Source organism: Podarcis vaucheri (assembly GCF_965113315.1).
Source record: "Podarcis vaucheri genome assembly, chromosome: 6".
Lineage (NCBI taxonomy): Eukaryota > Metazoa > Chordata > Lepidosauria > Squamata > Lacertidae > Podarcis > Podarcis vaucheri.
Window position 1 is genome coordinate 81,547,377 of NC_138764.1, and position 144,179 is coordinate 81,691,555.

Here is a 144,179-nt window from a genome sequence, read left to right on the forward strand (position 1 = left end):
TAAATACAACCCTATATCTTTCATATCATCTCTTCTAAACCTCTTATGTCATTCTGCTGTTTCATGCTTGAAGAGGTAACTAAAACAGACAGCATGGCGAGCTGAGAAGTAAAACCAAACAGTTTATACACATTTTTCCTCCCATCTTAACAGGACTGGGCAGCCATGCAAGTTTGTACAGAAAACAAACTCTGCTGCTGTTAGAGGAAATCATTTGTAGGTCTTAAGTGAAAAATGGAGGTTATCCAGCCAGACGTTAATCACTTTAAAGTCTATTGATTTTCAAAAAGAGACTGCTTAAATCTCTTCTATTGAAATCGATGGGATTTAAAAGTGATTAACTTTTATTGGATCAGGCCCAATAGATCTCTTTTAAAAATGTTTTCGGTGCCTTTCTACCAGGCTTCTATATCTCCCCGGCTCAACTCTGGAATTTAATTTTGCATTGTAATGTCTGAACAATGTGCTTGAACAAGTTTATATTGTTCAGGGCGGCAAACTAGCCTTTGCTGCCTTATTTTACTTAAACTCCCTCTACCACTTTCCCTAAGCAGCAATTTCTGGCTTTTAAAGGGTTGTGTCGCCTAGTCTGTACCTCTGTCTGTTGCTGATTGCTTCTTTTTCTCTTTTCTTCTATGACAAGTCCTAATTTTCCAGCAAAGGAATGTAAATTCTGCAGCTCGTAAAGCTGAAATTGGGGGCCTTCTTCAGCCTCATGGATTTATTCCCATTTGTTTGTTTAATTTATGGACCACCTACCTTTTTATTTGTTTATACCCTGACCCTTTCCTTGAAAACAATCATTTAAAAACAGTTAAACATTGATAGAATTAAAACTATATATGTATCTAAAATATATTACAACCATACACATAATCACAATAAAAACAGCAGGGCACCAGCCCTTTCCTTAAGAGTAGTCAGTTCCCCAAAGCCTGTTTGAACAATAAAGTCTTCAGCTGCCAGTGGAAGGACAACAAGGAGGGAGCCAGTCTTGCATCTTTAGGGAGGGAGTTTCAAAGTCTGGGAGCAGCCACCGACAAGGCCCATGTTTGTCAAGTTAATGTATGAAGATACACAAAACAGAAACAAAAAACCTCATGTGACATGGCACTACAGGACAACATCCTTTTGTGTTGCAGTCTCCCATTTCATACCTACAAATATATCTGTAATATCTCCTTTATGTTGCCATACTATCATGCTCCTCATCATCTGTGTTCCCTTGCACCAGGAAAGTTGTCAGTGGCTGCAAAATGTGGGGTGTGCAGGGCTAAATCATGCTCACCAACCCCACAAAAACATATTATTATTTTATTATTATTTTTTGAATTTATATACCGCCGTATACCTGCAGGTCTCAGGGCGGTTCACAGAATAAAATCAGGATATAAAACCACAAAGTACATGATCAAAATAGAAACAGCAACAGCCCAACAACCCCCAGTTCACTCTGCTGTGAACTGGAAAAGGGAGCTTCCTTTCTCCAGGCACAGAAACACAGCAAGTTGCCTATGGTGGAAAAGAGTGGTCTCTTCCAGTTGACTACTTTGCTACGTGCCCTGTTGATAGAACTAGTTAAGTTACAAACGTGTTGTGCCTGAACCCAGTAATCAAGGTTCAACAAACAGGACACTAGGGGCCTAAGGAGATAGACCTTGAAGTTTATAGGCCTTACCTAATGCTAGTCTTGCTCAGAGTAGACCCATTGCAAGTACTGAGACCATATAACACCGGTCCTGAAAGACCTACATTGGCTCCCAGTATGTTTCCAAGCACAATTCAAAGTGTTGGTGTTGATCTTTGAAGCCCTAAACGGCCTCGGCTCAGTATACCTGAAGGAGCGTCTCCACCCCCATCGTTCTGCCCGGACACTGAGGTCCAGTGCCAAGGGCCTTCTGGTGGTTCCCTCACTGCGAGAAGCTGAGCTACAGGGAACCAGGCAGAGGGCCTTCTCGGTAGTGGCGCCCACCCTGTGGAACGCCCTCCCATCAGATGTCAAACAAATACCTGACATTTAGAAGACATCTGAAGGCAGCCCTGTTCAGGGAAGTTTTTAATGTGTGACATTTTAATGTATTTTTAATCTTTGTTGGAAGAGTGGCTGGGGAAACCAAATAATAAATTACTATTACTGAATATGACTAACTTAGGTTCCATTTAATTTCAATGGGACGCAGCCTCGACAGTCACTGGCAGAGGAAGAGGAGTGGGGGGGAGCACACTGCCCCCAGCAGCGCGATTCCGGTGGGGTCCCTCACGTTTGTCCCCCCCCCCCAACTGGGCACCACGCCCCCAGGACGTGCGCCAGCCCCGCCCCCGCCTGCTCTCCGCCCCCCGGTGCCGGAGCATGAAGCTCTGTCACTGTCGACAGTGTACTCCAAGGAAGCTCTACAGAAACTCATCAACTGTTTTGTCCAAGCCTGAGTGGTGTTCGGCCATGGAATCCCTTGCAGTTGACCACAGTGCCTGGAGGCAGACAGGTCGTGTATCCACAGCAGTGACCAGTGGAGAAATGACCATTGGGAGGAGCGCAGAGAGAAGGAACACCATGGTACATCTGTAACAGCAAAACCAGACCCCTTCATCTGCCCCAGCTGCAATAAAACATGTCTCTCCTGTATCAGTCTCTATAGCCACAGTAGGCGCTGTAACTCTCCAATGGTTTGACTTGACCCCTGAAGGCGCACTCTTCCACTCTCCCAAGAGAGATGGATGCCAACATTGTTGCTCTAGGTAGGACCAGCATTGCGTACATCCTTAAATTCACAATCCTTTTTTTAAAAAAAACATTTTACTTGTTTTTATTAATAATCTTACTGTTTTATTCTTTTTTGTAAGACACATTGAGGTTTTTTTACATAAAATGTAGTATATAGATTTGATGAAATAAACAAACATTAAGGTCTAGAAACGCGAGTTTAGTGTTTAAAAACAAAGACAGGTGGGATTATCAAAATGTTTAATTGTACACCCCATAAACATTCTGTATTTCTAAACATGCTGCACTGAAGGTCAAAGTGGTGGAAAGGCAGAGCATCAATCTTTTTAGCAAACAGTAGAGGAGCCTGTCACAAAAAAATGTAAGGTGGTCAGATGTCCTCTCTCCTCAACTCCAATAATTTGAGCACTGTTTTTCTCTTACCTGGTGACAGTGATGGACATGTTAAGCAAGCGTTTTAAGCTCTGCATAAGTGGGAAGCTGCTCAAGTGTCCTTTCAATCACGCATCTCTCCTGCTCTGTTCTTGGAAGGTCACAGCTTATCCTCTTATTTACTAAAGTGTGACTTCTTTATCCAGTATCTCGGGATTTCTTGCAAGCACGCTTAGCTCCCCTTTGCTAGAATGGTTCTGTCCTTACACCCAAGTGCAGGTATATAAGCCCATTAAGGCTGCAATCCTACACACGCTTACTCGGGAGTAAAATCCCATTGAGATCAATTGATCAGTGTAAGTCACTTAAGATTCCTGATAGGTAAGCAATCGGGAGTTGTCATATACGATAACACGGTCAACCTAGGACCTGAACCAAGTTATAAGAAAGGAGATTCCAACTAAACACCAAGAAGTCCTTTGTGACAGTAAGAGCTGTCCGACAGTAGAACGGACTTCCGCTGAAGAAGGTGGACTCTCCTTCCTTGGAAGTTTTTAAGCAAAGGTTGGATGGCCACCTGTCATGCAACAACAACAACAACAATATTTATACCCCGCCCTTCCCGGTTCAGAAAACCTGGCTCAGGGCGGCTAATAACAAATTTAAAACACTTAATTGATGCAACAAAAAACAGCATAAAATACAGTATAAAACGTGAATAACAAATTCAGAATTCAAAAATCAATTTGGGGGGGGGGGAATCCATCCAATAAACATTAGATGATCACCAGGGCAGGCTAAGTTCAAACTGAAAGCCAGATAGAATAGCTCTGTCTTACAGGCCCTGCAGAAGGAAGTTAAATCCTGCAGGGCCCTGGTCTCAAGGGACAGAGCATCCCACCAGGTCGGAGCCAACACTAAGAAGGCCCTGGCCCTGGTGGCATGATCTGGTGTATAATCTTGTTGAGATTCCTGTATTGCAGGAGGTTAGACTAGATCAGCCTTGGGGTCCCTTCCAACTCCACAATTATATGGTTCTATTGTTATAAAGCATATGGTTTTCAGAAAGAATCCTGGGAACTGTGGCTTGTTAAGGGTGTTGGGAAGGTAAATTACAGTTCCCAGGATTCTTTGTGCTTTATAGGTTGAAGATTGAAGTCTAGTATCATTTAATAGGCTGTTCTAGTAGCAATAGCTAAAACTTTTTTTTTTTTTGCCATATCATTTTTATTAATTTTACGATAATGCTTTCCATTACAATCTCTCCTCTTATACATTTTAGCTTTTTAGGGCCATGACTTCCTTCAAACCTTTCTTGTGATTTTCTATCTTTCATTTCAAATTTCTGCATTTTCACTGTTAAACATTGCTTTCAAATCAAAAACATCAAAGCATCATATTTTCTTCTTCTTCTCTGCAGTGATTTTTCTACCTTTCCTTACAAAGCTTCTTGCAATCCTACCAACGTGTTTGATTGATTATTTGACTTTCAAATAATTTACAAATTTAGTCCAGTTTTTGATGAACTTCTGGTCCTGTTGTTCTCGGATTCTTCCCGTCATTTTGGCCGGTTCTGCACACTCCATTAACTTCAGTTGCCATTCTTCCTTTGTTGGTAATTCCTCTTGTTTCCACTTCTGTGCTAATAAAATTCTTGCTGTAGTTGTTGCATATAGGAAAAGCTTAGTATCTTGTCTGTTAATGTCTGTACCTACAATTCCCAGTAGAAAAGCTTCCGGTTTTTTAGTATATGTATATTTCAACATTTTCTTAATTTCATTATATATCATATTCCAGAAGCATTTCACTTTCTTACATTCCCAAGCAATAGCTAAAACAGTGCTGTAGCTGAAATAAACACGGCAGTAGTTTCTTGCCAGACACCCAGTCATAGGCGCCAACTCCATGGGGCCTGAGGGGGCCCGAGCCCCCTCAAAAATTCGTTTGGGGGGGCTCCACCCCCCAATAATCTCGGGCGCCCCTCCAGCAGAGCGCCGCCGCCGCCCCTCCCCCAGCCCAAAATGCACAGGGTCGGGCTGCATGCCTCCTGCCCTCCCTCCCGAGCAAAAGCTCCACCCAATTTCATTCGGAGCTGATTAATAGGCGCAGCACGCTCTCCCCTATTCGCTCACAAGGAGGCGGCGCCACTTTATCTGCATATTCATGAGCTTATTTATTATTCATGAGCTTTCGCGGGCTCCCCCAATATTTTTTATAAGTCGGCGCCCCTGCACCCAGTCATCTATATAATAATAAATATAATATTTCTACTGTTTCAGGTAGCATGAGTGCCTTCTCATGTTGGCATTTTGCTTCACAGGGTTAGCTGAAAGCACTAGATGTTTTAAAACGAGCAGGTCCAGTAGCGCATATAGAGACAGTCTGTGTAAATGGGGTTTTCTAATAAGACTGATGTGAGCGAAGCTTTAACATGCAGACTTGATGAAATATACATCAGAAGCAAATCTGACCTGGACACATCATGTGTGAATTTTAGCTCTCTAGAGCAATAATTAGGAATGTGATTCAAATGAATTGAAAACAGGATACCAGGTTCCTCCATTACTAATCCTTATAAATCCCAGAGGGATAGCGCTGTTACAACACACCAGTGGCGTAGCGTGGGGGGTGCAGGGGGGGCCAGCCGCACCGGGCGCAACATCTGGGGGTTAGGATTAGGGGGCGCAAATCCACGGGTTAGGGGGCGCAAATCCACGGGTTAGGGGGTGCAAATTACTTGCCTTGCCCCGGGTGCTGACAACCCACGCTACGCCACTGCAACACACACTTGTTTGTGATGTCTTGAAGGTTAAACAGATTTATTGTAGAATAGCTCTCCATCCACTAGAGTCCCTTATTCTGATAATACGAATGCCACACTAAGCTTGTAGCCTTTAAGGTGGGACAAGATTTTTCTCCGTATTTGTTAATTTTCACACTCTGCCACAGTGGCATTTAAACTGCTATTATTTCCTGTGACCCGCTCCTTAAATTAATTATTTGTCAGGACAAGATTCTGGAGCACAGCTTCGGCCAAAGGGATGTGAGGGTCAGATTCAGTTTGTGTGTCACCATCTACCTGTGGCCAAAGGAAAGAACACAAAAGCTCTGCTGGATCCGGCCAAAGGCCCATCTAGTCCACCATCCTGTTCTCACCAGATGCCCATGGGAAGCCCAAACTACAGGGAGACTGGCTAAGAAGCCTCTCTTAACAACAAATAAGAAGTGCCTGTTGCCCAAACATGACTGTGTTTTTAAATATCAATTTAACTAATAAAGGACATAACAAAGCTTGGTACTTATGACCAAGTAAATGTTGCGTATAATTCATATTTCCTCAAAACTTCATTTCCCCTCCATCTCCAGGTACATGGGGAAAAGTCACATGGGGAAAATATTTCTTTATTAAAACAGTATATTTGTATTACATCTTTCCATTAACCCCCACAAACACTCAAGATGCCTTACAAAACATTGGAATCAAGTGCCATAATACTGTCTTTACTCGAATGTAATGTGCCATTGAATCTAATGCGCACCTCAAATTTCAAAACCTTGAAACCAAAAAAGTATTTGCTGGCGCATGTAAATGCGCCATGAAATCTAATGCACACCCTAATTTTCACGATGTAATTTGGCCCCAAAAGGTGTGCATTACGTTTGAGTAAATATGTCAAATACAATAACAACTGTGGATGAAGAAAACTATAGATAGACATACATACATGCATGCAGATAAGATACAGGGATATTAAAATTTAGTAGGTTAGCAAAGCAAATTCTTTTTGGAAGACAAAAAAGGCTTTCTGCTGTGTCAGAAGGCTAACCAAAAGTAAGTTCTGTTGAGGAGAGTTGCTAACTCTTTTATAACACACTTGTAAGGATAACCACATCCACACCATACATTTAAAGCACTATGATACAACTTTAAAAACCATGGCTTCCCCCAAAGAATCCTGGGAAGTGTAGTTTGTTAAGGACACAGAGTTGTAAGGAAGCACCTATTCCCCTCACAGAGCTAGAATTCCCAAAATGGGTTAAGAACCAATCCTTCTCTGAGAACTATGAGAATTGTAGTTCTGTGAGCTCTGTTAACAACTGTTAACACTTTTGCCAAAATACAGTTCCCAGGATTCTTTGGGGGGAGCCATGACTGGTAAAGTAGTACCATAGTGTTCTAACTGTTTGGCGTGGATGTGGCCCATATTTACTCGGAAGTAAGTCCCACTGATTTCAAGGGGGCTTACTGTCTAGTAAGGTTTAGTGTGAGGAAGCAAGTTTTGTGTTTCATGAAAGGGCAGCAAATGGTTAGTTATTTGCCGCTGTTGTTTATTAATTTATTGAACCGCCTTTTGCATGCCTCTGAAGGTGATTTAAAGACTGCAATAAACAAAAATCTGCCCTTATTCCCTTATGGGGGACACAAGAGCCCTTACAGAGTCCTTTGTAGGTTCTCCATCGGTCGGAGAAAATAACCAACCAGAGAATACTGAGAAGCAAAGCAGCTCATAAGCCTGATCTTTATTGAACTGTTGCAACAGGATGCCCCCCTCACACGCAGGAAAGGAGGAGGACCCAGAAAAAAGGTGTGTTCGCCCTTATATAGACTTTTTAAATTGCCCGCCCTGGAGTCCAAGGCCACCCCCAGAAACATCATACCCACATCACCGAAGAGGCGGTCTACAACAGAAATCTGAGTGCATTGTGTATCTCCTATCTGGCAAGTTACCTGTTAATGGTTACTTGATTGGATACCCTGGGGAGCCTGGCCAGTCTTTAGTAAATGACAAATACTTAGTTCCTGAGCTAGGTCACAGGCTCACCCTATTCATACACAGACATATCCTTAAGACAGGATTTGTGAACAAAAAGACAATGGGGAGGCTCCCCCACACCCTCCCTCCTTACAGAGAAAACATTTGGTCAGTTTGGGAGTCACAATGGTTCAGGGTGGTCCTCCTGTACTGCTTCAGACATGTGGTTCACACATCTATGTATGTGCTTGGTTGGTACATTTATGAATATATATATATATATATATATATATATATATATATATATATATATATATTTGCTTTCGTAGATTTTCACGGGTATAGGAATGCAGGTTTTGGTGTCTTCGGGTGTCTTCCCGTGTAAGAGTCGGGGTGTCTGTGCGACGTTTCGACGAGGTCTCACTCGTCATCTTCAGGCTGGTGCTTTCGGCTTCTTGTTACTGGAACAGAGCAGAATCTGGTGTTTGAGTTCCTATAAATACTGTTGAGGGGTGTGGTGTATAGCCTCCAACGTTCTGGGCAGAGAGGAAGTTCCTAGATTAGTGTGCCTTTTCTTCTTTTGTTCCTTAATTACTTGAGGGATATCTTGGGTGATTTCATGAGTGATATTCTGAATACCACTGGGTGGGTCATTAAGTGTAGATTAGTTGCTAAAGCTTTCGTGTCTTGACCTCTTGAGCTTGTGAAGAGTTTTTCTGAGAAGATGGCAAAATCCAGCTGGAAAACCAAGGGGTCTATGAAATACCCTGCAAAGTCTGCCCAGCCACGTACATTGGACAAACAAACAGACGAATAAATGCACGTATCGCAGAACACAAGAATGCCGTCAAAAAAGAAGAAAAAACTTCCTCTCTTTTCCAACACATGAAAGAAACAGGACACGAAATTAATTTTGCAGATTCCAAATTGCTCTTTAATATGGAACATCACCACAAGAGAATAATCATGGAAGCCATCGAGATAGAGAAACACCCTCACAACATGAACAAGCGTGACGACACGTCCCGCCTGCCAGACATCTGGAAATTAGCCCTCCCCACAAAAACCGACACCAGAACCAGAGGCACACAGAACGCCGTCACCAATCAACCACACCAGACCCAAACCCAGACCCTCTCCACAGACATATTACAGACTCCATCCAGTAGCCAAACTATAGTGGCACCTCCGGATGCTGCACCCCCCTGCAATCCCTACACAGATCTGGCTGGCACAAGGCACAAAACCACAGCTCGCCCCTATACACGAAGCCAAGCCAAAGCACAACTAAATGCAGCACAGCCATCTTCTCAGAAAAACTCTTCACAAGCTCAAGAGGTCAAGACACGAAAGCTTTAGCAACTAATCTACACTTAATGACCCACCCAGTGGTATTCAGAATATCACTCATGAAATCACCCAAGATATCCCTCAAGTAATTAAGGAACAAAAGAAGAAAAGGCACACTAATCTAGGAACTTCCTCTCTGCCCAGAACGTTGGAGGCTATACACCACACCCCTCAACAGTATTTATAGGAACTCAAACACCAGATTCTGCTCTGTTCCAGTAACAAGAAGCCGAAAGCACCAGCCTGAAGATGACGAGTGAGACCTCGTCGAAACGTCGCACAGACACCCCGACTCTTACACGGGAAGACACCCGAAGACACCAAAACCTGCATATATATATATATATATATATATATATATATATATATATAACCTTAGATTTTTTATTTCAAGACATACCATAAAACCAGCTGAAAATAGTTTTTAAAATAGTACTTCCTCTCAAAAATGGGGAGGTGTTAAGAAGTACAAAAGGAATGCTAAAGGAAACCCTTTTCATCCAGCTGGAAAAGCTTGTCAAAACAAAAATGTCTTCAATTGTTTCCGGAAAGTACAGATAACAGGCGCCTGTTGTATCTCAACAGGGATGCTGTTCCAGAAAACATGCCCTGATTGTCTTTTTACTGCCAGGGAAGGAGAGAGGTGCCTGTGTGGAATTGTGCCTCAAATGCCAAAATGACATTACTGGCCTTGAGTATTACGCACCTTGAACAGGTGAGGGGACAGAAAGCCATTTTGCTGCTTGGGTCCTACTTGGCCAATGGTGGCAAACTTCTTTAAAGCCAAGATCTGCATTCCCTTGTGAGCCGCATGCCAGAGGTGAGGCAACAGATGTGAGTCTTTATCTTTGCACAATAGGCTCCAGTCCAGCCACATAAAAGCCAGAGGTTTCTACACAGATCTCTCTCTCTCCAGGCAAGCAAGAAGTGTTATTACAGCTCAAGGACACATTCTAGCCAAGCCAAAGAGCCAGAGTTGCGTGTGGAGCAGGGCCAGTGAAGGTTGTGGCCTGGGAAGGTGGCTTCTGAGGGCCAGATGAGAGTGGCTTGGAGGGCCATCTTTGGTCCTCAGGCCCTTGGATTCCTACCCCTGAACAAAGCACACTGCCAAACTTTTTGTTTTGTTTTTTGTTTTTTTACTTCCAGGCTGTAACTTTCCTTTCTGCTTTTTAGGTCAGGTACCTGGAGGGATTGCCTCCATTTGGGTCGCAAAGCTGTGTCAGATTCTCCCATCTCCCGAGATCTATGGTTTACTTTTTACTCCCACATTTAGTGCAGATACATTTAAGGCCTGTGAATTTAGGTTAGACATTTTCTCCTCCCCAGAAGTATTCGTCATGCAGCCTTAACACCACAATTAAGTTTACTTGGCACAAAATTAAGGAGGGAAGGGCCCCTCCTGTAATTCAACAGTTATACAAGGCAGAACTGTAGTATGTGCTTATTGTCTTACTTACAAGACTAAGAGAGGCATGCGAAAGCCCAACTTCTACACAATTATTAAAAGGTATGGTTGCCAAATTTTATTCATCCACTGTAGCTGTTTCTTTAACAGCAGGTTTTTTCCCCTCTCTCTCTAGCAAGAAACAGGTGAGGATGTTTACTTTGAAAGCACATGTTGCTATTAGATATATAGGAGCAGGCCAAGTTATTCTCCCTCCCTCCATCAGTTGGCAACCTTAATTAAAAGCAAAGGAGCCCTGTCGCCCTTGCCTTTGGGATTGGGGCAAGTTCTGTGGTGGGTAGCATGCAAGTCCCCCAAAGCCTCATGTCATATTGTGGCTTTTGATACATTCTACTTCAGAGGAAAAAAGTGATGTCGTAGATTCAGGCCATGAAGATTTAGAAAATTGGGGGACAAGCAGAATGTGGCTGAGGGAAAGGGAGATTCCTTCAGCTAGAAAGGTTTCCAGAGTACCAATATTCAGCAACTGCTAGAGGACCCTGAAGAACAGCTGGATGAAAAATTCTCAGCCTTAGATGTTTTTGTATTATTTTAAAGCTTATCTTTAGTTACTTTTTAACAACCATTAGCTGTTTTTATGCTATGTTTGTAAATCGCCTTGACATGTAAAAGCTGATAGATGTGCCTAGGTGGATCTGGACTGCTTGGGTGTGACATATTTGCCAAGATGCCTGCTCTGTAGCCTGTCCTTGAGACTACCAGTTTGCACAAACCCTGCCTGCTTAAACGCCTCATTCTCATCCAGAAATGTATTTTAGACATGGGGGTATCCACTTGCCCTCTGTCTGCTAATCTCCTATCCATTGTCCTTATCCTCAATCTACTGCTGCCCTTCTCCCGTTCCCTCTGGGTTTGCTGCTCCTTCATTCTCCCTACTAATCCTTATAACAGGTCTAGGGAACTTTTGGTCCTCCAGATGTTGCTGAACCAAAATGCCCATCAGCCCCAGCAAGCAAGGTCAATGAGGGTTGTAGTTCAGCAACATCTGGAGGATCAGAGGTTGCCCACACCTGTCCTATACCTTATTGAAACTAACAAAAGTATGTGTCATTGGAATAATCACATGTTCTTCCCCTGCCTACTCATGCTTCCATTTCACCCTTCTAATGTTGCTTTCCTGCGTCTATTCTATGTTGTAAGGCCCTTGGGGTAAGGACTTGGCATACCTGCTCTTTGTAACATGTTGTGGACCACCCAAGGGAAAATCAACCCTCGCTCCTTTATCAAAGGGCTCACAGCTGTTCCTGTAAGCCTACAGTATATGGTAGATCTCAAATAAATAGCCAGTGGATTTGAGTTTACCTTACTAGACCCACTACTTTAATCCACACTTCTGTCAGTTGTGCTTAATGCTCTGACCCCTAATTACACTAATGAACTCCCAAAGGCATTGTAGGGAGAAAACCGTACATCTTTTCACAGCAAATCCGGGCATTGATTAAACATTGGCAGACCAGTCTAGTAGTTAAAGCTAAATTCTTTCAAACAAAGACTTCTAGCTTTTGAGAAGACACTGTCTCAAACAACTTATTTGGTTCGTTGATTCATTAACTTATACTGAGCGCCTTGAGATTGTTCAGCAACCTAGAAGTACAAAGCAGTGTTAATGCAGCACCTGTTCAAGTTTTACTCTTAACCTTGAGTACAACTACAAGTTATTCATCCCCTTAGCCCAGCTTTCCCCAAGCTGGTGCCCTCCAAATGTTTTGGATTACAAATCCCATCAGCCCCAAGTAGTACAGACATACTCATAGGAATTGCAATCCAAGATATCTGAAGAGGACCAAGCTGAGGAAGGCTTCTGCGACCACTAGAACAAATCCAGCGTTGCAGAAATTTCATACTGATCTCCATTGGAAGGGCCTCTGGACTATAAGAAGTTCTGGCTTGATACAACGTTAATGGGAGCCATGTTCATCCCCTCTCTCACACACTTACAACTCAGATTTCACTGCAAGTGTACATAAGATTGCCGTCTGAGTCCAACTGGGCTTATTTCTTTGGTTTTCTTTCCTGGATTGTATGACAACAGTAATTGCTATGGCTGAAACCCACAAACCACTTAAACTGGAATGCTTGCATTTAAACCAGCACTGTTGCCAAGCCTCAAACCAAAACAGAGTAGTTGGAATGGGTTTTCTTTTCTTTAATCAGAATTTAGCCCTTGTAAAAAAGAAAAGTGCATCGGGGAAGGCAAACTTTGCCCTACATATATGTCTTAAACAGAATTAAGCCTTAATGATTTTGATGTTAACTTTCAAGTATGATGCATATTTAGAAGAGCAACCTCATTTTCAAAACAGGCCCCAGACATTTTGCCACCTGAGGCTAAATACAGGATGGACCAGCCTATTTCACATGCAAAAGCTGAGCAGACTGACACCTACATCTCAGAGGTGGATTATGCACAGTTTGGGGGCCTGATCCCTCCCCCCAAATTTTGCCAACAGCAGCAGGAATAAATACACAAGGTGCTTGGATGGGGGAAGTCCAGCACTCTGACAGGAATGCAAACCACCCTATCCCTTTTCATCAGATCAATACTTCAATAAAGGGAGACAGGGCTACAAACTCCCTCCTCAGCTGATCTACCTAGGATCAGCTAACAGGGGTGTGTGCCTGTAAGAGTGTAGGATAGCCACGCCCACTCATGCAATAAGCCTCCTAAGAGTTTAGGATAGAGTGAATGTGGACCACAGCCCAGAAAAAGGCTACCCCCCCATTGTGCTCATTTATGAGAATTATATTAAGATTTTGCTTATTATGCATATTTTATATAGCTGCCCTGTGGCCATTTCTTTTGTTAAGCATACCAATTGCTTTGAGAATGTTGTGCTTATGCTTATATCCTGTTTCTTGAAAATACGTAAAAAGGGTAAAGAATACTGAAAGCACACAAATAAATGCATACATAAAAATGGGTAATCATCCCTTGCAGACTACCTGGGAGGGGGGCACGTGCTACTCACAACTTTGCCCTCCAAGATCTCTGCACTACAGTGTAAAAATGCTGTACTTTGGGACTGTGTATATGCTTGCATTGGGTACAGGAATATATATGCGCGAATCAGAGACTATCTGATTCGTCTCTGGGAACACAATTTCGAGGTTTGGTGGAGCATCCTTTTAACCCTGCAGCCTGGCTCTTTCCCGTTTGTGCCCGCGCCTTTCCCATCTCCCCTCCTTTACGCTCCCGCTCGCCGCTCATCACCTTCCTCCCTGCTCAGCATCCCTGGTCCACGACCTCCCTCCTCTCCACTTTGCATAGCCCCGCCTCGTAGGGCGGAGCTGGGCGGGGCCACCGAAGACCGGACCCAAAGGCTGTACCATCGGATCCGGCGGCTTTCATTCTCTCCCACCGCCCGCCCGCCCTCCTTTGGGTGAGTCCTCCTGCCTCCTGCTGCTTCTTGAGCCCGCAAAGGACACCGAGGCTGCTGGGGGCGAGCAGTTCCCCGGAGCGCCGGCTGCAGGGTCCCGCTGCTTCGCTTGGGGCCGGCGCCTGCGTTGGGGATTTGGGCAGCCGCCTCGGGCGGATCTGGGCTGCTTGCCGCTGAGCCGCGTTAAGCGAGTGGCGGAGCAGCTGCGGCTGGTTCAGAGCGGCTCTTTGCAGCGGGTCGCTTCGCGGGCGCGTCTCGCACCTAGGCGCCACCATCGCTGTTTCGGAGCCGCTGCAGCCGCGGCAGAAGCACCCAGGAAGGAGGTGGGTTGCTTTTTCTTCTTCTTGTTAGGGTCTGATGCAGAGGAGACCCAGCGTATTACCTGACGAAGGGTCTAACACGTATGTTCGAGATCGTCTCCTAGGCTGTGCCTGAGTTATCCCCCCCCCCCCCGTGCGTTTTGCTGGACGCAAAAAGAGAACTTCCAGCGTTTTATTTCAGAAGTTGAGAAGGAAAGGCTAATGAAATGGCCTCGGGGCTCTCACCTGTGGAAAACCCTACAGGTGTGGGGGCATGTTTATGCAGACGTTCACACGGTCCGTCAACACGTGTAAGGAGGAAAGGATGGGGGTCCATTCTCCCTCTTTCTGTAGGGGAGAGAAAGGGAGGAGTGGCACTCTGCACATCGTTAGAGGTGCTCTTGCCCTCATTGTGTTGGCTGATGCAGGGCAAACTGGAGTGTATTTGAGGTTTGAGCCTTGCCTCAAAAGAAGCCCAGCATGTAAGCAGACCTTATGGGATAGATTGGAGGCTCTGAGAACTGAAGTGGGTTGGACTAGATGACCCTCGGGCTTCCTTCCAGCTCTGCAATTGTATGGTTAGCGGGATCCAAATCCATACAGAAACAGAAAAGCATTCCTAAAGCTTTGCATTCATATAACGGAGCTCCAATGCGTTTGAGGCTCCGCCTTTCTTCCTTGGCTTCCTTAGAGTGTGGCTGCATATATGCAATAATGTGTGCATATTCATGTTTCCTTGGTGGCTTAAGGGAGTCCTTCTGCTATGGATGTTTCAATCTCTTAAGCCGTGGGCAGGTGCAGTGTACATTTCTCTCTCCCATGTGTGTTCCTGTTCCTATTGCATGCATTATTCTGCCCTGGTCTTCTGAATACCTCTGGTGAATGCATAGCAGTTATTTCCTGACACCCTTTTGCTATTTCCATTCCGTGCCTTCTCCAAATATCCACAGGAGGGAAATCGGGTTGGGGAGTGTGATTGAGGGTGTCGTAATGCCACCGCTGTGTTAGCAAATGAGGGGGATGCTTGCATGGGAGCTTAGAGAGGGAGGACTTGTGTGGGTGAGGCAGGGCAGAGATGCAGAACAGTTGGGGAACGAAAAGGAGACGGGGGGGAGATTTTGGAATTAGTCCTTTCTGAAACATCAAATTTGAAAGTTATAAAAGGATTTTACATTCATGGACGTATGATTGTATTTTTATCTGCTTTCATCTAAGTTGCTGTCTTCATTTGGAATAAGGTGACATTTGCAATAACATGCTCAGTTCTTTTAAAAAAAATATCATTCCCCTAAGCAAAACAATGTTAGGAAGGGTGATGTATGAGTTAAAACTTAGGGATAGGTGGTGTGGAGACAGGGAGGAACCTCTTAGCTTCAGGTCAGCTATACAAGGGTTCTACTCCTTTGACACAGCTGCCTACCGATGTTCACTTTTAAGATAATGAGCCAAGTAAAGTGAATATACATGCAGAGACTGTGCTCCAACCTGTGTGTGTTTAAACTGACTTTATCAACATACCATGCATAGGCTCTGTTCATGTAATCCCTGAGCATGCCAGTGCATATATCGTTTGACTGTTTGCAGGATCCATTTCCAAGGTCAATTGCATGTGCATCATTTGGGGACAGGGACAGCAGGTGTGATTCTAACACCACCACCTGTCACAAACCCAATATGTGGTCTGGAAAAGGGCTCTGTATTCCGTTCCTCTGCAGCTTTTTGAATTGTATATGATTGTAAGCTGCTTTGTGGGAGGGTATTTTTGCCTTTAAAACTGCAAAGGTCTGTTTAAAAAAACAGACTTGAATGTTAGGAACTTGCTTCTTCAAATAGGTTAAAAAGCTAAGGTTCTCAGTAAGGGCATACCTTTTCTGCATTAAATGCCAAATTAGATGTGGTATTAGGAAATATGAGCTGCACTGATAGTGTATCCTAATGTACAGTGTGTTTGCCTGTTCTGAGCACCGAATGGGCCTGTTAATGTACTCAAATCTGTCTCCTACACACAGTGATGATTAACTTGCGTTATTTCACTTGCACATTCACAGCTGATGAGAATCATCCAGTTGAAACTGCTGTGATGTCATTCACACTGGGCCTGGGCAGGCCAAGGCATTAGAGCCACCATGGCTGTCATCAGTTGCTGTGATGACAAAATGAGCTTTGACACCCTTGGGCCAGGCAGAGTACTGCAGAGGGTGCACTTGGGAGAAGTAGCAATTTTATTGGGGGGGGACTTGATGGGCAACTTTTGCTAAACAAAGCTAGATCTGCAGTTTCTGCATGCCAGAAATTTTGAATAACCCCCTTGCTTATGTAAATCAGTGAAGCTGGGTTGATGAGGGTTGATGAGGGCAGGATAGCCAGCATGTTTCCATATGTAAGTGATTCCTAATGAGTGGGTGCAAGAATCAGAAGTAAGGATAAATTTGTGATGCAGGAAGCAGAGGGGGAGGTTGCAATTCAGAGAGTAGGCTATGTGCCCTCCCTTCCCTTGCACCCTTGACCTCCTGAAGGTATTTTGGTGATAGATGAGGTTGCAAACAACCAAATGGATAATCTAGTTCAGTCCTCCTACATGAAGGAGGATAAGGCTGTATATGTTAATCCTGGTGTACTACTTTGGGACAGGTGGCAGTTTATTCCATTGCACGATTGGCTTTGGGTGTTATCACTTTGCAGAGTTTCCATTATCGCAGAGTGGCAGCCAATTTAGAGGTGTGTTTTTTTTTCTTTTTCCTTCTGCCATTCTTGTGCTTTCACTTTGCTTCACTTTGAATTTTCTTCCACCTTAACTGCGATCTAGGCACCATCTTGTAGTTAAGCAAAATGTGAGTGCTTTTTATTTTTTTTAAAAAATGAAATGGTGTTTAAAAAGTAGGGAATACTGAAGCATCTGCGATTGATTGCTCTATTGCAATTTTCCACTGATTCTCTCAAAGCGAAAATGCCAATGTAAAAATCTAATTTGGGAGAGGAAAGAGAGAGTTTTCATGTCTTGGATGATATATGTTGTCTCAGTACAGCATCTAAGCCGCATTAGGAACAATACTATTAAAAAATTTTCATTTAATGATGATATTCATCATTTATATAGCACTTACGGTAATATAATAAAGTATGTTAGAATAGCATTTTCCTCAATAAAACACAATGAAATTTGCATCTTCTCTGGCCTTGTCACAGGATGCTAAAACACAGGTGGACATTTATAAATAAAATAATAATTGCCTAACCTAGTGATGAGGAGAGCCATCTAAACTATTGGGAACTATTAATATTAACCACTCTCAGTACGTATAAAAAGGTCTTGGTTCTGAGTCACATAGGCAGGTTCCAACACCTTACTGTTGTAGTTACTATTTACTTATATGTCTTGCTTTTCCTCTAAGGAGGTCAAAGTAGCACATATGGTATCCTTTCGCCTCCCTCCCTTATAACTTTACAACAATACTGCGAGGTAGGTTGGGCTGATGGTTGTGAGTGGCCCTCAGTCATGCACTGAGTCAACAGGGGAGTGGAGATTTGAACCTCTCCCCCTGTGTTTTAGTCCAACCTAAGCTACGGGGTTGTTGTGATGATACAATGGGATAGAAGGGAGAACCAAGGGTGTCAACCTACAGTAAGCTCCCTGGGAGTAGGGTAGTATAAAAATGTAATAATTTCTCATCGCTTCTGAACTGCAGCACTGAAATGGCTATCTGTTTCCATAAGGGTGCTGAAATATCTGTACAGCAGTACTCTCTCGATCAGCCTTGGCTATAGGAGCTGTCCTATTGGCAAAATGAGTTTGGGTTTCTCTGCTATGAAAGCCATGTCTGTGTGGCCTGCCGATCTGTCACAGCAGTCGCGGAATGAGAGGTGCCTGTGAATTCACCCTTAAAACTACCTTTGGGAAATGGGGAGATGCCTCCAGGAAAATGTTGTTATGCCTCTGTCTGCCCTTGCTGTTTTCATTAGATGCACAAAGGGCTCATTTCTTGGTAGCTGCAATGGTGTGTGTGTGTGGGGGGGGGAATACTCTCTAAAACCATGGGTAGGCAAACTAAGGCCCAATCTCCTAAATCTGACCCATGAACGGTCCAGGAATCATTGTGTTTTTACATGAGTAGAATGTGTCCTTTTATTTAAAATGCATCTCTAGGTTATTTGTGGGGCATAGGAATTTGTTCATTCCCCCCCCCAAAATATAGTCTGGCCCCCCACATGGTCTGAGGGATGGTGGACCGGCCCCCGGCTAAAAAAGGTTGCTGACCCCTGCTCTAAACTTAAGTATGTAGGGCCCAAGCCACTCACAGCTTAACAGAGCAAGAAGACAAGGATGACCCTGCAGCAAATGTTGCATGCAGATTGCTCATATTCCGGACACTGCATTCCATGCACCTTCTCTCCTCCCCACCCCCCGCTCTCACACTAATTTTCCACCCCCTGCTTCTGAGCAGACACTCAGCAGCCTCTAGCCAGTGAATCTTCTCAGATAGTCCTCATTGAACTGTTAGTGCTTTTTCCACCCTTGGGTTTCTCCCCCTAATTATTTCTTTTCTTTTTTCTCAATTCTGAAAACCTCAGGGTTACTCAAAGGCTTTTGGTTGTGCGAATGTTTTGCTTATGTAAGGAATCCCCACTTGGATAATGAGCTCACTGTTAGTATTTAGGATGGTGATTAGAACCACAAAATATGTTTTTGCAAATGTCATGTGTGGTGCAATTCCTTGCATGCATACTTGGAAGACAGTTCTGCTTACTTCAGTGAGCCTCAGGTAAATGTGCATATATTATTATTATTATTATTATTATTATTATTATTATTATTATTATCTTTTAAAACACATTAGTCATACCTCGTGTTGCATTCCGCTCTTGTTACAGATTTTCAGCTTATGAACGCGGCAAACCCAGGAGTGTTTACTTCTAGGTTCGCCACCTGTGCATACGCAGAAGCAATCTACGTGCTTCGTGCATGTGCAGAAGCTCTCGATCGTGCTGCACACATGTGCAGAAGAGGCGCTCTAGTTGCTGACTTTTTGGGGTGCAAACTTCTTTATCCTCCAGATAAAGAAGCTCAAAGTGGGTTTTCAGCAACAAAATATGCATGTAGTAAAACAAAATCCACAAGGTGCATTAAACAGCCAATAGGATTGCAACCTTTAAAAAGTCCACTCTGCCTACACATCATGCATTTAAAGTACATGGTTTCTCTCCTTCCCCAAGAATCCTGGGAACTGTAGTTTAAGGGAACTGTAGTTTAAGGGAATCCTGGGAGCTGTAGTTTAAAGGAACTGGGAATTGTAGCAATGCAAGGGGTAAAGTACAGTTCCCAGGGCTTTGGGGAAGTAATGCACAGAGTCTTATCCAATTCCCCACACAAGGGAAATGTCAGGAGGGGCCACCTTGGTGATGTACTTCTGTTGACCTGCACTGTTTTGAAATGCAGGCCCCTCCAGTTAAATGTGGAATGTTTGGCACCCATCGCTGAGTCGCTCAGCTGAAGGCTTTTTCTCTGCCTTAGCACAAAGCAGGCAGTGATGCTCTGGTCTCTTGGTACAGAAACATTGCATGCATGGCTGAAGCTTCCACATCTTCCCAGCATGAATTCCCTTTTGGACATTACACATCATTTGTGCATTTGCTTGTTGGCCTGTTCAACAGCATCCGAAGCGGCCACTGATTATGGAAATGTATCCTTCATAGGGCTTTCTTTGAAAACAGTGTCCAGAAGCCGCAGGTAGCTTGGAACGGAACTGCTTGCCTATGGATGGGGATAGCCTCAAAGAGTACGTGGTGCTCCAGGGTTTGCACTGATTCTTTGATTCTCTTGTACGTACCTGAAGAGGTTTCAGGTGTTACTGGAAGAATAAACAACTGGCCTCATTAGGGTCTCATCTTGCTGCTTTTGGGATACAGAACTCACTTTCCTTTTTAAACTTTTTACAATTATATTGAGTGCATCCTGTCTGCATCCTCAGCCAGACCTTGTTTCTGCAGAATGACGATTACCGCTCTTGGTGGCTGTACTTTTTAATAAAAATTATATTTTCTGTTCATTTGGGAACCATACTGAGCCCACAAAAACTACCCTAGGGTGAGTGTGCTGAACCATTCTCCTGCCAAGTAGGTTTTTTTGTTTTTGTTTTTTTGCCAAGTAGGTTTTTTAAACAATCACATGTGTGGTAGGACAGGCCTTCATGTGCTTGTTATCTCCCCATAATGCAAGTAGGGTCGTGTCACCCAGCTGTCAGTCATTTGACATCCTGATGGCATCAAGGGACTGAAAGGTGAGCGGTCCTGCGAACACCTCAAAAGTTTATCTGTATGTGGGTGCTTGCTTTGCCAGCAGGATTGAACCCTCTGCTCACTAATCTTCACCTGCCAGGGAATCCAAATTGGCATGTAAGACAGCACGCTAACAAACTAGACTTCTGCAGCCAGCAGGATTAAACCCTGCTCCCTGCCCATCAGCTGAGGTCATCCAGTGATGTCAGCTGATGGTCAGGTGGGTAAGGCTTGTGGGAGATGGCCTCGTGGGCCAACACAGATTCCTTGGCAGGCCAAAATTGGTCCATAGGCTGGAGATTCTCTGTTACATTAATATTCAGGATAGGACAGAAAACAATGTGGTATGTTCTTAGCTACATGGTGATGAGAGACAACATGTGTAATTTATCTCCTCTGCTGATTTATAGTGTGGCTCTCTTTGTCAGGACTCCTGTTCAGTGTGGTGGTGCAATTAGATGATTGTCAGGTTTTGCGTGAAACCGAAATGTTGCTGTTGGTGCTGGAGAAACCTTTTGTTTTCTTTAGGAATGGGAGTGTCAAAAGGAAAGGAAAGTTAGCCCCATGCAGTGTTCGGAACTCCCATTGTTCTAGGCGCAGTTTGCGACAGGGAATTTCATTAGCACAAGCAGTTTCTGAGCTCTGGATGCAGTACTGCGCCTAAGATTTCAGATTAAAACTGCCGAGTGGAAGGAAAGAAGGGCCTATTTCTGCCTCTCCACTTCCAGCTCCTCTCTTCAGGCTGGAGAAGAGACCCTCTCAAGAATATTAGAGAGATGGGCAGGGGAAGGACTACACCAGGTGAAAAATGAACGCAATATTTTAGCTGCAATTCATTCATTTTCAGCTTTGTATTCTTGTTATTAAAAAAAAGCACGCCTAGGCATTCTGTTGTTGCGCTCACAACCTAGGTTTAAGGTGGCATTTAACTCCTAGCTTTCATATCTCAGTTTCTAACACTAGTCCCATGTGGAGGCTTGTTCTGAATCCTAGGCATAGAAATGAGCAGCACTGTCCCTTGCTCTTCTTAAAAATCTTTATCCAGCTGACTCATTTCTAACAAGGTTTCTTTATTAGGGAACTGACCTCGTGTGGATTCTGTTGTGCTCATGGTACCAGCTTTATCTTGGCATTTGCCCCCCCCTCCTTTTTCTGCTGCATCATGTTTAGCCTGCTTTTTGCATTTGAAAGAAACAGTGTGTTTTAGTTAATGCCTAATACTGCACAGCCATCTATAGAGCCGTTTCATGCTCTCCTTTGACTAGATGCTGGTGTTTATGGAGTGCTTATATGCTAGTGTTCGGCTGTGTGTGGCTGGTCACGCTGTCTCTGTTATTTACATTTCAATAAGAATTGCATTTCTCAGTCATTGGTTCTCTCTGGTTGTACAGCAGCAAAACCTTAAAAAAAACACAACACACTGCTGAATTGTTCTCTGGGCCTCGCCGCCATCAAAATCTAACTGCCGCCTGTCTATAAATTCACTTTGTGCCACCATAACTTGATTGGGCCCCATTTCCACCGAGATCCAATTTGATCCACTCAATAGATGGTGGCACTCAAGCAATAGTTTTGTCTGGGCTTTTGATTTAATGATGGTGCTTCCTGCTTCTATCACCTGGTTTGTTTTGGGTGTATGGGATTTTACTGCAAATTGTTTTATGGATTTATTACATTATGATCCCACCTTTCTTCCAAAGGGCTCAGTTCCCCCCTCCCCTTTTTATCTTTACAAAACACACACAGAAAAACCCCTGTGAGGTAAGTTAGGCTATACTGGGCAGTGGCATAGTGTGGCTTGCTGGCATCCGGGGGCAAGTGTTGTGCCCCCTGGTGGACTGGGCAGCTGGGAGGGCGTGTGTGGATCCCACATGGAGGGTGAATGGAGCCTGCCTCCAACAGGCTCCTTGTCTGCTTCCTCCACCCACCTGCCCACTACTAGACCAACTTGCCTGCTGCTGTTCTTCAGCTGCCAGGGCTCCATGCCTGTCATGGGGGTGCCTGATTGTGCCCGGGGCCATGGCCCCCAGCCCCCCAAAATGTGTGCCCGGGGCCATGGCCCCCAGCCCCATGACACATTTGGCTGTAGGGGAACCACTGGTCTGGCAGATGTTTTAAAACTACAACTTCCATCAGCTCCAGCATGCATGGACCCAGATGCTGGGAGTTGTAGTTCAGTAACATCCAAAGGTCACCAGGTTCCCCACACCTGCTGTCAGAGAATAGCTGGTCCAAGGTCCCCCAATGCATTTTCTGGCTGAGCAGGATTTTGAATGCTGTTATCTCAGGCTCTCAAGTTGATTTGTGCTATGGAACCAGCAAATTTTGTACAACTTCCTTCAATATGGTGGTATTATTTTAGTTTGCCTTTCTTCTGAGTACTAAACCTGCAACCCTAAGCACACCAGTATAATTATGGAGTGAATAAACCCCATGGAGCACAATGGGACTTTATTCTCAGTTAATAAACTTAGGATTGTGCTTCGCATCCATTATTGTACCTTTCTTTTTAAAGGAGCACAGTTTCCCTCTTTCTTGTTGGACTTCAGTTCTGTTTAGCTTTTGTGATTGCATCTTTCTTCTTAAGCAAAAAAGACAATACAGAGCAAGGTGGGCAAAAGCTTCTCTTTGTCTGGCTTTGTGGTGAGGCTCAGGCTATGCAACGAGAACACAGAGCTTTAATGTTGTTTCAGCAAGCAGCACACAAGCTAAGGCTGTGTTCCTACTCTGTTTACTGCACACTCACTGGCTCTCCAGGGCTGAGTTCTCAATCTGTGCTCACAGTTACCCAAAATGCATATGTATCCCTACTTGGTTATAAAGTGCAACTGTTTGATGTGTTGTTTCTCACAAACCAGCTTCACACTATCTGGAGCCCTTGAGCCATTCCTAAGTAATTACTAGCCAACTAATGAATACCTTTGCATAGGGTGAAGATCCATGGACATCCCCGTGTACACAAACAGATATGGATCTAATGCTAATTAAGCTGCTCTGATGTGAGCAGTTGCAGGTGGGGGAGAGAGAGCTGTGATATGTTAGCCTATTATAGTGGCGGCAGCCGCATCCTAGTTGTTAGCCCCACCTGCCCTGACTAGTTATGAGGGAGTGAGAGAGTCTTTGTTCTCACTGGGGCTCCTGCAATGGAGTCTGCTGAGTCCAAGGAGGGCAGTTCCATATCTCTGGGCTGGAAAAGCACACTGGTGGAAGTGCTACTGGGGTTGTCTCTGTGCTCCGTTCCTGTTCCTGATTTGGAGTCCCTCAACCCTTGAAGAAGGGGAAGTAGACTGGTGACTGGGGGCGGCCACTGAAACCACATAACACTGGTCTTGAAAGACCTACATTGGCTCCTAGTACGTTTCCAAGTACAATTCAAAGTGTTGGTGTTGACCTTTAAAGCCCTAAGCGGCCTCAGTCCAGTATACCTGAAGGAGCATCTCCACCCCCATCATTTTGCCCGGACACTGAGGTCCAGCGCTGAGGACCTTCTGGCGGTTCCCTCGCTGTGAGAAGCCAAGTTACAGGGAACCAGGCAGAGGGCCTTCTCGGTAGTGGCACCTTCCCTGTGGAATGCCCTCCCATCAGATGTCAAAGAGGAAAACAACTACTAGACTTTTAGAAGACATCTGAAGGCAGCCCTATTTAGGGAAGCTTTTAATGTTTAATAGACTATTGTATTTTAATATTCTGCTGGAAGCCGCCCAGAGTGGCTGGGGAAACCCAGCCAGATGGGTGGGGTATAAATAAATTATTATTATTATTATTATTACTATTATTATTATTATTATTAATATTATTGACTGTGTCCACCCTGGGCTTCTGGATGTTGGTGGTTTTTACCCTTCAGTTGTGATCCCGCCTCCCTCGGGTAAAGCAGTAATTGGAGACAAGCTACTGAACAAATGAATTTGTACTTTCCCAAACATGCAGCAGAGCAAATGCCATGGTGATTCCTTATGGATGAAAGGATACTAGTCCATGTCAGGTGTGACCTTGGCTGCGGGGAGGTGGTGACATTTCGTTGCAAAGGGACTGGGCTGAGCATAGACTGCCATAAAATGGCCCCCCAAAAAGCCAAACCAAATGACATCCTTTCCCCCATTCATGACAAAAAATACACAAAAAGCTTAAGTAATGGACAGTTTTTCTCTCTTTGATGCTGCCTCAAGAAGGGTTGCAACTTGGACAGGGTCTTCTATCAGTGCTTGATACAGCTTTGTGTGGAATTTGAATGACTTTTGCTAGCAAGAAATGTTTGCCAGCCATGTTTAGGTTGATCCGTAAGCTGCCCCTAAATGGTTTGAAAACTGGTGAGTTAGCCTGCCCAGATTCACCTCCTGTTAAAAGGGTGGATAACTTCAAGTGCAACACTGGACCCCAGTTTTAATAGTAAGATTATTTTATTATTGTTAAGCAAAGGGCTTGGTCCTCACTGCGTCTAGCTCTCCTGAGTTGGTGCTTCTCAAACTATCTGATGCAGCAGACCAGCAATTCTCCCCCTCAGTGTGCCAGGGACCAGTAACCTATTTGTACCATATTAACGTGTTAGCTTCGGCCCAAAGCACATTTACTTCACCTTTCAGCTTTAAAAGCCCCCTTTGTGTCAGAAGATAGCACGTCTATATTCATAAAAAGGACATGGACAATTTCTTAAAAGGTGACGGCTTTCCCCATCATTTTACATAAAGGTAAAGGACCCTGACAGTTAAGTGCAGTCATGAACGACTCTGGGGTTGCAGCGCTCATCTCGCTTTACTGGCCGAGTGAGCCGACGTTTGTCCACAGACAGTTTTTCAAGGGTCATGTGGCCAGCATGACTAAGCCACTTCTGGCGAAACCAGAGCAGCACAGAGAAACGCCATTTACTTTCCTGCCGGAGCGGTACCTATTTATCTACTTGCACTTTGACGTGCTTTTGAACTGCTAGGTTGGCAGAAACTGGGACCAAGCAACAGGAGCTCACCCTGTCGTGAGGATTCAAACCGCTGACCTACCAATCAGCAAGCCCTAGGCTCATTGGTTTACACTGCAGCACCACCCACATCCCATCATTTTACATACCCTCCTCCTTGAATTAGGGAAGATACAAAGGGTCAACAGTCTCCTCATTTAATAGAGGAAGAGAGAGGAGAGATGAGGGTTGTTATTGCTGTTTTTGATTATCCTGGATTTAATCGGGAGGCTGTTCTATTTGTAGATGGGTAGTGGGGTAGAAATGATGACCCCATTTTGACACTGTCCTGCATGCATGTTGAAACGAGAAGGAAGAGAGAGGAAGGTGGCAGCAGCAGCGGGATCTGCTGCAGGGTGTGGAGACCTGCACATGTTGGAAGGAGGGTGTGGGAAGGAAGGCAACAGCAGGTGATAAAGATTTACAGGGTGTGTAGGCCCTTTCCTGGAAACAGAGCAACAGCCAATGGCTCGTTGACTAGCACTGGCCTGCGAACCAACACTCTGAGTGGCACATACACTTTCCTAGGTCACTGCTTCCTCCTTCCTCCAGTAAGAACATTCAGCATTAACTTATTGAGGGGGTGGGGAGCTGAGGATTCCCCCCCCCATCACGTACCCAAATTGTTTCATTGAAGAATTATAATCCCTGCACAAGAGTACTTGGTTAAATCTAACCCCCGACCTATTCATTTTGCCCCCTGCAAACAGGGTGGAGAATTTTGGTCTAACCCCAGAACCTGGCCACCCTATTTATTGCAGCTTTAGAGGAGCAGAGAGAGAGAGAGAGAGAAACTTGAATGAATAGTCTTGATTTGATTTCAGAATCAATAAGTAGATGACAGAAGGCAGTGGTCCAAGGTCCAATCAAGGCAAGGTTTTTTTTGGGGGGGGCAGAAGTCCAGGCCCCCATTCATTAGAATGAGCAGAAAGGTTCCCAAACTCAACAGTTCTCTCTTGCCACATTTTGAAGGAGATGAATAAATATGTATTGCCATTTTCAGAGGGGGAGTCTTGTAAGACCATTAAGCTCAGGGTTGTAAAAGTACCTAACTGCACCATGGTCTGAGTGGAAAAGTATTACTTGATAGTATCCCAAATGTTCCGATTGGTTACTACTTATGTAAATCTGTGTAAACAGCTTGAGCTGTCTCTCACACTCTTTCTTAATAGGCATCTCTCTCAAATGTTGTTATATATACACACACACAAAGCTCTTGATCATCTCCTGTCTAGCCTCGGTGGAGTAAATAAATTTCCTCATTCATTAATCATATCCATTAATCTTTCTGCCATTCTGCGGCTTTTCTTGAGCATCCTTTTGAAAACTACACTGCTTCCTTGGTTTAGAAATTATTGGCTTTAAAACAGGATGTAAGCCATGGAATTCTGCATTAATTGCTCTGAACACACACCCTAAATCTAAAACTTCACATTTTGCTCTTTCGACCAAGTATAGAAAACTGGTTGCTGCTGGGGAAAAATAATATAACTGCATATTGTGGTTCCAAGATATTGTTGGACTGTGGAGAGTGAATCAGTGTTTGATTGTTTTACAAAAGCCATGTGAGCAATATTGAGAAAGGGTCTATGTTGCATTGTCAATGGAGTGAAGATTTCTCAGTCAGTCCTCCACTGTATTCAAACCTAATGCGAACTAACCTTTCCTTAGACAACCACACTTTGATCGGTAAATAGTGGATTTTTTTGGAGTAGTGAATGGTGCAGGTGCCTATTCTACTCTGTTTCAGTGGTCAAGAGAGCATTGTACATTCAGGACCATAATAGACATTAATTTCATGAATGCAGTTACTATGTGTGTCTTTTGCTAGGTCTGGAATAGCTTGAGCGACCTGGAGCCATTGGGTGTAGGGAATTTCCTGAAATGGTCATTGATAAAAAAACATATTTCTGAATCTGTTATTTGGTTTTCAAGGGAAGCTCTCATTTACACCAGTTGAGGCTTCCCTTGCTGCTGGGGGCGGGGGGCGGGGAATTAATGCTACTCAGGATTCACTGTGGCTAAAGTTTCCATATAAAAAATATGCACAAACGCCATGCCCCATGTAGACCTTCTTGTCTGAGTTTTCACATCCCACATTCAGAATAAACCCAACTTTTCCATAAAGCTTTTGACACGTACCTGTAACCTCTATCTTCTACTGCAACAAAACTTTGGTACCCCACCCTCATCTCGTTTACTATTCTTCATCCTCCTTTCTGTTTTGTAATGCATTGTGGATACAGTGTGTTTGCATGCATGTGCACACAGAGAACTCCCATTTCCTCTTTAGTTGTAGAATCATGAAAATTTTCCAAGGTGTATAGACCTAGTTACCTCCTTAGGCTTACAGGGGCATAAAGAAAGCTGAAGGAAAGAAGCAGCCACAGGATAGGAAAGGAACTGCCTCGTAGCCAACCACTTTTGTCAAGTTACACCTCCTGGGACTGATTTGCCAGCTGGATCACCCTTTAGGGAAACTTAAAGAGGCTTATTGCAATCTTACCCGAAATCTGTCTTCTCCAATTAGGCAGCTTGCCGTTCCAACTTCTTTCCATGTGCTTGCTTGTTCATCCATGCAGATGGATCTCTACCATTCAGTTCTGTGCACAATCTCTGCATTGCTCAATGACAGAAACATTCTTTCATTCCCCTTCTCATGCGCTGTAGCTTCTTGATGACTTCTTAATGTATTTTTGGTCTGAGTATTTTATTTTGAAGGTTCTCTCTTGAGCAGGGTTCTGGTCACTTTCTGGGTGATTTGGGCAGGTCTCTTGGGACCTTGGTCAGCAATTATTATTTTTTTGCTGGAGGGTTGCTTTGACAGGGGAGGGAGAGGTGGCAGAGATCAAAGCCCCATGCATCCCAAATGGGCTGCTTTCAGGTTGGGTGAAGCAGGTGGCATCAGCCAGTGGGCAAGATTTGGCCCAGGGTCCACTGGTTGCTAACTGAAGAACCACTTGCACAAATATAAGATGGGGGACACCTGGCTTGCCAGTAGTCCATGTGAAAAGGATCTTGGGGTTTTAGTAGACCATGAGTCAACAGCTGCATCTACAGAAGTATAATGTCCTGATCAAGGGAAGTCATAGTCCCACTCTGTTCTGCCTTGGTCAGACCACATCTGGAGTACTATGTCCAATTCTGGGCACCACAATTTAAGAAGGATATTGACAAGCAGGAACATATTGGAGAGAAGGGGTGGGAAGACAACCTTCCACTTAAAAAAAATAAGTACATGGGGCTACACATGTATCTATAAGTGCTTTATAAGTGCTTATATTTCCATATTCTTAAAAATGCAAATGTACAGGAGGAAAATGTGGTACTTAAACTTCACATTCACCTAGACTATGTTATACCTTCAGCCTTAGTACAGATTCACACCATACATTAAAAACACACTCAAAGCACCTGATTTTCCCCCATTGGGTCTTGAGAATCGTGGTTAGTTAAGGATGTTGGGAATTGTACCTCTGTGAGGAGAAAGCTACAGTTCCCAGGATTATTCAGGGAAAGTCATGCATTTGAAATGTGTGTTGACTTGTGCTTTAAATGTGTGTAGATCTGCCTGCCTGCCTAATAAAATGTATGATATGTTGAACTAAAGCAAGCGACTACCGTATTTTCCGCTCTATAAGACGCACCAGACCACAAGACGCACCTAGTTTTTGGAGGAGGAAAACAAGAAAAAAATATTCTGAATCTCAGAAGCCAGAACAGCAAGAGGGATCGCTGCGCAGTGAAAGCAGCAATCCCTCTTGCTGTTCTGGCTTCTGGGATAGCTGCGCAGCCTGCATTTGCTCCATAAGACACACACACAGTTCCCCTTACTTTTTAGGAGGGAAAAAGTGAGTCTTATAGAGCAAAAAATACAGTATTTCATTCTTAATCTTCTCTGAAAAGGTGAGTTCAGAGTGGGGGAGTAGGTTTGGTATGCAGAGATAAGGGTTTTGTGTTACAATGCAGCAAACATCCTGGGCAATTTATCCCAGCCCCCCCTTGCCCCTTCTCCTGGAATTACGGAAATGAGTTCAGTAGTTATTTTTCTGTTTACATCTAGAACAGTTTGGCAGAGCTCAGGATTAATGAGGCTAAATGGAGAATGTGAAGCCAGTCTGATAACTTTCCATTTATCGAGGGGAAAGAGCAAGTTTCCCACACTCTCCCCCAGGCAGAGTTTTTGCACCTGAAGCAAGTACTCTATTTGTTTCTGTTGATTCCCATAAGCCTAAGGCTTGAAACAGTGGGCATTAGTGGCAGCGCAGCATATCAAGTGAAGTGGGATCTACTGGCAGCTTTGCAGTGTGAATGGACCGGTAACTCACGAGTGGGGACTGAATGCATAAGCAATGGCTTGGGGTGGGTAGCAATACTGTTGGGGTAGCAGTGATACACTTATTCCTCAGGCCTCTCTGGGGCTCTGTGTAGGATCCTGGGGAGCACCTCTCAGTTCATGCCAAAGCCTGCAGCAGCCTTTCTCAACCTGTGGGTCCCCAGATGTTGTTGAACTACAACTCCCATCACCCCTAGCTAGCAAGGCCAGAGCTCAGAGATGATGGGAGTTGTAGTCTAACAACATCTGGGGACCCACAGGTTGAGAACCAGGTGCCTTGATCTGCTCCCAGGATGAGCCCAAGCATGCACACACAATTCTGCTGGTGGTTGCCTGTCTTAACATTTATTTTCAGGTGAACCACTGTTGCTTCTTGACTACCTGTTTATTGAGCATTAAATGCAGCATCTGAACTTAGAATGGAATTAAATCGAGAGTAGACAGAGGCAAGATGTCAGAAGGTCGCTTCTACACAACCTGTTTATTCAGCACAAATCTTGGTTTGTTTGCACAAAGTTTGCAGGGAAGGTAGAGGGTGTTGGCTGCTCGTTGAGCATTCATTCTGAACATGTATTTCAGAATAAACATGTATTTCTTCCCATTTTACTGAGATGCAAGCACAGATTGGGACCTATGGAAGGTGACACAGAATAACCTGATAAAGCAGGCGTTGCCTCTCTCTCTCTCTCTCTCTCTCTCTCTCTCGGATTATTGAACAAGTGCCATTGATGCCACCTCTGGTGACTTCTGCCCCAAGTCAGACAGAGAAAGAGAGAGAGAGAGAGAGAGAGAGAGAGAGCATGCTTAAGTTTTCCAAGGGATCTAGGTAAACGGTGGATCAAGTAGAATTAGATTGAGCCTTGAAGCACAGACTGTTCACCTGAAAGCAAGAAGTGGGGAAGAGTGGAACTCTTCCAACTTCATCCTTCAGTTCTCTCTGCTTTTCAAGGGAGAAAAAGGTAATAGCTTTCACAGCCTTGTTACCAAGGGGACAGTGAGTGTGGTGGTGTCAGAAGCTTTTGTGGGCACCGGAGGAAGACCATCAAGGACACCATTGCACCCACAGGCACTATACTGTTGACACTTGCAAATAAAAATAAGGGAGCCCCTTCCCATAAGGGTGCATTTTGGGGGGGCTTCAAAGTGCAGTTCAGGTGCTTGACTTTTTAAACTAGGTTACTGGCTAGAAACCATTCCCTTGAATCCTGGACGTGTGTAGGGCGATTGTATTTGTTTATAGTGGTAAGGGAAAATACTATGCACATGCTCAATGACACCTTTATTATTTTAACATTCCACCTTTATTATGTAACATTTTACATTCCAGGCTTCTCTCTCTGGCACTCCAAAACCCCGATGCATTATCGAAAATCAACATGCATTGCATATCAGGCTTAAATGAATGGATATTCTTGGTTAGCTGAGCTGTTAATCGCTTAAAAGCCTAACCGTCAGTTGAATTGAAACACTTGGTTGATGTTTCTCAATTACCTGCACCTGTGGATCAGCCATTTCAAAACAAAAAGAAAATGTGGAGTTTTCCAGATTTCCTAGAGCCTAGACTGTATATCTGTATACAGATGCAAGTATACATGTGACAGCCCTGATGCCTGACTCCTTTGGTCCCTGCTCAGCACTGGCAAGCATCTCCTGGAAGGCTGGCCAGGATGCTGCCTGCTCTTAGGTGGCAGCAGAGTGAAACTAAACCAGGACCTAGGCAATGAGGGTTACTGCTCCCCAGATCTATTGCACCTTGTAAAGTAGAGCTGCAGCAGCTGCAGCTGCTGCAGGATTCCTTTTCCTGGGGTTTAAGTGCCCAGCTCAATTACTCAGGCCATGGATGGGAGCACAGATGAAAGAAGGCGCCTCATTTACAGAGCTCTTTCTGTCTTGCAACATCCTTACCCGTGTGCCAAGGAAAGAAGCGAATTCATAACTCTCCTGCAGGGATGAACATCCTTATTTGTTCCCCAGTGCTGATTATCTTTTATACTGAAGGTCTCTTTAAGTGCTTGCACTAGAGAATCCATATTCTGCATGATCATTTTATCCTAGCTTGCCGCTGCTGCGAAGCTTTGCTCAAGCATTGAGCTCATTAAAAAGAAAAGGGAGAAAAAGACTCACGACCCGCATAACATAATTTAGGGTCCTTGGCAGGCATACCTTTATGTTTTGGGAAATCAGACCTTGGACAGTGGCCAGTTGTTGTCAAGTCAGCTGTCAACCAGCACCGATAATTTAATTCACTGCTTAGAGTATGACTAATGGAATGATTTGGGGTTTTTTTCTCCCCTAAAAAAGAAAAGTAAAAGCTCAGATGAGGGGGGCACCTGATTGAAGAAGGAAGTACAGTTAAAAATGTGGAGTTCTGAGAGGTCCAGCCCCATTTAATATAAATAAGACTTAAAATAATATAAATAAGTTCTGAAATGGTGGTTGTGATTCATATTCATCAGGAAAATGCTGTGTAAGATTTTGAAGAAGGCAAGGAAGCCATGTGACCATTCTATCGCCAGAATGGCCAGATTCAGGGCTTCCCAGAGGCATCTGCATTGCCACTGTTGGAAGTAGGATGTTGGAATGGAGGACCTCTTGGTCAAATCCAGTAGGTATCTAACATTCTTATTGCTCCTGAAATGGTTGTCACTGCAGGATGATCCATATTTCCTCCTAGGCTGAACTTGGGTGAGGGTGGTCAACCTCAGGCCCAGGTGCCAAATGTGGCCCTTCAGTCCATTTTACTTGGCCCTTGGAACACTCCCTTGGCCATGCCCCAGCCCAAGCTAAACTCCTTGCCAGTCTTTCACATCCTCCTTTAGTGTTTTTGCCTAGCAGGATTGCATCCTTGAACTGTGGTGCTTCTTCATGTTTTCTGGATGGATGGGTGTATATGTGTATAAACTTCTGTGTGGCTGGAATGTGTGACCACCATATACAAAGATGCTCTGTTTATTTCTGTCCTTGGTGTTACGCTCCACTGGCATGCAGCCTCTGGGAGATTCTCCACAAGGGAAAATGGTTTGCGGGCTGAAAAGTGTCCCCCACTACTAGGCCTGGGTGATGTATCGATACATCACCCAGAACCAGTTTGAGGGCCAGAGCATGGTTGTACCTTTACACATCTCCCTCTGCTGCCGGCACTTGGAGAAATGAGCTGCATCTACCCCAGTCTGTAAAAGGTGCTGGGGTGAAACCGCCACCGCTTCTACCAAGGAAGGAGAGGCGGTTTCACTTAGGGGGCTGGGCCCAAGGCAGCTTGTTCCTCCCTCCACTTTTAACATTGCGATGTATTGCTATATCACGATGCTTGGCTGATGGTGATACATTGAGATGTTGAAAAGCTGATATCACCCAGCCCAGCCTACTACGCTTCCTAGGATTGTATCCAGTGCTAGTCCTATGCTGAATAGACCTATTGAAATTAACAGACATGGCTATGTTGTATTAATTCCAATGGGTCTACTCTTGGTAGGATTAACATTGGCTACAGCCTCGGGCTGTGTATATAAACCATATATTTAAAGCACATGACTTCCACAAAGAATCATGGGAAACAGTAGTTTACCCCTCACATGCCCTTAACAAACGACTGTTCCTAGGATTCCTTGGGGAAAAATAATATGCTTCAGATGCATGTCGTGCATGCATCCCAATTCTCTAAAGAGCACAGAAGAGGCAGAGTGGAGGCAGAAATCTAAAATCTTAATTCTCTTCCACCCCTCTGTGAGAGCAAGTTGTCCGCTAGGGAGCTCTCCTTGGTGCTGCAACAACTGAGCTGCTTTGCCCTGTGGACTCCTCCTTGACCAGAACAGGACAACATGGGGCTTTGGGGGCTTCTCATTCGCTGCAGTCTTCAAGGTGCTTGTGAAAGTTGCAGGCCATACAAGGACTGTGAAATCCAACCCGCTGAGGGCGAAGTTGGCACACACATTTTCAGTTGTTATGCCTTCTGGTTTTGGACCAGTTCCCCTGCTTCTGGATCTGTGCTGGTAGCAGCAAGCCAAAGGCACAAGATGTTTCTGTGTAATCATTTGTTACATTGTTGCTGCAGAGAACGAGCATCCAACAATCCTTTAGGAAAATGAAGATGGCAGATCCAACTGAAAAGGAACCAAGATTCAAGGAAGAAGTGTACTTTTTTCCTTTTTCTTTTTGGCTAGGTGAAAGTTTTGAGGGAAGTGAGTGCAGGGAAGAAATGTGATTAGGGAAGAGACGTGAACATGCAAAAAGACTTTGCTGGAGAACTTGAAAAGGCTTGATGTGGGGGAAGAAAAGTAATCGTTAAATGTCTATTAGCAGCCTCCACTGAAATTTTGAAGCAGATTATCCTGCTTGACATTTCTTGTCTGGTACTGGGGGAAAAGTTAGGCAGAGAAGATTGGGGGGTATCCAGCTAAATAGATCCAGCAGTGCAAGAATTTTCACTGGTGCAACAGAACAACTTTTCCCTCTAATCTCCCTGTGCATCCATCTCCACACTCTCCATGAATCTGCTTTGAAGCATTGGGGAAAACCCCATAACAGATTTATCTGCACAGCCCAAAGTCCTTTTAGTTGGATACCAACCACTGTTTCTAATGGGTGTGTCTACTTCATATCTTACTAGAACCTTGATATCTAACAGCAGCAGGCAGGTGCAGAAGACAAACTGAGCTTGCTGCCTCTGAGCTGAGGGACTTGTTTTGAGTACCAGAACTGAACAGAGCTTGCTGTCATGGGTCAGGAGTTGGCTTCACCTGCTGAGCAGCAGCCTGAAGGAGCAGAAGGTGAAGTGACTCCACCGGCTGGTGATCAGCCTTCTTGCCCCTACTGAGAACTAGCTGGCTTCAGCTTTCTTAAGCAGGGTTTCCAGCCTCAGTTTCTGGAAACAACGTTAATCGTCCCTGGCCAGACCTTGCTGCTGCTTGCTTCTCGTGACCTTGGACTCTCAACTTTCTTGATCCCCGGATCATCCGACTCCATGAACTGAGATACTCCTGACCTTAAGACTAGACTGAACCTTGCATATGGACTCTTAGTATCCCCCTGAGACTCAGCTGGTTGGCTTGCTTCTCCCTCCACTGAGCTTTGCCATGGCTGGCAGCACAGGACTAGGACGCTTGCAGTCTACATAAAAATCTATTCCTGGTCCCTGAAAGTTTTCTTCATTTCATCTGTCTAATTGAGGGTAGGAAGTCATTTTGTTGTTGTTACACAAATCAGTGTCGGAAATCCTTCCTGATCTACTGCAAATCCTGATATACTTTTTGCCCACGCTTTTTTTTTTTTTTTAAGACTACGTGCTAGAGCAGGAAAATTAAAGGGATAATTTTTCACAACATGCTAGTTTTATTATTTGGAAGGAGTTTTAAAGCAGCAGCATTCTGTGTCAAGACAACAGCTTGAATTTTAGAGTCACTGCTCTGAGACACATCACCCATCACTCTCACAAATTCATGTGCAGCTTTTTCTTATATCGAAAAGATTCCTGTGTCAGACGAAGCATGGTGGCCTCAGTAGGACAGTAACTGTGTGTGATCAGAATCTTAAGACCCCTGCTTTCAGACCAAAGGTTTCATCTAGTTCAGTGTCCTCCTTTCCACAGTGACTAGCTATCTGGGCATAAAGACAACAGCCTCCAGCATCTGTTGTCTGGGGGCTGTTGCTTCTGGAGGTTCCATTTAGTGTCATGGCTAATAACAGTGATGCTCCCAATGTCCTCCCAACCAGCAGACTAATGAGATCTACACCCACACAGCTTTAGCAATCCTGGGGCTGCAGCTGCTCCAACAACATGTGAACTAGTTGTGAACATTTGCGAACTCCCCCTCTCAAAACTGTATGCCTGGTAAAAGGGGAAGGGAACCATACCCTGAAAGGGTTTGTTCTTTTAGGAAAACTGGAATGGTGCTTTCCTCCTTGATTTAGGAAAGTACACTTGAGAAGCCTTCCTTTAGTCTTCATCTCAAGGCACATCACATAAATCAGTGCTTGGCTTTTGGTCAGCTTGCACCGCTCTCTTGATCTGCAATACGCTGCTTTCTTCTTAATTATAAATCATTGCTTCCAAAGAGCATTGGGAGCTATGGAATTGAAAGACACATTATTAATGTAAGAGATTTCCTATTAGTCATGGTTCTATAGGTTTTGCTTCCAGCTAACTGGCAGTGCCCTTCACCACTGAATAACACTTTTGGCCTAAAGCATTATTACCAGGTTTGCCAGTTTCCCTGTTCATGCGAGTGTGGGAACTTGCAAGTTACAGATGATTGTACTCCACAGGGGTGACTGTATCGCACCTGCACACACACAGTTACATAGGGGAAATAGCCAACTGAGACAACTAAGTCTCAATTTGGGCTTAAACAGAAGGGTGCTTAGTTACAGTGCCAAGTGGTGGTTAGAGAGTATAATGGATTTGTGGTTTGAAGTGACAAATGCAGTGTTGGTTGGTTAGAGCAGGTTCATACACAGGCTACCAAAACCCATATTGCCTGGGTCATCAGCTAACTACTACTACTACTACTACTACTACTACTACTACAATAGTTTATTTATATGCCACCCATCTGACTGGGCTGCCGCAGCCACTCTGGCAGCTTCCAAGAATTATAAAACCACACTAAAACATCAGACATTGAAAACTTCCTTATAAGGGAAGATGTCTTCTAAAAGTCAGATAGTTGTTTATTTCCTTGACATCTGATGGGAGGGTGTTCCACCACAAGGCGGGCGCCCTCTGCCTGGTTGCCTGTAACCTCACTTCTCACAGTAGGGAACTGCCCAAAGGCCCTTGGAGCTGGACCTCAGTGTCTGGGCTGAATGATGGTGGTGGAGACACTCCTTCAGGAATACATGGCTGAAGATGTTTAGAGCAGGGGTCAGCAAACTTTTTCAGCAGGTCTGAGAGACACCACTGTCTCTCAGACCTTGGGGGGGGGTGGACTATATTTTGAAGGGAAAAAAAGATGAACGAATTCCTATGCCCCACAGAGATGCATTTTAAATAAAAGGACACATTCTACTCATGTAAAAACACACTGATTCCAGGACCATCCGCGGGCTGGATTTAGAAGGCGATTGGGCCTGATTTGGCCCCCAGGCCTTAGTTTGCCTACCCATGGCATCAAAGATCAACACCAACACTTTGAATTGTACTCAGAAATGGACCAGGAGCCAATGTTTTTTAGGACCAGTGTTTTAGGACTCAGAAATGAACCAGGAGCCACTGGTCTTTTAGGACCAGTGTTACTGTGACAGAGATATTGCTCACATACTTTCAAGCCTATGTTCTTCATGACTAATCTCTTGGAGGGTTTTGTTTTTGTAAACAAAAAATTCAGTTTTCAGGGTGTAGCATGTTTTACAGGACACAACATTACAGAGCATGCAGAGGACCTAAAGTGAATGACAAATTTGCAGATACTTGGAGCACTAGCATTGATGCGTCTTTAGCGCATGGGACACTATGGAGAAATGTGTGTCTACCAATTTGTTGATGCTTCAGTGAGTTGAAGCAGAAGTGTGAACTCAAAGAAGATAGTGGGTAATGTGACAAGAACATCAGCCCTGCAGCATTTGTTAATGTGGTTATGGTTTATTGTTGCAACAGAAAATCAGGGGGGAAACCACTTTAAAAAGTTGTATTCAGTACCAAATTCCTATGTGCTCTTGGAGTGGTTGAATAATACACAGAACCGTTTCAGAAATGCAAGAGAAGGCAGTTGGTACAGTGTCCCTGTCAATGATAACATGTCAGAATTTAGGTAGGGGAACTACATCTTCTACCCATCCACAGTGTCCAAAACTGCCACTATGTGAAAATCTGAAGGAGAGCAATTTGAATCTTTTGTTGTCCTTAACATGCAGACAACATATGAAGAACCTGAGAAAGGGCATGCAGTTGAGTGAAGGTTCTTAAGGGAGTAGATATGGGGGAGTGGTTTAAAGCACGGAAGGGGTGTGTGTGTGTGTGTGTGTGTGTGTGTGTGTGTATAGAGGTCAGACTTTTTGTATTACTTACAAACACGCTGGGAAATGAGATCGTTGGTCACTGAGATTTCTGCAGAGCATGCATGTAATTCCATTGGTGTAGGAAGGGCAAGCTATGTCAAGTATGCATTCACACAAACCATGCTGAGGTGGGTGTAAAGTAGCTGTGCTACACAGCAGACAGACTTCCTGATATATTTCTGCAGCAGCAGCTTTTGCTGCTCATTGATTCTCTTTGGAACCAAGATTGCAGGAGCTGTGCTGCCATGTTTGTTTGTTTGTTTATAGATAAGGAAGATTTAAGGCTAGTTTGGTGTATCCAGTTTAGCAAGATGGACACAAATTTTCAACATGGGGAAGAGCGAGAGCAGGAGTGGAGAATCTGATGCGTCTAACGTAGATGTGGCAGCTATTTTTGTCATCCAAGGAAGCTCAGATTAGCTCCTGATAGTTACAAAGGAACATCCCACTCTGGAAGGTGATAAATTTGCCAGGGTCCTGATGCCAGCTAGAGGTCCACTGATGAAGCGGGAGAGAACCTTCCAAACAAAGACACCACAAGGTCATTCCTCTCCTCTTTCATCTTTAGTTGGATTGTTGTTGTTCTCAGTTGAGATGACCAGATGCTGCATTTCTGAATGAGCCATTTAGAAAAGTTTTGTGTTTCGCATGTGACTTGGCTTGATTGAATGAGTCATCTGGGTAAAGGGCTATCTGGGCATAGGAACCTGCTTTATACTGAGTCAGACCATTGGCCCACCTAGCTCAGTATTAGCTGAACTGACTGGTGTCAAACAGGAGTCTTTTCCAGGCTTCCTGGGAGATTGGGGTGGAGGAATAATGTTTTTAAATATTTTGATCTACAGTATTTTAATTTTAAATTGTATGCTTTTTCCTTCTGTAAGAAATCAGGTTCCTTTGATACAACAAAAAAATATAGTAGACAATGAATATAGTAATGTAAAGGACGCGGGTGGCACTGTGGTCTAAACCAATGAGCCTCGGGCTTGCCAATCAGAAGGTCAGTTGTTCGAATCCCCATGACGGGGTGAGCTCCCATTGCTCGGTCCCTGCCCCTGCCAACCTAGCAGTTCGAAAGCACGTCAAAGTGCAAGTAGATAGATAGGTACCACTCTGGTGGGAAGGTAAACGGCGTTTCCGTGTGCTGCTCTGGTTTCGCCAGAAGTCATGCTGGCCACATAACCCATAAAAACTGTCTATGGACAAACATCGGCTCCCTCGGCCAGTGAAGAAGAAGAAGAAGAGGAGGAGGAGGAGTTTGGACTTGATATCCCACTTTATCACTACCCTAAGGAGTCTCAAAGCGGCTAACAATCTCCTTTTCCCTTCCTCCCTCACAACAAACACTCTGTGAGATGAGTGAGGCTGAGAGACTTCAGAGAAGTGTGACTAGCCCAAGGTCACCCAGGAGGTGCATGTGGAGGAGTGGAGAATCAAACCTGGGTCACCAGATTATGAGTCGTCCACTCTTAACCACACTGGCTAGATGAGTGCCACAACCCAAGAATCGTTCATGACTGGACTTTACTGTCAGGGGTCCTTTACCTTTACCTTTATAGTAATGTATAACAATGACCCAGAACCTTCAGCATCCAAAGCTGTGACCCTTGGCTTGAGCATCCCACACTTTCTGTCCTTCACGGTTAAAAGGACCCAGTGATGGTCTCTTCTCCAGAGCTGCTTCAAATCTTGGACAGAGGGAGCCATTCTGGGTTGGCAGCAGTGATGCTTTGTTTTTCCACAGAAAGTGTTCTATTTTGTAAGTACTTCAGCCCCAGTGAATGGATGCCAGTTTTGAATGCAGTAGTAGGGAGCTTGGCGGCTTCAAGGATTTTAGCTTCAGTGACTTCAAGTGCAGGACTACTTTGGACATATGATCAGACCCTCTTATGTGATTCTTTTGTTTGGATGTTCCAAGATGCAGCCACAGGGAAGTGGCAGTCATGCTATTCAGGTAGCTTATCAATGGTTTCTATAAATCAAGACTTAAAGCTGACTAGCAACTTGTAGCTTTCCTTCAGAATGCAGGGAGATTGTTCCTCCCACCCCCGCTTCAACTTATTTACACTTTCTGCATGCATCAGAATGATCCTTTGAATAGCCCTTCAGTGTGATGTCAGAGAGGACATCGTACTTTTAATTTTTTTTCCTAAGTTGACAGCCACAAGGAAGCTCAAAACAGGTGTTAATAGCATTTGGACACTCGCCCTTGGTATTTGGCGTGGGCTGTTAAGAGCAAACCAATTACTTAGCCCAGGGATTACAGGGACTCTGATTTCCATTGCCCAGGGCAGGACAGACTGGTTCCAAAACACCTGCTTATAGGTATTGCATGGCATTTTACAAAAGGTTCTGGCACTGATGGGAGGAGGCTGTGTGCCAGCCAGCCAGCCTTACGCTGGTGCTCAGCAATGCAACCGACAACCTTGAAAGACATTCAGAGGCTTCTTAACTGAAGAAGCTGGGAGGGTCAATCAAATACCATCATCTGGAAATTCAAGACTAAATGGTCATCTTTTGGGAATGTTCTGGCTCTGGTTGCAAGCAGGGGGTTGAATCAGGTGGCCTACAAGGCCCCGTCCAACTTTAATTTTACACTTAAAGGGTAAGACCAGATTAATATCATTCTGTATCCTGAGGGATGGTTCTGTAGCAGAATTCTAAACACTTGCCAGATTCTAATTCCCAGGAGTCCTTGGGGTAAGTTATGGCAATTAAAGTGGCAAAAACGTAATTGAGCTTTATAGTGTGGACAGGGCTATGCGGTAGCTGTTACTTCCACCTTACCTTTTGGAGCTGTCTGTTATTTCTCCCCCACCTCCACCAATCTTTACTTCCAAATCCCCTTCCTTCCCTCCTTCCCTCCCATCTTTTACTGTCTTACCTTGGCGCTGCTTTAAAGGTCGAAATCATGAATGGATTTCACCTGGCCCAGGCGTGTGCATGGTCAAATTATTGGTTAATGGCATGTTTAAAATGTGTACTTTAACCAGGCTTTTCAAATCAGAGCTGCTTCTTCTAAAAAGGGTATTATGTGCTGATGGCATTTCTGTTGACCGTCTTTGGGCATTTTGGCAGTGTGCGGTTTTTGAAAATACCATTTTCTGAACAATAAATGATTAGGTGTTCAGTGGCCATGTTTACTTGCTTAGACACAAATGTCATTTTTATTGAAGCTGTAGTCTTCTGATCAACATTTTCAGGGAAGAAATGTTAACGGGCTGGGAGAAAGCTGTCTGCTTGATTGACTTCCTTCTCCTTGTCCATTTCTGTCCCATCACCTTCCATCATCCAGATTATTTTTACTGGTAGCCAATTCAGTCCTCCACTTGACTGCCTGTAACCCAGAGGAAATGTTTGCTGTTTGTCTTTATCATCTAATCATACCCAGTGTTAGGGTCACAATTTGCTTGGGGGGGGAGTACTAATGATGCTTGTGAGGGGTGATAAGGACAGTCACTCCAAGTGCAACCTAATTTATAGCCCCAAACAGTTATTTGTTATTTAAAGTAATTGAACATAGCTTAAACATATTTTCTGTTCAGAAAACACGCAGCATGATCTATGCTCATGCAGAGCTCATCCTTTGCATGCAAAAGTTCCCCAGTTTGATTCCCCAGCTTTTTTAGATAGGTCTGGGAGAGGCTGCTGTCTCAAGCTGTGGAAAATTGCTGCCAGGCAATATAGATCAGGAGTAGGCAACCTAAGGCCTGGGGGCCGGATGCGGCCCAATGGCCTTCTCAGTCTGGCCTGCGGACGGTCCAGGAATCATCGTGTTTTTACATGAGTAGAATGTGTCCTTTTATTTAAAATGCATCTGTGGATTATTTGTGGGGCATAGGAATTATTTTTTTTAATCAAAATATAGTCCGGCCCACCACATGGTCTGAGGGACAGTGGACCGGCCCACGGCTGAAAAAGGTTGCTGACCCCTGGGATAGATATTACTTAGCTGCATGGCCTGACTTATCCTGTGTTTGTTTCTAGAACCAAATCCCCCAAATTTAAATGAGCTAGCAGACTTGCAGAGCAAACCTATACATATCACCTCAGAAATAAGTCCTATTTATTTCTTGGGACTTACTACCAGTTAAACCAATACTGGATTGTTGCCTTAGATATGTTTTTCTTTGAGGTGGTAGATGAAAAGTCATAGACTGGCTTGCTTTGAGGCTTCCCTGGGTAGTAGGTTGGGCAGAATTGTACCTTTGCACTCTGCCACTGGCTTTTATGCCTGAGGCTTAACACAACATATATAAGGAATTGAATACTCCAGCTGGGCAGAGAGGGAATTTGTGACACCTGACTCTGACCAGTTGCAATGGATCAGGATGAGCAAAAAAGCTCTGCCACTGCCAACCTGACTTGCTGTAGAGCACTAGGTGGTAGAAAGTGTCTATATGAGCCACAAGACCTTGGGATTTCACCACCATTCTCAGCAGTACACAAACAAATGTTAATTGCTCGTTTAACTGTTTTAATTGCTATGCTTTTTAACAAGCTTGTTTTATTGTGAAGTTTAATTAGATCTGCTTTTAATATTTTGATGAAATTGTTTCATTTGATTTTTAATTACATATGGATATTATAACTGGCAAACTAGTTAGAAATCATTTTGCCCCTCAGTATATAAATTAATATATAAATATAATACATACAGCATACAGTATATAAATTAATAACAATAGCAATTATAATTCCATTCCTCTTTCCTACCGGCTTATAGCAATTACTGCCTGCAGGGATCAATTTCCTTATAAAGAATATTGCTTTTAAACTTTTATATCTATACTTCCAGAAGGTAGAATCTCTGTGTGTGAAGAATTGAGGGCTGGTCCTGAATCTTGTCTGTAGAGTTTTCCCCAAGTTATATTTTCTACAGATCAGTTTCATTTGTTGAGACATTAGTGTTACATGAGGAAGAAAAGAGGGAAAGAGGTGGAGAGTTGAATAATGCTTTCTATAGGGAAGGGGGCACTGGGTATGAGTTTATGGAACGAAGGGGGCTGTGGCTTTAAAAGTTTGGGAACCTCTGCATTAGCACAATCTGTATCTCCACACATTGCAAGGAGGGATAAAAGAAGAAAAATAAAAACAAGTGTCACATTTGAGGGTGAAGGTTCTAGTGCTGAGGATACCAGGGCTATTCCCCCCTCCCACCTGCATGTTACCCAGAGCTGTGCATTGAAATCTTGTGAGCTGAGGTTAGATGTTAGCAGACAACTGCCCTGTCCTTTCGCTGCTGTTTCCCTGCCACCTTCCTTTTCAGCTTCTGGTTTCTGGATGAGGTTTTTGTTGTTGCTGCTGCAAGCCCTGCAAGCCTTCCTTACCGTAAAATGGCCTCACGTCCACCCACCCACCGCCCCCCTCCTCTCTCTCATTCACTTTGCCCTTTGAGGTCGATATTATTCTTCCTTCCACACTTCTTCTGGTTGCGCTTCATGGCTTGCAGGATGTTCTCGGCACATCACAAGAAGCGGAAGTGCTGAGCTCATGGAAACAGATCTGAGCTTGTAGAGAGGAGAAACACACTCTCCTTGGGGGGGGGGAGCAAACGAGCGCAGATGCAATGCTTTGTGAACTACAGTGGCCTCTGCTGCTTCACAGGTAAGTGAACATTGTGCCTGTGCTATAATTAGACTGACCAGTTTGTGCAAAAACCGAAACCGGCAACTGTATTTCTCTCTCTCTCTCTTGATTTTGGAAAGGAAACTAGGTCATTTCTGAAAATGGGCAGCCTGAGCGGCGGAACAGAGGTATGCACTGAGTTTCTGAACCGTGTCATGTGCTAATTAATGACTTGGGCCAAAGTCAGAACGCAACTAGCCGGTTGCCCTTCCCTGGAGTTTTGCATGCAGGTGATTCTTTCAGATCCTTATTGCTGCACTTAGTAGCAACTGCTGTATTTAGTCCATAGAAGGAATCAAACATGATGTGGGAGAACTGTGCTGGGATCCACACAGTGCTGTGTTTGAAAGCAGAAGGAAAACTTTACGATGGGATTGGGGGTGCCTACCTTTAGGCAGCGTGAGGTGAGCACATCTGGCAGTTGATTTGGTGTGTCATGAAAGGAGTGCACATTGTTTGTATCCTGTTTTTAGCAAGGGAGGGTGATCTCTTTGGGCAAACGGGGTCCAGCTTCGTCAACCTCAGTCAGCCCCTAGCCAGTCTCCACTTACCTGCCTTCTTACTAACAACTACAGTGGTACCTTGGGTTAAGAACTTAATTCGTTTCAGAGGTCTGTTCTTAACCTGAAACTGTTCTTAACCTGAAGCACCACTTTAGCTAATGGGGCCTCCCGCTGCTGCCGCGCCATCAGAGCACTCTTCTCATCCTGAAGGAAAGTTCTTATCCTGAGGTACTATTTCTGGGTTAGCGGAGTCTGTAACCTGAAGCGTATGTAACCTGAAGCGTGTGTAACCTGAGGTACCACTGTACTTTTCAACTTCCTCCTCCCTAGTGTCATCTGCCCAAAGGAAGATGGGGACAAAACTATAATGAGTTGCCTCTGCCAGTCATTGGCTCTGGCAGAGTTCGCTCCACCTACTGTTGTCCATCCTGCCTAATGGGCTCCAGCCACCACTACTGCCAACTCACAAAAGCTGGGGGTCATAAAGTGCCATGCCACCATTTTGTGACTTGCTCCCTTACCACCTGCCACCATTTTGTGACTGGTGGACCTCCTTAATTTTCAGGGTAGTCCCTGGGTGTAGAAACTTTGAACAACCTGGGAACCTGCTGCAGGGTCTCCAAACTTTGTCTCCTTTGGTGCATGGCTTCCCTCTCTCTGTTTCCTGTGGACTGCTAACCGCAGTTTGTCACTTTGGACAGCGAACTACCGTTAACATTGAACAGGTAATAAAGAGGAAAGCTCTGTGCAAAGGGGAGTCCATGGTGCATTTGCAATAGGTTCTTCAGAACTGAGCTGAAAAGGCAGAACTTTGGGGATGAGGGGAAAAACAGTGGAAATACGGAGCAATGGTTGCAGGCTACTTATTTAAATTAGCAGGCACAATTATGTACTGTGAAATGCAATTAGCGTGAAAAGCGGGGAATATACACAAGCCATAAGTAGTCATGTTGGTCTATTGGAGAGCGAAAAAGCCATTCCCCAAACGGTAGCAGTAATGCCTTTTATTAGGATTGACTAAAATGTAACAAGTCGTGAACAAGCTTGAGGTCCTCAGGAACTTATCTCTCTCTCCCCCTCTCCCTTGTTGTTATGTGTAATATCCAGCATTGAAGCCTCCAAAGATTGCACAATGTTAATTAATTTGTATTCACTTTCCTTAGTGCAAGGGGGGGGGTTGGTGGTGGTGGGGAATAATTACAAATATATTGCCTTCAACAGGAAAAGACACATTTTCCAGGTGACCAATTTGCCAAGCATTCACCCAGATTTGTCTGCGGGGAGCTTTAATGTTTATTGAGCATTAATTCTGATTTATTTGCGGAAGGTTAGACAATATTGCACCAAACACATGTTATCCCATACTTTCCTGTGCATTTTCCTGTCGTTTTTCTTAAAACATGGTGTGTGTGTGTGTGTGTGTGTGCAAGCGGGTTTCTCGCACAAGAGCTCCAAATCACCTTTTAGTCGTACAACCTCAATTTGGTGGCATATGATTAAATCCCACCTGAAAAACATAGCAGCCTGGATACACCTCTGGTAGTATTTCAATTGTATGTGTGTGATAGTGGTTAGGATCAGTTTAGGACCTAGGGTACCAGGATTAAAATTCCCACTCAAATCATGAAGTCCACTGGGTGACCTTGAGCCAGTTACTCTCTCTTAGCCTGACCCACATTACAGGTGTGGAATGGAGAAGAGGAGAAGCAGATACCAAACCTTTAGGTTCTTGGAGGCAAGGTAGGATATAAATGTAATACAGTAGGTCTGCCACTTCTGCGGGTCTGTGCACAAAGGTAAAAGCGTGCAAAGTCAGGAACCCCTGGAACACGCCCCCCCCCCCAACTGCAAGGCAGACAGCTGCTTTACCAGGCTCTGGTAATATCATAGGTGGGCCTAGGAGCATCCCAGGGGCCTTGTGCAACCTTCCCAAAGCCCACTAAGTGAGGTGGAAGGACGTAAGAAGGTATTTCTGGTTGTGCGGGTAGGAGGGAAAAAATGAAGGTGCTGGTGGTGAAACAGCAAATTCCCTCCATCATTCATTCCTTCATTCATTCTTCCCTACCCCATGAAAGGTTGTAATCGCATAAGTAAAGTGAGCATAAGCTGGGTTGAAACTGTGCTTTATTTCCGTGTCAAAGACTTAGTTTGGCACACACACCCCATGTGCATTTTCATACACACACAGTCTAGGAGCCTCAATGGAGCCCCTCTGGAGGCTTCACCCATGCGCAGGCTGATGTGAGAAATGTACCCTGGTGCTTTTGTGGAAAGCAGAAAATGTGCTCTTGCATACGGAATGGCTTGCACCTGAGGTTCTGATCAGCCTTCCTTGCAGTTTTTCCACCCCTCCCCCTGTGTTGCTACGAGTAGGAGTTAGGTTGCCTTGAGAGCTCTTCAAGTTTCCACCTCTGCTTTTGCTTCCAAACATATCTATCCCTCCAGAGGCTCTCTCACCCATGTCTCTGTTTTTCACTGTCTCCTATTAGCGGGGATGTTTGTTTCACTCTGTGTGGTATAGCGCTGGGTGAGTCAGAAATGCTCTGCTTTTAAAAGGGGGGAAAAACACACCGCTCAACTTGCCCTCCGAAGAATGAAGCATTTTGCAAAGAGTTACAGTATTTCAAGAGCTTTGTGGTTACTTACCTCTTCTCCCCTTTCTGCTAAGGAGGGTGGTGGAGTGATAGAGGCCGGGCCATTTTTTGTTGTTGCTGTTTAATCTAAAGCTAGTGCATAGTTTGTATTTGGCTCTTCCAAAAGACAGGGGTTAGATAAACCATGCTGTGTTGTATTCTTAGCCCCGATACTAGCCTTTTTCAAGAGCCAGGGAGTACTCAGTGCACAGGGAAAGGAGATAATACGTCTTCCCCTTTCCCCCTTCTTTTTGCAAAATGGAGGGCAGGGCCCATTAGAAACCCTCCTGCCACATGATTTCACGCATGTCGCTGCCCCCGCCAAGTTGGGCAGAACCTGGTGTGTGTGCTCGGCAGACAATGGAGGAGTGTGCATTTGGGGACGAAGTTTAGCTATTGGAAGGTTGCATCGCCTGCTGTGGCTGTAGAGACCGATGTGGAGGGAGATATTTTGTTGCAGCTGGGGCTGCAGTGTGAGCAGATGCACCATGACATTTCTTCTCTCTGTGCTCCTCTCGGCAGGCAGCTGTATGATTAAACCGAATGGATATGACCTTTGAAGAAAAAAATAATAATGGTAATAAGTGTTGGTGTTTAACCAACATTGCTGAAGGCAGAAGGAGCCTTGGGAGCCTTCCTGTCCCATTTCGTGATTCCTTGGCCTGTCCTCCTTTGTTGACCTCCTTTTGTCACTGGTCCCCCAGGCTAAGCACCTTGAATGGTGCGAAACCTGAGAAGGAGTTGACTTAATTAAGGTCTTGCAGCCCACTCCCAGCTCCCAACAGAAAAAAAAAATGTCAACTTCCTTAAAACACAGACACAGAATTCAAAATAAGTGAACGAATGAGCAAATTTTCCACGGGGGATTGTCTAAAACAGAGTTAGACCGTTGGCTCACCGACTGGCAGGGCCTCTCCAGAAGACATGTGCCTCTCTCAGCCATACCTTGGGGATGCTGAGAATTGATCCTGGTTCTTCTGCATGCAAAGCATGTGCTATGAGCCATTTCGCAATAGAGCAGGGAGTACATTGAACAGAGGCCACAGAGGCCAATTTAAAAATATGATTTTCTGATATATATGCAGTATGCGTTTGATTTATTTGGGGGGAAAGTGGGCATGTGTTAGTGCTTGTCCATACAATCAACTCAGTGGGGATGGTTTAGTGAGATATGAGATCAGATCTCCTGACTCCAGTTCTGTGTGCATGTACCCAGAAAGAGAGGTTCCAGAACTCACCATGAATGCCTCCCTTGTTCTCTTATAATGGCAATGGCACCCACCTGAGAGGTGCCACAATTGAGCTCCGTCTGAAAAAAAGCCCTGCACATACCTAAGATACACCCAGTGGATCTTGCCGCTATGTAAAGACGCAGCAGAATGTGCCGTCTGTTCACAGGAACAAAGAATCCCAAAGTGTTTCTGTACCTTAGGGCCTTTTACTGAGTATTTTTTGGGTTAGGCAATGATTGTATTTTAAAGCTAAAAATCAGTGGCTAGTAGCCACGATGACTATATTTTACCTCCAGTGTCAGAGGCACACTGAATGCCAATTACTAGGAATCACAGGTGTGTTGCATTCTGGTCCTGTTTATGGGCTTTCCAAATGCCTGTGGTTGGCCACTGTGAGAACAGAATGCTGCACTAGATGGGTCTTTGACTTGGCCCAGCAAAGCTCTTCTCATGTTCTGGTGAACTCCACGCACTGTAACATCCCCCCCCCAATCTTTAATCTTGCTATACATTCATGCCTTGGAAGTCGAACAGCTTACCGTAGTTCCCGAACATTTTGGCATTTTGGAGCTGAAGGTCCAACAGGGCTTCCATGGCTTCGGATTGGCCGCAGGAGCTTCTTGAAGCCAATCAGAAGCCGTGCTTTGGTTTTTGAATGTTTTGGAAGTCAAACGGATTTCCAGAATGGATTCTGTAATAACAAAGTGATTCTGCTGCCCTGGACACTGCCAGGTGTAATCACTTTTAAGACCTCTGATTGTGGTTTTAACATTTAAAACAAGGAAAACATGAAAAGTGATAATTAATCTTATCCATTTCCTTTGTTGCAATTTTAACAAATGAACATCTGGATGGGTGCATTAGTTGGACAGGGAGACTGAAACGAGTTCAAGGGTTATTGTTGTAGGATAACCGTGGCTTTAAAAAGACTACTTTGAGAGTTCAGTGTTCTTTAATGGCCATATGCTTTTTAAAAACATAAATATTTTCATTAATTCTCCAAAGTTATTTCAAAGCATTTTTCATCATATACAGGTTTTTTAAAAAACAACAACAACATAGTTTCTTCTTGACTTCCCACCCTCCTTTCCTGGTGTGTTTTGTTTCTTTTAAACCTTTTTATTGTTTTATAACACACATTTTTATTGTCCAAACCCCAATATCATTAGTTCTTTCAACAATCCACTGTTTATACTTCAAATTCTGCCTTTGACTTTCATGTATGGGTGATGGTTGGATAGGTAAGCTATGAATGGTCTCCATTCCTCCTTAAACATTTCCTTATTATGTCCTCTTAATTTAGTAGCCAATTTCTGTATAAGCCAATCAGTTTTATAAGCCATTCCTCCTTGGGTTGGTAATCCTCCTCCTTTCCTGGTGTGCATTTACTTTTAAAATATTCAGATAAGTTGAAGGCCTGTCAGCTGAACAAATACCTAATTGCAACTGAATATATACCTCATTTTTGCAGGGAGAAGTTTTTGAAAAAAGAGCAACATTCATCATTTAGAACATTCAGTGGCTGTTTAGAATGTAGCAATCGGCACAAGCGTTCTTTTATGCCTGTTTTGTTTTCGCCAGACGCAACACACGCTTACTTGTTTTCTGCCTCTCTCTCTCTCACTGTGCAGGATACCACAATGTGCTCTCTGGTATCTACGCAGTGCCGCTCGCAGTCCAGCCGCAGCATGTTCCCGTAGTGTCAGGCATCTTGTCGCAAGGTTGGGCTTCTGGTCCAGCAGGAGTGTGGCTGACCCATTGACAGGTGGGCCATGGACACCCACATGGACTTGTTGACAGAGCTGCAGCTACTGGATAAGGTGCCTACCCTCGAGCGGCTCCGGACAGCCCAGAAACGCCGCGCTCAGCAGCTGAAGAAGTGGGCGCAATACGAGAAGGAGATGCAGCACAAGAGGAGGAAGCATGAAAAGAAGAGGAACGTTGCCAGCCGCAAGAAGGTGTCTTTTGAGGCCAGCGTTGCGCTGCTGGAGGCTTCACTAAGGAACGATGTTGAGGAAGGTAGGAGATGCTGCAAGTTCTCGTGCCCCGTGTGCCCTTGCTAGGTTTGACTGTAAGCCCAGTGGTGCATCTGAGTGCTCATTTAGGGCCCTGGATGGTTGTCCTTTAGACTGCCATATGTAATATGTCCAGTGTGAGGCTTACGATGAACATTTCTCTTCTTTCCCCCCATCCCTTGACTGCCGTTCCATGTTTTGCACCCTCTAGCACAGCGGTTCTCAACCTGTGGGTCCCCAGATGTTGTTGGACTACTACTCCCATCATCCCTGAGCTCCGGCCTTGCTAGCTAGGGGTGATGGGAGTTGTAGTTCAACAACATCTGGGGACCCACAGGTTGAGAAAGGCTGCTCTAGCAGATTCCTGATGTGTTAGGGCGGAAGTAAAAAAAAAAACCTCTGGTTTTTAAGAAAGGAAAAAATACTCCAAAGTGTGTGCAGCATGGCTACAGGTATAAAATGGGGTTTGTTTCTGGGTTACCCTGATGTATTTACTTGGGTGGGGATGGGAGAGTACCAATTTGTTGTAGAAAAGAATAATATAGTAAAATACAAAGTAAAAATGAGCATTTGTAACCATGCCTGTGTTAAAGAATTGGACTTAGGTGAAATGTTTGGAATATTGATCTTTGTTTGGTATATGTTGTGTAAGTGGCAAAAGACACACTTAAAGCATAATAGCTGCTCTGGGTTTTGGTATAAGGATTTATGGTGATTCTTTTCAGGAGACATCTCACAAGAAGGATGAAATGGGAAGTAGGGAGAAAGAAGGAAAGTTAACGATTTGCCTCTTGACAACTTTACTGAGATTTATTTATTTTTTGCATAGAAAAAGTTATTGATTGTGAAGATTGATATTCTATCTGAAGTTTAAAAAAATAGTTGTTGTTTTTAGGACTCTCTTCTCTTACATTTCCCCAATAATTTGTTTCATATTTAGCGGAGTCCAATAATAAACATTCCTTTGGGTGGCAAATTAGAAGAAATAGCTACAAATGGCCTGCAAAATCAATGGAGTTTGCATCAAATGTTCACAGCCTGTTATGCTGTTCAGTTTATTTATCTTTTGTCAGTATGTGATTTGGATGTAGTTTGGGCTGGAACAGACATTACGGCTAGATCCATTAGATGCAATAATACGGCTTGAAAGGAAACACCATCTGAGATCTGAATTACACAACAAATTGTTTAGAAGCTGAGAGGATGATAAAAGTAGGATTAGCCCAGATATTTCCCTACTGCCTTTGGTCATTAGGCATAAATTGTTCAGCTGGGACAAGACAATAGGACACTATGGTGTAATCTGATCTCAAGATTTAAAGATTGGATTGTTGGAGGGAAGATATCAAATGATGTAGTGAATGAGGAAATGGAGGGGGACCCTTTTATTTTTTTTCCAGCATTGACATTTTGTATATATCGAATGTCTGGCAGCAGTTCTAAAGGAAGTAAATTCATTCCAAGTAGCAATCAGGACGTGTTGTCTAAAGCCTTTTAAATGTGTATATGATATTTTGGTTTTGGATAACAAGGAAAATAATTAGAGAAGAATGAGGAAATGTTTGCAGAATTGGTATAAACAGCAGCATATACACATACACCAGGTATATATTAAACATTTACCGAAGGTTTGTTTTATGCAATGATCTGTTGATGGTTCTTTAATCAGTATGGACTAAAAATTAAGTACAAGTTATGTTTCTAGGAAAGAATGTATCCAGGGCTGGCACATGTCATTTAACAGTATGAAACAAAAGACAAGATGGTTCTCGCAGCCCTCTGTTCCATCTACAGAAACCAAATGTACTGGTCATTGATTCTTACTTCAACCCTGTTGGCAAGAACACGTTCACCACCACACCTGACAGCTAGCTTAGGGGATGCTATGCTCTGTCTCCTAACACCTTGCTGCCTCTTGCTCATGACTCTACCTATTGGCTTTCTACTGCCCACTTAAACAAACACTGCAGTTACTGAGTTCAGCAGGACTTGCCCTTTCCAAGGAAATGTGCAAAGAATTGCAACCTGAATTGCTGTTTGATTTGATGCTCAAGTTGAAGTTGCTGCAAGAAAGTGGAAGAACTCTTCGCTTTCTGAAAGGGTGGAAACAAATGGGAAATGAAGTTTAGATAGTAGTGGAAATACTGGAACTAAAACTAATAATTCAGTGGTATCTCAGTGGCATCCTAGCTGTTCTAGACCAAAGGTGGGTAACTTGCAGCCTTCTTTATGTTTTGGACTACGTAACTTGTGTCATCCCTGACTATCCTGGTTAGGACAAATGGGAGTTCTTTTTCAGCAAAATCCAGAAGCAACCCTGCAGTAGGAAAGCATCTTCCACTGAGATCAATATGGCTGTCCAGGAAAGGGATATCTCTGTGGCAGTCTCTAAATCATGGGTAGGCAAACTAAGGCCTGGGGCCAGATCTGGCCCAATCGCCTTCTAAATCCGGCTTGCGGATGGTCCGGGAATCATTGCGTTTTTACATGAGTAGAATGTGTCCTTTTATTTAAAATGCATCTCTGGGTTATTTGTGGGGCATAGGAATTCATTCATTTCCCCCCCTTCAAAATATAGTCCGGCCCCCCACAAGATCTGAGGGTTAGTGGACCGGCCCCCTGCTGAAAAAGTTTGCTGAACTCTGCTCTAAATGGTGAAGCTCTCTCCGCACAGAAGTGTGTCTAGCTAGCATTTGCATAGTACAACTTCCGCCATAATCCTCGAGATGTACCTCTTTTCCTGGCCCTTGACAGTTACAGTAATTTGTTTTGTGGGACCCATCTCTATTGTTGAAGTGATAATGTTCTGTTTTGGATGCAATGGTTTGAGTTGTTTCTAAAATATAATTGCTTCACTTGCTGCAATCCACACAAAGACCTTGTGGTGAATGGCAGCCAATAAATGAAAAAGTAACACCTGGGGGGCTCCATTGATATCCTAGCCTTTCATGACAGTCATTTACATTGGAAGCTGCTTCCCCAGCTCTGCCCCCCCCGCCACATGCTATCTGACATCCTTCCAAAATCAGTGTTTATCCATAAGAGGGAATTACCCACCAAACTCCAAGCCATTGCTCATTGAATGCGTAAGTGGTGTTGCTGTATCAGTGGATTGGCTAAAGTGATCATTCGTGTTGTTGTATGCAACAAGTGTATATTGCCTTTTAGAGCATCTTTATATAACTGTCAAGGCACCCAAAAACCTGGATTTTAAAACCTCTGGACTTAAAAACGAGAATTGTTATGAGAGTGTGTGGGAATTGTTTACTGCCTTGAGCAAGAATTGGTTTTCCTCTTCAAAAGAGAAATAAAATATTTAAGCTGTTTGGTATTTATGATGTCATTTAGATTTGAGACTCATTTGTCAAGGAAAGGCTAAAAAGAAAAAAAAAAAGGAAAAGGAAAATCTATGGGAGCCTTAGCATATCCTGTTGCAAATGCCTCTGCTTATTTGCGTGGTATCAGCTACAGGCTTAGCTCCCATTGTAGCTGGCTCCACAGAGGAAACAAACAAGTATAATCCCTGCTTAAAAATCTGCCAATCTAACCCTAAGATTGATAGGTAGGCAGGACAAAGGAGGCAAGCTAAAGGCAACAGTGACAAGTTTGGGATTATTCTGATAGGCAGCCTGCCCACAGTATAATCTTTATGGAGGGCACTGTAGGAGGCAAGGCACAAATAGATCCTGAGAAGAGATTTGCACAAACATGTCTTTGCAGCAGTAATGGGGCTTGAGGTAAATTGTTAGTTCCATCCAGTTAATTACCTCTCTAGCCACTGCTTAGAGGTCCAGGACTCTAGGTCAATAAACTGGACAAGGGCAAGCATCTCTACAGGAATGGCCCCTCCGTATTAGTGGGTTCTTCCCCCCCCTTTTTTTACAAGTGTATTCTGCAACATGTCATTGATACAATAATTCTGCATTGGTGGTGGATACCGCCCACCCGTCATTCCACTTTATTAGTTTTTCTGGGATGCTACATTTGTGGTGTGAAGAGTCCGCAGGAAGTTACGGAGAATGCACTAATTGAGGAATACACCGGTACCATCACGAACATGAATCAGTTTCAGAGTTCTTGTATGAATTTTAAAGGCCCTTAGCAACTCAGGCCCAGGATCCCTCTACAGAGTGCCTGATCTCGTATATCCCTACCCAATCATTGAGATCTCCAGGGTCACTGTTAGTCCCCACCCCCATGGCCTGTATCCACTAGGAGCCATTCATTCACCATTGTGGGACCAGTTTCATGAAACTCATTTGGGTTCAGACAAGCCGCTTCCCTGTTGAACTTCTTGTGCCACTGAAGACTTCTTTTATTTCAGCAGGCTTTTAATTGAAGACTGATTATATAGTTTCAACTCATTTTTAGTCTCGCTGTGTTGAATCTCCTGTACACCAGTTAGAAATGACTGTAAGTAAGCGGTATACAAGTTGTCTAAGTAAATAAATGCACGTTAAATAAAATATATGCACAATGAATAGATCTGTTGGTTAGAGCGTGGTGCTGACCATGCCAAGTTTGAAGGTTCGATCCCTGTAAGGGACAGTTGCATATTCCTGCATTGCAGAGGGTTGGATTAGATCAGGGTTTCCCAAATTTAGGTCTCCAGCTGTTTTTTTTACTAGTTTCCCCATCATCTTTGACCACTGGTCCTGCTAGCTTGGGATAATGGGAGTTGTAAAACCAGTTCTAAAAACAGCTGGAGGACCCAAGTTTGGGAAACCCTGGACTAGATTATCCTCAGGGTCTCTTCCAACTCTATGAGTCTATAATATAAAGGATGCATGGAAGGGCCTTCAGTTTTCAGTTGCTTCAAGGGAAATGCTATAGGTTGTGTTGTTCAGTCGTTTAGTCGTGTCCGACTCTTCGTGACCCCCTGGACCAGAGCACGCCAGGCACTCCTGTCTTCCACTGCCTCCCGCAGTTTGGTCAAACTCAAGCTGGTAACTTTGAGAACACTGTCTAACCATCTCATCCTCTGTCCCTTCTCCTTGTGCCCTCAATCTTTCCCAACATCAGGGTCTATGCTATAGGTAAGATGCGTTAATAAGTAAATTGTAGGTGCTAGTCCTTGAGCTACTTTTAGGCTGAGTTTAGGGATATATAGTTTTAGCTAAAAGCAGGGTGTGTGTGTTAAAGTACCTCATTTTCTGTTTCTTTGAAACCCTAGGATTCTGAGGACAAAGAGACATGTCACACTAAAGACTAATGGGTAGCCCACACACAAATGGGATAATATCACCCTTCTCTGGTGGCATTTCACTGTCATTTTAGGCCTGCAGGTTGCTTAATTTTGGCCAGCTGCCATCAGGCTGTCACTTTATCTTTCCTTTCAACTTGTTTTCTTGATCTTTCAGTGCTTGTTTGCTGCCTCCCTTGAGTGATTTTGGGATAGAAAGTTGGGATACAAGTACTGTGAAATGTATGAACGTGCTAGAAATATTTTCCTGGACTGTGTGTTGTCAGACTATGAGGGTGGGGAATCATGTGATTAATTATTTCCTTAAACTTGAAAGGAGAGAGAAAAGGATTTATTTTATATGGGGAACTAGAGGTTGAAATGAAAAAGAGTAGCCCCTCCAAGGAGGCTGGCTTTCTGCTTGTAGGTGTTTCAGAGCCGTAGCTACCAGGGGACTAGCCAGGCTTTTAGCCAGGTGAAGCCTCCAGAGGCTCCCAACCTGTGTGTGTGTGTGTGTGTGTGTGTGTGTGTGCAAACACACATGGGGGGAGTTCCAAACCGGGTTTTTGACCCGGGTGAAATAAAGTCTAGTTTCACCCCTGGGTGTTTTTGATTTTTGTGAGTGAGCATTCACGTGCTGTGTGTGTACACACACACTGACTGGCCTGAGTTGTGGGCAGTTTGACATGCAGAAACCTGAAATGGGGGGGAGGGGAACAGTAGTTGGGACTAAAGAACTACCGTATTTTTTGCTCTATAAGACTCACTTTTTCCCTCCTAAAAAGTAAGGGGAAATATGTGTGCGTCTTATGGAGCGAATGCAGGCTGCGCAGCTATCCCAGAAGCCAGAACAGCAAGAGGGATTGCTGCTTTCACTGCGCAGCAATCCCTCTTGCTGTTCTGGCTTCTGAGATTCAGAATTTTTTTTTCTTGTTTTCCTCCTCCAAAAATTAGGTGTTTTTTGTGGTCTGGTGCATCTTATAGAGTGAAAAATATGGTACGCAAATGCATTTCACTCAGGTGGTACAATCCAGAAACTCTTGAATTTGGCCTGTATCTTGGGAAATAAGCAGATTTTAGCTTATGAAAGTTTATCGGACACATGAGATGAATGAAGGAGGATACTCTGATGGGCAGATGCTTGAACAGAATTTACAAGGTGAGACAGAGGAACACCTCCTGATAACAGATAATATGGTTCTTTAAATAGCTTTTAAGAGCCTTTTTAAAGTTGCAGATGTATGATGGATCGCATAATCCTAGTTTGTTAAAAGGAAAGTATCTTAACCTAGGAAGAACTGAAGTAGCTCATCAATTCAGTATTCATCATGTACTGTAGAATTATACTTGATGATGATCCTTTAATTCAGTCATAGTATTGATAATGAGCACAGTGGTGTTTTGTATGTGCTGTGTGTATGTATGTAAAATCATCCATTCACCTTCTAGTGGCTGTTCATTACTGTTTTTGGACCACTTTCAACATAAAACCAACTTCTACAATTAGAAAAGCATTTTTTTAAAAAAGAGAGCCTTTAATTAGTTTCTATAAATTGCTTTCTCTTAATGTACGGTACTCCTTTTTAAATTTCCAGTTATTCCCTAGATGTTCAGACTTTTTACAAAGGTGCCTTGAATTTTCCATATAGCCCTTTTCTTCTGAAACTGGTATTTACTTCTAAGAAGGGATTTTGACCCAAGTACAGAAACTCCCTGGTGGAGGCAATCTGTCTGACATCTAGGTTCAGCTTCTTGTTTCAGTACATTGTCCCCAGAAATCACCCTCAGTTTTTCTGCATAATATTTATAGCCTTTGAAAGGAATAGCAGAAGTACAGTCATACCTCGGGTTGAACGTGCTTCATGTTGAGCGCGTTCAAATTGCGCTCTGCGGCAACCCGGAAGTAATGGAGCGTGTTACTTCTGGGTTTCGACGCTCGCGCATGTGCAGACGCTAAAAATGATGTCACACGCATGCGCAGAAGCGGCAGAAAGCAGCATGCGCATACGTGCCGTCGCTAGTTACATTTGCTTCTGGATGCGAACGGGGCTCTGGAATGGATCCCATTCATATCTAGAGGTACCACCTCAGGTTAAGTACTTAATTCGTTCCGGAGGTCCGTACTTAACCTGAAACTGTTCTTAACCTGAAGCACCACTTTAGCTAATGGGGCCTCCTGCTGCTGCCGCGCCACCGGAGCACGATTTCTGTTGTCATCCTGAAGCAAAGTTCTTAACCTGAAGCACTATTTCTGGCTTAGTGGAGTGTGTAACCTGAAGTGTATGTAACCTGAAGCGTATGTAACCCGAGGTACCACTCTATAGGATTAAACCATTGTATTGGGCTTCTTCTTGTAGATGTTGGAACTGTTAGATTTGATCAGCTCTGGCCCTTGAGCTGATACGGCTCATCTTGCCTTGAGCCCAGCAGAGTTTACGAACGAAACGAAACGAAAGGATGAAGCAGGTATAGTGCTACATTGCTAAGCTTTATTTCTAACTATACCGAGAACACACAAACGTACATCTTGCCTCTGTGAGAGCAGAGAGCATCTCTCTGCTGGGCTCAAGGTAGAACTCGAGGTGCACGTTGACCATCTAGCCCAAAATTGTGTGTGCTGGCTGCTGGTGGTAGGGTTTGAGATACAAATATTTCCCAGCCCTGATACCTGAGATTGTTTTAACAGGAGATATTGGGGGTGAACCTGGGACCTTTTGTGTACAAAGCACTTTCTCTACCACTTAGCCTGCTTCCGAGTCATAAGGGAAACACTGTGGCGAAGGACCTAGTACTTTCCAAGCTGGGTTAGATATTGGTAGAGAATGATGTCAATAATTTCTAGCTTGTTGTAAATAAAAATATGCCCTTTTCCCTTATGGGGTATCCAAGAGCCCATATAGAGTCCTTACATAGGTTCCCTATTGGTAGGAGAAAATAACAGAGGCCAACCAGAGAATATTGAGAAGCAAAGCAGCTAGTAAGCTTGATCTTTATTGATCTGTTGCAACAGGGTACTCCCCTCACACGCAGGAGAGGAAGAGGACCCAGAACAATGGCCTGCAAGGCCTTATAAAGACTTTTGAAATTCCCCTTCTCTAGATCAGGACCACCCCCAGAAATATTATCCATACATCACAGAAGGGGTGTAACCTAAGACCACCCCTCAGATACATCCCACCTACATCACAGAAATTTAAATGTTGTTTTTCTCTTCTCCTTGTTTATCTCCTGTCTAGCAGGTTACTTGATTGGATTTTCTGGGGAGCCTGGCCATTCTTTTGTAATGCTAAAATACTTATTTCCTGGGCCAGGTCACAGGCTCACACCTTATTCAAACACAGATTAAAGGAAGAGACAATGGGGAGGCTTCTCCATTTTTAACCTTGCAGAGAAAGGATTTGGTCAGTTTAGGAATCAAAATGGTTCCAGGTCGGCCTTCCTGTGCTGATCTATGTATGTGCAGTTATGAACATTACTATATATCTAAGACCATAAAATTCCTATAACAAGCTGATAATGCCAAACTCTTGACTATGTGCATAGTTCCTTTCCCTTATCCCTGAAAATGGTGTTCATTTTGATGCTAGCAGATTAAATTTTGCATTTTTGTTTGTTTTGTTTTTTGTAGCAGCACTAACAAATGTGTTCCTTCCATAGCAGCACATAAGGAGCTCATTTGAATTGCTCTCATTGCTGTGTCTGCATGAGGTACAACCAGTTCGGATGCTTAAGGTTGCCATCTGCTTCGCAAGCTCTGTGTTGCCAGATCTCAGCAGGCAAACCAGAGGACACAGTATCCCTCTTAGCTGTGAATGTCATTGATTTTGGCAGCTGAAGGCCTGGCTGTCAAGCGGCTAAGAATGTTTAGTTAATTAATCATCTGATCTTTAAGTGATTTGATTAATCTGTTGAATTCTTGCATGCTATCCAAACGTAGTAATGTTGCCTTTTTGCAGTTGTATCAGGCACATTTTCTGAAGTGTATGATGGCCTAACAATGCAAATTATTTTATTTATAGTCTATTCAAGATTTTTTATGCTGCTTTTTAAAACAAAGTTTTCCTAGCATTGGTTACACAAATATTTATTTTTTATTAATAAGCAAAAACACACTAGTATCTAAAATATTATTTTAAAAAACAACAACGGCACTATAATAAATAAAAGAACAGCATAAAGCACTTCAGACCAGCAAACCAATCTAAAGTTCACAATATCACAATCTAAAACAGAGAGCAGTAAAAACTGTACCACCCTCTTTAATCCTGGTGGCCTGAAATGAAAAATCCATTAAGTCCCACCTAAAAGGAAATGGGAAAGGAGCTAATCATATCACTTATGGAACATAACTCTACAGATATGGAGCCACCACTGAAAAGGCCTTTTCTGCCTGACCTTGAGGTCCAGTCAGGGTCATCTGGGTGTCATATAACCTGCCCCAAGCTGGTTAGGACTTAAAGGGCAGTATGAGTACTTTCAATTAGCAAAAGCTGGCATGTATAAAAGAAAAGTCCATCTTCAGTAGTGTCTTGTTCCTCAGCTTTGGAAATTCAAATATATAATGCTTCATATTACATTGGAGATAAAATAGCTTTAAAAATGAACAAGGCTTAATCCTATCAGTACTGCCTAGAAGATCCATATTTAAGAACCTGTGTTGAAATTGATTTCAGCTGAGTGCTGTTGGCTACAGCTGCCTGCCATTAGTGCTGGTATTTCAACTTGAAAGGCAAAGCATCTGCTAGTTTGGGATGTAAATGGGAAGGAAAAGCCTTCTTTAAATTGCATTTTCCATAATATGGCAGGGAGAGGAAGCTATTGGTGCATATGTTCAGCCTGCTCAGCTGTGTGCCGTTCAGTCTCTGCTCTGCCAATTCATTGAGATGGGATGGGTTTTAATTTGTGAATTAAGATGTTCATTGATGAATTAAGGCTTGCTTAATCCCAGTGTGAAGTAGGGTTGCATGCAAAGAGATTGCATCAACTGAACAGTAAAAAACGAAACGTTGCTACTCGCCTTGTGCATATTGAAAATGCCATCTGTGTCCAACAGCAAGTGAGTAACCATCGTTCAGCGGTAGATGATTACCATTTCCTCCTTACTTTTGGCAGGACCAGACAACGCTAGAGAAAGGACAGGGAACTACTTTCATTCTGACTTAGCTTCAATATGCTGCCATGTTAACCAGTCATGTTTTACTGTGTAATGACATCTGAAAGTCAGTTCCACAGCACTGGCATTGTTTTATGTATAAGAACGTTATGGGGAGAGAATGGGCAATGATGTAGGGTGCCAGGGCCACATAACTGGGTTGTGTGTGGTGATTGAAATTTGCATTGTGAAAACTGTGTTTCCTCTTCTGCAAAAAGAGATATCCGGAGGATGCAATGGGAGGATGCGGCAAGGTGGAAATCTCTGCAGGGCTGGCCCTACCATTGGGCAGAGAGATGTGGCTGCCTTGTGTCTAATTATTGAACTTACTATGGTGGTGGTGGTTTTTACTAAGAAAAAGGGGGGAATGTTGCTTATGGGTTTTTCTGCCTCAGGTGCCCAAAACAACTTGGCTTATGTGGGGTTCTATGCACTTTGACTTAGAAATGGAAAGAGGGCATCCTGCAGCAAAATGTGTTGGACCAGAATTGCATAAAGCGTGTTCTCCTTCATGGAGAGCATGTGTTGTGGTGGGGGCTAGCAAGACACCCACTGTTGCTGGGTGGGGAAAAGAGTTTGACCACCATTATCATTGAGCTTACTGTTGCTTTGGAGATGTAAATGTTGCCATTTCGTGATTGATAGCCATAGCTTTTAAATATCCTGTGCACAGCGTTGAGCTTCCTCTTTTCGCTGTGCGCATCGGATCACCCTCCCTCCCTATTTTCAGGTGTTTGCTTGACCTTGCTATGCCTAACATGGGGTTGTCTGCTTTGGGGCAGGGGCCCGGTAGGAATTTTGTCCATTTGGCTGATTGGCTGGTGCCATTTGGTTTTTGCCTACTGCGTAGCAAATCGTCACAACTAGTAAGGTTGCGGTTAGGCATTGGTTTTATGAATTGGTTGGTGGAGGGGTATGGATTGGCTGTGCCTGCCCCTCCAAATGCTGCTGCTGTAAGGGTATTCCATTAAAGGAATCCAGGGGCTCACTATTGCTTTTGTCCGAACCCTTTCAAGGGGCTAGGGCCACGCAAGAGCCCACGGGAGCATTTGGGGAGAGGTGAGGCACGGTACCCAGCTCCATCTCTCTGCCCAAAATGTTTTCCCTTTCTGACTTTGCGGGTGTGCAAATGTCAGTCTGGCCCCGTGCGGGGTCAGATAGTCGCAACCAATGCCTAAGCAACCACTCATATCGCTTGTAATTTTAATAAAGTTGTGGCCAAAATTATGCCAAAAACCTTAAAACTAAAATCATGTGTCAACTGTGTTTTATTGGGGGGTGTCTTGGGGACCTCGACATGCAAAGGGATAGCTCACCCTGGTCCTTCACAAGGAACATTTAAAAAAACAACAACCAACAAGCAAACTGTCCTCTCCCCTGTGTAAAGTGCCATTTTCTTCCTAGATTAAAGCAATTTTCTCTCCATCTGTGCACCACTGATTGCTATGTAGGCCTTCATGTTAGGTAGCTGGCTGCTGTCAAGGCAAATGTTGTAGTAGTCACATTTATTATGTTGGCCAACATAATTGGATGGTTCCTGTGTCTGTGTTGCTAAAAGCTACTTCTGGGGACTGTTTCTGTGTACACTTGTCTCCCACTCTCACAGTTTCTTTCCCTTCAGGTCTTTTCATTTTACAGCACATCCCAAGCTTATAACTCCCTTTTAGTTGCCAAATGCTTTAAATCCTTATTTAACTCTAGTTGCTATAGCATTTGTCTAGGTAGCTCCTGATAACGGATACTAAGATTTCCATGCATGCAAACTCTCCTGCCAGCTTGTTTGCTTTGGAGTGTGGTCAGTTCCTCTCCCCTTTGCAATAAGTAACAAAATGCTTTCACAAATATTATTACATTTTGGTAATATCTGAATGAGTTCATGGATGGTCAGACTCTGGTAATAGTGTTAAACCTCTCCCAAGTCTCTCTCTCTCTCTCTCTCTCTCTCTCTCTCTCTCTCTCTCTCTCTCTTTCCTACAACTGCATTTCTACATCATGATAAGCCAGACTATTTTTTTAATTTATTTTTTTAGTTTTCAAATTATTACAGAACCACAAAAACAGATGAGCAATAACTATATATATATATATATATATATATATATATATATATATATATATATATATATAAAAAATAGCTAACTTAAAGGCAGGGCAAGCAAACTCTAAACATATTAAATAGTAACACCCAAACAAAGATCATGATATAGGGAGAGATGCATGTAAATCTGAAACTGAACTATATGAAAAAAATTCCCACTGTACTGAGTAGAAAATGACTAGAATCTTCCTGTCCCTTAGAGACCCATAACTTATGTGTTATTTTTTATACCATAAGGATATAGATATTGTTAACCATTTCCATTGTAGTGCTGACACAGATGCTGGCAGGATCTCTATAGAAGTCCTTGTCCAATTTCATGTTAGTAACTGTAGCAATAATCAGTCCATGTTTCAGAACTTTTTCTTAAGGTTTGTGGTCAGACTTTAGGTGAGCTATTGCTGCATTGTTTTGTATTTATTCATTTCTCCTTTCTTCCCAGTTCCTCTCTCCTTGTTTTACTCCCCTCTCATTTCTTTCTGGCTTCCACCTCTTCCTTTTAATTCATCTGGAATAATTTCCCAACTTTTTTTTTTAGGCACCAGCCTTTCCCTTTGCCTGCTTCTTTAAAGGCCCCCCACCACTCTGTTCTTCCAAACACTTGTCCTATTGACCCTGCCCACCTCTTGGAATCTGCCAAAAATCGTTCATTGAGCTTCACTCTTTTATGGCATCAGTCTACTTTAGCCAATACTTTCATAGTCTTCATTGCTTTCACCACCATGTCTTGTAGTTCATTATAGTACAGAGGTGACACAAATCCAGTTCCTTAACATTTGTTGTTTGCAGAAATAAAACTGCTAACTTGATAAGAGAGTGTTGTGTGTGCCATTTTTTGCATTTTCTTTTCTTCACATACTTTTGTTAATCTGTGTTTCCTGTTCAGACTTGCAGTAGACAATGCTCATTCATATTTCCACTTTGTGTTTTGAATCCATTCAGTTTGAAACATAACTTTAACTTTTTTCATCATGCTTTAACGTATTGCTCATACTCAGGTTTCTAAAGAAAGAGTGTCAAAGCCCAAATCTGCATTTCCAAATGACCTTGAGGGAAAAGCCTATAATCCTAGTTTAGATGAAGGTTACATTGTGGTGAAGGGAGTACTTTCTGTGTATGCTCTAAGGTAATTTTTTCTGACATTAAGCTATGGCCTTAAGGACCCTGTAGCTGAATCCTGCTGTACTCTGGCTCAAATTAAGACCAGTAAAAAAATGTTCTTAACATGAAAAGGCAGCTCATCAGTATCCTGTGAATATCCTTGCAGCGCCTCTGATCTGATGCCCTCCCTGCATAGGGGTGAAGCTGCGAATCTTCATAACAATGACTTTTAATCAGAGGTGATTTCTTAAAGCATCCTCACATCTGTGAATATCCCCCCCCCAATAGTTAACTACATTTTAGTGCTACGGAATATACAAAAGTACAAAGGAGAACCCTGCATGGTTAATTCAGTTTGATGTTGCATGTAAGCAGCTGATTTTGAAAGCTCACCTAAGTAAGTTTGCTGCAGAGACAAAATTTAAACCTAGGATTTCCTTTTTCACAGGTCGGTTTCTTTGCCACTGAACATTAAGCTTTAAATCCTTATAAACAAAGAAGCACCAGGGGCAGGCAGGGCCAAACTTGGCCCTCCAGCTGTTTTGGGACTACAACGCCCATCATCCCTAGCTAACAGGACCAGTGGTCAGGGATGATGGGAATTGTAGTCCCAAAACAGCTGGAGGGCCATGTTTGGGGATGCCTGACCATAGGGGAGAGAGAGAATGACAAGACCAGTAAAAAAAAAAATGTTAACAAGAAAAGGCAGCTCATCAGTATCTAGTGATCCTGTGAATACCCTTGCAGATTTTCACAGGAGCATGCAATAAATCCCTGCTCCAAAAATTCCTAGCTGTCGTTTTATAAAATTAACTAAAAATTCCTAGCCATTTGGCATTTATTTATATTCCCCTTGCAGTTTCATCATAGTTGTTGCATTTATTATCTCCAAGTGTCTTGCCAACATTATGTATGCATAAAAGTGACACAGCTACTTAAGGTGGCTTCCTGCTTCCACTGTGTAGGAGTAACATGATGGCCACATGCGGTGCTATGTCATGTGGTGCATCCAACCATCAGCTTGTGCAGCAGTCGTTTCAGTTTCCTGTATTGGTGTACCTTGTATCTTAACTGTTTTCTTTCCTCCTGTAAGTTGCATTGACAAAGCGGCCCTTCAAGACTGTATCACTAGTAGAGTAACAGTTTGTTCATGTATCAATATCAGAAGCAGAGGCAAAGCATATGATTGTAGGTCCATCACTATGTCTGCAAGTCCTTTGACTCTGCCAAGGGCACATGGAAAGCTGTTCTGTAGAATAATAATAATAATAATAATAATAATAATAATAATAATATAATAATAATAATAATAATAATAATAGTTTATATCCCCACCCTCCCTAGTCGAAGCCAGGCTCAGGGCAGCTAACAACAATAAAATAGTACAACATACCAAAATCATTCATTATAAAATTAACTCAAATCAAACTGATGGCAACCACTGGGCCAGAGCTCTGCGAAGATTGCCAAAGGAGGGAGTCAGGCTGTGCCCTGACCAAAGGCCTGGTGGAACAGCTCTGTCTTCCAGGCAATGCGGAAAGATGTCAAGTCCCAAAAAGAGTTCTGTGCCCACAATTAGCAAGTCAAGCAACTGCCTCACCGCAGGCTCCCCTCCACATGAATGCAAATGGCAAGACCCATACTGGAGCTGGTGATGTGACTTGGACCCTAAGATCCTTCAAAGCAGTCCCTGTGCAGTGGTGTTGGTGACCATTTTTTATTAATGCATGAGAAGCAATCTCAGGCACATGGATGCAGTCACTGCGGTCTGCTGTGTGTAATGCAACTGGATTTGCATGAGGTCTCACGCGTGACTTGATTTGCATGAGGTCTTAAAGATAGCAGAGCAGATTCAAAACGAGGAGCTTCATGCGTGACAAAAGGGTGCAGACAGAGGAAAAACATTTCTCCTTGAGCCTCATTTCACCAAGTGCTGAGATGTTCCAGAGGCAACCCTGTTGGGTTTCATTTCCCATGGATGAGAGAGCATTGAAGGCTACTGGTGCATTTTGTTTTTGGTGTAATAAACAAAATCTGCCCTTATTTCCTTATGGAGGACGCAAGAGTCCTTACAGAGTCCTTTGTAGGTTCTCCATCGGTAGGAGAAAATAACAGAGGCCAAACAGAGAATATTGAGAAGCAAAGCAGGTACTAAGTCTGATCTGTATTGAACTGTTGCAACAGGGTGCTCCCCTCACACGCAGGAGAAAGGAGGAGGACCCAGAACAAAGGTGTGCCTGCCCTTATATAGACATTTTAAATTGCCTTCCCTGGAGCTCAAGACCACCCCTCCATACATCATACCTACATCACAGAAAAGGTGGTCTACAACAGAAATTTGAATGCTGTTGTTTTTTCTGTCTGTCAGGTTATCTGATAATGCCTTATCTGATTGCCTTTCCTGGTAGTCTGGCCATTCCTTTGAGATGGTGATTTCCCAATTCCCAAGACAATGGGAAGGTTCCCTCACCCCCTCCCTCCTTGCAGAGAAAACATTTGGTCAGTTTGGGAGTCAAAATGGTTTCAGGACGGTCTTCCTGTTCTGCTCCAGGCATGTGGTCCACATATCTATGTATGTGCTTGGTTGGTTCATTTATGAACATTTATTTTATATATATATATGACCTTAAATTTTTTATTTCATTGGGTTGTTGTTGTTTAATTAAAATACAGAAGCATAAGTGAAAATACAGAGAATAAGTGAAAGCAGAGAGGCACTTCTATACAGTAGCAGAGTTGTAACCCTGCATCAGTTTTCCATTCAGAGTCGCTTCATGTTCAGACAATACACATCACTCTTTTTTAAGGCTCCTCCAGACAACCTGTTCATTGAGCATCTTGATTTGATTGTGTAGAGCAGAGGTTTTCCACCTTTTTGAGTCTGTGGATCCCTTAACCAACTGCATTCTTTCTGCGGTACCCCTGTGGGGCTCAGGAGCCCAGTTATGTAGAGCTGGCAGTCTCTCAGCCTTTTTCAAACACCTTCCCTTGTGGAGTGTTCCCTCAGCCTCCTCTCCCTTCCCTTCTACTTGGGAGTCATCTGGGCAGCTGCTGCTTCTATTCCTGGTCTCTGAGCTGCCCCTCCTGCCCCAAAGAGAGGTACCCCAGAGGCATCACTTGCCTGCGGAGCTTATAGCCAGGGCTGCTGCAATAAACAGCTGTGCAAGCCTTTGGGAGGCAGAGATGTGAGAGGGCATCAGAGGAGGGAGGAAAGGAAAAAGGGACAGAGGTCAGTGTTGCCCACAGCACCCCAGGGTGCCACGGCACACTGGTTGAAAACCACTGGGGTAGACGTTATATCTCTCCCTGTTGAGCATTATCCCATACTTGTTCGTGCATTTCTCCATCACTATCCTAAAGTCTGTGTGGGGCTTTTTTTTAAAGCGAAATTGTTGTAACAGAGCACTCTAATTCAATTTGACTTTGCAAACCTTAATTTACAGTATGCTGGCAGTCTGGAGGTGACTTTTATTTCTTCATTCAAAACTGTTTCTCATATCTCTCTGTCCCTTCTCTTTCACTGTAAAGACTGTGTATTCCCTGCACCCTGGTGAGTATCTTATTCAAAAGCATAGAAGATTCACGCACAGCAAGAGATTCTTTCCCCCATGGCTAAAGCATCAGTAATCATCCTGTAGTCCTGTACTATTAGTCTGCACAGCAAAGCAATGGTCAGACAGCAACTAGAACAATAGTTGTCTCAACATACTGCCACCTCTGAGTTTCTGTACGTGTTTATGTAAATGCATGGAAAACCTACTAGCGTACAGCTGTACTCATTTTCTAACTTCTGGTTCTGCACACAGAGATTGGGGACTGAGCCAGTGGTGTATGGCAATATCAGCAGCATGGTCCCACTCCCCCAGCCCCTCCTACAAAATGAACATGAGTGGATGGAGGTCTGAAGGAGGCAACTGTGTCAATTTATTTAGGAACTTTTAGAACTTCCCCCATCTGACTCACATTTTTCTAATTTCTTCATGTAATTAGTATGTTATGTCATACTTCGGTTGACAGTTAAATTGTACTCTTCCATAAATACCCCTTGGCGAGGATGCCAGAAATAACACTTTGCTAGAGATGGTTCTTCAAAATTCGTCATCCCACAAGTTTGTTGGAGTGTGAGGTCGGTCTTTGCATATACCGTAATGCTCATAAAGCTATAATACTAAGCATTTCTGCAAGCCTTAAGTGGACATCGCTCGTGCTACTAAGCATTGAGTCAAATGCCCCAAACAGGTGGTGTCCATTTGCAGGAGGGTTGGCTCTAGAGCAGCAGTTCTCAACCTGTGGGTCCCCAGATGTTGTTGGACTACAACTCCCATCATCCCTGAGCTCTGGCCTTGCTAGCTAGGGGTGGTGGGAGTTGTAGTTCAACAACATCTGGGGACCCACAGGTTGAGAAAGGCTGCTCTAGAGGGTGATGAAATTGGGCATTTCCAGACCTCCAAGGCTAACAAGGATCATCATCCCAGTAGAATTGGCATTATGACACTTTGTATAGTACACCTATAGTCTGTGACAGTATGAAACAATAATCAGTTTATATGTCTTTGTTAAGGGTTCCTTGTCCAAGCTCTCCATCACCTCAAATCCTTGAACCAACACCAATTTTCTTGCACCAATTCAAAAATGACTCAGTCTGGATCAATGTTTTAGTGGTCAGGATTGTGAGTTTATTCCATGTTATGTTTAAATTAATATTATTACTTGGTGAAATAGCGTGATTTTCTTTCTTTTTTTAAAAAAACCCCAACACAATAGAAATCCTGCAGCAACAAAACTACTTGGCTTTGGCAATCCTCCATCAGCTGGGTGTGAATGGTTTTTCCACTTGGCTGTGGTCACCCAGTTTAGGAATGTGATTTCTATCACACCCTTTCCCCTACTCTTGTTACACAGGAAGTGTCTCTGTGCTTTCCACTCATGGCACAGGAAGAGGTGGGTGAACTTTCCACAAAAACACATGGCATAATGGTAGGTGTTCTTTTGCTCTGACACCCTGTTCAGTGATTCTAGCTAAGATAGGTCAGACGTTCTGATTTTCTTGGAAATAGCTCTAAAGTCATCCATGATACATCCCAGCTTGGTAACTCCCAGGTGTTGGGCAGCAGCTGCATCAGCTTCAGCCAACATGATCAGTGAGTCAGGGGTCTTGGCAATTGTAGTCCAATAACATCTGGAGGGCATCATATTGTAGAAGGTTGCTCCAGGCCTTAGTAGCACAGTTATATCCGCAGAACTGGTTCCTGCATTAGAGATGCTTAGCAGATCTCTCTCCATACATGTAGATAACATGTAAACAGATAGCACTGCAAGTAGGCATGTTGACATTGATGATTGGACTGGGAAGTACGGACTTGCGGCCCCCTTTGTGTATTTGATAGAGAACAGGGAGGAGTTCCTCTCAAAATGCCTTATTGTAATGCTAAAATACGGCTGTTTGCTCAACTGCTTCCCATACAAACATTGATCCTGTGCTTTATTCTGATCTTCCTGTCCCTTGAAAAAGAAAGTGCAGGCCTTTTGTATCTGGTCTTGTTATACCCTCATTTGGACAAAGAGCAAAACCTTCAAAATAAGTACAATAAGGCAAAAACGAGCGGGGCAGAAGACAAATGTGAAGCAACATGTGGTATTCCTTTGCCACCTGGTTAGATGGTTTTTACCCTGTCTTTGGAATAAAACATGGCAGACGTTGCCAAAAGGGCTACTTGCTGCTCTGTGGATTCTGGAAGGTTCTAGCAAGGTGTGTCAGTGGTGTATACTGTACAGTGGTACCTCAGGTTAAGTACTTAATTCGTTCTGGAGGTCTGTTCTTAACCTGAAACTGTTCTTAACCTGAAGCACCACTTTAGCTAATGGGGCCTCCTGCTACCACTGTGCCGCCGCTGCACGATTTCTGTTCTCATCCTGAAACAAAGTTCTTAACCCGAGGTAAATATTTCTGGGTTAGTGGAGTCTGTAACCTGAAGCGTGTGTAACCTGAAGTGTATGTAACCCGAGATACCATTGTATATGTTTGTGAGGGGAATTACTCACCAATCACCTTCTTAAATAGTGATTATTTGACTATATAGTGGATACTAAATTTCCAGAGTAAATTATTAACCAACTTTGTCAAAGTACAAGCACACAAGAACTCCTGGAAAGAACAAGTGCTTCCAGACCTTTTAGCCTCAAAATCCTTCCTTGTTGCTTTTTCTATTGCTCCTGATGTCCATCATGTTAACAGTATTTAGAACTGTGATGGGAGGAGAAGAGGGTTTCTAATGTGGTAGTAAGAGATTGACACATGTTTTTGGAGCCCTAAGGGATGACACTGGTAGTGTTGATGTTGGGGAGGTTCCACTCTGTTTAGATGCTAATACACAGTTTGGTTCTGTGTGTGAGGGTTTCTGTATCAAACCTCCAGGTTCAGAGGCAGTATATCATTGAATACCAATTCCTAGGAAAACAACAGGATTGTCTTCCGGCCTTGCTTCTGATTTCCCAGAGGCAGCTGCTTAGCTTCTGTAGAAAGCTAGATGGACCTTTGGTAGGGTTGCCATATGCCTTCTTTTTCCAGGACATGTCCTCTTTTTCATGGTAGAGTCATCATAGCGATCCATAGTTTAAAGTAGAAGTCAACAAATGTGGCCTCTTTTTTGCTCTTCAAAATATGGCAACCCTACTTGGGCTGACCCTATCTGCCCACTTGGAAACAGCTCCCTCTCTCTTCAGTGATTATCCTTTGTTCCATGTGTTTATGATTGTAGCTTTTACAAGTCAATGGATGCAGGTGTGTTCCCCCCACCCTGGGTTTTACTTCACTTATTTATTTCTATATTTATAAATAAATAGATAATGACGTGCAGGTAGGAATCTGCCCCTCACCCAGAGTTTTATAAATAAAAATCTTAGACAATACCATCTGTCTATCTATCTATCACCTATCTATCATGTATCTATCTTCTAAACATCCCTTCACCCAAAACAATGAATCACGGTTAACATTAAAAGCAGCAACTGAAATGTGTGACTGTATTGTAGCATCTACTTCAGCTCTCATTAAGTGGGGTTGGCTGCTTGGTGCAACAGTGAGCTAATCTCTCTCTGATAGGATTTATAAGAAAATCCAGTTGTTGTCCCTTGACCCTGGTTATCTTTCCTCTGCTTGGATACACTGGGGGAAGAGACTGTCTGTTGACGTCTGTTTTGTCAATGATTAGGGCTCTCAGGGGTTCAAGTTCAGCCGAGAGTGTTGCTCATGAAATTGGGATGAGTTGGGGAAACTGAAAGCTGCCTTATACCGAGATAGAGCATTGCTCTACCCAGCTCAGTATCATCTACTGATTCGCCTCTCCAGGGTATAGTACATTCCCTGTTCTACAGCATTTCACAGTGGAATTAATAATTCCAAGTAAAGGCATTGTCTTCTTTCATAATACTTCGCATCTGTGTAGTCCTTGAGGGTGTTCAAACTGCTTTACATGCACTGTCTGTGATCCTTGCGACCCAGACTGCCAACATGAGGCCCACAAGCTCTATCTGTTGAAACTATTGAAGATGTTTCTGTTTTGACAAGCTTTTCAAGATGGATTAAAGGGTCTGTGCCTTAGGTTTTCATACTGTGCTGTTTTTAAACCTATCTTTAGGGGGAGTTTTTGGAACCAGCTTCAAAGCTATTATTAGCTGTCTTTATGGCATGCCTGTAAATGGCCTGTAAATGACGAACATAAAAGGTGATCTATAAATTAATCAATAGTGATGATGATCTGGCCCCTTGATCCCAATAAAAGCATACAACTCAGCCACTTCCTCCTAGGCAAACGAAATAATCTCTTTTAATCTCTTTTGTCCCAATAGGGAAAGCACCAAGCATTTCTCTAATTATGTATCTCAGCAGCTTGTTGCCATATACAAGGCAAGACATAAACAAACGGAACTGAGCAGCTCTGCCCAAGTGATGTGATCAAAATGACAAGTGAAGTAAATGAGCCAAGCAGCAGCGTAAAGCTTCTGTTGCAGTTACACACACACAGCTTTGTGGCAGGTTTTTATGACAAACTTTCTCCATACAATGAAGAAAGTCAACTTTTTCAGGGACAATTTGCTTAGAAATCTTTGCCTGTATCTCTCCAAGCTGGCCTCCATATTATGGTAGGGCCCCATCCCAGTCAGAAGAGGCCTGTCTGTTTACTGGCCAGAGGTGTTCCTCTTGGGTACACTGGTAGTGTTTTCCAATACAGTGGTACCTGGGTTCTCAAATGTAATCTGTTCTGGAAGACCTTTCGATTTATGAGGCATGTTCGAAAATGGAAGCATTTACTTCCAGGTTTTCGGCATTCGGAAATCCATCGTTCGACTTCCAAAACACTCGAAAAACGAGGTTCCACAATATATAACAGCTACGTCCCTGATAACAGTGCCAAATGTAGCACAGGCAGCAGACGCTTTCGTGGCACTCCTGGACTGGTGGAGAAGGGGCTTATCTTATCATGGCAAAAGTCAGGCCTAACCTTCTGCTCCCAAGAGTTTTTTGCTACTTCCACTTCTCGCATGTCTCCCAGTTTGTACTTTATGAGATGCATGCAAACATAGTTCTGCACTGGACCATGAAAGTGATTAATAGGCATGGCTCACATAACTGTATCATAAACTTCTGCAAGCAAGTTTGACCACTGCCAAATATATATGCATATACATAGTCCTTGGGTTGAAAGATTCCCCACCCCGATCTGGGTCCTGTGGAGTACCCAGAATAGTTGATTTCATGATTTGACAGCACTGGACATACTAGAATGTCATTACTAACCTTTCTGCCACAAGCAGTACCACTGTACAAGTACTATTTCAAACGCTCTTGCAGCAAAGCCATTTCTAGTTGCTTGCATTTTTTCCTAAAAATGAAAAAGCCTTTCCTTTCCTCAAGGCTTTGATTGTTTTGTTTCTCTTGTGCTGCATTTCCTGAAAGCTTCAGAAGAATACCAGCGTCTGGCTTCCTGTTCAATAGCTACGGCTGATCTGTTATCGTTTCCGTTGAAAGAGAGAGCGAGAGAGAAGCAGCTGAGAGGCCAATTTTGAGTGGAAAAGAGCCACTCTTTAAGGGTTAAGCAGCCCACATGTATGCATGCCCTTCTTTAAACCCAGGGATAGGGAACCTCAGGACTGGGGAGGAAGAGGATTCAGCTTTTTTCCTGTCCCTTGGCACACTCTCCTCTCAGCAGTCTTGCTTTGAGTGGTTTTTTGCCTGGCTGGAATGTGTCGTGGAACTCTGATGATGCCTCACCTGGTTGGAGAACAGAGATGGTGTGTGTAGTAACTACCGTATTTTTCGCTCTATAGGATGCACCGGACCATAGGACGCACCGGACCATAGGAGGGGGAGAACAGGAAAAAAAAATTTCCTGGGGGGAAGCACTGTTCTGGCTGTGGGGACAGCCTTTGTAGCCTCCGCAGGGCAGCGGGGTGAAGGCACCCCCGCTGCCCTGTGGAGGCTTTGCGCAGCTAACCCCAAGCTAGAGCAGCGAGACGGAGCGCTGCTCAGCGCTCCGTCTCCCTGTTCTCGCTTTGGGCTTAGCCACGCAGCCTGCATTCGCTCTATAGGATGCACACACATTTCCCTTTAATTTTTGGAGGGGGGAAGTGCATCCTATAGAGCGAAAAATACGGTAGCTGTTTGTTATTGCTTGCCACCAAATGCACAAGAAAAGCTCCCATGTTTATTCCTTGGTTTTCCCCACTAGTTTCCAGTTGACATTCACACTCCTTGTACTTGCAGTTGGATGCACTGGTCAATTTCAGTTTTTCTCTGTTTCTCATTTCTGAGTTAGATTCTTCACATTTCTGCACCACTTTCTAATTTTTCTTCATCGGTTCCTCATGAAAATTCATCAGTATTCTCGTGTGAAATTCCCCTAGCATTCAGTTTTGTATGCAATTGTATGCAATAAAACACATATTTTTCAAGCAGATTTCCCTGCCACAGTGCAGTTTTGTATGTTATTTTCACTAATATATGTATTTCTGCGTAGATGACATGGCCAGGCAGCTGCATTGCAAAATTCAGACAAGTGTAGATTTTGAAAGATAGCTGTGCTTTGGTTTGTGTATTGTTTCTGGGAGTGCAGGTTCCATAGGTTTATATTAAAATTGTGATCTGAACCAAATTTTCAACCCATCCCAACCTGTAGAACACACACGAACCTCTGAGCCTGACTTCTGTCTCACGGCGTATATAGATTGGTGTCGGAATCAGATTCTGCTCTTCCTCTCAGATACTATCAACCCTCAGTTTGTGGACATCTGACGTCAATACCTCTGCGCAGGTTTCATGGGTTTGATTCTGATATATATCTCATCAGAGGAGATTATAAAGAGAAATTGGTGTGGTAAAGAGTCATGTTCTTTCAAACCGCTACATCTCAGGGAAACAGACATTGGGCTCGTTTTCTTCCACAGTGGTACTGCTCTAGTTCTTGCATTGTCACTGCCTGCCTTCTGCATTGCTCTGAACTGCTGGTGCAAGTGAACGAGAATGTGCAGCAAGTTTCTTCTCCTGTGGCCAAGGGAAATCGAAACTGTTGATTCCTCCATGACATGGTCTCTTAACAGAACAGGAAACTCCTGCTGCTTATAAGCAGGAAACTCTAGGGTGTGTGCTAAGCGTAACTGGTATTTTTGTTATTGTTGCTAGAATCTAAAAGCCTAGTGGTTTGTTCACATACTATTTCTACTAGAGACAGTCATAATGCACACTGCAAAAATTGTCCTTCTTTCCCTTCCCCATGATGCTTCTTTGTTTATAAGGATTTAAAGCTTAATGTCAGGTGGCAAAGAAACTGACTTGTGAAAAAGAAAGTCCTAGGTTTAAATTTTGTCTCTCCAACAAACTCACTAGGTGAGCTTTCAAAATTAGCTGCTTACATGCAACATCAAACTGAATCATCAGTGTGGGGTTCTTCTTTGTATTTTGTACATTCTGTAGCACTAAAGAGTAGTTAACTATTGGGGGGGAAAGAATATTCACGGATATGAGGATGCTTTAGGAAATCACCTCTGATTAAAAGTCATTGGTATGAAGATTAGCAGCTTCACCCCTGGAAAGGGCATCAGATCAGAGGCTCTGCAAGCATATTCACAGGATCACTAGATACTGGATGAACTGCCTTTACATGTTAACATTTTTTTTTTTACTGGTCTTAATTTCAGCCAGAGTACAGCAGGATTTAGTTACAGAATCCTTACAGCCACAGCTTAATGTCAGAAAAAATTACCTTAGAGCATACACAGAAAGTACTTCCTTCACCACAATGTAATCTTCATCTAAACTAGGATTATAGGCTATTCCCTCAAGGCCCCTTCTCCACCAAACTTCTATTGCCACAGACACAATTCCCCTACCCACATCTGCATGGCTGGTTTTTTAAAAGAGGGGGAAATTTGATCGCAGTTCTTAGACTTCTTGGCTACCTTGGTCCTTATTTAACTGTAGATTGATGTCTAATGGGTGAACAAACCTTAAAATAACTCTTTCAGCAGAACAGTGCAATGCTAGGAATGTATTTGGGGCACACACACCTTGTCTAAGTAGATAGTCAAGAGGCAACTAAATGATGATCAAAGCCAGAAGCTGCGGCTGGAAAGATTGGTGAGCAATAGTCCCTTCTCGACTCCAAATTGCTTTCATTTTTCTCTTTCAGCTGGTGTTAAAGCAAAAGCCCAGGTCAGCAAGTTTTCGGCGGATCCTATTTTTCTTACGAAAGGAAAATGTCATCTGTGAGCTTGGGCAGATTATTCTACACGAGAAGTTAAAATCAATTTGGCACTGATCTCATTTAACATGGCAGGTCAGTGTCATCCTGCCTTATTAGCTCTCTTGATGAAACCTGAGGAATGTCCTTCCAGGTATTAAAAAAAGTGAAATCCTGGTAATGGCATATGGAGTGTAGGCAGTAGATTAAACTGCAGAGGGATCTAGAGCCAAAGGTGGCCTTGCACGCTTTTGCTGATTTTTAAAATTCACTCAAAATCCTGCTGTTGTTACCAAGCGTTGAAGTTGCTGAAAATCTTGCCATTGAGCTTATTCACATGGGCTCCCCCCCCCAAAAAAAATTCCCATCTTACTCCTTAATATTGATGAAAAGTGGGGTTTCCCCCCAGTTTTGCTAGAAATGTGAACAATTCTCACATTTAAAAAATAAAATAAAACCAGCAGTTCAGGAATAGCTTGGACATACCGTATTGCCCCAAATATAAGCTGCACCTGAATATAAGCCGCACCTTTAAAATTGGAGGGGGGAGGGGGAAAAAACTGGATATAAGCCACTCCCTTCCTTGCTGCTCCTGGCTGCATTAGGGGGGGGGGTGTGCTGCGTTGCCGGTGGCCTTTCCCCTTCCTCACTCTCCCATCCCGGCCTTCGGGGAGAGGACAGGGGACTGTGCATGGGGAGGGCACCACTTTGCCGCACTCCTGGTGCTATTTGCCCTGCGCTCCTGGCTGCATACCGTAAGGTCACGAATTGACGGTTGGAATTTGGGGGGAAAGTGAGGCTTATATTCAGGCCAATACGGTATGTGGGTGCAAGACACAAGAGAACAAAACAAAGGTCAGTGGGTTGGAACCATAAAATTCCATGTTTAAAAAGGGATCTCCCCTCCACCTCTGGTTGTTCAGGGTTGTATCCTGAGTGAATAGTTCCCATTTCCAATGGCGAAAGAGTTCTTGCTCCATAGTATGCTTCTGAATACCAGTAGTATTTCCAGGTAGTATGCAACTTCCTTGTGAGGAGTGATCTTTTTTTTCCCCTGGGCCAACATTTGGGGTGGGGCAGGTGAATCCTGGATTTGGAAAGTAGCATTCTTTAAAACTAGGTTCCTTGGCATCTGCTTCCCAGATTGAATATTGGGGAACTAGAGGGTTGCAGGGAGTATTTATTCAAGACCATTTGCATATGTGTTACAAACACACACACAAAGAGAGAGAGATTCTTTTGCCAGTTGCTTTTCTATGAACCATTATAACCCTATGCTACATATCTGATCAGAGGTGTGGGACAGCAAAAAGGCTAGCTACCAGGAAATCCTTTTGGACGAGATGATGATTATACCTTGAGAGTCACCCCTAGTCTTCCTATGGAGCTGACAACTCGTGTCAGTATCAAGAGCTGAAGGAGATTGCAGGGGGTGCCAAATGGAGATTTCATCTGTGAACCTTCAGTTAGTTCTGGGCTAAGGAAGGAAAGATCTTCACAGAGAGAGGCCAATGAAACCTCAAATTACCAGTTGGGCAGGTAATTGACCCCATAAAAGCTTTTAGGAGTCTGGATCAAGCTTGCTTGCTGGTTTGAGCAACTAGGAGATCTTTTCCCATTGTCTATAGATTACTTTTGCCTTCCCCCTACCCTGCTGTTGCCTTGTCTCCCTCATTCCTCCTCCCAAAGTGCAAAGGAGTCCAAGAGTTACAGTTTGCCATGATAACATCTCTCCTATTGTCACATGCTCATTCATTAAAGAATATATATATATATATATAGAGAGAGAGAGAGAGAGAAATTATCTGATACACTGCTTATGGTGCACCAATGTGTGAGAGTGATGTTTCTTTCCCCCCATTTTTTATTTAGTGTTTTTCTTTCTATACATGCTCCATGAATCTAGGGGTAATTGTAGCTCCATGCAGCATGCAATGTACAGTGTATGTGTGTGTTGGTGTGTGTGTGCAGCTATAAAAGGGCATGTGAAGATCTTGTACTTTGCAAGATGCGCTGTAGTTACATGACATATGCAGGTGTCCTTATGCTCAGATTTTCTCTGGTGTGAAGTGTCCCTTAGGATGACTGAGTTGAGAGACTGTGACCTTTTCAGACGTTTCTCTCTTTCATCTAACTTTAGCTTTCAGTGTGTTTACATGTCCAAGGGAGACTGAAGAGAGTTCAGGGATTGTTTCTGCAGGATTACTAAACCTGTAAATTGACTCCAAGCTGGTATGAGAAAGGGAGAGTTTGGTTTTAATTGTTAATGTCTGTAAACCACTTTTCATCCATATGGATGGGAGACGTTCCCGTTGACCTCAATCTGATGTGGATTTTGCCCTTAGAATGCAAACATTTCTTTGCCTTGGTTTCATTTCCAGTTAATGTCGTGAAAGTAGCAACTGCTGTGACTTACTGCTCTAATTCTAGAGTGATAATGGAGTTCAGCAGCCATTACCTTGGCATCCTGCTATATTTATCTCTCTTCCTTCATGGCTATTGCGGTGTGTTTGTGTGTATGTTTGTGTGTGTGAATTTTCTCTCTTTCAGGTTCTACTCAGGGTCCCAAAAGTAATTCAAACCAGCAGAGGTGGAAGAGGTACTATTGCTTCCAAAGCAATTAAGACTCAAATCTGGAGGCTGCAGTCTCCAGACGGGGAGCCAGGCAAAGGTCTTAACCTGCTACTGGAGACTGGAAAACCATTGCACCTGAGATTGATGGACCCAGAACAACCTCCCATCCTGCCCAGGGCCTGTAGGGCCAGAGGCTGGACTTTAAGGGAGTGCCTTCCTCCAAAGAACCTAATGCCTCTCACAGTACCTCACTGGTCAGGAGGCCATGGAAAGGGTGCCCATCTTCAGGCCAGAGTGCTAGCCCTTTAAGCATCTGAGATGATCCAGAATGGGGTGGAGTTTGGGAGATGTAATCTAAGGGCAGAGACTTTAAAAGGCTCAGTCTATTGGCAACTTTAGTTGGAGAAAGTTGCTCACTTGGAGCTATCCCTGGTCCTGCAACTCTTGATCAGCCTTGCTCTGTGGAATCAGTCATCAGTTTAGAGCATACCAGAGAGGCTTCTGTGTTTGATTCAGATGTTGATCTAAGTCAGGCATGGCCAAACATGGCCCTCTAGCTGTTTTGGGACAACAACTCCCATCATCCCTAGCTAACAGGACTAGTGGTCAGGGATGATGGGAATTGTAGTCCCAAAACAGCTGGAGGGCCAAGTTTGGCCATGCCTGATCTAAGTCAAGATCATCCAGATGTTGTTGGATTCTAGTTCCCATCAGTTCAAGTCATCATGGTTAGTGGTCAGTGACGATGGGAGGTGTAGTCCCAGGGCTTTTTTTTCCAGCCAAAACTCGCCAGAGCTCAGTTCTGGCACCTCTCAGGTGGGCACCATTGCCCTCCTAAGAGAACAAGGGAGGGGTTCATGATGAGTTCCTGCATCTCTTTATTTAGAAAAATAGCACTGTTCAGTCCAACAATACAGTACTTGCAGTCCCACCAGTTTCCCATCCTTGTTTGGACAGGGGTATCCTGCAGATCTTGGAGCACTTTTAAGACCTTGAAGGTCAAAACCACCACTTTGAATCTGGCCTCATAGGGTGCAGCAAAGTATCCTGGTCAAAGAAGCAATGGCTTCTCTCCCACAGCTTGTAAGCTTTGATTCCTTTATTGAACCCAGGAACAGAACGTTATGAAACTCTCAGTCATCCTCTTCCACTAATGATTCATAGATGCTAGGGTGACCATGTGCCCTACTTTATAATAATATTTTATTCTTTTTTCCATATAGAAAGTTACATTTGTTACTCAACTACTGTATTATGAAGACTTAGCACTCTATTTACAGGGCTGTCCAGGTTAAAGAAGAAGAAACACAGGGGCCTTGAAGTTGCCCATCAACATTTCACACCTGGACAGCAGACTGTGTGTGCCCACCTGTTCACAGTCTTCCCCAGTATGGTGGGATTTATTGCATTTTTATTGGAATTATAGTAATTATTTTGCAGATTGCATATATGCATAGCAATTTTTGTATGCAGATATGTGCCCCCTTTTGTCCTGTATTTTGGTGATACATTTTTTCTTCTTTTTCCAGGTGTAGGAAGTCATCCTACTCTTTTCACTGTGCTTATCAGTTAGTGCTTAAAATAGCATTGAATAGATTTTGGCATTTTATCCAATATTTCACAGTAAAGGAGTGATGTGTTGCCACTTTCCGTTGCTAAAACCTCTTGACATCCCTTGGACATGATTGTGTGGAGTCGAGGAGCTGTTCATATGCCATTGTTAAAAATAAACTGTCTCCTCAGTTTGGCTAGATCCAAGCTTCTGTTACGCAGTTGGTCTCGCTGGCAAAGTTGTGGTTCAAAAGTCTGCAGAACTAGAAATGTAGGCTGTCTCTAAATTGCAATAATTTGGTCTTTTAAAAAAAATAAAATAAAAAAGCTCGCAACTTTGCCACATAAATCTAAGCCCTTGCCTCCTAATTAGAAGTGACTCATGGCTCCCCCGGAAAGTTGGTGTGATCTACGTCTGTAGCATATAATTATCTCTCTCTTCCGTGGAGCAGTATAGGCAGCCACTTAAGCATTAATTAACTTTAATGAACTTACTGAGATCAACTTTGGCTTCTGGAGCAGTTTGGTTTATGCTGTAAATTATGAAGACAAAACACTGCGCTGTGGGATTAAGTAATACCCTACAGCCAGCCTTCGGGCGTCCCATCTTTGTCCCTTCTCTGGGGCCACTTTTGAAATGCCAGCTTATTCCCTCCTGTCACGAAGAACTGGGGTGGACTTATTAGCAGCAGCAAAATGCATGGGATTAAATCCACCATATGTTATTAATCTTGGCAAGCTAATGAGAGGTTAATGAACATAGTTCAGTTGCTAAATTAAATGCAATGGGTCCCTTGCTTTCTAATAACTGAGCGTTTGGAGCAAAACAAATTGTTTTGAGTAGCAGAAGTGTGTTCTGGTTGCAATTGCCTTCATCCTTACTTGGGAGCAAGCCGCACTGAACACAGTTGGAGTTAACACCTGAGCATGGAACTAGGTTGCTCTTGCTGCAACACATGGTGCTCTGTGGTAGACAGAGTGGGCATTTCCCCTTTGCCTTGCCTTTTTTGGATTTGTGCATCTCTTAAGTCACTGGAACCTTTTCCTAATGCTTCTTACCTGCCCTCTTCCAAGAGTTTGGCCCAGGTAACATATATGACCTGGGAGCATTTGATTTGCAGGCATTGTTAAACTGAAGCAGGGCATAGGCCTCAATCATGAACCTTACTAGGAGGGCAGTGGGAGCCTCATTTAAACTGGTCTTGAGCACTTTGAAGGAAGGATGAGATAGACCATGAATCATAGAATTGTAGAGTTGGAAGGGACCACAAGAATCTTCTAGTCCCACAACCCCGAGATTAAGAGTCTCTTGCTCTAAAATATGTTCAAATGCTGTAAAATGAACAGAATAGTGTATATACCAGTTATTAATTGTGTTTATACCCCACCTTTCCTACAAGGTGGCCAATTTGGTGCTCATGATTCTCCTTCTTCATTTTATCCTCACAATTACCTTGTGAGGTAGCCTAGGCTGAGAGTAACTGTGAGCCAATGAGACCCAGTGATTCATGGCTGAGTAGGGATTTTAATATGTGTCTCTCTGGACCTAGTCTGACACCCTAACCATATCTCCTAGGGACCAGTATATGCACAGCTAAATTATACCCCGTGCTAAATAATTACTTATATTACTCCAGCTGCAAAAGCTCCTCCAGAATTGTGAGTTCACAGTTCAGAGGTGATTTAGTAAGTGGTTCTTTTTTGACATTTCTCGTATTGTGAATTCCGCTCGAGGCCTAAATTGCACATAATGTACATGAGATTCCTTTCTGTTTCTGTCCTGCATTAGCAACATTCACAGCTTCAAGGCATTTTAGTGTCAAAGTGTGGGAACTTGCTCATACTTTGGCAAGTCTCCAGGAGGAAATGGGAGCTCTGTGTTGTCAGCAGAGTAGATGCCAGTACTTTAATAATGATGGCAGCACTTAGCGCTTTGGGGAGTTCAAAGCCCTTCACTACATCATTTGGTTGTAGTCCTTCCAGCAGCCCCACTGTTATTATGCTCACGTTGCAGGGGGCTGTAAGCTGAAGCTGACAGAGAATCACCTAAGGCCACCTAGCTAGGTCGTGACTGGGAAGAGACTTCCTGGTTCACAGCTCGGCCTCTTATCCATTACGCTATACCGTACTTGCTCTTGGGGTGTTGTTGCCCTAGCTTTCACTGTGCAGCTCAGCTGAAATATTGGGTCCAGCAACAAAAGCTCCTGCTGGATCAAGCCCCAAACCCATAGAGTCCAGCACCCTAATCTCACAATGGTCAAACAGATCCCTGTGGGATGACCACAAAGAGGACGTGAGCACGATAGTCCTTGCCCTGCTTGTGATGCCCAGCAACACAAGAGGTAGAACATGGCCGCAGAGGGCTACTAGCCACAATGGCTATTTCCCTCCACGAATTTGCCTAATCCTCTTTGGAAGCCATCCAAGTTGGTGCCATCTAACTGGGATCTGTCTAGTCAAGTGACAAAGGTGTGGTGACAGGCCTAGAGACCTGTGAGGTAAAGTTAAATTAGTTAGGTACGGTTAGCCCTGAGGGAGAAGATACGATTATGAGGCAAAATGGCAGTCCTCTCCAGGCATGGAGGACACGGGTGGCACTGTGGGTTAAACCACAGAGCCTAGGACTTGCCGATCCGAAGGTCGGCGGTTCGAATCCCCGTGACGGGGTGAGCTCCCGTTGCTCGGTCCCTGCTCCTGCCAACCTAGCAGTTCAAAAGCACGTCAAAGTGCAAGTAGATAAATAGGTACCGCACCAGCGGGAAGGTAGACGCCGTTTCCGTGCGCTGCTGTGGTTTGCCAGAAGCAGCTTAGTCATGCTGGCCACATGACCCGGAAGCTGTCTGCAGACAAACGCTGGCTCCCTCGGCCAATAAAGCGAGATGAGCGCCGTAACCCCAGAGTTGGTCACGACTGGACCTAATGGTCAGGGGTCCCTTTTTACCTTTACCTTTACTCCAGGCATGGGGAGGGATGTCATGCAGATCATAGCACAAACTTGTTTTCTGTTGATCTGGAGGGCAGGGCCTGAACCAATGGGTTTAAATTGGAAGAAAGGGGTTTCAACTAATCATTAGGAGAAGCCCATGTCATCTGATTGCCCTCCAGTTTCTGTTTCTCATTGGGACTCAGCAACGTTCATCACAATAATATGTTTTGAATGTGTTATAAACATGCAACACCAGATGGTGCCAGAGAGCAATAAAGGAATTTATATGGATTTTTACATAGGTTTCCCCTCCCCCCTTTGTTGTAACAATTTAATTTCTGACTTATTTACAGCATTTTCATTCTGTATCTGGATCCACCCCTGAACAGATGAAAAACATCAGTTGACTTTTCCCCTTTCATATTCTAAGATCAGAAGGTCGGCAGCTCAAATCCGCACAACAGGGTGAGCTCCCATTGCTCTGTCCCAGCTCCTGCCAACCTAGTAGTTCGAAAGCATGCGAGTGCAAGTAGATAAATAGGTACTGCTGTGGTGGGAAGGTGAACATCATTTCCGTGCACTCTGGTTTATGTCACGGTGTTCCGTTGCGCCAGAAGCGACTTAGTCATGCTGGCCACATGACCCGGAAAGCTATCTGTGGACAAACGCCGGCTCCCTCGGCCTGAAAGCGAGATGAATGCCGCACCCCACAGTTTCCTTTGACTGGACTTAATCGTCCAGGGGTCGTTTACCTGTTACCTTACCTCCCTTCCGTAAAGTCCATCTGCAGTTATTGTTTAAGACAGGCTGAGGTAACTCTCACACAAGCTACAGCACGAGAGTGCCTCTGATAGTCCTTTTCTTGTGTGAATGCACCACATAGGAACATTGATGTGGGGTAGAAAGGGAGCCATTTTAAAGTGGAAGGCTTTCCAACCCCGATTTAAGCCTGAGGTGTGAAAAAGCACTGGCTGAGGGTTCCTGTCTTTTCTGTTGATTCCAAAGGGTGTTTCTCCCTGCTCTCACGGGAGCTGTGCAGCAGCTGCCTTAAGCACAGCCTGACTGTTAACATGGTGTCAGGCTGCACAGGAGATCATGTTGCAGACAGCTAGACGGGGAATTCTTCGTTTGCTTTGCTAATTATGATCACTAGAGCTCCCCGCTCCCTTTTGAATTTCAGGCCTAGTAAACTGCATCTGGTGTGGTTCTTTAATTTAGATTTTGTATTTACTCAGCTGGAATGCTTATACATTTGGATTGTGGGGAAAATGCAGGTTCAAGGCCTTTGCTTACCTGAGAGCAGAATATTTTCCTTCCATGATTGCAGGGGTGGAAACAGCCCTGTTGTGGAAAAGGTGAGCAGGTGCAGGTTTTTGCCTGACAGTTATAATCTTCACATATGGCTAGAGATTTGACTAGCAGAAAACACTGTTTCTTTTATTTTGACATGAGAGTTAAGCATGCAGACCCCTTTATCCTGTTTGAGGTTCCACATATATCAAAGTAGACCAAACTTCATGCATTAGCATATATTTGAATTGGTTTTAACACAGGGATAAGGGAACAAAATTTTCTAACCATTCCCCCTACATGGCTGATGTGAGTTGGAGAACTGCAGGTTCCTCAACCCTGGTTAAACCCTTGGCTATGCTGACTGGGGCTGATGGAGTTCAACAAACATCTGGAGGGCCAGAGGTTCGCTCACCTCTGCTCTAACTGATATTGAAGGATAAATTTCCTATGCATCAGAACTTTGATATGCACGTACTTCATGTAGCCTTTGTTTGAAGAGGGGAAGAGAGAGAGAGAAGTGCTTAGATTTTCTTACTATTAAAAAATAAAATTCTAGAGAACATGAGTAGTGGTTAGGAAATTATAGTTGTAAAGGTCAGCATTGAGAATCTATATTTGTGCTTTTTTCCTATCAATGCAAGTAACTGTTGCTATGCAGGTAACTACCAACAAATACCTGATTTTGACTGGAACATGCTAAGTTGGCTGGCAAAGCAAGTACCGTAATTCCCTCAGGCCTGCCATAGCGATGTCATTAAATAAAGGAAGAAAGGAAATAATCCATTCTGTTCTTCATGTTTTCAGACTGAACCTTTGATGCATGAACTAAATGTAGACAAACCCCAACTTGTGGGATTATGGAGTTAGGTATTGTATTGAGCTGCCTATACTTCCATAATTTTTCTCACTATGAAACATTTTATAATTAGGAATGTCAAAAGAACCCACTTGCAGTGGTCAAGGAGAATCATAGAATGGATGGGACCACAAGGGCCATCTGGTTGCAACGCAGGAATATTTTGTCCAATTTGGGGCTTGAACCCACGACCTTGAGATTAGGAGTCACATGCTCTACCTCAGTCATCCTATTGACAGCGCATTTCACTTTATGAAGAATGTAATGTCATTATCAGTATCATTATTATTATTTAGACAATTAATATAATGCTTAATTGCAATAGTCTCTAAGTGGCGTACAAGGAAGATAGTACAGTGAAAATAAAAAACAATTAAAACTATAAAATCAGATTTCAGTTAAAATGTCTGCTGATTTTTTATTTTATTTTTTTAAGTATTCGGTAGGCACCAGACGTTCAGTAAGGAGGGGGCCTGTTTGACCTCAATCAGTGATCAGGCAGGGAATATAAAGGTTTCCATCTTGGTAGCAGCACAGTTCAAGGTGGACTTTTGTAGCAGTTGCATTAATACACATTTGCATGCCTTCTAACCATTGCAACTTATCAGTTCAAAGCACTTTCCCTGAGCTTAGCTAAGAGTTGTCCTCTTTGGTTATCATCGATACTCACCTTTCATCTCATAACCTCAGCCTGCAGGACCAGACATATTTGCATCTCTGAAATCCCCGCTCCCAACACCCTTCCTGGTATAGATGACACATACAGTGCGCTGCTTGAGAGCTACATGTATTGGAGGAATATTCCCCAGGGATTATGACTTACTTTGAAATCCGGCTTCATTGATTTTGCAGAGTTCACTGGTTCTGTGCTGTTGTTACACAGAAGGACTACAGATCCCTCAAAGTAGGCGCTATGATTTTGTCAAGGAAATATGCTGAGGCTCCTGCCAGAAATCCGCTGGTAGCATCTTGAAATATGTTGGCACACCAACCTTTTTGCCTTTGCCAGCAAAGAACAAGGTCACATTTTAACCACATGACAACCACACCTGTGCTTGCAGTCTGGACAGTGAACTTCTGGGGTCTACAGTGTACTGTGTCAAATAAATACAGCATTACATGCATGCCTGCTCCCTTGTATGAACCTGGCTTACTGTGACTTGCCCTCTCTGCCAGATAAACATAGTACTTGGGAGGAGGCAGCAAGTGGGCCTTTATGGGTCAGTATGGAGATGACAGAAGGGATCACTGTAGACTCCTTGAATCATAAAACTTTTAACCCTGTTGACATATTAACATGCACCATTTGAGGTTTGGGCGGGACCCTCACCTTCCAGCACCCTCATGCCAGTCATGCTTGCCTGAGTAACATCATGGGGAAAATGTTTCCAGCTACCCCCTCCCCCGCCTCGGGAAGCCTTATAAGAAGCTGCTGAAGGAAAGGGACTGTGAGTAACATCACAGGGTGAGCTGCTGCCTGAAGGTGATGCCCAAAGGAGCCGTGCTCCTTTGGAGAAACTGAGGCCTAGACATCTGACCTGATGAGCTTGATTCTAGGTTAATTTGCGGCAAACATACCAGCAGTGGCCAGGACATCGAGGACCAAGGTGAAATTGTTCAGACTCCCTTGTTTTTGCTACTGCCCGGAGGTTTAATATTACTGTGTATTACATTGAATTTTTTTATTTTTCATTTGCTGTTAAATTTGCTGGATGTTGCTATTTTATTGCTGCTGTTATGAAATTATTCTTGAAATGGTTGATATTTTTTGGTGTATTTTTCTAAGCTGCTTTGAGCATAATTTTTTGCGGCAAGGCGGCATGCACATAAAGTGGTGGTTGTGATAATGATTGTAGAAGCAGAAAACCTTTAAGACAGAAGTACACATTTTTCGGTCTCTTGCTCTTCTGCAGGGGTGGGGGGGAGCATTGCTTATTAGGGATCCATATGATGGATGGGCAGTTTACTATTTGCAATATCATTTGGAGCAACCCAAATATCATATTTTGGGGGCTGGGGGCGATGCAATCACTGCAAAAGATTTACCCTGGAATGGAAAATTTAAGTGAGAAGTGCAGGAATGTCCAGTGAGCAGGAAAGCTTCACGGATCTTTCTTGCCTATATTTCTTTTCTGGCATGATGTTTTCCAGGTGTGTTTCTCCATAGAAGTAATCCTAAAAGCACTTCTTGGAGAAAAGCCAAGTTTTTGTATGAAGTTATTGTCTTGTTTAATGACTTGCATCTTAGAGTTGATGAAGTGCTCAGTGAAGACGAAAGCTAGGCCAAAAGTTCAAATGAGCTTGGAAGAATGGAACAGAGGTAAAATGCCCTTTTGTCTGCTGCTGCTACCTCTTCTTGCATTCTTGCAGCAACGAAAGCAGGGCTCCTCCTAGCTGTTTTCTGCTCCTCCCGGAAGCTGCTAGTCGGCATTTTGTTCCTTCCATAGTGTCATTGTGACCAGCGGCGGAGCGGAGCAAGCCAATCGGGTGCCTGTGCCCTGCGCCCAGGGGCGGGGCCAGCCGGGGCAGGATGCTCTGAGGGGCCTCTGAGGAGTCTGACTGCCTCCTCCCACTCAGCCGCCCTACAGTTTGGGGGGGGGGAGGTGGCAGGTGGACCGGTTGCGGCAGCACAGGAGCCTGTGGGTGTCTAAGCCACTGTGCCACTCCCAGGAGAGACGTGTGACTTGGGTTCACTGCAGGGCCCCCGGTGAGTGCTGCCTGGCCTTTTGTCACCCCCCTCAGTGGTGACACCTGGGGTGGACCACCCCTACCGCACCCCTTCCTCCGCCACTGATTGTGACCAGTGTTCTCTTCTCATGTAGCATGGTTCAGTGGGGAATCCTGAGGTGGGGTGGAAATGGCTGCCATGTAGAAGGAACATAGGCTGGATAACCTAGACATGTTCTGAAAATCACTGCCCACGTCCCCACCACTACCCAAAAATAGTTGAAATGCCCCTTCATCATTTTGCTGCCCATGAATATGAGGGCGGGCTGTACATTTTGTCTCTGCCATAGTCAAATTTTCCTTTGACAACAACTAAGGCAATGGGTGGCATTGTGGTCTAAACCACAAAGCCTAGGGCTTGCCGATCGGAAGGTCGGTGGTTTGAATCCCTGCGACGGGCTGAGCTCCCATTGCTCGGTCCCACCTCCTGTCAACCTAGCAGATTGAAAGCACGTCAAAGTGCAAGTAGATAAATAGGTACAGCTCCAGCGGGAAGGTAAACGGTGTTTCCGTGTGCTGCTCTGGTTCTCCAGAAGCAGCTTAGTCATCCTGGCCACGTGACCCGGAAGCTGTCTGCGGACAAACGCTGGCTCCCTCGACCTATAGAGTGAGATGAGCGCTGCAACCCCAGAGTCGTCCGCAACTGGACCTAATGGTCAGGAGTACATTTACCTTTACCTTTAAGGCCATATTCACATATTATGGATATGTGTCAAGGCACAGTGAATTTGCATGGATTACCTCTGCCACTGACATCCACAGCTACATTTGAAAATGGGAATAGAGTCTCTGCATGTACAGGTGTATGCATATAAAGCTCTCTCCTTGTGATCAGGAACCCTGAAAAATCAAAGTCTCCAATCATGTACTAAGAGCCCTACTTACCTACAGGTATATGGGGGTGGGGCGGACTGTTTTGACCTTAAAATGAATGTGTGGAGGTCAAGGTTGGTAGTCATAGAGTCATAAACTTGTAGAGTTGGAAGGGACCCCAAGAGTCATCTAGTCCAGCCCCTTTTCAATCACAACTTGCTGTTGCATACTTGAAGCTTGTGTTTCCATTTCCATCCTCCGTGTATTCATTAACCGTGGAATTGTTATGGTTTTATGTTCAGCTGTACCTACCAGTTCAACATTATAAACCATGACATCACATCCAGTGAAGCAGTAGGTGCCAATCCGTGGCTGGTTGCTGGTGCATATGTGTAGGATCTGGGTGCAAGGTACTGTATTTTTCGCCCCATAGGACGCACTTTTCCCCCTCCAAAAATGAAGGGGAAATGTGCCTGCGTCCTATGGGGCGAATGCAGGCTTTCGCTGAAGCCTGGAGAGCGAGAGGGGTCAGTGCGCACCGACCCCTCTCGCTCTCCAGGCTTCAGGAAGCTCTGCGCAAACCTCGGGAGACCGGCTCCAAGGGTTGCGCAGAGCTGCCTGCAGTCCCCGGCTCAGCGCAGCTCTGCGCGGCCACCGGGAGCCGGGGGGTGAAGCTCCGCCCCGCTCCCGGTGGCCGCGCAGAGCTGCCTGCAGTGCTGGGATCAGCGCAGCTCTGCGCCGCCATCCGGAGCGGGGCGCTAAGCTCCGCCCCGCTCCCGGTGGCCGCGCAGAGCTGCCTGCAGTCCTGGGACCAGCACAGCTCTGCGCCGCCATCCGGGAGCCGGGGGCGAAGCTCCGCCCCGCTCCCGGTGGCTGTGCAGAGCTACCTGCAGTCCCGGGATCAGCGCACTTCTCCCCATCGCCAGCCCCACAAGCTCGGGGGACAGCGGGGAGGCAGAGCGTGCCTTCCCGCTGTTCCCCGACCTGGTTCTTCCAGGACGCACCTGGGGGGGGAATTTTTTTTCCCTTTATTTCCCCCCCCCAAAAAAAAAACTAGGTGCATCCTATGGGGCGCAAAATACGGTAGATTCTTTGCCCACCCCATAAGTTTTGTTTTCATCTTTTGTTACCGGATATGGTCAGCCAGTCACCACAAATCACCATGCCATAAAATGTTGAGTGAAGGGATATAAAATTAAACCTTAGGAATAGCTTTCCTTAGCAAAATCTTCTGCAAATGTGCAGATGGTATCTAAGTTTCGAATATGAATACATTATCAACTTCATAATGATTTTTAAAAATTCCAGTAACTTTCCCAGTTTTGGTAGGTTCAATTTTTGGTGTATTTGTCTTTCAGTTTTCTGAGATTCGCTCACCAGGCTCTTGTTGCCTCAGAGTTAATTTAAATGTTTACATTCTCTTCCCAAATACTGTAGGTTTCTGTCTGATGCAGGAGCCCTTTTTTAGAAGAAGCATTTGTTTAAATGGGCTTGACTGTACTGCTGAGATAAAGAGCTTTCCAGGCTCATCAGAATATATGTTTTCACGCAGTTTTGCATCTCAAGTCTCCAGAATAAAACAACTGCTGGGAATCATATTGGAAATAATTCTTCACTTTGCAATTCCACAAATACACAGTTTATTATAGTTTCAAAGAGAACTTGCCCTCAAGCAGAGACATTGTTTTGGGTGCCAGAGCAAAGATTAAAGCTAAGGGTGTTTTTATTATATATGTAAAAAGAGAGATCTATGAAAGAAAAGTGAATAGAAACAGCTTCAGCTATATTAACTCTGATCCATTGAAACATGTTCTTTCAGCATGGTATCCCCTAGAGACTTTGCACTAAAATTCCCATCATCCCTGGCCATTGGCCAGGCTGTCTGATGTTGATGTGGATTATAGTCCAAAACACATGGAGGCTACGAGACCGGGGGAGATTGTGATATAATGATTCTTGTCTTTGTACCTGCTAAGACAAGTAAGACCAGGGGCAGCCGGTGCATGCAAGGTGAAGCCATTTGTCTCAGGAAGCCAAACCAATCCCCTCCCATTGCCCTCACTGCTGCAACTGTGCCCATGCTGCTGCATTGTGGTGGCAGCATGGGTGCAGCCTCAGGTTGAGGAGACAGTTGTGGTGACAGGGCTGGCAGCAGTAGGGGCACCACAGTGGAGGCAGGGAGGGGCAAGGTGGGACCCCAGATCTGTAGGGGGCATGGGCATCAGGGCAGGAGCAGCATCTTGACCAGCCCTGAGTAAGGCCAAGGTTCTGGCTACACATTAGGCTGGCAGATCTGGGACTGATCTCTTATATCTAACATTATTTTTTACTAAATATAACTATGGGATATTGCTGTTCTGAATGGGGAAGTGGCTTGGATTCTTTCCTCCGCCACTTTCCCCCTGATCTAAAACTCCCTTATGGAAGCTATTTGTTCTGTGGGGTGAGGGGTGGGAACATACAGACACCTGTATCATGCCTTAATTTTCCCCTCCAGAACAAATAGTACCTGGGGGAGGATTAATTTGTGAAAACAGCATATAAAAGAAGGGTTAAAAAAAGTCCCAATGTCACTTCCTCAGTGAAATTGCAACCCTTGTGTTTGCATCTATCAGCAGTCTCCCTGGATAAAGTGAAGCTTGGTGATCAGTTCAATTAATTTCTTTCCTGGCTCAGGCACCAGGTAGCGTATTTTATCGCATATTCTGATATGGAACTTGATAACCTTAGTGTCTGTGACAGGTGGAAGGAATATGATAACCAAACTTATGGCACCTGCAGCAACTTTCCTGCCTTAAAATTCAGTATTAAGTTAACACAGATTCAACAGCAGGAAAAGTTGGATTCTGTGACTTGTACACATTCTGCAGAATGAGCACACTTTCACCCACGGTTCTCTATTTTGCATAATGTATTCTGCTTCTGATAGTTACACAAGAAGAACCCTGTTGGATCAGAGCGCAGGCTCATCGAATCCAGCATCCTGTTCCCCACAGTGCCAATAAGATACTCATTGAAAGCCCTGCAAGCAAGACATGAAGGCAATAGCCCTCCCTTGCTGTTGTCCTCTAGTGACTAGTATGGGACTCCAACTCCCATGAGCCAAAGCCATAATGGCACATGGTGAGAAAGGATGGACACTGTAGTCCAACAACATCCAGAGGGCACAAATACTTGAAAGTGAGTGTGGCCTCCTCAAACCTAAGGACTGTATGAGCTGCTCGGGGAAGTGGAATGAGCTATTGCTGTTACTAATCTCCCTTCAGCCCTAGGGAATATATAGCATTGGTGATGTTTGAACTGGAGGGCTTCCTGGTCTAAAGATTATTCAGTCAGCCCCCAGACTACACTGTCTCTAAATGTGACAGTCTCTGACATGTACTTGCCAAATGTATGTGAATTACAAGTGACTTTTGGTTCGCTGTGTTCACAAATTAATTGGTGCCATGAGCAGTGTGGAGTTATGCAGTGCAAGGTGTGAAGAAGTCCAGAGCCTGTTTCTTTTGTAGACTTGATATTACTTGTTTTGCAATCAGTCTCATTGTTCCTTCTGCACTGAACCAGTGAGTCAGTTTCCGTTGTTTGTGTGATTTGATATATTTTTTTGAACAGTTATACAAGAGGCCTTCTTATAACAGACAGAAAACACAAAGCTTACTGCAGGAGGTGTGGGCATATATTTTACTTAATAACAGTGGAGTCGGTTGCAATTTGACTGTGACTTTGAGCATGGGAGGTGGGAAAGAGATGGTCTAGAAAATAGTTTCTTGTGTGGGCAGCCTTAACAACAGGGTACCAAAGATCTTTCAAAGGAGACCGAGGACAGAAAGAATGCTGTAAAGCAAAAAGGTTGTTGAAAGTTCAGCAAGGCAAATTAGCTGCTGGCTCCCAAAACATTAGGTTATTATCAGACCTTATAGGTGCACTAAAAAACAAGGTGTGTGTGTGCACGCTTGCCTCTTTTACAAGTTACATGGTCTATGACTATTTTGAAATGGAGTTGCCATCCAATTAAATATATCTTAAGCTGATTAATCATAAGAGTAGGGCCATTGCTAGGCACCTAAAGGACTTGGGGTGGATGCTGATGACACATATTTGCATAATATTTCCATATGCTAATATAGATGCATCTGGCCAGTTTAAGATGGCAGTGTATTTTGCAGTGTGTCCTGCCAATGGGTATGCAAAGTTTTTGAAAGAGGGAAATGGATAAGAAAACCAGGGCTGTTGCAAAAGACCCCAGGCTACTCCCTAGTAACTCACCAGCTGAAGATCAATGATGATGCACCAAGTTTAATGCGTTTTTGTACATTTTTACAGCCAAGTACTATATTACAAAATTTGGAAAAGTGCAAAATCTGAAGGATAGCTTGAATACAGTGCTGCCTTGGTTCTCAAACTTAATCCATTCTGGAAGTCCACTCCAAAACCAAAGTGTTCCAAAACCAAGGCATGCTTTCCCATAGAAAGTAATGCAAAATGGAGTAACCTGTGAATTTTACTATGTAACGAGACTATTTATCCATAAAATGAAAACAATAATCAATGTACTGTACTATAAAATAAATAAGACAGTTTTGTAGATGATAAAAATTATCATCCATACCATCACAAAAACAGATTAACCGAAAAAGCCTCAAAAACAAAAAAGCAAAATAAATAGCAAAAACAAAAGCACCAAACTTAATCCACTCCAAAAGTCTGTTTGACTTCTGAAATGTTTGAAAACCAAGGCGCAACTTCTGATTGGTGCAGGCGCCCCGAAAACAATAGCCGACAGCCACCTCATACGTTTGGCTTCCAAAAAACGTTCACAAACTGGAACACTTATTTCTGGGTTTCAGCGTTTGGGAGCCAAGGTACCACTATAATCCGAAGGATATTTCTGTTCCAATCTGCACATTAGTTCAGGAGGCATGGATCAGGCCACTTTGCACAGAAATTGCATTCCTCCATCCCCTACACTTTTTTGTGTGGCTGTTGAACACCAGTGTCTTAGCAGTCTGACGCAGTGGCAAAGTGAAAGCTTGCACACAGATGGAGGTCTGAAATGTAACTGAAAGGTCAACGGAGTGTTTTCTAGGAGTGATAACTCCTCAGGACTAAGCAGTAATCTGAAAGCAAAGAGGCTTTGTCAAGAGATATTCATGAAAAAGAAATGTGGGGGGGGGGGGGAGAGAGAGAGATTCTGGAATGAGGCAACAGTCTAGCAGTTTATCTTAGCTGTGTGAAATTTCCTCTTGCACATGGCCTCAGTAAGGAACAGATGGTACCTTGGAGGCCCAAATCCTTGCACAGCGATAGCATGTTGTGTAGCTGGCATGCTGAAGGCTGTGCATTATAGGCATGAGGTAGTCTCTTTGGGCTTTGAACTCTCTGAGCCTTGAGGAATCTTTTGGAAGTGTGTCTGGATTCCTGGCTCAGCAGGTAAGACTGGCCGTATATCATTGATTGTGATAAAGAAGCTGTGTTCAGAAGCAGAGCCAGCCCTGAAGAATGATTGGATGCTCTCAGATAAGAGAAGTAGGCCTGATGTACTAGAACAAGCTGCAGCTATATATCACGGTGCATGACCCTTTGAGCAGTTAAAAGTGCAAAACTAAACAGTCAAATTTAACAGTAAAAGAATGTGGCTAGTGAAGCAGAAGTTGCTGCAACTTATGCTCACTCCCAGCACTTGTGATCGCAACCTTACATGGGTGGGTGAGAGAATAAATAAATGGAAGTGGAATCTATACACATATAAAAACCATTCTGAAAATTGTTTTTTAAAAAAAGTGTTTTAAAAAATACATTGAATTTTCCATAAGGTTCACAATCGCTATCTAGTATCACCTTGTATTAAAACGTTTTATTTGCAGCTGTATAGCTGAGTCCGGAGAGTTTGGAAAACACACCATTCCCTGCTTTCCATTTATTTATGTCAGTAATGGGGCTGGCAGGTGAAGTTCCGCTTGTCTCTCCAGTGTGCGAATGGAGAACTAAGCTTCAATGCTCTGACTTTTCAAATATCCTGAAAATTGTAATGGCAAGGATTTTCTGTGACCTCACAGAACTCCTGCTCCCAGGGTATCCTAGGGGAAGAGTGTAACTATAGAAGCAGTATAAGATTGGAGTACATTTTGCAGTTCTTTGCATTCTTGAAGTTCATTTGCTGTAGTCACAGAGGATCTGTTGCCAGAACATTGTTGCAGAATCTTGGGGGGATTGTAATGAGGTGTGGCAGGAAAACCAACCTGCTGCCACTGCCAAGTCTGCAGGAATACAATTCCACCTACGCCTGGCCCATTCATGGCATCTTCTCCATCAGCTGGAAACTGGCCATTAGCCTGAAAAGACTCTGAAATTTGCAGGGCCTCCTGAGCATGACTGCATTTGTAACTGAGAGTTAATGTTCTGAACGATGATAAAATATCAGATGGCTCACACAGAGCCATATGGTTAACAACCTGCATTTCAGAAATATATAAGTCAGCTTCTTGCTTGGTTTGTAGAGGGATGGTCATGCATGTTTTCATCTACAGCAAATTGTTTTCCCTTTTTTGTGGGTGGGGAGGTGTAATAGGAACAAATTCCCCATTAAACCTTAATCTTTACTTACAGCTGACTAAGCTATTGCAGAAAGCAACCATAGCATCGGTGGGTTGGTGAAATAAGGGAAACTGTCATGTGATTATTCACTGCATCTAATCCGCACAAACAACATCCTAGCAATGTTGGGAGCCTATCCCATCTGCGCTACAAAACAGTTGATGTGAGCAACTGCATCCCAGGGATGATCAGAATGATTTGTATGCACGGTGAACTGGCTCTTGAAAGTAGCAGCATACCCATGCTCAAGTTATGTGTAACTCATGACTTCTCCCCAGACTCGCCAGGTCATTCTGGAGTGATGTCTCCTCCTCCTCACTGTCTTGCAGTTACGACCATTTGGTCCTTGACATCCAGTGGAATTGATGATTGAGAACAGACAAAAGGAAGAATTCTTTCACACAGGACATGCCCGTAGGATGTGGGGCTCGCCACTAGTTCAGATGACGTTTGTGGAGAATAGACCTAACAATGAATCATGGAATTGTAGTGTTGGAAGGGACCTCAACCCCCTGCAATGTAGGAATCTCAGCTAAAACATCCATGACAGACAGCCATCCAACCAACCTCTGCTTAAAAACCTCCAATAAAGGAGAGTTCATAACTTCCCGAAGGAGACCTTTCTACTGTCTAACAGCTCTTACTGTCAGAAAGTTATTCCTGATGTTAAGTCAGAAGATCTTTCTTGCAACTTGAGGCCATTGGTTTGACACCTTCCCGTGAGCCTTTGGTACCCAATTCCTCCCAGCAGAACAAGGAGGGCACAGGGTGGAAGCTATGGAATGGAGGACGAGTGCCCACCTCTAGACCAAAGGGTTGGTCTTTTAAGACTAGTTATCCACAAAGGGGTGGAGCCTGGGAGAAGTAGTCTGGATGCAGATGCTTTTAAGGGCTCAGGGCAGACCCATACCTACATTTCAAGCAAGTTCAATGCACATTTAAAGCGCATGACCTTCCCCCAGGATTCTTTGGGGGAAGTCATGTGCAGGGTCTCGATCTGCCCTCAGCTTGCCCTCAACCCTCAAGGGAGTACTCAGAGCTGTCAGTGGTCCTGCAGCCACTGACCTGCCTTGCTCCCTTCCCTGTGGGATCCTGCATTGGGCAGGAAACCTCTGAAAACATATGTTGGACATAAAACTGGAAAGGTCTGCTGCCTTCATTCATAGGTTTTATAGATAAAACAGGAATGCCATTGTTAGCAATGGAAAATATATAGTTCCATGGGCTCTTTTTATGACTTAAACGTACATGGTACTTCTCCTAAAATATCATCGTCAACACAGAAAAGAATAGAACTGGCAAGTTTTGTTTATTTTGACATTTGTTCTCAAATGTAAGTGGGGAGGGGAGAACTGACAAGATTAATCTCCGCACAGTAACAGGATCATATCACTGAAAGCAGGGTCAACATGATTATACAGATCCCCGTGTCATTAGTACACAATGGCTTTTAAATGAGCCAGATTGAATTAAGCATCCTAATGGAAATCACATCCAAAGTAAACAAGAGCAAACCAGAGCCTCTGTTGAGTGACACATCTATCCGTCAGTTGGTATTAGAAGGGCAGGGCAGTGTGGTTAGCCAGCCAGCAACAGAAGCATAAACATAAATTTGGATTTGCTAGATGAGTTGCACAAGTTATCTAAACTGGATATACTGTGAGGTGCAGTCCGACTGCATATGCCATACATGTTGGTTAAGCTCATTTTGATTTTCAAATTTTTTTTTTTTTTTTTGGAGGAGAAGGATGGAAAAGGGGTAGAGGGAAAAACCCATAAAAGTATAAGGCTATCTTGTTATATATTTAGTATTTCTCTGTATTCAAGGGGGGACAACTTCTGAGAGTACACTGCCTTTTTAAGGGATACACCTAAGATGTTTTAAGTAGAGCTGCACCAAGTTTTTGTGCATTGTTCTTTTTTTAAAAAAAATGTTTTTAAATGTGCACACTGAGAGAGAGAGAGCAGCTAAGCAAGTTACAGGAACTTGGAAGGCATTTTTCCTCCATCTGTGTCCTGAATCCTATTCATAATTACAAATTTGTAAACACACATTCACAGGTCTGTTATATTAGGGTTGTCTGAGGGAGAACTAGGCTACCTGTGTCTTCAAGAAGAGTACTGTGTGAGCCAGTTTTGTGTTCTGCAAATTACACTAATGTGCTGATGTGGAGGTAGAGGAAGACCCAGTCTCCTGGGTCCTCCTGCTTGTTGCCCCATGTCTGTTCTGTTCAGTGAGGTCCAGGATTCTTGATCATGCCATCCTCTCTGTGTAGCTGGGAGAATATTTATAATAATAATAATAATAATAATAATAATAATAATAATAATAATAATTTATTATTTATACCCCACCCATCTGGCTGGGCCTCCCCAGCCACTCTGGGCGGCTTCCATAAAAACCAAAAATACAATAAAATATCACACGTTAAAAACTTCCCTCAACAGGGCTGCCTTAAGATGTCTTCTGAATGTCAGGTAGTTGTTTATTACTTTGACATCTGCTGGAAGGGCGTTCCACAGGGTGGGCGCCACTACCGAGAAGGCCCTCTGCCTGGTTCCCTGTAGCTTTGCTTCTCGCAATGAGGGAACCGCCAGAAGGCCCTCGGCGCTGGACCTCAGCGTCCGGGCAGAATGATGGGGGTGGAGACGCTCCTTCAGGTATACTGGACCGAGGCCGTTTAGGGCTTTAAAGGTCAGCACCAACACTTTGAATTGTGCTCGGAAACGTACTGGGAGCCAATGTAGGTCTTTCAAGACCGGTGTTATATGGTCTCGGCGGCCGCCCCCAGTCACCAGTCTAGCTGCCGCATTCTGGATTAGTTGTAGTTTCCGAGTCACCTTCAAAGGTAGCCCCACGTAGAGTGCATTGCAGTAGTCCAAGCGGGAGATAACCAGAGCATGCACCACTCTGGCAAGACAGTCCGCAGGCAGATAGGGTCTCAGCCTACGTACCAGATGGAGCTGGTAAACAGCTGCCCTGGACACAGATTTGACCTGTGCCTCCATGGACAGCTGTGAGTCCAAAATGACTCCCAGGCTGCGCACCTGGTCCTTCAGGGGCACAGTTACCCCATTCAGGACCAGGGAATCCTCCACACCTGCCCGCCTCCTGTCTCCCAAAAACAGTACTTCTGTCTTGTCAGGATTCAACCTCAATCTGTTAGCCGCCATCCATCCTCCAACCGCCTCCAGACACTCACACAGGACCTTCACCACCTTCAATGGTTCTGATTTAAAAGAGAGGTAGAGCTGGGTATCATCCGCATACTGATGAACACCCAGCCCAAACCTCCTGATGATCTCTCCCAGCGGCTGCATGTAAATGTTGAAAAGCATGGGGGAGAGGACAGAACCCTGAGGCACCCCACAAGTGAGAGCCCAGGGGTCTGAACACTCATCCCCCACCACCACTTTCTGAACACGGCCCAGGAGGAAGGAGCGGAACCACTGTATAACAGTGCCCCCAGCTCCCAGCCCCTCAAGACGGTCCAGAAGGATGCTATGGTCGATGGTATCAAACGCCGCTGAGAGATCCAGCAGAACCAGGAAACAGCTCTCACCTTTGTCCCTAGCCCGCCGGAGATCATCAACCAGTGCGACCAAGGCAGTTTCAGTCCCATGATGAGGCCTGAATCCCGACTGGAAGGGATCCAAATGGTCCGCTTCTTCCAGGCGTGCCTGGAGTTGTTCGGCAACTGCTCGCTCAATCACCTTGCCCAGGAAGGGCATTCCCATCTCACATTACTGCATTGTGTAGACTAGACCACCATTCTGAGGGTTCCTAAGGTAAACAGTCATAATGATTAAGCCATGTTATGGATCAGTTCATTTGTCCATTTGAAAATGATAAAGGTAGATAATGCACTTTTGGTATCGCAAATGCCTAACACGTTGTGGTAATCCAGCCCATGCATTGACAGGTTTTTTCTTTTTACATAAAATAACAAAGTATTATCACCTTTGAGCATTCGCTGTTCCTAGCAATAACAAACATCAGTTATCTAATGGCTTTACATTGTCAACCACCACCCTCATCTAATTGTTTACGTCAGTAGACCTTAGAGACAGAATGCATATATAGGGTGTCATCCAGTGCTATTCCTACTCAGAGTAGATCCACTGATTGAGATGACTAAAATAGGTTCATTAATTTCAATAGGTCTACTCTATGTAGAGCCAGCACTGGAGACAACCCATTGCCCATGACATCTGTGATTTCAATTTATTTAGACACATCTTTTAGGTCTTTGCTTGTAATTTGAATAGCTGACAGAGACGTAGCTTTTTAACACTCACATTTCCTCCTGTAATGTACTTGATACAGCTTATGTTGTACACCATATAGGCTGTGTGCACAGCCTTTTAATGGACTGCTCATTTAGTTCCTTTTAAAGCTCTTCATTTTGTAGCCTTCTTTCCCCTTAAGGTTTATATATCCTTGATCAGCATAATGCTGGTTCTTTAGTAGCACTGGCTCCCCCAAGCCGTTGGAGGGGAGAGGAAATGAGAATGATTATCTTCTTGGCTTGTGTTTTCATTCGTTCAGGAACATTACAGAGGGGTGAGCAAAATGCTAAAAGCAGTGCTTTCATTGACAAAATGTTGTTGGTGATTCAAAAACCAGACCCATGGAGGACCAGTTCATGGCTTTTGCAGCCTAATCTTGTGCAAAAGTCCCAATATATTCAGTGAGATTCTTCTAAAAGTTGGATTAAAATACAATTTAAAAACAACAACCATGTAAGCATGTATAAGATTGCAGCCTTAGCCACATTGCTTTGGTATTCCTTGGTAGTAGAGTTCTGGACCTGAAGACAAGAAGGGTTGTATTTTGGAATGCTCCTACTCAACACGTTTAGTGTGTGTAGGAACTAGCTGACGGGGGATACATGTTTAATAGCTTCTTGTCTTGGTGTGTATGTGTGTGTTTTTATGTATGGAGGTGTTCAGACATATAACCCTTTCACTGCAGTAAAAGTAATACTGTTCAGAATTCTGTCTCCTCAGTTTAGAATGTAACCTTGCATACTAATAGTGGACTCATTCACCAGGTGTCAATCCTTATGTGGTCAAAATAACACCATCCACACAGGAAATTTCAATAGGCATGGGAGAATCCCATTCTGTAGAACAGCCTCATAATAATTGATATTTGTCAGCCTCAAGGCTGTTGTTGTAACCCTGCAAGAGTCGTTTATTGGCTTGGGCATTTTAGCTATTGAAATCCTCTCTTTATTCTTTGTTGCCAGTTGTTTGTTCCATCTGAAGGTGAAATTAGCGATAATATTTACTGAGGACAAACTTCTCTGTTTTGTCTCTTGCAGTCTGTTATTTATTGAACAACAACTTCAGCCCAGACCTGTGCAATGAAGATGGATTAACTGCACTGCATCAGGTAAGTGTTTAGGGAAGGTGAAGTGTGACATCAGGCAGGGTCAGATGAAAGAAAATGCTCACGTAGGCTGTTGCCATGCTGTCAATGTAGCAGGGGAGGAATGAACTAGAACTGCAGGAAGTCCCCAGTTACTTAGTAAGCCAAAGGAGATAAAAGGTTAATGTAGTTTGTGTTGATCTGTAGAAAAGAATAAACAGGGAACACACCTAGGATTCTGGGACAGAGAAAAAAAATAGTTGCTCCTCATTTTTGAAAAGACAAAGCCTGGCTGCTTTGGGTTTGCCCCTGATGTAGGTCATACCTTGGAAGTCGAACAGAATCCGTTCCGGAAGTCCGTTCGACTTCCAAAATGTTCGGAAACCAAAGCGTGGCTTCTGATTGGGTGCTGGAAGCCCCGTCGGATGTTCGGCTTCCAAAAATAGTTTGCAAACCGGAACAGTCACTTCCGGGTTTGCAGCGTTTGGAAGCCAAAACGTTCGAGAACTAAGCTGTTTGAAAACCAAGGTACGACTGTCTTTTGTAACATTTTGTTGGGTCCTAATAAAGCTATTACCTGACTGGGATTTCAATAAACTAACTTACGTTTTACTTGTTACCATTTGGAAAGCTGGCTGTACACCATTGGTTGACCACCATTCACACACACACACACACACACACACACTACAAATAATTTCACCTGTTGTTTTATATAGATGGTATCTAACACCGAGTAAATTGGCAAAAATGTATAAATCAAAATCGAATAAATGTTGGAAATACAAAGAGAAAGAAGATACTTTCTACCATATGTGGTGGTCTTGTAGTAAGGTTAAAGCTTACTGGGAAATGATATATAATTAATTAAAAAAGATGTTTAAAATAACATTTGCCAAAGGAACCAGCTTTCATTCTTGGAATTAGAGGGGTAGAACTACCTAAACAGTACAGAAATTTATTCATGTATGCAACTACAGCGGCAAGAATGTTATTTGCCCAAAAATGGAAAGAAGTCCTGACGAAAGAAGAATGGATACAAAAACTTATGGACTATGCAGAAATGGTGAAACTTACCAGAAAAACAAGAAATCAAGATAACAAACATTTTATATATATATAAAAGAATGGAAATGGTTTATTGAATATTTACAAACAAATTGTAAACAGATAAGGATATTGGCAGGGTTACTGTAATAACCTGCAGTTTCATCAGAGTATATAATTAAAGTAGATGAATAAAAGAATAAGTTACGTTTATTACAATATGCAGGAAATGATAAAAAAATCAATTTCAGGAACCATAGAAAGAGGAGGAAGTCAAGTTTTGAAATGTTAAGATGACTGTAAAACTATTGAAATGTGGGGGGGGGGGAGAGAGAGAGAATTGTACCTGTTGTTCACACAAACTCCACTCTGGCTAATAATTTTATGTTGGGTAAAATAGCACGGGGAAATGTTTAAACCTCACTTCCCGAGATCCAGATCCCCACATGCATCCTCACATCTGTTTTAATAAACTAATACAAGGATGTGGATCACAGCTGGTTCAGAAAGCCCCTGCCAATATTGGACTTATAGGCTAACCCAGTAGAAGACAGCTTTATGTGTTTTGAACCAACTGTGTAGGTTAAATTGATGACAGCATAAGCAGAAGTGTCCTCAAACTGGATGTGCTACATGCATGTTTCTGATCTTCAAAACAACCCAAAAGATGATGAGAAAAGGACCATGCAGGATAATTGGCAGGTCATTCTAGGATAGATCATTATAAGGCAGATCATTCAGGTTGATAATGTGTTTGAATGGGCTTTTGATGTGGGGGAAATGAGACTGGACTCACTGTCGTATCCTTATTTCCTCAACTTTCTGAAATCAGATGGCTGCTGGGTTTTCCGGAGACCATCTGGATGCCTATTTTCTAGGCACCGAGGAGGTGGGTAGTAACAACAGAGGGAGGGTTGTTAAGCTGATTCTGGAGGCGGATAACTTCATCCAAATTTCGTTCTTTCTTAGTAGGTTTTGTAAATGCAGCTATTGATGCCCCATGGCTGAAGCCCAGATTCTTCTGCAAATGAGCATTATTTTTCTGGCACTGGGTAGTTGTTTACTTTGACATGCAAACTAGCTCCTGAAACAAGCTAAATATAAAGATATATATTTCAGCAAAGCTTCTAAAATCTTAATGGCAGTTGGTATCTGTTCTGGTTTGTTTGTTTAACTGATTTTATGTAAGTGCTGTTGTTGTTTTAAACTGTTGTTCTATTTCAAAAACTGCTTTTATATATGTAATTGCAAACTGTTTTTTAATATATGTAACTGTTTTGTTGTATTGTAAATCACGTGGAGGTGTCTCATAGGAAGTGATTCATAAGTTAAGTTAAATAAATAAATATGATGATGTTTCCTTTTTGTTGACCCTATGACAAAGGAAAACATTTTTGGTCTGTAAAAGTGACTTTCTAATCAGGTGGGAAAGCTTTTGCAGAAAGCAAGCTCACTAAAATTATTGACTCCAGTATCATATATTGACCAGGCTCATTGTTCTGTCATCACATAGCTGTTTGTTCCTCTAGTCATGAGCAGAAATGAGGACATACAAGGGTCAAATACCATTTTGTGTGATAAATACCCTTTTGTGTGTTTATACTATTTTGGTGATAAATGCAAACATTAATAATGTGAACATGTAACAATGTCATATCACTACTGCAGATGGAAGGCAAATTTCTAGACAACTGAACTCCAGATATCCTTTTGTTGCTGGTATTTGACATTTAGAATTTCCTAGGGTGGTGTTTGTTTCATAATGGCACCACACTAAAGGCCCGATTTCAACATTATGTGCAACGAACTTCCTGGTGGGATTGTATTTGCAGGTTGCTCCTCCTGTCGACACAGTGATCAATTGGGTAGGGAATGAGGCAGTCTATTAGATATCCTGGTCCTGGTTTGTGAAAATTCATCAGCATTTTAGTGCAAATTCCTCCTAACGTATGGATCTTTGTATGCTGTTTTGCCTAAACTACACATTTTAGCAAATTGATTTCCCCTAACATAATGCATTTTTAAATATTATTTTCACTAATATATGCATTTATATGCATATGCATTTTTGTGCACATCTCTTGACTGGAGAAATGCACCATTTTGAGAAGTGTGATGGATAGCTGCACACATAGTGCAAACTAAGTTTGCCTTTAAATGTGAATTGAATCAAATTTCTCCCCCCACTCCCATCCCGAAGTATCAGGAACAAGCCAGGCCGAATTCAAGGTGTCACAATTAAGATATAAAGCCCTCAATAGCTTGGAACCAGTTTATTCAAAGGATCGTCTCACCCCCATATGTAACTCAGTTAAGTGCATCAGTCTGCTGGAACTGGCACTTCTGCAAGCTCTCCATAACATCTGCAGCTCCAAGATCTGTTTGCAGAACAGGACATGGATGGCGCTGCTTTTTCCCTGCCTTAAAACTGCACCATGGGGAAGCTAAATACTTATCAGAGCTAAATCCACCTTCATCACCCTAAATTTTCATTTACAGCTATGAAGTCTAGTTTTCTGGAAGGTGAATTCGAGAAAATCCCCAGAGATCAGTGGCTTTGTGGATGTGGTGGCCCCTGGGTGGAAAACACCAGCCTCTATATTCTGCACTGTAAGCTGTATGAAACACCTAGGCATAAGTATTTAGAGAAATCTTTAGCAGTAGTTGCTACTGGATGAAGCTAAATATCTGTTGTCCGGTTCAGACAGGTCTGTAATGTTTAGCACAGCTCAACTTAGACAAAGCCATGTGGCCTTCCTTGAGTGCCAAGATTCTGTTTTAATGTATGTTTTATTTATTGTACAGGTCAAGTTTCTTTCTGTATGGTTCTTATGTATAATTTATGTCCATATGTTTCTGTTTGGCTGAGACCTGTATTTGGTTGCCTTATTAATAAATTTGAATTTGAATTAGCCTACAATGTTTGTTCTGCATTTGCAAGAAATCATTCCTTCAGTGTGGCAGCCCCTGTTCTTAGCATTCCCTGCCAGTTAATATTAGACAGGTGCCTCATTGTACAGTTTTCAAGGCCTGCTAAAACCATTTTTGTTTAGGCAGTATTACCCAGACATGTAATTTTACTATGTCTATTTGGTTTTTATATTTTGATAATTTTACTATGTTAGCTGTTTTAAAATCTGTGGGTGGTTCCCCCCCCCCCTTTTAATGATTTTTTAAAAACCATTTAATGTAAACTTGTCTGAGATTATTATGTTGTTTAAGTGGGTTATTGATTTTGTTAAATGAAACAAAACCTCTGCTGTCTTTTAATTCTCAACAGTGCTGCATAGACAACTATGAAGAGGTCGTTAAGCTTCTTCTGAACCATGGTGCCAATGTCAACGCAAAGGACAATGAGCTGTGGACTCCTCTGCATGCGGCAGCAACATGTGGACACATCAACCTGGTGAAGATCCTGATTCAGCAGTAGGTGACCTGTGTTACTTTTCTGTCTTATGCTGGGCCAGACCCATTTTGTATACCTTTGATAAAAGTTGGGGTCCTTGTTGCTTAGTCATGTGTTTCCAGTCCATCCCCTCTGCTATTGGTCTTAGCTTATCAGCAACACTTATTTGATTTCCAACAATGTGTCACCTGACATTCTGATGTCAGGTGATTGACAGGCAGGCGGACCTCAAACTGTCAAAGGTGGTCCATAGGGGTGAAGGACATCAGAACCAGACTCGTCTGATCCAGTTCACTAGCCTACTCTTGGCCAGCCAGAAACTACAGCAAGTAGCAGGAACAAGACATGACAGATGAATATTTTGGGCAGCCAGCCACACAGCATCCATTGTTCTTGCGTTCTAGAACAACAGTCCTGGTATTCCCCCATGGGTAAGCAGTCCTAGAGTTCTTCAGGACTTATTCAGATTAGACTTGGCAGAAGTGAAGGTTTGGATTTATGCCACACTTCATTTCATGTTACCACTTGATATAAGCTAGAGTGGAATACTTTAAGAGTTGCCAGAATGTGGTTCACAGAACAGTTTATTCAGTCAGGGTGCTACTGATGAGAAGGCCCTGTTCTGCATCTCAACCCTTTGTGCCTCATAGGACAGAGGGACACAGGACAAAGTCTCTCTCGGTGCCCCAGTACATGGGCAAATTCTTGTGAGAAGAGATGGTCCTTAAGACATCCTGATCTCAAAGAGTTTAGGCTCTTTTTACCTTGAATTAGATCTGGAAACAAATTGGATTTGCACTTCTGCTTTGTAAATGTATAATGTGTTGATGCTCCATGGAGATTCAATTTTTTTTAAAAAAAAGGGAAGAAGGAAAAGTAAACCACATGAGTCTGATGTCCGCCATCTTGCATGTTTAATGTGCTACTTCATAACTGCCAGTTTCTGAGCCTACTTTATATGGCTATTATGAATAAAAAATTGGGGGTACCCTGAGCTCCCTGGAGGAAGAAAGGGATACAAATATGGTAGGATAAATAAATTCCGCTTTGCCTGCACCTTAGTAATAAGAATGCTGTTGTTTTTGCACTGTGCCAGTTGATTCTCTGTACCAGAAGAAGCAACGGACTGGGATTTTTTCTTCCAGAACACAACACAGCATGTGGTTGTTGCAATCAAAGTAGTATTCAGTAAGAAGTCTATCAGATCAAAGGGTCTGTTTAAATACAGAATCAAAAGGCTTCAGTGGCACAACATGGAACCCAGAGAGACCTGTAGAAGTAGCAGACGTACAAAGGATGTCAGATCCTGTGCTTTGTTTGCTGATTTAGACGGACTCTATAAAAAGAACCTGCAAGTGTGTTTTACATTGTAATTTCCTCTGTTCTCATGGGGAGGAAAAATGAGCATGAATATCAATGGAAGCGACTGCCTGGTCTCCACTTCAAAGGGATATAAATGTCAAGGCAGATCAAGCTTAATCTGTATTAGGATATTATTTTCACGTTGAGGCCACATGTGGTTCAGAATATATTGGGACACCCCTAGGATTTTGTTACAGGCACGGGAATTGACTTGTTGAAGCAGAATGGTGGGCCTGTCGGTTTTGTTGCCCTGCGCAAAACGGAATGCATAATTGAGAGAAATGTGGGAATGGGACAGTGAAAATGCATGTGAGAGAGACAAGCTCTTACATCTTGGGGTGAGAGGGAGACAAGTTCTCCCCGTTTGGGGTGAGGGTGGTGGGGGCTGGTTCTCTTGCAATAAAGCAAAGATCCATAAGGTTAGAGGCAGCTGATGTAGTAACTGCATTATAGATTTAGGTAGGGTGGTGATAAAATTCCAGAGAAAGCACAGTCTGTGTGACTCCTTACTGACATATGCTATTTGGACTGAGAAGCTAATGTGGAAGTAAGGGCTTTATATGGTCTGGTGTATCCCTACTGGCCTGGATTTATGCTGTGTGATCAACTGATTGTATTCAGGCTAGAACTATGGACTAGAGGGTGTTCTTGATCTACAGCAGCGGTACGGAGTGGCCCTCACAATGGTGTTGCGACTCCCAACTCCTATCAGCCTCAGCTAACATGGCCAATGGTCAGGGTGTTGTAATCCAACAACAACTGGAAGGTCACAGGCTCCCTGCCCTTTATCTACAGAGTCTAACCCACTTGGTTTTCTGAGAGACAAGAGATTAGAGTACTGTGACCAAACAGTGACAGGTGGAGGCACCGTCTCTCAGGGTGTCTTGCTGTATTAAGTGGGAAGGAATTGTTTTCTTTGGGAGTTTATAATTTAAGGTATTTTCATTCCACCTTAGAATCCAGTGAATTCACTGAAAGTCTTTCTTAGCCGTTGCCTTTCCTTATCACCTAGGGGGCAATCCTGCTGGCAGATGGAAAAAGTAGTCATGGGGATACAGATCCCCATGACAAAAGTAAGGTCTCAACTGACTCCCACCTGCTTTGCTTCATTTGGCTCTTGGGGGGGAAACACCTCTGAAACCCACCACAGCTCTATGTGTCTCCAGTAATGCACTGTTAAGTTTTGGGCACCATGTTTGAGTTGTTGTTGTCTATTTATTTATACCCCACCTTTTCTCCTGACAGGGAGTCAAGACATCTTACAAATAAAAAGAACAGCTAAAATCTCAGAGAAAAACCAATGATTAAAAAAACAATTAAAATTGATAGAGTTAAGCCTATAAAGCAAACAGATAATTGCAATAAAAACAGCACCATCCCTTTCATTAAAAGCAGTCAGTTCTCAAAAGCTTGATGGGACAAGATTTTCTGTCACATGTGCTCTGCATTACCCTTGAGATCCTTGAATCCAAGTGTGCTGATATCTCTCATGCCTGGCTTTCTCCTTGCAGTGGAGCAGACCTTCTAGCGGTGAATGCAGACGGGAACATGCCATATGACCTGTGTGAAGACGAACCAACTCTAGACGTCATTGAGACCTGCATGGCATACCAGGGTAAGGCCCGGTTATGAGAAATTGGAGCTTCAGGTGTGGGTTTATGTTGCTATTTGACATCTTCCTGTGGAGGTTGAATGTCCAGTCCAGGTGACTCCAGCATCTCATCCTATCATGGCTCATAGCAAGAATGATGAGAGCTGTAGTCCAGCTACATCTGCAGAGCCGCAGGTTCCCTCATCCCTGTAAAGGAACAGCCATGCTGCTATTGGAAAATGTATTGGGGGCAGATGTGTGTTGCAGCACTTGAGCAGCAGAAGCATGCAGCCTTCTAAGGCCAATATAAAAGCCAAACCTTCATGGCATGGTGTGACACTGTGGGGGTGGAGGAGCGGTATGTATTATTTGTGAACATCCAGGCCATGTTCTCATGAGTCAAACTATTGATAGCCACCAATTTAGAGAATTTAAAAGAGGATTAGACAACAACAACAACAAGAAGAAGAGTTTGGATTTGATATCCCGCCTTTCACTCTCTTTAAGGAGTCTCAAAGCGGCTAACATTCTCCTTTCCCTTCCTCCCCCACAACAAACACTCTGTGAGGTGAGTGGGACTGAGAGACTTCAAAGAAGGGTGACTACCCCAAGGTCACCCAGCAGCTGCATGTGGAGGAGCGGAGACGCGAACCCGGTTCCCCAGATTACGAGTCTACCACTCTTAACCACTACACCACACTGGCTCTCCAGTGTGGCTAGGAATGATGGAAGCTGTAGTCTACCTGTTACCCTATCCCTGATCTAGCACATTAAATTATCTTTTTGCATCCATGAAAATATTTAAGTTTAAGGTAGCTCTGTTCAGCTGCACAACTGCTGCACCAAACTTTAATTTCTTCCGGCAGTTTTGTGCCCAGTCCTGGGCAAAAGAAAACCACTTCCTGGAAGTAAACAAGGCAGTAGTCTCTCCCCATGCAGAGCTATGTGTGTGGTCTGGTGTTCCCCACATGTACACCAGAGCTGCTGAAGTCAGTGACTGCAGTCCAGCAGATTTATTTACGTATATCCATCCCCGTAATCATTTTGATTACTATTTGCTGATTTTTTTCTATGTGTGTAGTCTAAGGGGTTAGCTACATGTTATGTGCAAATAAAGGCATTATTAATTCTGATGCTGCTGGTTTTTTTAAAAAATAAACACTGCTCTGTTTGAAACAGAAAAGCATCAGGGAGGTATGCTTAAACCCAGCTAGATGGGTGGGATATAAATAATAAATTATTATTATTATTATTATTATTATTATTATTATTATTATTATTATTTTACTTTTTATTATAAACCTTTTGTCATCCAGATGTTTCTTTGCTCCAAATGTCTCCCTCTCTCATCTGGCTTTCCCCCTGAAATTAAAAAAAGAAAGGTGTTCATAAGTTGAAGCATGCCTCCTGGAACAGATTTATTTTAAAAGCCACTCTCCTATACCCATTTGCCTGTAACATGTATGTTAGCCTGTAAGCTAACCAAACTATTTTTCCGTTAAGTCAAATAGAACCTCATGCTGTTCCTACTCCTCTCCTTTTGCTCACTGTAGGAATCACACAGGAGAAAATCAATGAGATGCGAGCTGCGCCAGAACAGGCAATGGTTGATGATATTACAGAGATGATAGCAACAGGGCAAGATCTGAACAGGACCGATGCACAAGGTGCTACGCTGGTGAGCCATATTCTCACTGAATTATTATAAGAAGCTGGCTGCCTGCCTGCCTTTGGATGTAATTGGACTTGTAAATCTTCGACATTTCCTTTATTGCTTTTTTGCTGTGGATCTTCTTGAAATGACGGATGTTCAGGGTAGACAATTACTTTTTAAGAGGGCTGAAAGGAATTTCAGTTCCAGTGGTATATTATTTTTATATTAGCCCAATCAAAGCTTTATTATTACGGCTGATGGCCAGCATTATGAAACCAGGATAAGAGAGTTATGTTGCTCTTATTTTAGTTATTTTTGTGTTTCGCCTTTTCTCCAAGGAACTCAAGGTTTTCAATAGTTCTCTCCCCCCCTTTTTTCCCCTCACAACAGCCATGTGAGCTAGGTAAGCCTGGGTGTGTGTTAAAATACAAGACATGAGAGCTCCATGTTCTGATGTCCCGAAGCTTCTATTTTTAGTTTTTAAAATTACTGCAAGGGTTTCCGTTTTGATTGGCCCTGCGGCAATAGAGGAAGGGTTGTATTTTCCACAGCAGGGCAAATAGCAGCTTTGCAGGAGGGGATTTAGATCAGGGGAATTTTGCAAGGAGGGAACGGTTAACTCTCCCTCCCTCCCAAATCTGTAATTCTTCTCAGCTGTTTTTTTTAGTTTTAAAAAAACCTTCTGTACATTGGCCCTAGTATGAGCAGGTACTGACCACCCCCCCCCGAATACTCCCCACACTCTGGGCTGACCCACAGTCAGACATCTGGGCTCCTGCTGAAATATTTATCCCCCACCCCCGCCCGCCACCTTTTTACAGCCTTCCTCCTAAGCAGCTCAGCTTGATGTGCAATGAGGAGTTTATCTCACGACAGCGTCACTAAACCTCTCTGAGGGTTCACCTGAGAAGTGGTGACTAAATATACAGCACTTGTATGTGCATTCCGCCTTAGAAATTGCTCCAAGGACATCCTTATGGCTGAAAAAAGCACCATTTCATCACTGGCACAAAATGGGAGATTCTGATCGCTAACTACACCTGGTTTTGTTACTGTAGCTAGGGGTCAGGGATTAACACAACATCACATGAACTTTTCCAGATAGGAACAGTTTGAGAGTGTGTTGGGTGTGTGTGGATCTCATCCCTTTTTGCTGTGGTCTTGGGTAACGAAACAGGTGGCTACATAGTGTTCAGTGTGAGTTAATTCTGCAAGTGAGCTTTAAATTGATTCTCACACTCATCAGTGCTTAGGAGAACAAAACCACATTCATTTTTAATCTGGAATAAATACCGTTATGTTCAAGAGTAGGTTTGTATGTTAAGAGCTGCCACCACCAACTGCTGAAATGTCAGGTGTCCTAAATGAAATTGGTGTTTGCAATTGCTGGTTCCCATCAAATGCACAGGTTGCTGCACTTTATTAATTTTAGCATTCCATGGGACAATTGCTAGTATTACTATCCCTCCTTCCCTACAGAGGTGTGCCTGACACCTTCACTGCACATTTCCATCATATGCTGAAGATGCATCTCTTTACCCTGGCCTTTGACACTTGAGATGCATATTTTTGGACCCACCCTGATCATAATTTGTTTTAAACCATTTTTTATATTGTTTTTAAAATTGCAGCAACCTTCACCAGAATCTTAAGAGTGAAGATCTGTTTGTTTGTTTGTTTGTTTGTTTGTTTGTTTGTTTGTTTGATAATATTAATATCCACTTCAGCTAGGCATTTTAATTCAGGAAAACAGTATGGCAACATAGCTTAGTTTGTAGAGCAGGAGACTCTTAATCTCAGGGCTGTGGGTTGGAGTCCCACATTGGACAGAAGATTCCTGCATTGCAGGGGTTGGACTAGATGACCCTCTTCCTCCCCAGTACTTGGCCCTGATCCAAATGGTGGTGGTTTGCGGGGGGTGGGGTGTTACTTCTACACAGCTGTTCCAACAGAGGGGAAATGTGTTGGGGGGTCCAGTTACATCTACTTTGGCCCTAAGACAAGTTGTTTCAGTAGCAAAATTGATAACGAAATTCTGTTTTGCACATCAAGCTCTGGCAAGGAATGCAAGGAGTTTCTCTAGCATAGCAATGCTCCGTTCACTTGGAGCCCCCTATTGGTTTTGTGGAGTTCTGTCTGGCTGTTAATGGTGGGCTATGGATGAAATAGAAAGGTCATGGGTATTAAATTTATATCAAGCCATGCTTATTTGGCTGGGCCAGTACTAGGAGCAAGAGCCATAAGGGTTGTGTCATTGTGGTGGAGCACACATTTTGCGCACAGCTTCAGTTCCCAGCATCTCCAAGTAAGGCTGGAAGAGACCTGGCAGACCGATGATCTGACTTGATATATGGCAATTTTCTATGTGCTCATTGCCATACTTTGCTTGGGGCAGTCTTGATTTTGTATTAGGGTCAGGTTATCTGAGCTTGGCAAAACATCTACAGATAATAAAGAGTATTATTACTAGCTGTGCAGATTCAGTACTATGAAATTAAGAGGCAGTTGCTAAGCATTTGCTTTGAGCTGGAAAGGAGTGGGAGCTGCGGCAATCTTAAGAACTCTTAATTCCTGAAATGGATGCAAAGCTGAATGAGGTATTGGTACAAGGAGCAGGAGCCCAGTTGAGAATACAGCTTAGGTCTTTGGGATGCACTTAATCCTTAAGGTCAGGCTCTAGGTTGTTTCAGACTCAATATAAAAGGCATTGCCTTCTCCTTCTCCTTCTCCTTCTCCTTCTCCTTCTCCTTCTCCTTCTTCTCCTAGTTGCATATAGCTGCAGCCAATGGCTACCTGCATGCAGCAGAGATTCTTCTGGACCATGGAGCAAGGCTGGACCTCAAGGACTGGGATGGCTGGGAGCCCCTACATGCCGCCGCCTTCTGGGGACACGTACGTGTTTTGTTGCAAACCTTTCGGAAGAGGGCAAGACCAACTCATGAGAAGTAGTTCCTCAAAGACCTTTACCTACGATAGCTAAATAGAACCTCAATATCATTGGCTGGGGAGCAACCATGAAGAGAGCCTTATATCCTACCTGTGAGCTTCCCTGCTGTGGAGAGACAAGATGCTGCAGGACTTGACTGGAGAGCCAGTGTGGTGTAGTGGTTAAGAGCAGTAGACTCGTAATCTGGTGAACCGGATTCGCATCTCCGCTCCTCCACATGCAGCTGCTGGGTGACCTTGGGCTAGTCACACTTCTCTGAAGTCTCTCAGCCTCACTCACCTCACAGAGTGTTTGTTGTGGGGGAGGAAGGGAATAGGAGAATGTTAGCCGCTTTGAGACTCCTTTGGGTCTCAAAGCGGGATATCAAATCCAAACTCTCTTCTCCTATCTGCTCTGGCCAGGTTGAAGATGAAGTTCAAAACATATGGAGGGCACTAGGTTGGGGAAAGTTGGACTAGAGTTTTGGTCTGATTCAGCAGGGCTCTTCTTGCAATGCCAAGTTCATCTGTATAAAAGACATGGCCCTAGTGTTCGGAGGACTAGTAAGAATTTTGCTTTCTTTCCTTTATTCCAGATGCATATGGCAGAGCTGTTGGTGTCTCACGGCGCAAGCTTGAGCGCCCGAACCACCATGGATGAGATGCCAATAGGTGAGCTGTAATTCTGCCTCCGTTTGCACTTTCCATTCTTGGGCAAATGCATATCCTGGCTCCCCATCTGAATATCAGTCTTCTGGGGGCATGTTCTTTACACCTCCACCCCCCACAAATTGCTGGAGGGGGGGGAATCTGAACCCAAGACTGGTTTATGCACATGAATAAAATAAGCTGATGTTTTCTGTTCTCAGTCTTAGGTGCTGCTGGGCTTGGAGTACTCCTAATAAAATGCAGTGTGCGATCTGGGGACTGTGGTTACCATGCAATCTTTAGCTACAGCATTGCAAGGCAGCTCAACTCAAGGGTTTGGTTTCTATTCCCTTTAGACCTCTGTGAAGAAGAAGAGTTTAAGGTTCTGCTCTTGGAGCTGAAGCATAAGCACGATGTCATCATGAAGTCTCAGATGAGGCACAAGTCCTCCTTGAGCAGAAGAACCTCCAGTACTGGAAGCAGAGGGTGAGTGAGCAGAGAGAAGCCATGTTGGCTAGATGTATGTTTCCATGCCTTAGTGCTTGGCGAGTCTGAGCTTTGTAGCCGCTTAGTGGGATTTCCAACTGGCCACAGTTGACATCTGTAAGCTTACTTTCAATAAATAAAAGCAGATTCAGCAAGAAAGGCAACATGGCAAATGCATGCCATGACTGCAAGATTTAACTGAGAATGTGGGTTGTGGTGGAGACAAAACTGATTTCCTACAAGAGATATTTTAGGAAGAAATCCTACAGTGTGATTTATCGGGGGCTAAAATTAACCTTTTCCTTATTATTATTTTATATTGCACTGTTACCAAAATGTGTTGTTTTACAGAAGAACATAAGCAAAAAAATATATCAGGTGGTTCTTGCTACCAAGATCTTACAAAAACAATTTTATCTGTGTTAGTTTTGAAATATAGATCCAAAAAAAATGGGAGGGAGAGGCATGGGTTACAAGAAGTGAATCTGATCAAATGCAGTTGCATGCAGTTCTATACATGCTCTAAGCCCCTTGAACGCAGTGAGATTTTCTTAGGCCTGCATAGGATTGTGTTGTGTTGAATGTGAGAACTAAGGGGGTTAAGGATTCTCAACCTTTTTATATACCTACGGTATATTGAGGGAAGACACACAGTTTGCTAGCATGGAATGAGAGCCACCTACTGACCATTTAGCATCATGGGAACTAATGCTTTAGTTATGAATTATGGAGCAATTACATGTCCTGGGCAAAAATAATGTAGCAGATTTGCATATTTGCCTACTCACAATAATTCATGCAAGCATTTCAATGAATTCAATTGCTGCTGAACCAAGGCAAAAGTTGACAGGTTTCAGGCTTGTACATGGGATCTTTTGAATTCTTTTTACTACTGTCCTGAGATTCACAAGCTGCAGTCTTATGTAAAAGATATACTCTTTGGCCAATTAAAGAATTCTGAATTTGGGTAGGAGCTCACAGCCTTTCCATGCAGAACTCCACTCCTGGGCTCCTAATTTCAACAGGATAACTTAGGGTGTAAGGGGAGTCATTTTGCTGCTGCTATTATTAAATATAACTGGGAGTCAGAATCCCTTGCTTATAACCTCCAGGTTGGATTACTGCAATATGCTATATATGGGGCTGTCCTTGGCCTAGAAGCTGCAGCTAGTGCAAAATGCAGTGGCTTGGCTTCTCACCTGGACAGGCTATCGCCACCATGTTATGGTACTGCTGAAAGGATTGCACTCACTGCCAATAAGCTGCCGGGCACAATTCAAGGTGTTTGTTCTTGTGTACAAAGCTCTATACAGCTTGGGATGAGGGCATCAAAAATATTGCCTCACCCCACCTTGGAAAAAACAATGACTTTGAGTCACGGCTGGGAAAGGTGGGTGCGCTTAGGCCTGGCGGGTCAATCTCTGAAGTCCCATAGGCCTAATCACTATTACTACAACTACTACTACTACTACTAATAATAAGTACAAAGGGTGAAGGGTACTTTCCTTATTAGCAAGGCCTGAAGATGCTTATATGCAACTTGGTGAAATATTCTGAAGGGCTGTTCACACTGGGAATGTAGCTACAGAATGAAATATCTGCTCCACTTCAGTGATTATCCTCTTCACAATCCCTCTCCTCTGTCCTTTTTCCCTCAGGAAAGTGGTACGGAGGGCAAGCCTTTCTGACCGAACCAACCTTTACAGAAAGGAGTATGAGAAGGAGGCCATCATCTGGCAGCAAATAGAATCTTCAGAAGAGCAGAGGACCTCTGGCTACAATGGTGACATCAGGGAGTCTTGCTCCAACCAAGAGAACACAGATCCAGTAAGGGGCAAAGTAATAACTAACTAATCCTTCTGTTGGGGTGAAGGTATTTCCAGTGCTCCAAAGTAGAGTGGAAGTTTCGTTATCCCAATAGCCTATACTCCAACGTGTGCTCATCTATCGCCTTATGCCGATCTCATGGGGTTGTCCCTCTCCCCCCACCCCACCAATCCCAGAAGGTTTTGGATAACCTGACAAAAAGAGTGGAAGCAGACTGCCCTGTGTCTGCTTATCAGCTTATGAATGTTTTCACAAGCCACAGGCTAGCCTAACATAGCAGGCATGCATAGCTCCCTGGTGCATGGAAATCAGTAAGCGTCAGTCAAATGATAAATGGTTAGTCTGTGAAGAATACAGAGAACATAAAGATTTGATTAATTATGAAAGAATCTAAGGAAGGGAAATGACTGAAGAACAGATGTAAATGCAAGTAAGACAACTAAGAGACGTGTGGTGAATGCGGTGGAAGTCTTTTATAATATTTTAACTAAGATTTATATATTGCAGTATTTGAAGCAAGAATTCGGAAATGTTCCAGGTTATGAAAAGTATTTTTTCTTTTCTTTTGTCTTTTTTCTTTATATCTTTTATTTTTCCTTTTCTTTATTTTTATTTTTATTAGTTTTCATTTGGGAAAATATGTATATAAGTGTGTTTACAGTGTTATGTATTGTTCTTTGTTTAATTTTTAATTTTTGAAAAAAATAATAAAAATATATATATATTTTTTAAAAAAGATAAATGGTTAGTCATGGCTAAGCCTTTTTCATTTTCTTTTCTGTTTCAGAACTCTCCAGCAGATTCACCCACAGTCCTTCCGGAGCTGGTAACCAAAAGCACCCAGTGTGACTCGGAAACCCTCCTCCAGAACGGGCTCAACTTATCCTCTGCCACTTACCAATACTCTATCCCTAATGGAGATGTTTGGAAAATGCATTCTGCCCTGGACAATGAGGCAGGCCAAGCACTGCCCTATGATACCCCCGGAGTCCCTGACTCTCATCAGATCTGGGGGGGCTACAAAGAAAGGAGCCACCAAACCCTTGCGGAGCTGAAACGGCAGCGGGCAGCGGCGAAGCTTCTCAACCACCCCTTCATCAGCACACACTTTGGGAGCAACGGGGGCAGCACAGCTGAGAATGGGGGAGAAGCAAAAGAGCACCTGATTAGCTCCAGGACTCCTTCCTATACATCCAATGGGACTTCAGTTTATTACACAGTGTCGAGCGGTGATCCACCTCTCTTAAAGTTCAAAGCTCCCATGGAAGAAATGGAGGAGAAGGTGCACGGGTGCTGCAGAATTTCCTGATCCGATTTCATTGCTAACCAGCTGAGATGCTAAGCTGGGTAGGCATGTTGCTTCCTCTGCTGAGTCTTGGTTGTTATCACTGCGGAACGGGAGAATCTGGATCAGTCATCTCAGGCCAGGCTGTACCAGGCTTACTCATTTTTAGTACCTTACTTTGCTTTTGCAATTCCATTCCAAAATCAAGCAAGTGTAGGTGGCAGAGAGAAATCCAGGACAGCTCCTTACTGCATACTCTTGTCCACACGAGAGAGAGAGAGAGAGAGAGAGAGAGAGAGAGAGAGAGAGATCTCATTACATCCATGTGATTGCTAACCCCATCTCTATTTCTGAGCTTCTTGGGCCACCATGCTCCTGAAAAATGGCACTTTGGGAACAAACCCTCTCAACACATCCTTGGTGCACCATTACCAAAGGTATGCGATCCAAACCCGAGCACTTTTACGAGCAGCGTAGGTGGACTGTTGAAGGACTCACTTTGCCTACACAAATGTGAGGTTTTTGCACACAGAAGACATATGCACTTTACTACAACAACCAGTAGACTGTTCTGTGACAACACATTTGGGACACTTAGCCATCCTGTTGCCAATTTTTTTGAGCCACTATTTCCTGTTGTGCTCTCTCTCAACACAGAGAGTTGGATAGGTCTTCTCTGCAAGCGGCAGAGAAGTGGGTGGGATATTCTGAGCTCCTTAGAGGAGTGATACAGATAAAAGGGATTAATGGTTCACACATAACCTCCATTGCAGTCCTTTCACTTAGCACTTGGGCATAATTTGACACATGGCTGAAATTCAACTTTAAGTTCATCATATTTCATCAGAGAGCAGCTGTGTCTGGATCCCCCCCAAAAACCACTGTTGGGGAAAGATTAGGCTAGATAGGATCTTCTTCCATTTGTCTAAACATTATTTTTTGTCACTTGGACCATTGTAATTGTATTTTTGGTTAGCCCATGCTTACTATGCCTAAGAGAGTATTTGAAATGGCTCTTGAACATTAAAGTTTGTGGCCTGTTTTGTTTTGGCAAAATCTTCCTGTTCTGCTGTGATTCTCATATCATCCTCTGATATTTACAATTTCTGGCTTTTTCTCAGCTATTCCTCAGCTATTTTAGTAACCAGGGTTACTAAAATAAGATTTGGAAACACTCAGCTGTTTAAAAATATAGGTACATTGAGAAAGATGCAGGGCCTTCAATGAAAATTGCTGGGTTGAGTTCTCCTCTACCATAACATGCAGCAGTAACATTTTTCCCATGTTTGTGGTGTCATGACATTGTGCATTACCTCACCTTACTCATTGGCTGATGTGACTGCAGATGGGGAAACACTTCATGTCATGACATTGCGCAAGAAATAGCAGATCTTATGGAAATACAGCCTCATATCATCTGTCTCGTGTAATTCTGCTCGCATGGGAAGCTCTTGACAGTGAACAAAAGCCATCACACAGCAATAAGAATATTAACCAAGGGCTGGAAGCAAATCCTGCGGCCAAATAACAATGCTGCTCATTGAAGGTCTTCAGCATGAGTAGCCTCTCCTTCGGCCACACCATTGTGCAAGAAGTGGCATTCATCTTAAATTCCCCCAAACATCAGTTTTATTTACTTCTGAAAGGCTGCTTAGTTTTGCATGTGCTGTGCAGTCTCATCTCTTAAAGATTAGACTCAGAATTCTTTCTCTGATAGCTCAAAGTCTACGTCACTGCGGCATCCGTTTTGAGAGCGAGGCCTAGCTTTTCCTTCATGGCAAAAACAATATACAATGCACAGCATAGCTATCTAAGATGGCTGACTTGCCATCTCAACCTCTTCAGAATACAATGCTGAATATTCTGAATACAAAGCAGAATATTGAACGCAGCAGTAGGCCATGTGCAGTCCCCAATCTCCAAGTGGGGTAATCTCTCAGGGGGCTCAGTATATACTTGAGTTGGATTTCCTTGGGAAGTTGGTCACTGGAGGTTTGTGGTGGTGTCTTTGTAATGTATGGCTTTATAACACACATACAGGTTAAGCGTAAGATAAAAGGGCTCACATCATTAACACTCCAACAGAACTTGATTTCCTAATAGTTTATTTTGGGGGTGGCTTTTTTGTGGTTATGGGTCATCACAGTCATTGCTTTGGTTGCTCATTGAGTGAAATCTGGCCTTTGTATGTTCTTTGTCTTTGGTGACAAAGTTAGATTGGCTCCCTTCTTTCCTACTTGCTCCCAGCCAGAGGAAGTGACACGTAGGTGTTGAGCCCTGATTCCCAAATGGCTCTTCCCTTCCAGAATCACTGATCCATTGAGACATCTCCTTAACCGAGTCAGGTCCTTGACCATTCTGTCAGGGCCATCAAGATAATCTGGAACAATTTGTCACATCTACTTTCTTCTTATCCAACTCTACAAAGAACCATGAGGCTGTGAGGAATCCCAGCATCTTGGCACCCCTTGCCACCCCAGAACATAGCAATATATGCGCCAGGTATAAGCAGTGGAGGGAAAGCAACTATAGCCACTTACTGCTATAGTATGGGCAGGATTCAACCAATGAGTCACAGCAGTGGAAGCCCATGGAAAGACTCCCACTAGTGCAACAGGGCTTCCTTCACTTCCCTCCCCTGTGCCACCTGAAATTGGCTTGGAGGGTTGTGAGAACTGCAGAACACATGGGGGAGATCACTCCAGCTAGCAAGCTGAAATGTTTGCCCTGATGGAATTATCTATCATAGCGCAACATTAAATTCCTCCATATATGTCCTGGGTCTGGGCCACATATCTGCCTAAATGTGACATGTAAATAAGCCTCGGTGTAAAAGAGTATAGAAGCAATAACAGTTATGGCTCATATATCTCATTTAAGTGATTTTGTTGAGAAAGCAGCTCTGGAGCTAGAGCTGAGAAAACTAGTAAAATAATCGAAGATTGCACACACAATACAGTAAACTTGCAAAAACTCTTTCAGCTCAGTTAATCAGGTTGTGCTTAGTCCATTCTTTGCTTCTCCTCGCAGTATAATTTACACCACAGATTCTTGAAAAAGAAGCCCCAATTGGTGCCCTCCAGATTTCATTGGGACTATAACTTCTATCAACCCCACTTAAACCACAAGCTGTAAACCCCTCTTTCCCCCCTTGATTCACCACTCTTGGTTTGTGCAAGGGAGACAAACTATAAGCCTGGATGTTCTGGGTAGTGTGGCAGCGGTGGCAGCAGAAGCTGACCAAAGTGATCACAACCTTCAGGCTGGGAATCTTATGTTTGCTCATTCATTCTAAGCCACAGTTCGGCTTAGCTGTATGTGCAAAACCGGGTTGTTGTCTTTCCTGTTATCAGATGGAAAAGCAGAAGTAGATATGCACAAGGAATATGGGGGTAGTTTTTGAAGATACGAATAGTTCCTTAACATCTTGAATGTGACTTTAATGTTCAGTGTGTCTGTTCTGAACAGAAGTCTACTGTGCCCTCAACTGGAGAGTAATTGTTACTGCACATCATCTATTTTGCTGTCAGCTAGTGAATTACACAGTGCCATTTTCCTATAGATCCTTCATAATCCGTGTAACCTAAATAAATCTGGCAATTTCTGAAGGCACAGTTCTTTCCATAGTACGTTTCTGAGCACAGTTCAAAGTGCTGGTGCTGACCTTTAAAGCCCTAAATGGCCTCGATCCAGTATACCTGAAGGAACTTCTCCACCCCCAACATTCTGCCCGGACACTGAGGTCCAGTGCTGAGGGCCTTCTGGCGGTTCCCTCGCTGCAAGAAGCCAAGTTGCAGGGACCCAAGCAGAGGGCCTTCTCGGTAGTGGCACCAACCCTATGGAACACCCTCCCACCAGATGTCAAAGAGAAGAACAACTACCAGACTTTTAGAAGACATCTGAAGGCAGCCCTATTTAGGAAAGCTTTTAATGTTTGACAGACTATTGTATTTTAATATTTTGTTGGAAGCCACCCAGAGTGGCTGGGGAAACCCAGCCAGATGGGCGGGGTATAAATAAATTATTATTATTATTATTATTATTATTATTATTATTATTATTATTATTATTATTTATTTCCAGGGCTTGTCCCACCATACCAGTGTGACAGAGAGCTGAAGGAAGAGGCAAGATCACTGTCATATATGTGTTTTGTATTACAGCTTACATTTCCAACCTTTTTTTTCAAAAATTTAAAATGATTCATTTTTTAAAAAAGTTGTACATAGGCTTTGACCAGTAGGCTACTTCTTCTGTCAGCCCCCACTTCTTGTACCTTTTCCTGACACTTGAGGATTTCCTACATGTTGTCTGAAGTGCAGCATGGAATGTATTCCTCTCAGGTGCCCAACCTGTGTACTTTGTTGTTGTTTTAAAGAAAGCAACCCTCACACCCGTTCCCTCCTTAGAGATCACATCTTCCTATGCTGCAGCGAAAATGTGTGTTACCACTAGGTAGCTCTGAGAACCACTAGGGGAAACCAAATCCCATAGCTTATCACCCTTCCAGGGTATTCATTCCAAATCCAGACTTTGCAAGCATCTGCTGAAAACTCACCCTGGTGATCATTTGTTTATTAATCACAACTGCATAATTACATGCAAAAGGAAACTTTATTATTTGCCATAAGCTGAAAGCACATATGAAGTTCACAACCCTGAGAGGTTGTGGTCGAATATGCAACATCCTCCCAGACATTTTCAAATGTATGAAAGCTGTTGTGATGTTGCACAATTTTCACAGGAGCAAATCACTTGCAGGCACTGTGACCCGTAAGATGTAAATCCTAGTTGTATATGGAGACGTGAAGGATACGTAAACTTATTCATTGAGAAGGAAGGGAACTTGTCAATAGGAGAGTACTAGTATGAGGCCTTCCTAATGGGCATCAAAGAACTTTATGGCTCTGCTCCATCTCTAGTCATGCACATCTCATAGCTCTGGATGTGGATTCCTACACAGTCCTCATAGTGGGTCTCACATTGAGCATCCACATCAGGTCACCCAAGGAATTCATTTGCTTCATTGGGGTGTGTGTCTGAAGAGTGTTATGGTTATGCTCTTCTTGTTTAAGGTTTTCGGTAGATGGAAATGTTGAAGCTGTAAGTGGCTTCCAGTCTTACGAAGAACCGCTCTGCTTAGTGTTTGGCAACAGTTCCATGAAACTTAAAGTTGCTTTTGAACTCCTGACAAGACAAACGTTCCCAAGAGTTATTCTTGCAATGCAGCTTCTAGTCATCTTATGCTTCTCTCCCCCTTTCTCGGGGTTTTTCAGATTTGCACCTAACATTTCCAAAATCCTGGTCTTGGGTAAAACAACAGATAAAGTCTATAACAGTATCCTTACTTTAGAGCAGTGTTGCTTCATAATGGAGAGTTAAGAAAATCAGTCCATTATGTTACATAGCTGTGGGATTTTCTTGATGGTTTTCCTACAGAGTATTAACAAGATATGCTTTTGGTGCATCTGGAAAGTATAGATCTCTTTTCATTCATTTGAGTTTATTTGCATAATGGTGGCTTGCACAGGTTGAGTCTTGGGTTACAACCCTTAAATTCTTCTCTAGAGCAATCCAGTGAATGTTAATTGAGGCTATTCTGGAAGAAGTAGGTATGAGGATTACAGTCTTGATTTCTACACACATTTTTGTGTGTTCACCTGAAGATTATACTGTCCTTCAAGGCCTACACTCAAGGGCAATATACAAAATGTTGCTACTGGAGAATTGCACTCCTTCAAGATAGTGACAGAGTTAGATGTTAACACATCTCACGTCTAAAAATTCAACTTTTCCAGGTTTTGACTGGAAAGGAAGGAAGGAAGCTGATTACAGAGTAAGTCCTGTAAATGTTATCCAGGGAAGATAAGCTACTGCACATTCAGGAAATAACAGTTTGATCAGCCCTTTGCAATAACTTGACTCTGTGGATCTCCATAAATGATGTACAAACAAAGAATGAGATTGTTTATGTGGTGGGGCCACGGGGCGTGGGCGGTCTTGGCAGAGGAAATACACCTGTATATTACATTAGCAGCATTGTGTACAAAAATGTCATTTTGGCACACAGAATCTAATATAACTTTTAAAATAAGGATGATTTGATATTTTATGGAATCAACTTCATATTGCTGTAATGTATGTATGAAAAGATGTGGTTCCTTAACTGTTGAAACAAGTATATAAAATCTAAAACTGTCTGCGAGTATGATGACAAAACAGTATATGTGTGACAGTATTAGTTTCAGACTTTGGTGTCTTAACAGAACAATTTTTAATTTAAAAACTATTAAATTACTTTTAAGAACAAGATAGAAGTTGAGTGTTGAGTCCTTGTGCCGAGTTAAAACACTATATAAGAAAGACTTGCCCTCTCAGATTGGCTTTTCATTATGCTGAAAGATGCCTACATATATACAGCTGTTCCTGAAGGTTGGGGAGCATCTGGCAACAGGTGTAGGCCAAAACTGGTCCAGGGCCAAAAGATGCTTTACTAGACAGCAGTCACTTGCAGTGCAGGGGTTTCTCATGATGGACAACTGCATGTCACAGCTCTTGACAGTGGGTAACATCAGGTAGTGATTATTGGCATTGGAACAAGTATATCCCTGCTCTCCTCTGTGAAATTTTGGAGCTTGTGGTTTAAGGCCAAGCTGGACATGGGATTAAGTGCATCTTTGCATTTAACATGCATGTTATTTTAAAATGTAAATTGATAGTTAACAGGTATGCAGGGGGCAAGGAGGAAGACTTTAACCCTCTTGCTCTTCTGCCAAGATCCTAATTAAAATTGGGGGCTGCTCCAGCCTGACTTGCCCCCACCCCGAGCCAATGGACACACAGTTTGCGCTGTGGGGAGGAAGAAGCAGTATTAGAAACAAATAAATAAAATGCAGAGTGCTGCTCTGCATGACAAGGAACAGCTAGTGCGTACTAATGTTGGAAAGGTGCTTGTGCTGAATATTGGATATCCACAGGGGACAGGGCGAATATGTGTGGAAGCAGGGAGGACAGTACAGTGGTGCCTCGCAAGACGAAAAGAATCCATTCTGTGATTCTCTTCGTCTAGCGGTTTTTTCGTCTTGCGAAGCAAGCCCATTGACGGATTAGCGGATTAGCGGCTTTTAGCGGCTTATCTGCTTATCGGATCAGCTGATAAGCGGCTTAGCGGCTTAGAAAAGGGGGGGAGGGGAAAAACCAGCAGGAACTCGCAAGACATTGTCGTCTTGCGAAGCAAGCCCATAGGAAATTTGTTTTGCGAAGCACCTCCAAAACGGAAAACTCTTTCGTCTAGCGAGTTTTCCGTCTTGCGAGGCATTCGTCTTGCGGGGCACCACTGTAATGCAGGTTGCCAATGCCCATCCTGGCTTCAAAACAGTCAGGAAGTGGTTCTCTGATAGCATAGAGGCTTGTGGAAGGAGGAGCAGGGCAGAGTTCTCCCGTGAACTATTTGCAAGGCTGGTTTCTGCAACGGAGCAATCCAAATGAGTGAGCTAATTCCACGGGCGAAGCTGACACACCCTGCAAAAGAATGTTCGCAGCATCCATTGCAAAATGCACTTCCTATTATTCATTGCCATCTGAACTTTCCCATCTGAATCACAAAACCTGTGTCCACGGCTTGCTGCATAACAGCCCCATCTCTGAGAAGGATCGCTCAGATTTGCTCATGCTAGCAAAGAGGTGCAGCCTAGTTCTGCAAAAAGACCATGTCTGACCAGGGACCCTAGGTGAGCAAAAGCATGTTATACTACATAACTGGATGGGGAACTGCACATAGAAATAATGCTGGTTGTGTGTGGTTCCTCATTTTCCAGTGGCTGAGGCTGCATGCGTTGAGAACCTTCAGAAAGCTGCAGTTACACCTACATGTGTTCATGAAAGAAACTGCCCTACCAGTCACAGCACAAAGCATGCTTTGGCGCTAGCCACATCAATGCCCAGAGAATGAAAGCACATGCCCCACTTCTACTGCAGAAGCTAAGGAGGTTTGTTGATAGGAGACTACCCGGGAACCATTTGGAAGCTGCTGTGAGCTCCTTGGTGATAGGACAGGGTATAACAAGAGTGTTGTTGTTTAGTCGTGTCCGACTCTTTGTGACCCCATGGACCAGAGCACGCCAGGCACTCCTGTATTCTACTGCCTCCAACAGTACATAGTCAAACTCATGCTGGTAGCTTCGAGGACAGTATCCAACCATCTCGTCCTCTATCGTCCCCTTCTCCTTGTGCCCTCCATCTTTCCTAACATCAGGGTCTTTTCCAGGGAGTCTTCTCTTCTCATGAGGTGGCCAAAGTACTGGAGCCTCAGCTTCAGGATCTGTCCTTCCAGTGAGCACTCAGGGCTGATTTCCTTCAGAATGGATAGGTTTGATCTTCTTGCAGTCCATGGGACTCTCAAGAGTCTCCTCCAGCACCAGAATAATAACAAGAATAATTAAACGCAACACCAGCAACCTATACACACAATGAGAAAAAGGGGTACCATAGCTGTTGCAACAGGGACAACTATACTAAGGTTACCAGATATTTTTTTCAATGAATCGGGGGACACTTCAAACAAACAAACAAACAAACAAACAAACAAACAAGCAAACAAGCAAACTACATTCGGGATGTTGATGCTGCAGCGATGGCAGAGGGGCAGCCTCCGCCTTGACCTCAATCACCACATTTTCCCTTCCTCTGAGGCTTCTATCTCCTCTATCCATGAGCCTGGGCAGCCCCTGAGTTGTTGGTTCTTCGGTGGTGGTGGTGAAGCAGTGCACGGTGGGTCTGGCATGGAAGGCGGAGGAGGGCTGAGAGCAGTGGTGGCTGCGAGGCTCGGGCAGCGCGATGCCTCCCCATCGGAGCAGCCCCGATCCCTTTTCTACTTGCGTGCAAGCAGGAGGGGGCGGGGATCTCTCAGGCAGCACGATGCCTCTCTTCCCATCGGAGCAGCCCCAATCCCATTCCTACTTGCGTGCAAGCAGGAGGGAGTGAGGATCCCTCAGCTAGGAAGGGAGGCTTCCCGATGCCTAACTGAGAGATCCCTTGCCCCCTCCTGCTTGCATGCAAGCTCTGATAGGCAGCGTGAAGCCTTCCTTCAAAGCTGAGAGATCCCCACCCTGCTCCTGCTTTCATGCAAGTAGGAGTTGGGAGGCTGCTCTGATAGGCAGCATGAAGCCTCCCTTCACAGCTTAGTTGCCAGGGTCAGGGAAGGTGGAGGCAGCCCAGAAGCTGCATCTTAGAGTCTCTGCACCACCATCATATGGGGACTTCCCAGCAGCTCCTGAAGCCAGCCAGAGCCAACTGCTCCAGGCTGCTGAGACTGCCGCTGCTGCATTTCCCAGGGACATTAGGTGAAATCCAGGGACATTCCGAGGATGGAATTTGTCCGGGGACTTATTTTCAAATCCAGGGACTGTCCCCAGGAAACGGGACATCTGTTAACCCTAAACTATACAGCATTTGCTTTTGTGTGACTTTGGTTGTCATTTACCTGGTGCTAAATTTGGTGTATTGCATTTATTTGATGCAACTGAATATCATGCTGAAGCATATCCAACACCTTGGCAGATCTGTTTGCCTTCACTTCCTGCCCTGCTGGTATGTGAACAGCAGTGTTAAACCTATTGCTGGGGGGCAGTGTGCTGTCATGCATAGTTCACATACAAGTCACTGAGGCACATGTTCCCGCTTCCCCTGTGTAGCAGCTTTTTGCGAACCTGGTCAGGGATGTAGATTAGCATTTAATCTGGCTTCTACTCCTATTTAAATAGCCGTGCTTGGATTGAGATCCAAGCAATCTTAAAGACTGCTGCATGGTTTACTTATTAAACACCCTACAAGGAAATATTATACTGGAAGAGAATGTAATTGGGGAGGTCCATAGCTCAGGGGTCAAGGTTTGCATGCAAGGGTCTCTAGGTAGGACTGGCCTGAAAGCACCCCAACCATTTAGTGTCAACAATACTGAAGTAGGTGGACCAGTGGTGTGGCTTGAAGCAGCTTCCTATGTACCGTATTTTTCGCTCTATAACACGCACCCGACCATAACACGCACATAGTTTTTAGAGGAGGAAAATCCGTAGGCATGCCACCCGTAGGCATTCCCTCCATAACACGCACAGACATTTCCCCTTACATTTTAGGAGGAAAAAAGTGAGTGTTATGGTGCAAAAAATACAGTAATTTTTTTTAAAGTCATTTTTGTCTTCCTTGTGTTGGACAGATCCATTTTGGGGGAAATGCACCTGAAGAACAAAGTTACATGGAGATGACAAGAGATGATATTCTAGAGTGGGGTTGGATATTTTAGTGTCCCCGTCACCCCAAGTAATTGCTGGACTAAAGCTGCCATCATTTCTGACCATTGGCTATGTTGGATGATGGGAGGTTGGAGTTCAGCTACATCTCAAGGCCAGCTCATTGGTTATCTATGGGGTACATCTAAGAATTCTCAAATGGCTCAAAGGTGAACTCTTTAAAAAATATGTAGCTGGTCATCACCCATTAGTGAAAGTAGGCAATATAATGCCTTATTTCATTTTAAAAAAGAAACGCAGAGGGGAGCTGGGAAATAAGCCTTGGCTATGTTGGTGAAAAGTGCAATATAGAGAAACAAGTCTGGCTGAGCAAGAACCAGCTTCTCCTCTGAAAAGGGAAGTCCTTTTAAACTTCTTTCAGAGTGTCATTCAAACACATGGAAAGGGCTTTGTGGTAAGTATTAGATATCAGGACTTTTCCCACAACAGAGGGAAGTAAGCAACATGGGCCTCAAGGCTCTCTGTTTGGATGGGTGCTGTTTATCTTGCTCATAAAATTATTTGCAGTCAGGGATGACAGAGTATGACCATGTTTTCAGGCAACACTAGATGATTCAGGATGGTGAAAAGCAAGGTGGAATGCAAGTGCTCCAAAGGCAATCTTGCCACACTGGGGAAATGAGAAATGAAGTGGCACATGTGGTATAATATAAGTACTGTATTTTTCGCTCTATAAGACGCACCAGACCACAAGACGCACCTAGTTTTTGGAGGAGGAAAACAAGAAAAAAAATATTCTGAATCCCAGAAGCCAGAACAGCAAGAGGGATCGCTGCGCAGTGAAAGCAGCAATTCCTCTTGCTGTTCCGGCTTCTGGGATAGCTGTGCAACCTGCATTCGCTCTATAAGACGCGCACACATTTCCCCTTACTTTTTAGGAGGGAAAAAGTGAGTCTTATAGAGCAAAAAATACGGTAACTGCAAAACAGCCTTTGTTCCTGGTGCCCTCCAGATGTTTTGGACCAAAACTCCCATCAGCCCCAGCGAGGATAGACTAAGACTTGGGTTCAAACCCTTTGGCTGATCACCATTCCTAGGTCCAACCTACCTCACAGGGTTGTTGTGAAGATAAAATAGAATGGGGGAGAGAGAGCCTTGAACTCCTTACAGGAAAGGTGGGGTACAACTGTATAGATAAATATGAGAGGTACACAAGAATTTGGGCCTCTTACAGCCCACAAGCTCTCTAATTCCTATCCAACTGTACCACCCATGCTCTGTCCAAGGCCACCCCAGTCCTAAAACAAGATCTTCCACATCTGTGATCTCTCCTTTCAGATCAATCATGTAGCAAGGCATTATGCATGCTAATCAGTGTGCGCTACAAGCAAAGACCAGAAAAAAACAAGTTGTGCCATGCCAAAGATGCCCACAGAACAGCTGTGGATGACTGTAGCGAGCATACCATGGAGAGCAAAGAAAGCATTCTTTCATTGCCCACTATTTTTCTTCGTGCTATCTGAGCATTCCTGTACACACACATGCTGAAACGCATAACCTTCCATGGCTTTGGGAAAGACAGGAAAAACTCAGAGCCTTAGCCCTTCTCTTGATTAGAATTTGCTTTCTGCCTAGTGCATAAGTACTCAGAAGTGGCTTGTGCAAGTGTGCATCCATCCTGTGCTTCCAGATTGCCATCAGTAGGCTGGAGCTGAAGAGGCTGCTTCGTTTGCCAGCAAGCACTGCTCTGTGGGATGGCTAAAAATAACCAGATGGGCCTGTGTATGCAATGCAGACTCTATGGTTGCAGGACAAAGGTCTCAGGGTCCTGCAAAGGGCAGTGATACTGTCAGATCATGCTCGCCCAAGCTGTCCAATAATGGTATTGGAAGTGCTTCACCACCAGCTTCTTTTCTGTCCACCATGGACAGCTTTTTTAGATCTCCACAAACACAAGATAATCCCCAAGCGTCCTGCTGGAGCCGCCCCGAGACCTCCGGGTATAGGGTGGTATTTCAAGAAACAATAAAAAATAATGTGTATAGCAATGAAAACTGACCCACCCACCCATCATCAGCATCCTGGTACACAAGGAGAAGCTCAAGCCAATTCCTAGTTCCTTCTCAGGGGTTCCTACCATATTCATTCACAGAGGCAGTTTTTAAAGAGATTTATTCCATCAATGAATAAATGAATGTAACTGGGGTTTGAATGGTGGACCACCATAAAGCAGAGGCCCAGAGCACCAGTAATTGTAGCCTGTCAGCTGCTATAGATTGATGCCCCATCCAGAAGTCAACTTGTGTGCAACATGCATCCATGTGATGTGCCGGTCCCTATCAGCCAGACTGGAAACTAGAACAGACAATATACTTCAGAAATAAAAAGAAAAATTTTACAATCTTGCATGCAAAAAGAATTAAGGCAGAGCAAAGTTGTAGAGCATTTGCTTTACATGCAAAAGCCCGCCAGGATCAATCCCTGTTTTCTCCTGGCATTGCTGGAAGAGAACCCTGGAGAACCCAGCTGTCAGTCAGTGTAGCCCAGGTGTGGGGGAACCTTTGCCCCTCCGAAGGACTATGCTTGCTAGGACTGATGGGAGTTGTAGTTCAGCAAAGGTTCTCCTCTGTTGGACTGAGCTAGATGGACAAATGGCCTGACTACTGTATGAAGTAGCCTCCTGTTTCTAAAGCTGGGGGAAGTAAATCAGAACCTCCAGATTAAAACACATAAATACATAATAACCATCATATCTTGAAAGGGATAGGGGGTGGGGTTGTGGCACCTTAAAGATATATTGTGGCATAATGCCACAAAAGTAAGTCCTGCTACCTTCAGAGGTCTTTAAAAGGTAAAGGTACCCCTGACCATTAGGTCCAGTCGTGGCCAACTCTGGGGTTGCAGCGCTCATCTCACTTTATTGGCTGGGGGAGCCGAAGTACAGCTTCCGGGTCATGTGGCCAGCATGGCTAAGCCGCTTCTGGCAAACCAGAGCAGCGCACGGAAACGCCGTTTACCTTCCCGTTGGAGCGGTACCTATTTATCTACTTGCACTTTGATGTGCTTTCGAACTGCTAGGTTAGCAGGAGCAGGGACGGAACAACGGGAGCTCTTTAGTCCCTGGTAAATTCATTGCCGGCCAAGGTAGAAATCCTACACATACTTACCAGGCGGTAAACCACACCGAAGGCAGGGGGGCTTACTTGTGAGTAAACATATACAGGATTGCGCTGTAATATGTTTGTCTCCAAGTTGTCCAAAACCTCTTTCAGTGCGAATTTGCCAGAGTCCTGACCGTACTTACCTGGGAGTAAACCCCATAGAATTAAACAGGGCTTAGGTCAACGTAAACATCGGCTGCAACTCGGCTGGCGGTCTACTTGCTTTGCCGATAGAGAAAAGCGCTAAAGCAAGGAGGCAGCCTCAAAGGTTGAGATTATTATTATTATCAGCTTCCATCTCCGGCGGGATCCAGGTGACGCCGCAGTTTGCCTTATACCTACCTGATCGCAGCGCAGGAGCGGTTACCCGTCTGAGCTCAGTTCCCACCGCGCCCAAGCTCCGGGCGAAATGAATGGATACATGTTGCGCCTAAGAACTTACGAGAGGCAGAAACTGCTACAGCCGCCGAAATCCTCCCCCTCTTCGCCATGCGATTGGCGAAAGGTCTTCAAACGCAGCCAACCAGAGACTCGCTTTCGCACCTGCAGCCAATAGCAGAGGCGCGGGGACGAATTTAGTTTCAAACTCCCTATAAAAGGCGTCGTCGTGTTTGGTATCCTCTTAGTCCCCCGGGAGCGCGTCGTGTTTTGTTTTTTAAAGAGGCACCGGCTGCCCGCATGGCGAACCAGTCGCAGTGCCTGGACGATGCGCCCTTTCGGGGCTTCCGCACCCTGTGGGACCCCAGCCCGCCGCAGGTCTACAGCGAGGCGCAGCGCCTAGCGCTGGAGGAGCTCATCGCCGCTGGCCGGCCGGCCTTCCACGCCTTCCTACGCCGGGAGAAGCTGCGCGCGTTCCTCTCCGAGCCCGAGATCCGAGCGGTGCTGCGCGCCGCCGTGCCTCCGCCGGGCGCGGACGAGAGCTCGGATCAGTCCCCCAACTCCTCTCTGGATTGCTCGTCTCTCACTTACTTCCCGGTGCAGTCCGACGTGGAGCCGCCTGTGCTGGAGCTGGGCTGGCCGGCCTTCGTCGGCGGCTCTTTCCGGGGGCTCACCCGGGTCGAGGCGCACTTCCAGCCCAGCTTTGGCGAGACCATTTACCCCTGCAAGGAGGCGGTGCGCAAGCAGATCCGGTCGGCCAGGGAGGTGAGTCAGAGCCGTCCAGGGGAAGCAGCGGCAGCTCCGTTTCGGGGCTTGACTGGATTAGCCGCGGCTGCATGGGAATCCAGTTTTTGATCTGATTCCTATTGCCCCCGATCCTATTCCCTCGGAGATTCTCCAACATTTCCCAGCTGTTCCTTAGACCATGTCAGGGCGCCGGAATGTGGATATGAAGCCTTCGCGCGGTATCTGGAAGCTTTAATCAGCCTTTCATCCAAGGAGCTCGGGCCTGACAAACCTGAGCTTCTTCCTCCCCATTCAGTTCTCACAAAAGCCTTTTGAAGTAGGTTAGACTGAGACACAAGGCCTGCCTGAGTGGGGATTTGAACTTGGATCTCCCGAGCGATAGAGCAGCGCTTTTAACCATTATACCACAGTGAGGCTCTCTATAACAGGGGACCCTTGCTTATGGTCCAGCCAGTGGGTTTCTCCCATTCAGGATAGGGGCTGCCACATAAATGTCTCCCTGTGGAACTGTTTGTTCCCCACAGTGGCATCTATTTTGAGTATTTAACGTTTTGTTACATTGGATTTCATATCTGCTGCCCCGAACACCCTTTGCAGGGGAGGCTGGAGCAAAATGTAGCTAATACAAATATTTTTTATATAGGCACCACACCTCTTTCATTGAGCAAAGTAAGTTTGTTTGATTTCTGTTTGGTTGCTTGATCTTTTGGGCTGAGGGGGTCTGTGATAACACAAAGACCCCTGCCCCAATGGATGGACCAAATACCCTAGAATGGTGGTTCTCAGTCTTCATTTGCTCTTGTCTATATATATGTGCTGTGTAGCCTGCATCAGAAATGGTCAGCAGCCTAGTTTGAATAGAACAGGTGTCTTGGAATGGTCCTTTTATGCAGCATGGGCAGGGGTAGTAGCTCTTGGGTCATGAAAGGATTATATGTCACCTTTTTAATTGAGACTGCCATAGATGAATGAGTACCATAGAACTGCTGCATAACTGAGTTGAAGGCGCCCGTGCTGGCCGTTGGAACAGGTTGACTCTGATGCACTTGGATTTTTTTCCACGCTTTGTTCTAGTTTTAGTAATCCACATTAAAAAAAAAAATTACCAGCATGAGATGCACCGCCAGATAAAAGCTATGACAGAATGATGTTGCACGACCTTAATACCACCTCAGACTAGGTGTAACCATTATGCAGTGTTCTCTTTCATTCCTCATCCATGTGAATTTCAGTACTGTAGCTGAATTTAGGAGGAATAAGTTAGAAATCCAACAAAATTATTTGTAAAATACATGCTTTGGGACATATGTGATCAAGTCAATCATTATATGTCTCACATCCATTTTGTGAAATGGAATGAGGTGGAGTATTTGGCCAATACCAATTAGTGTACTGTGCTAGATGGAAGGCAAAGGTGGAAAAGAGAAGTTATTTTGAATTGATGTATGATGTCCAGTCTTCCTTGGAGTTTTTCTGTCCATGCATGCACAACACTTCAGATGCATTGATATTTATTACCTTCACTACAACCCAGTAAGCTAGTCCGGTTATGAGTTGAGGTTGCTTGCCTTAAGGTGAGAGCTTATGCTTGAGCCGAGGCTTTAAGCTGGAAATTGGGAAGGCCAGCTTCAACTCCTTTATAACAGAGGTGTGGAACCTCTGACCTGCAGGCCATTTTGGGGGCACAATGCCATCAGCTGAAATCACTAGGTGATGGGTGCAACTCAGTCCTGCTGGGATCTGCTTTGCTACCACATTTCCTATGGGGACCATGTTGTTGATGCAGACCCCTGCAACCAGCAGAATTCAACCCTCCACTCACCAGCTGATTCAGTCCTGCTCAGTTTGCTCTGCACACTTATTCCCCGCTTGAGAACAAACACAGGCAGCCAAAGCACAGTGTGGGGCTATTTGAAAGCCCTTTTGCAAAGAACCCTGTGCTGTTCTCTAAACTTTTTTTTAGAAAAAGGTTTGAAGAGCAGTGTGGAGTTTGTTTGCAAAGGGGCTTTCAAGCAGCCCTACCTTGTGCTTTAAAGCCCTTACCGTTGGAACTACAAAGCTCAGCATCACATGATTGACAGTAGTTGGCTCTGCCCACCAGTCGAATTTGGCCCTACAGGGTGAGGAAACAAGGATCTTGCCTGCTGGTTTCCCATTCCTCCCTCTTGTGATTCCCAGCAACTGGTATTACTACCTCCAACAGTGGAAATAAGAGCATAGACATTTGGTTAGTTGTCATTGAGATTCTTATCTTCCATAAGAATAATTTCTCTGATCTTTTTACAGTCATCCAAGCTGGTGGCCATCAGTGCATCTTGTGGGAGCAAACTACATAGTTTGACTATGGAAGAAGTGCGTTATTTTTTCTGTTCTGAATCATCCAATATTCAGCTTCATTTAATGTCCTTCAGATCTAGTACTATGAGAAAGGGAGAAAACCGTCTCTCTATCAATTCTCTCCACCTTGTGCATAATTATATACACTTCTATCAGGTCCCCTCTTGACTTTAAACTAAAAAATCTGTTGCTGTAATCTTTCCTGAAGAGAGGAGTTGCTCCAACTCCTCATAGCAACTACTCTGGCTCCCCCCCCTTCATCTTTCAATGATTTCCCTTTCAGCAACAATACATCACAATAGCTTTGCGATTTGAATGGGAGTCTTTTGTTGTTGTTTAGTCGTTTAGTTGTGTCCGACTCTTCGTGACCCCATGGACCAGAGCATGCCAGGCTCTCCTGTCTTCTACTGCCTCCCGCAGTTTGGTCAAACTCATGTTGGTAGCTTCGAGAACACTGTCCAACCATCTTGTCCTCTGTCGTCCCCTTCTCCTTGTGCCCTCAACCTTTCCCAACAGCAGGGAGTCTTTTAACCTATATTAACACAGGGTTCTGGATCAAGACTCTTTGCAAATAAGCGACACCTGGCAATGTTGTCCTGCATCATATAGCAAGGCTATATTTGACATGGGAGAGGTCTAGTGATCTAATTTTGAAGTACTGGGTGGCAATCCGAGCTAAGAATACTGAAGCAGAGGTACCTGTAGTATTGTGTAGAGCCAATAATTAGCAGTGAATTTTCTCGTGTTGGGTATGTTCCCATGATTTATGACTGCAGTGTGATGCAAACCAGCGAGCTGTTAGGTGGATGATTGCTTCTTTTCCTGCGCACTGCTGACATACCTACTCTGAGAAAGAGCCGTATAGTAGGTGAGCAGAAATGGGGAAAGAGAGGTGGGACAAGCAGATGTTTTGAATATGTACTTACACTCTTAGAGACTGACAGTCTGTATAAAAGGAGGATAAGCAAAAGTGAAGGGGTCTGAAGTCACTATGGAAGATGCCATCACTAGCTCCATCTTTGTACATGACCATTTTTTATAAAGGGTAGTTATAGTGTAATTCAAATGCCATGGATATTTGCATGATTATAATTGTGGCAATTTGTAGCGGCAATAACTCACAACATTCTTGTAAGCAGATTGGCTAGATTTTCATTCCCCATGGCACATTATGTCATCTTCCTTATTGATTCCACCTGGTGGCATGTGCCATGGAAACCTGCCTGGCCACACTGCGTTTCCATCTAGCTACCATTGCTCAGTCTTGCATACTGGCCAGCTCCAGTTGAGCAATTAAAGTTGGGGGTTTTTTTTGAGCTCTTGTGCAAAGAAGTGACTTTCCACCCTACAAAAAGGGCACTGGGAAGTGTGGAATAACATTTGCTTGACCCAGCATGGGACGACCTCCCTGCAAAGAAATAGGAAAGAATGTTCAGTAAATAACAGATGTACAGTAGTCTAACCTCCCTGTTAGGGGTGGGCAATGTTAAGTTTTCAACATTGTGATAGATCGCCAGCAAAACATTGTGGTTTGGCAATAAACTGCTATGTTGAAACAAGCTACATTGGCCCCAGCTGGCGAGGCGTTGGGAGAAACTGCCTCAGCTCTCACGGTGGGAGCCGAGGTGCTGCTCAGCTGTGGGGAGGAAAGACTCCTGCAACCAACTGAGCGAGCCCTGATTCCCCGCTTCTTAGCTGAGAGATGTCGGAACCATGGGATGGCTTGGCCCAGCCGGAGCGGCTCCCTTCTCACCCTTGCCGCTGCGGAGATCCATCAGTCATCCTCCTCCAACGTACGTCTGCAACTCAAGCTGCTGTGCATGCAAGAGCACACATTACTCAGCAGAGTAAACACACAACAGATCAGGCTTGAGGCATGGATACTATACTAAACTACGCATTTATTATACATAAATCAGGACAAAGAAAAACATGGATTCTCTCCTTGTCATTCTTCTCAGAGAGAGAGAGAACAAAAGCAATACAGAGTGGATGTTCCGCTCATGGGACTCCAGCAATCTGTGCTGGAATGTAAACAGACATGTGACATATCTGCAGCAAGGGTGGAATGGAATTCCCAACATCAGATCCCTGACCCTGCTCTTGCTTGCACACAAGTCTGAGCGGGATGGCTGCTCAGCTGGGGAGTGCAAGCCCCTCCTCTCCAGCTGGGAGAGCCAGGACCTCACTCCTGTTTGCATGGAGCTAGATTGGGGCTGCTCAGCTGGGGATGTGTAGGCTCCATCACACTTTTCCATTGAGGGGTTCGGGGCTGCACTCGCCTCAAGGGAGAAGTTCAAAGGAGCCTCCTGCACCACCTGAAGGCAGCCAGGTGGAAACGGGGGACAGGGAAGGTGGAGGCAGCCTGGCAGCTGCATCTGAGACCCCTGCACTGCCTCTGAGGCATCTGGTGGGCTGTCTCTGCCTTGCCAGGCGGTGCTCTGGCCTGGCTATCAGTTGTCTGCCAGTTAAGTTTGCTAACTTGTGTAGTGTGTTCTTCCCATCGCTGTGGCCTTCTGCAGCACTGATGGCGGCTCCACCTAGAAATGGGTGGATTGAAATTGGTACATACCAGGATGTGCACACTTCACTAGTATTTCCAGCTGCTGGGCTCTGTGACATCATTGCCTTAAAACTGACGGCCTGCCACTTTGAGAGGTACGCTAGCATTACAGATTTCAAGGCTCTAGTTGCTTTGCTAATTCTGTTCAGAATGAATCATTCAGAGAGAGTGACTGCTAAATTGCTTCTCACCAGGGTGTTCAGCTGAGATTGTTCCTTGTATAAGAAGCCTGAATAGGTGCTTGATGACATTTATAAGTTGTCCAATACTAGGTTTAGAAGAAATTTTCTCGCTCAAGTCCAGCCATTGGAGATATCTTTGGCATTGTAAGATAAGGCTTCTAAGCTTCTCTTGAAACTTCTTTGGCTGTGATAGGTGTGATTCTACATCAATTACAGGTGACTTCTAAGAGGTTTCTGCTTTTTGTGTGCAATTAAATATCCATAATACACAACTTGGTTTGTGGAAATGTATCCATTGTAACTGATAGTTATAGTATCTTGTGCAAGGCTATTTGGCCCTTAGCGGTTCTGAGAAAAAATTGGTTTAACCTCTGCTCTGCTAGCCTCTTAAATATGGTGGACTACACAGAATATTACCCAGGTTTCTAGAATCTCTGCCCATAAAGAGGGTGCTGTGGCAATGACAACTTGTGAAGGCACGTGACATGGGTTAGCCATGAGAGAAGCAACACCCACTAATTTGCCATGTAATGCACACTGTACTTTGGGAACTTTGTCCTAAATTGATCAGAAGTAGCACCCCGCTGTTTAAAAGTAGAAATAGTCTCTGTACTGCTTGATAGTTTGATCTCCTGTGTTCCTCTTGGTAAAGCCACGAAGTAGCATCACTTCTCCCTCTCCTGTAACTAGAACAGGCCTTCCCAGTCTTGGGTCTCCAGCTGTTTTCTTTAGATTACAATTCTCATCATCCCTGCCCACTGATCCTGCTAACTAGGGATGATGGGAGTTGTAGTCCAAAACCAGCTGGAGACCTATGTTTGGGAAACCCTGCTGTAGAACACTTCGGAACCTACGACCCTCCAGATGTGGCTGACCTATAAATCCCATCAGCCCTAACAAGCGTGACCAACGACAACTTTTGGAGGGCCAGAGGTTCCTCACACCTGCTCTAGAACTTGGGCTCATCCAAAGAAACTGAATGGCAAGGAATTGGGAATTGACCAAAGGAAGTACAACTAGTGCATAGCTTAACTACAGAATTCGCTACCACAAGATGGTGATGGCTGCCAACTTGGGTGTCTTTAAAGAGGGACTTGACTAGTCAATGCAAGATAAGGCTATTGATCACAATAGTGATATGCTGCCTCTGCAATTGGAGACAGCGTGCCCCTGAATTCCAGCCGCTAGAGAACAATGGTGACAGGGTGGTTCTTGCACTTGTCTCCTGCTTGTGGACTTCCTGTAGGTGTTTTGCTTGTCACTGTGGGAAACAGGGTACTGGGCTAGAGAGGTCTCCGGTATGAACAAGTGGGGTTGTTCTGTTAATTTCACTGCTTGCGGTTGCATGGCTTGGAGGGTGGCCAGAGAATCAGGTGTTTAACACGTTTTCCCTGAAAAACCTCTGCTTTGTTCAAAACCCGATATACCTACAGCTAGGCAGAATGGCACCCCCATGCATGTACAAGAAGGTGGTATCAGCAGACTTTTGGGAATATTGGCAGAATCACAAAATCCTTAAGGAGACCCCCCACCCACCCAATAAGGACTAAACATGCTTAGCGGTCTTGCAGTGCTAAGTGATTTTTTTTGGGGGGGAGGGGTTGGAGGTGGGGTGGAGAACCTGGCCCTGTCTAACTGGAATTCTGAATATCAGCATTCCATGCTGCAACTTTTAGTTGCAGTCTACATTTGTGCACTGTTAAATATGAAATATGTGGCTGCAGCTATCATACACTGAAGAGGCACAGTATAAACTGCTCTAGGGTTTTTAAATTCTTTTAAAATGTAAAATAAATGTCTAGTTCAGATGCTGGCTCCATGCCTGTTCTGCAGTGCCTCCAGGTGACCTTTTTAATCCAGCTGTTTTTAAACAGGATCAGATGCTGATCTTGTTTTCCTTTTTTCCTTTGCCATGAGAAGAGTGCAATGATTTTTCAAAAGGGTGATGCATCCTCAGATAAAGAGAAATAAACAAGTGATTAAAGTTCCTGAAATGCCAGGCAAGAAAGAGCTATTAAGTGACACTCTTGTGATGCATACACAGGAGATGGGAGGAAACTATAATTGCCATTTCTGTGTGTGCTCTCTCAGCCTTTTTGGGGGGATGGGACATGTTGTCTACACAGAGTAGATGTGTGCTGAAGGATGGGATTATGCCTTTGAAATGCAGTAAATAAAGTACTTACCAAAATGCTATATAAATGAGTCAGAGAAATTGATTATCCATGTAATTCATTTATGCTTGATCCCTATGGTTAATACATACAGTGGTACCTCGGGTTAAGACCTTAATTTGTTCTGGAGGTCAGTTCTTAACTTGAAACTGTTCTTAACCTGAAGTACCACTTTAGCTAATGGGGCCTCCCCCTGCCGCCGTGTGATTTCTGTTCTCGTCCTGAAGCAAAGTTCTTAACCCAAAGTACTATTTCTGGGTTAGTGGAGTCTGTAACCTGAAGCATCTGTAACCCAAGGTACCACTGTAATTGGCTTTGGGGTATTGCCAGCTCAAAGATCACAAGACTAAATCCCTTTTTAAGAATGTGGATCTGGCAATGACTGTTAGGTAAATAGAACCTCCATATTTGCAGGCAATATTAGTACATCCATGTTCTAATACCAAGTGAAGTCGTCTTCTGCTTGTTCTTACATACCCCAAAACCATACCATGCATGAGAGAGAGGTAGCAGTAGACTCTGTGTAGCTAGAAAAGCATGCATAACTAGAAAAAAAGATCTGCAGGGGAAAATCTCTAAGAGGAGGAACCCCAAATCCAGTCCTACATTATTAACTCAGTGCAGAGTGACTGAAACCTTTGAGTGGAGGGAGATCAGAATGGATTAGCTGGAAGAGGAAGACAGCGAAACAGATATGTTAGGAGAACTGCAAGTTGAACGGATGATGTGCACAGCCATTGACCATTGTGCACATTTACCAGGCATGGAGAATGTGCACATCATCCATCCATGAAGAAGGAAGTATGCACATTCTCTGGCCATGATGCACAATTGCCAAACAGGCCTTGCAGAATGATGCATATCTGAACGGCATTTTGTACATACTCCAGGCAATATACACATTATCTGATCAGTATGCATAGCCTCCCAGAAATGTGTATTCCCCCCCCTGCGGTTCAGACATGTGCAATCTGCATCCCTGGGAGCTGCTTCTAGCACATTGCCTAATGTTATGTGGCCCACAACATTTTCCCCTATTGATCAGCAGAGCAATGGGAAGAAGGGATGGGGCTCCGGGGGGGGGGAGGTATCTTAGTCAGCTGAGCAACACAATGGGTATCACTGGATGAGGAAATATTTAAATCTTCCCCCCTTCTCTCACCATCCTAATGGAAATTCCACACACACTCTTTCTGCTATTAAGCTTAGAAAAAGTGCAATAGCAGCATGAGGCTTATCATAATTGAAATTACAGGGTTGGGAAGAGTTAACCAGCCGAGGAAGAGAAAACAGGAGAAAGAGCCCTGAGACTGAGGAGAGAGTGTTCGTGAAGGTCATATTTTTTTCTGGACCTCCACTGCTTCTTCCCATTGTTCAGGTGATCAGTGAAGCTCCATCCCAAATTTGGCCCGGCACGTGTCTCAATGACACCAGGTGATTGACAGGTGAGTTGTCCCACCTGCTTGCCAAAATTGGCCCGTAGGGTGAGGACAGAGGATGATCTGGTCCACTGGGCCCAAACGATTCTCCACCCCTGCTGTAGAATGTTGGTATTTGATGCTTTGATTAGAACCTGACATGTAGTGGAGTGAAACTTGAGGTATTGAGAGTAGATTGAGCCACCTATTTTGTGTATCTTATTAACCACCCCATTAACATGTGTCCTCATGGTGGGTCTTACAAAAATTCAAAGAAAGTAAAAAATTAGAATTATCTTGTTCCAAGTACTAAAGCATGGTTCTAAAAGGCACGAGAAATGAAAAAGTTATTCCCCTCGTTCTGAAAATATCTTATGTACAGTAAGTACCATGTGAGCCTCTTGGGGGAGAGCATTCCATAATAGGGGTGCCACCACCAAAAAGGCATCTCTTTAGGCAGGGGCACCTCAAGAAGAGCTTTTGACAAAGACCTTACGGTCCAGGCAGATGTAAGTGGGAGGAGGTGAACTTTCAAGTAGCTTGGTCACAAGTGTTTCAGATAGTAGGTGGGAGATAGCATTCCTGAATGTTTCCGGCACTTAAAACTAAACACGAATGAATCGATTTATTTCAGTCACTGACTAGAGTGGAAAACTAAACAACATTTCCCTGCAAGTAGAACACTTGCAGAACAGAAGATCAGCAGAACAGAAGATCCCTTCCCCTTTCAGCAGGGAGTTCTGTTTTTATTGTGGGATATTTTTTTTTAAAAAAGGTTCTTCTGCTTGCAGTCTGCTTGTCTACCACCTCTGGACTTCATTCTGCTGTCTGTGCAGATCAGACATTTTTCTTTCTAGTACCTAACAGTGGAAAGTGGGCAGCCTTTTTCCTTTTAGAGCTCTGAATCTGGAATAACTCATTCCCATAAACGGAGACTTGGTATCCTTTCCTCAAGAAATGGGACAGCTTGTGGGTTTCCCCCCATAGTCCTGAAGTTGAGTTTTGTGGAAAATGACATGGCAAGGAGCAGTTTGAGGAGGATGAAACTGTGTAGTTTCGGTGACTGGAGGAGGGTGTGAGGTCTTTGCTGATCAAGAACACATTACAGGTCAGGCAACTAGTATGGCGGAAACTCTATAGAAGCTTCTGTTTGATGACATTAATTGAAAGGAGTGAGGTGTGTGGAATAGAGGACCATGCAGTCTTAACTCATGTAGAGAGGCTTTTATCTTGAGGTCATTCACGGTCCAACCAGAGGGAAGGGTTTAAAGTAATCAAATGAAATATAATTAAAGAGTGAGGGAGATGACACTAATTAAATAGAAACAGTTTTATATTGCTTGGTGACAGGTGAGTCAACATTTGCGCTTTTGATTTAGCCTTGGGACTTCCATTCAGTGACTGCGCTGTCAGAAACACCCCAAAGCCACAAATTTCCTCCTGTCTTGGCAATGGACTTAGCTGCCACTAGTTCTTGAGTCAATGTGAACAGGAGATGTACAGTATGTACATTCCTGAGTAAGGCAAGAAGACAAGACTCCTGTGTCTTTTAATAGCTGCATAGATCTTGCCGCCCAAATAAAGTTTTCTGGTGTTGGCCATTTAAGGAAATGGAGGCAATAGTCAGACAGAATATTGTGCCATCCTTGCAACTGCAATTGTTGAACCTGTGGTCAGATGGCAACAAAGTTTTGAAAAATAAAGAATTAATCAGTCTTTTGCTGACAGCTGCAAGGCTCTGGAAAGATTTGTGTGAGGCTAACACAGAATATCAACATCATGTGGTTTGAGAAATAGCACTCCTAGGAAATACAAAATCAGAGTCACAAGAGGTCACAGTAAAAGAAATGTTAGTTGCAGTGTGGTTTGGTTCCATAGATTATACCAACAAGACGGAACATGGGCAAGCGCCACCAGTAGCATTCAAGAGGATTTGGTTATGATACTAGGTTTTCTCATATGTTGTAATAGCTTTCTTTAGGAAGAGACAGATCCTTTCTCAACTCTGCAAGCACATAGGTTATTAAATGCTTTGTCCCTTGGCTTTTTTTTACTTGGTAACATCTTAAAGGTGTGGCATTGTATTAAGTTTCCCCTCACTGATAGTTTTGTTATAACCTGCATATTTTGTTTTTATATTGGGTTCATTTGTTTAGTTATTTTCTTTGTGTTGTGACTTGTACATGTTTTGGTATGTATGAGTTTAAACTTATGTGAAAATAAAAAAGTCAACTAACCAAAAATATGGCACATAAGTCTTGTTTCATGCCCAAAGGCTAACACTGAAAAACTGTCCTCTGATCATTCACCTGTGTTTGACCCTGAAGAGGCAGAACATCTAGAATTCATTAACTAATTTTGCCTATTTTTGTCTAGTAACCCAAAGAGTAAGGTCTTGTCTCACTGGCAAATTTGTCATATGGTTCCATAGATAAAGAAGCTTAATGAAGATGATCTTATTACAGTTTTTAGACTGAATGTGTGATTACTCGAAATCACACATGATTGTTTTCTAACAGCCAGTCATATTTCAAAGCTAAACGCACACATTCATAGGAATCCTAGTTATCTCCATGTGTCATCAAATACTGCTTCTTTGTGAAAAAACAAGCAATGTGAAAATATATATATATACATTAGTTTGTGAGATGTATATACATTAGTTTGTGAGATGTATACGTATTTCAAAATTCATATCCATTACCCTTGAGCCATTTGGTGCCAGTGTTCAAAAATTGCCAGGTGTCAGGCACATTTTGCTCCCGGGTTATTAGGCACTTGTAACCAATGAAGATGCCTGGGCAACAGGGCATTCTTTGTGGTGGCCCCTAAGCTACTCCCTCCCTACAGAGGTATGTCTGGCACCATCACTGTACAGCTTCTGATGAATGCTGAATATGCACCTCTTACCCTGGCTTTTGACACAGGTGTACATTTTTTACTTTCCTTATTTCTGTGACTGTAGATTGTTTTAAACTGTGCTTAACATTGTGCTTTGATGTTGTAACCCAGGCATGGGCAAACTTGGCCCTCCAGATGTTTTGGGACTACAACTCCCATCATCCCTGACCACTGGTCCTGTTAGCTAGGGATGTTGGGAGTTGTAGTCCCGAGTTTGCCTATGCCTGTTGTAACCCACCCTGAGACTTTGGGGTGAAGGGCGGGTTAATACAAAATAATGACAATAATTATTTTGGTAGGGCTAGCATTGCGGGCTACAATTTAATAGGTTTCAATTAGAACTTTGAAAGTGTTGCCTCTTTGTCCTTGCAACACCCCTATAGGCAAGCCCTGATTTCTGTTTTACAAGTGGGCTCTCCAGTTCAAGAGGAAGAATGTTATTTTTCTTCCTTCCTAACTCAGTGCTTGAAAAATCTCTGGCACACTTCACTGTTTCCTCCCAGCACCTGACAATACCTGAGATTCCTATGCAATGCTAACACAAGGTTTTGCCTGTTTTTGGCCCTTCCTCAACGCTTATGAAGCGTTTAGAGAGGAAAAAAAACATGGTAGAAGTCACGTGTACCTTGTAGACTTGGATTTGCTATCTGAAACGCCAAATCCTTTTAATAAGCTGTGTTGGCCTTCCTAACAAACACCTGCAGCAAGCCAGTACATGGCCCAGCCTCTGCCTGGGAGGAAGGGAGGGGAGGAAAATGTTGACTGATAGTTGACTCTGCCACAGTTTCTCTTCAGGCCATGGCATGAGATTAACAGCAGAACACCTTGATTCAGGGGAAACCACAGAAATGCAGGCTCCTCAGTAGATGTGCTGGTGGTGCTGGTGGTAGAGGGATCGTTGTATACCCCCTGGGTTATGAGAACAGATACCTATGCCAGGAGTGGTGCCCCTCCAGATGTTGCTTATTTCGTCGTCGTCCCCCCATTTGTTATAGTATTTCCATGCAGATTTTCGCTCACACAAGTCACAAAGCAGCTTAAGTATCTCTAAAACCCTGATCCCGCCCCACCCCGCCGTGACATATACCGTATTTTTTGCTCTATAAGACTCACTTTTCCCCTCCTAAAAAGTAAGGGGGAATGTGTGTGCGTCTTATGGAGCGAATGCAGGCTGCGCAGCTATCCCAGAAGCCAGAACAGCAAGAGGGATTGCTGCTTTCACTGTGCTGCGATCCCTCTTGCTGTTCTGGCTTCTGAGATTCAGATTTTTTGTTTTCCTCCTCCAAAAACTAGGTGCATCTTGTGGTCTGGTGCGTCTTATAGAGCAAAAAATACGGTAATTCTTATTATTCAAAAAGTGAACTCCTATTCACGTGGAGGAAGCCTAAAAGGCCTTTCACTGCTAATAACTCATGCTCAAATTGCCCACCTTAAAAATCAAATTGCCCCACATTGGGAACCACAGATATAAAATAATTAACAAACCCTCAGTAAAAGAATTACAAATCACCAGTAAAACAACCACCTTCTATAAAACACTATTAACAAAAAACTAAAAGGAAAAAGCTAAACAACAGAACCACAACGGAAGCCCTATTCTAAGATTCACAAAGCGTTATAGCACCCGTGATGCACAAAATAACATTAACAAACCAAAAACCAACTAAGCATGGTTGAATTCGCAGAAACACTCCCCTCACCCCCATGACTCATAGTCTTCCACTCAGTTGATCAAAAGACACATGAACATAAGGCCCGTGGCAGCAACTCCATTCTGAAGGCTCCTAAGGCTGGATGGTGGGGCAAGGCAGGTGGAAAGAAACCATTGCATGATGAGACAAGGTCTCATTTCCCTATAGCTCCTATGATGTCTGACATTGGCTAGAGCCAATGGGAGTTGGAATAGGAAAACACTGGGGGTGGGGTCACAGGTTTCCCACCCTTGTTCTAACGCTATGCAAG

At 43.9% G+C, this 144,179-nt stretch overlaps 2 protein-coding genes and 2 long non-coding RNA genes across 8 annotated transcripts in view; 3 read left to right on the top strand and 1 right to left on the bottom strand.

Moving 5' to 3' along the window:
* The first annotated feature begins 14,037 nt into the window (after positions 1-14,037).
* PPP1R16B (protein phosphatase 1 regulatory subunit 16B) lies at positions 14,038-117,165 on the top strand. Of its 5 annotated transcripts, none has more exons than XM_082226092.1 (12): positions 14,038-14,363; positions 49,519-49,906; positions 99,832-99,902; positions 101,758-101,814; positions 104,206-104,351; positions 107,205-107,308; positions 108,838-108,962; positions 111,705-111,830; positions 112,460-112,535; positions 112,868-112,997; positions 114,656-114,824; positions 115,612-117,165. In XM_082226092.1, exons 2-12 carry the CDS (start codon positions 49,660-49,662, stop codon positions 116,131-116,133), a joined length of 1,773 nt encoding a protein of 590 aa, XP_082082218.1. In that variant the 5' UTR covers positions 14,038-14,363; positions 49,519-49,659; the 3' UTR covers positions 116,134-117,165. The 5 variants fall into 5 exon arrangements, with proteins under 5 accessions (XP_082082218.1, XP_082082220.1, XP_082082219.1 ...); XM_082226093.1 differs by lacking the exon at positions 14,038-14,363 and adding an exon at positions 43,479-43,498; XM_082226094.1 differs by lacking the exon at positions 101,758-101,814.
* Positions 117,166-128,512: 11,347 nt separating this feature from the next.
* Positions 128,513-129,947, bottom strand: LOC309534440. The gene is made up of 2 exons (XR_014220727.1): positions 129,860-129,947; positions 128,513-128,711 (listed from the first exon to the last, which is right to left on the bottom strand). It is a non-coding gene; the product is annotated as an uncharacterized lncRNA (long non-coding RNA).
* A 68-nt stretch (positions 129,948-130,015) lies between these two features.
* Positions 130,016-144,179, top strand: part of FAM83D (family with sequence similarity 83 member D) — an 18,170-nt gene continuing 4,006 nt past the window's right edge. Inside the window, exon 1 of the mRNA XM_082226086.1 lies at positions 130,016-130,660. Coding sequence (XP_082082212.1) covers positions 130,196-130,660 — 465 coding nt within the window. The 5' untranslated portion in view covers positions 130,016-130,195. The remainder of the gene's footprint in view (positions 130,661-144,179) is intronic.
* On the top strand, positions 134,252-138,976 carry LOC309534418. Its single transcript, XR_014220701.1, has 2 exons — positions 134,252-135,303; positions 135,340-138,976. It is a non-coding gene; the product is annotated as an uncharacterized lncRNA (long non-coding RNA).

Excerpts from the sequence above, each read along its gene's own strand:
- PPP1R16B (XM_082226092.1), top strand. The coding sequence starts at position 49,660 with ATGGACACCCACATGGACTTGTTGACAGAGCTGCAGCTACTGGATAAG. Across the intron at positions 101,815-104,205 it reads ATTTTCTAGGCACCGAGGAG|TGCTGCATAGACAACTATGA; the intron begins GTGGGTAGTAAC and ends AATTCTCAACAG. Across the intron at positions 108,963-111,704 it reads ATGCACAAGGTGCTACGCTG|TTGCATATAGCTGCAGCCAA; the intron begins GTGAGCCATATT and ends TTCTTCTCCTAG.